The sequence below is a fragment of the Homarus americanus genome, unplaced genomic scaffold, assembly GCF_018991925.1.
Source record: "Homarus americanus isolate GMGI-L3 unplaced genomic scaffold, GMGI_Hamer_2.0 scaffold46583, whole genome shotgun sequence".
Lineage (NCBI taxonomy): Eukaryota > Metazoa > Arthropoda > Malacostraca > Decapoda > Nephropidae > Homarus > Homarus americanus.
Window position 1 is genome coordinate 879,278 of NW_024731675.1, and position 144,179 is coordinate 1,023,456.

A 144,179-nucleotide genomic window follows, 5' to 3' on the forward strand; every position below is an offset into this window, starting at 1 on the left:
CCGAAAGTTGTACATTTATCCCGCCGGTTATTGTGGTTTTCTTTCCCCGAACTGTTCTAAAACTCTAACACGCCTGCTAAACTACTCAAAATATTCGATACCTTACAGTTCAGGTACATTTAGGAGCCGGTACATGCCCAGTACTTGCCAACAGTGCGTAACAGAGATGTGACCGATCGCTCAAGCGGCTAACGAGCCGATCAGTGGTGAAGAGGATGAAAGTAATAGTCGTAGTGTCGATACTTTGGTGCCTCAAGTACCGCACTAGGAAGACTTGACTACTGACCAATTCTAATATTATTAAGTTTATGTTATTCCAAGATAAATATGTTTCAAAGACATTTCTATTGATTAATGACTTCTGTTTAAAGATTAACACAAAGTATAACAATGCTGCACGGAATGATTCAGTATTTACCTTATGTACTGGTTAGTTCTGTGTCAAGGTGAATTTGGTAGTATTTGTATTATATCTAAGCCTTGATTACCTCTGATCTGAGTTTATTATCGGTTGCACACTTAATAACGGGATAATTACTGGAGGTAACATTGACCTTTGATGCGAACACTATAAATTACATAACTAAATGACATCACAGGACGCAATATAGCTAATGTACACTTACCTTTTACATCACTGTTGATTAAGAGATTACAGTACACCAAGAGCCTTTACTACACGTAGACACACACACACACAGTCTGTCAGCCAGTAGTGAATCTGTAACACTGGTAGGGACTTGACCACTAGAACCCGTTGGATCATTATATTTCGAGAATTAAGTTTTTTCGAAGCACGTAACAAGGTCAGTATTTTTCACTAGTCTTTCAATAATTAAGAATTGTAGGAGACAGAACTTAGACCTGTAATTAAAGAATCCCTCGTTCTTAAATTACAGCTACCAGGATTTACCACAAATTAAACCAGAAAATTATCTGTTGTGAATTTATTAAGTTTTCTTTTATTTATATTTATATTAACAGTAATCGTCTAGGCTTGAAACATGACTAGGCTCTGAGAAACTGGAGACTATTCATTTCAACATCAGAATCAGGTCAGAGTGATCAAAAACTGTACATTTTAAGAATCATTATAATTATGTAAGAAGCTATACTATAAAGAACTTTGTATTTATTTAGGTATGGAGATACTTCATAGGGCTTTTCATTAATCATAAGTTGATCAAATAAAACGCTTTAATATCGTGATTGAGGCCATTGTACACCACATCAAACTGCCTTATTCTATATCGACAATCTTCTCTTATAATTAACGAGTATATGATTCCATTTAAATAACCAAAGTTTATGGGAATCAGTAGTATTATGGCATCAAATCTCTGCTCAAGTGGGTGTAGGTTGTGTTTAATATGTTGTGGCAGGTTAAGTGTTAAAGCTCACTCACTGCCGAGTCACTGCTGTCATTTTAATGATTTTTTATTCAATCGATCTACTTATTACCATTTTTTATTAATATACCTACACTGTCTTGTATATTGTTGGTATAATAGTATATGCAGTGTGTATGTATATAATCAACTAATGTACTGCAAACTGATATGATGATTTAACTGAATGGATACCTATTATTATTATTATTATTATTATTATTATTATTATTATTATTATTATTATTATTATTATTATTATTATTATTATTATTATTATTATTATTATTATTATTATTATTGTTCATAAAGGTACGATAAACTATGAACTGTACAATAACGTCCCACTTGAAGGTACGATAGTTTGGTTACTACTGCTACGGCAACAAAGACAAGTCAACAACACAAAGAGGTGGACGGGGGAGGTCCTGTGATCTGTCCGGTTCATTTCATCTCTTATACTTGTACACCAACTCTTATGAGAGGTGAGTAATGTAGAATATTTGTTACTTGTGTTTACGTATAAAAGCTGAGTGATGGATAATGATATTGGGTGTAAATTACGTTGTTTAGTTACCTTGCATGTTGGTGGGGTAATAATTTGGGAGCTAAGTAAGCTTTTATTATATTATATTGGGGTCCAGGAATGAACTGGTCACCAACAGTTGCTGCACATTTAATCAGTCTAGGTCGTGGACTTGGCACATTTCCTCGTTGTGTTGGGTTCCTGCAGTGTTCTGAGCTGTGTTGTGGACCTCAGCTTCACACCTTGAGCATTTCCAGATTGGTAGATCCGTTTGTCCCTTAACCATTTTTTGATTGAAGTCTCTTGATATCCCTGTATTATTGCATTTTCTGTGCTTCCGTGCATTAAAGAAGTCGCACTGTAGCGCTTCTTGTCGGTGTCCCACTTCACAAGCAACACAGGTATTGCTTGAAGCCATTGCTGGTGACTTGTGAGCACTGTGGTGGGAGAAGTGAGGTGTCAGCCTGATATTAAAACAAGTAAATTTCGAATTTTGTGAATCGAATCGCTTGTGAATCGGAAGTTTGAGAACGACGAGAAGCGCTACGTAAAGTGTGATATCTGCAATGAATGGCAGCACAGAAAATGCAATAATGATATATTAAGGGACTTGTATAAAAAATGTATTATCTCTCCTTATAACTGGAAAAAACAGCCTCATATTTAAAGCTTGACTGTTTGTATCAATGTTGAACGAGATTACCGAAATGGACCGAAATCACCAAGGGCCAACTTCACTGGCACCCTATGTATATACTGTACCTGCCTGTAGCTGAAGCATTCAAGATTCAGTTTGTATATGTTGATCAACGCTTCATTTATATTTAAGTGTGGTGAAAATTGTACTAAGACCATGTGTTTGAGCCACCACCCAATAACACCCGAGTTCACTTTTTGCCGCTCATGACGTTATGAGATATCAGCTCCGAACTTAAGTTGTATTTCTTTGATTTACAGCCATGGGGGAATCTGTTGACTGTATTGAAGTTATTGTCATTTTTGTATTAAATAAAGCCATTTATCATTTGGCAGAAGCTGTCAGCCCACCAAAATCTAACCCCTGTGTATGAACTGCCCTTGATCCTCCAAAGCTGACTCCACAACAAATGTGACTGCCAGTCTGGGTAGTTGACATCAGTTTAATTGGTGCATCCTGACACCTTCTGAACTACAGTATTTGAACAGCTTGTGCAAATCTCTTTTCTTTTTTTTTTTGCATTGTTTTGACATCGTTTTGACTTGCTATCTTCTCAAATATCTTTGTGTCATCCACAAACTTGATAATGTGGCTTGGTATATTTTCATCTGCGTTAATGTAGATGACAAACAGGATGGGTCCAAGGATAAAGGCTTGTGGTACTCCACTTCATTTTATGGCCAATAGGACACAACCTCACATCCTCTGCTCTTAATGGTGAATTAAAGCAAAGTAATTGGGGGTTCTAGTGGTATGGTGGTACAGTATTGCCTGCCTCTAACTTTTGTGAAGTACAGTATAGTGTCCTGGGTTTAATCCCGCCCTGGACACGTGGGACTCTGGCAGGATTTCTGTGGGTACTACAGTTTCCACCTGAACTGTACAGTAGAGGAAGGAACTGGTTCACAAATAGGGTGGTGGACGAGTGGAACAAGCTTAGCAACTTAGTAGTAAGTGCTGGAATGCTGGAAAGTTTTAAAAGGAGGCTGGATAGATTCATGGATGATAGAGAGTGGTAGTAACTCTCAACAGAAGCTGCCAACCGGCCTATTGCAGACTCCTTATTTTCTTATGTTCTTATTAAACTAACAATGGATAATAAAGTTCATAACAAAGTAACAAAAAGATCAACTGTCCGAACAGGAACAAAATAAGGCTTGGCAGGGCTCAATGACCCACTCCTTATAAAATGAGACATACTTTTATGATGTGATGTTTTAATCAACCGTAATGTACATGGCACATGAAGGCAGGCATATATAACCCTACCTTATAACAGATGCAGTTATCAGAGTAGAAAAATGCTGGTTTATCTCTGTTGATCTGATCTTTCAAAAATTATTCACAAGTATGAAATATATATTTTAAAACAGGAATATTGTATTGAGGTTATCATTTAAGTTCTTCATTTCAGTCTAGTGTGTTTTTTGGCCATCAGGGGGACTGATATTGTAGTTTATGTACACTCAAAAACTTGTCAACGCTGAAGGTAACACTACATTATTAATCATCAGGTTAAATAAGCTGGGGTGCCTAATCTTCATGTGTGGATGGGCTATTGTGGGAGTGCAACACAGTACAGTACTCAGAAAGGGTGGATGTTGGTGTGTGATAAGGCAGAGAGAGAGAGGAAGCTCGCTCAGATAAGCAGTAACACGTATCGTGGTAAATAAAACACTTGGTTGCGACATCCAAGCTGTACCTGAATCATTTCACTACATATCTGAAATAACACAAAAGTAAATGTTGTAACAATTCAAAGAGTAAACAACATAATATAACATGGTGGTTTATGATGAAATAAACTAAAATGATACTTACAGACAAGAACATAATAATATTACAGTACAGTATTTAATATGCAGTAATTATATTTTATAAATATCACATTTATGTATCTATCTGTGCGTATAGTTGTGTGTACATGTATCTATCTGTGCGTATAGTTGTGTGTACATGTATCTATCTGCGTATAGTTGTGTGTACAGTACGTGTATCTATATGTGCGTTTAGTTGTGTGTACAGTACGTGTATCTATCTGTGCGTATAGTTATGTGTACAGTATGTGTATCTATACGTGCGTTTAGTTGTCCAGACATGCACCAGTTGCGAGATATTTTCCGTGTTATCTCCGTTGTGAAGTAAGCCCCGGTACTTGTAATGTATTGAATTGTGGCAAGATTACTTACTCATTTATTTCACCTGATTGTTAAATACCCTCATGTTACCTCTGGGGTTAAGTCATGGTAGGTTACATAAGGTAAGGTTAAGTTATGGTAGGTTAGCATTGTGGTGTTGTGTATAAACATGTCAGTAAATGAACTGGGTTGCATAATCTTCATGTTATCTGATAATATGAATACAGGATGTTTTGTTGGTGGAGAGGAAATGTGTTATCTGGGTAGACTGTGAGTAAGGCGCATGGACCGGACGTAATACCCGTGTTCTGAGGGAGTGTGCTGAAGCCCTGGCCCCTGTGCCTGCTCACCTCTGCCTCAAGGGACTGTCAGTTGGTTGAAAATGTTCAAAGGAGGGCCTCCAGACTGGTGCCTGCACTTCGGCACCTCAGCTACCCTGAGAGATTGGAGCGCCTGAACTTGCCTAGCTTATACTACAGACGGGCAAGGGGGGACCTAGTTGAGGTGTATAAACATCTCAGGGGGCACTACTCAGTTGAGTGTCCTGACCTGGAGCTGGCGGACGCTCGCCCCACAAGGGGTCACAGCTCAAGATTGAAGAAGCCACAAGTCCAGAAAACTGTGAGGGCAAACTTTTTGGGAGTGAGAATTGTGAACTGTTGGAACAACCGACCAGAGAGTGTTGTGACGGCACCGAGTGTGAGCTGTTTCAAGACCAGACTTGACCAACACTGGAGCAGGTTCAGGTACATTCAGGAGCCAGTACATGTCCAGTACTTGTCACCAGTGTGTAACAGAGAGCCAGTACAAGTGAGGGTGTACAGGGTGTGCCATAAGTGAGGGTGTACAGGGTGTGTCATAATTGAGAGTGTACACTGTACAGGGTGTGCCATAAGTGAGGGTGTACAGGGTGTGCCATAAGTGTGGGTGTACAGGGTGTGTCATAAGTGAGGGTGTACAGGGTGTGTCATAAGTGTGGGTGTACAGGGTGTGCCGTAAGTGAGGGTGTACAGGGTGTGCCGTAAGTGTGGGTGTACAGGGTGTGCCATAAGTGTGGTGGGTGTTTGCATGAGGGTGTACAGGGTGTGCAGTAAGGTGTACAGGGTGAAGTGTGTGTGTGCAGCTATATGAGGGTGTACAGGATGTGCCGTGTGTGGGTGTACAGGGTGTGTAGGGTGTACAGGGTGACAGGTGTGTACAGGGTATGCCGTAAGTGAGGGTGTACAGGGTGTGCCGTTAGTGAGGGTGTACAGGGTGTGTCATAAGTGTGGGTGTACAGGGTGTGTCATAAGTGAGGGTGTACAGGGTGTGCCGTAAGTGTGGGTGTACAGGGTGTGCCGTAAGTGAGGGTGTACAGGGTGTGTTATAAGTGAGGGTGTACAGGGTGTGTCATAAGTGAGGGGTGGGTTGTGTTTACCTGCGATTCATTGTAAGGTAGTCGTAAAAAAATACAGTGCAGTCACTCAAAACTTTCTATACAAAATTGTGTTGAGACAATATGAGTCAACGGACGAAGGATTTTGGCCACTCTTGCAGGCCACTGAGATGAAATGAATTAACTGTAACGTGTGACCACAATTATATGAATTCCACATTACTAATTATTTTGACTTTTTCTTTTCTGAACAGAGGTTTAACGGAATCCACAATGGACGAGAGAGATAAAGAGGTCCTCGGCCAGCACCAGGAGACCATCGCCAGGGAGGTGGTGGACGCGGGCAGAACAGCGGACCTCATATACGAACTGAAAACAATGGGCGTCATACCTGGCTCAGTAGCCGATACTTTACAGGTGGGTGAGGTGCCAGCAGTTCTACCCCAGCTTAGATTACCATGGTTCTACCCCAGCTTAGATTACCATGGTTCTACCCCAGCTTAGATTACCATGGTTCTATCCCAGCTTAGATTACCACAGTTCTACCCCAGCTTAGATTACCATGGTCCTACCCCAGCTTAGATTACCACAGTTCTACCCCAGCTTAGATTACCATGGTTCTACCCCAGCTTAGATTACCATGGTCCTACCCCAGCTTAGATTACCATGGTCCTACCCCAGCTTAGATTACCACAGTTCTACCCCAGCTTAGATTACCACAGTTCTACCCCAGCTTAGATTACCACAGTTCTACCCCAGCTTAAATGACCTATCATCTACACCCCTAAGTGTTTTACCTATAACCTACAGAGACAGGAGACCACCAAGACCATGAAGGTGCGGTCTCTACTCAATTACCTGAAGAAGTGTGAGGCGGGGTCCTTCACGAGCTTCCTGGAGGTGCTGCTGAAGCTAGGACTGGCTCCCCTGGTCAAGATGGTCGACCTGCCCACCTACGAGAGACACAGGGGCAGCATGAGGTAACTCCAAGCTCAAGAGACGGCGGGGAGTGGCTCTTTGTTTGTTTACGTCGGGGCGAAACTCCCGGAGCGACCCGTGACACCCCCCCCCCTCCCCCCCGATCATAACCTCGTAGTGTTGGCCAGACTAAGGACGCTAGATAAGCAGTCTGCCTCTTGAGCCACCCTCACATGCTCCTTGATCCACCCCACATGCTCCCTTGATCCACCCCACATGCTCCCTTGATCCACCCCAAACTGCCCTTGTTCCACCCTCCATGCTCCCTTGATCCATCCCACACATGCTCCCTTGATTCACCCCACATGCTCCTTAGTCCACCCCCATACATGCTCCCTTGATCCACCCCTCACATGCTCCCTTGATCCACCCTCTGCTCCCTTGATCCACCCCACATGCTCCCTTGATCCACCCCACACATGCTCCCTTGATCCACCCCCACACATGCTCCCTTGATCCACCCCACATGCTCCCTTGATCCACCCCCACATGCTCCCTTGATCCACCCCACATGCTCCCTTGATCCACCCTCACATGCTCCCTTGATCCACCCCCACATGCTCCCTTGATCCACCCCCCACATGCTCCCTTGATCCACCCCCACATGCTCCCTTGATCCACCCCACATCCATGCTCCCTTCATCCACCCCACACATGCTCCCTTGATCCACCCCACACATGCTCCCTTGATCCACCCCTCACATGCTCCCTTGATCCACCCCTCACATGCTCCCTTCATCCACCCCACACATGCTCCCTTCATCCACCCCACACAAACTCGAGTTAAAAATATCACCATATATGTCAGCCTCTGTGTGTGTTTGTTTCTGTTTGTAAATACTGGATTAAAAAAAATCTCATTGTGTTTATTATTTATTTATATCTTTGTTCATTGTATTTATTTTTCAGCGGAGAAAGTGACGAGCTGGACGACCTTCAGCGTTTACCTCACATCCACAACGGTCAGCGCTGTCCTCCCCTCCCCCGCCCTCCTACCCTAGACCTGGAGAGATGTCCTCAAGCTTCTGATAACGGGAGCGCCGACAACAACAACCCAGAACTGCCGCTGAAAATAGTAGTTGTACCCTATAGGGAGGTGGGCGGCCGTGACCTGTCCCCCTCGGAGGTGAGTATGTGTGTGTGGATGGTTAGGGGTGTAGTCCAGACCACAGACGACGCCGTTGTTTCAGGGTGGTAAAACCTGAGGCTGGTTGGGCTGGGCTGGGGTGTTTCTTCAGGTGAGCACTTGGGGTAGGTCTAATCTTGAGGGGCTAATCTGGTGAGGACTTTGTGGGACTAATCATGAGGTGAGCACTTGGGGGGGGGGCTATCTTCAGGTGATGTTGGCTGCCATCCCTACACCTAATTACCACTGATGATGGCTGCCATTTAAATCATAATAATGTGTTATTGGCCATGGCTAACACTGTGACCGTCTCTACTCAGGTGTACAGGAACCTCACAATGCCTCGGGGACTAGTCTTCCTGGCCAACTATAAGAACTTTCATGATGACGAACACGCCATTCGCATCGGCTCGGAAACCGACGTCAAGAATCTGTCGCTCCTGTTTACACAAATGGGTTATAAGATACCCAAACAACACATGAATTTGACCAAATATGTGAGTACTGTATATCAGAAACTACTGGAGTGGAACTGGGTTAGGTTAGATAAGGGTCTTGTGGGGGTCACCTCACCTCAAACACTAACACTCGCTCGCTTTCAGGAGACGATACAGGCGTTGAGAGAATTCAAGTCTCTGCCGGAACTGTCGCAGGTAGATTCGTGCGTAGTGATCGTCATGAGCCACGGACACGACCACAAGTCCTTCTACACGTCCGACAACCAGTACCTGACGGTGAACGATGTGGTCGAGGTGTTCAATAATAAGTCGTGCCCGGCCCTCATTGGAAAGCCTAAGATATTCATTTTCCAGTATTGCAGGTGTGTCATTGTTAGTTTTAAGGTACAGGTATTTTATTGATGAGTAATGTAGTCAGAGGGAACAGGTAGTAGTGTCCAGTGCTTGGGGTCCAGGAATTAGGAGACATTATAACTATTTTCTTACAAGTTTAATGCCCGGGCCTTGTGGGGCGATAAATACGGCCACTCCCTCGGTTACCAACGCTCCCCTTCCAAGTGGGATCCCAAGACAGGGAGCCTCCCAAATTCGCGGGGGTTAGGTTCTCAAAATAGCCGCGAATCGCCAAAACCGCTAATAACATTTGCTGACCGGGGGGGGGGGGTTATCTTTTTACTTATGTACAAAGAAATGTATATTCCCTTTATGTGTTTGTCCTTAGAACAAATATTTCTTTTGCCTGTATTGTATATGTGTGTGTAGACACACACATGCTATAAGAACAGCCCAGTATATGTGTGTGTAGACACATACATGCTATAAGAACAGCCCAGTCCCAACCATTGTAAAAATTATCAACAACTTGTAATCAACCAGTGTATTCACTACCAGCCAATCTTACATTTTTGCCCTGTTACTATTTTGAAATGGCCTGTAGTATGACCTTCTCCCCACTTAATTATTATAAAGTACATCATATTTGTCTCACTTACATTATTTGTCAATCAAGAGACCCATTCCCCAATCGTGTAGCTGTATGTTTTCAGCCTTCTGGCTGCCATGCTGTTAATAAACCATTTTATAATTATTATTATTATTACAGTACTATACGGTATTATTAAAATGCATACAAATAAATAATATTGGGGAAATCTTCTCACAAATACTGTAATAAGAAACAGGATAACAAAATGCAACATAGAAAAATGTGAGTCTACCCTCAAGTCAACTCCGTGCTTTGTTATTGAAGTTGAGTTGCCATCTGGCCGACCCACCATGAAGGATGTTGGTAATTGTGGTGTAATACTGTATACTTTTTCACATTATGTATGTAGGATGGTGTGTGCATGTAAATGAAGAAGGTTATGTATGCTGTACAGTATCTGCCCCAAAATATGAGTTGAAAAAACCATAACACCTCAAAGCTTGGCCCAGTAGCCTGGTGGTTACAATGATGAGCTAACCTGGCTACAATGACATCATTAATCACTGTTAAGCACTATTATATCAGTAAACACTAATAATAATGATATATCCAGTGAAATATGGCAAGGAGCTAGGAGAGTTACAACTGTAGACCACGCACTAACTGGTAGTCACTCACTCCCCTTACCCGCTCCTGTAGCCAGGCGTTCAGTACTGTAGCCAGGTGTACAGTACTGTAGCCAGGCGTACAGTACTGTAGCCAGGCGTTCAGTACTGTAGCCAGGCGTTCAGTACTGTAGCCAGGCGTTCAGTACTGTAGCCAGGCGTTCAGTACTGTAGCCAGGCGTTCAGTACTGTAGCCAGGTGTACAGTACTGTAGCCAGGCGTTCAGTACTGTAGCCAGGCGTACAGTACTGTAGCCAGGCGTACAGTACTGTAGCCAGGCGTTCAGTACTGTAGCCAGGCGTTCAGTACTGTAGCCAGGCGTTCAGTACTGTAGCCAGGTGTACAGTACTGTAGCCAGGCGTTCAGTACTGTAGCCAGGCGTTCAGTACTGTAGCCAGGCGTACAGTACTGTAGCCAGGCGTTCAGTACTGTAGCCAGGCGTTCAGTACTGTAGCCAGGTGTACAGTACGTATGGGAGAAAAACATACTTTGTCGTCTACTATGAAAATGGTCCGGGCTCAGTGATGAACAAATTATATAAACCGTTCATTTTCCTGCAATAACATAATAAAAAAACACTGTTTCATTACTTGGGGGAATGAATTAATATTCCCACAAACAAAAAATAACAAATGTTATACAGAAATAGATTAACATTCACCATTCCTTGCTGGCTGTTTATGTAGAGCTTATTTTACCCTCCCTGCCACTGATGAATATAATGATGGTGAGGGCAGGGGGATTACAAGTTCTCCTCCTCTGCTTCAGGGGAGGAGGTCCGGCAGGAAGTGGGTTGTCCATGTTGGAATCAGAGTCGGGAGGAGGAGGCTGAGGCTGTAGGGCTTGGAGTGGATGAAGGCAAGAAGAACATGGAGATTGGAGGCTGGGCGACCTGGTGCTTCAGCTCCTTTAGTGTTCCTTATAAGAGTCAGGAGCTGCTCTCTTGAAGTTGACTCATCTCTCGCTAGAGGAGGGATCGACGCCTAAAAAGTAGTTGATGACTTCCCTACAAGCAGCAAGCCCCTATTGATGCTGGTCACAGTTAAGGCGGGCACCTCATTCACTTCACCTTCCTCATCATCGTGGGGCTGCTGTTCGACGAGCTCAGTCAGCACGACCCAGGAGCTCCTCTTGTTCCTCTTCCTCCTGAAGGTCGTTGAACCCCTCACCTCCCACTTGATGAGCAAGCCGGATGATGTGCTGCACGTCCTCGTCGACTGTGGGGAAGCGAGCGAAGTCGTTCACCACCTCTGGCCACAAGGTCCTCCAGCAGGAGTTAACACAGTGGGATGTCAGGTCATCATGGTACTGCTTGATGAAGGAGATGCAGTCTGCGATGGTGAAATTCTTCCACATTTCCCGCACAGACGCGGCACCATCCTGTGTGTCCTCCTCCAAGGTGTGGGTCAGGTACTTGGCCTTAGAGACAACAGTGACTCCCTGGTCCAGTGGATCACCTCTACATTTTTGTTGTCAACCTCGAGGGCCTCAGGGTGGCCAGGGTGGTTGTTGATCACAAGAAAGACCTTAAACACCAAGCCTTTCTTCTGCAGGTAATCCTTGACCTCCCTCACAAAACAGTTATGGAACCAGTCGGTGAACATCACTGCCGTCATCCGGGCTCTCTTGTTGTGGTGGTAGAGCACTGGGAGGAGGTGCACGTGTTTGTTCTTGAGTGCACACGCGGACATTTGGCACGGTACAGCAGCATGGGCTTGATCGTGTGTCCTGCAGCGTTGCCACATAACAGGAGAGAGACACAATCTTTGGCCACCTTGTAGCCCGGTGCACTCCTTTCCTCCCTGGAAATGAATGTCCTGGCTGGCTTCTTCTTCCACCACAAGCCAGTTTCGTCAGCATTAAAAACCTGCCCCGGCTTGTAGCCCTTCTCCCGGATAATCTCGGCAAAGATCGCAGGATACTCCTTAGCTGCTACTTCATCTGCTGAGGCTGACTCACCAGTGATCCTCAGGTTGTAGTGCTCAAACCAGCCCTTACTGGCACTAGTTCCATTCTTTGGGTTATCACCAGAACCATTAGCACTGGCACCACCTTCACCACTCACCTCACCTTCACCACCTTCATGGACCTTGGCCTTGTCACGGATAAACTTCTGGCTGAGAGAGTTGTGGCAGTGGTTAATGTCCTCAATCCAGATGTTAAGGGCTTTCTCCATCTTCACCATGGCTGTATCCCTCACATTAGTGGCTACCCTGGCAGAAGAGGGAGCACTTAGGGCAACGGCATTACGAATTTCCTTCTCCTTTTTCTTAATGAAGCGGACAGTTGACTCGTTGATGCCATACTCCCGGCCACACGCGACAGAGCTTTGGCCACTCCAAAGTTTGTCCAGCAGTTGTATCTTCTCCACTAGGGTCATGACCTTTTCTTCTCACTTCACTTGCTTGGGCTCCTTCCCACGCCTGGATGAAGGTGGTTGAGGGTGCTTGGGAGCCATCACAAGCAAGAGCAGAGCAGTTGTTACCAGAACAGACTAGAACACATGCGAGGTTACGAATGTTTAGGCCGGACCAAGGCACGGATGGAGCGGGGCGTGAGTGGGCCAGCTTCCGTGGGGCAAAAGAGACACCTTGCGGGATGCCACAGGAACCCCCCCCCCCCCTTCCCGCCTGCCCCGGCCCGGCCGTGTAAATGCCGGCAACTTCAAAACTTTCCGCAGACATTCTTGGGTACATCCAGGGTGTCATCTGTGAACTTGTGGGGCCTACTATATGTTCATCACAGCAATCTGTAATTAGAATTGTATTTGTTATATTATATTGTTTAACATCACTTTATTTACAGTATTTGTCATTGTTGTCTTGTGTGCGTAGGTTTGTGGTGTGACCTAACCTGAACGAACAGATAGACTTATGAACAGAGCCCAGAAATGTAACTCAGGGACTCCTTGTAATACCCTGTGAGTTAGACACCGTAGCATTATGGGGGCTATGATCGATTCACCACTTGCAGGGGTACGGGACCAGACGTGGGCGCGGAACTAAACCCTCGTCGGGTTGTCAACAAGCGAGGAATGCCCGTCTTTTGTGATTCTGCAAACCAGGGCGAAGTTATTATACACAGAGACCCAACTTATACAGACATGTGTATCCTGTACTCCACTGTTGAAGGTAAGGAAAAAATTACTTTCATTTTTATTTTTCTCTACGTGACAGAAAAGTACCATTATTTGTATGTTTTTTCCCGCTCAGGAGAAGATGTCATCCACAATGTTCCATAAAACCTCACAATTGATAAAGTTTACAGCCCCTATTTTGAATTATGTGGGTTTTACTGTACCTAGGCTGTGTAGGTAGTATACAATTCCAATGTTCCTAGACAGTGTAGGTAGGTACAGTATAAACAGTAAGGCAACAGATACTTGTTCCCAGGAGTATAACTTAACTTTGTATCTGTATTATATCAGCCACAACTATCACCCCATCATAAACCTTCAGCACTGTCAGGGCCGGATTCAGGAGTGGGCAAAGTGGGCAGCTGCCCAGGGGCCTCCACATATCAGGGCTGGTTGACTTGAAACCACATGAATGACTCCAGTCATGTCTCACTTTTGTGTGTGTTGGGAATTTGTACACTGTCAATAAATATACAGTTAATTAAAAATTTCTCAATGTTCTAATTTCCTCAATATAACTGCATATGGCTTCAGAATTCTCCAAAGAAGTGTTCAGATTTCAAAATTTTCCCAGGGAGAGGGGGGGGGGGCTTACAGCGCCCCCCGGAACTCCCAGATGTTTAGGCTCGCTTCACTCCCCACCCCACCCTCTTGGGTAGTTATAATGAAGGGGGCCTCCACAAAGAGGCTGCCTATGGGCCTCCACAGGTCTAAATACAGCACTGAGCACTACTCATGGTATAGTCCACTCCCCTTGGTAATGGACTGTCACACATGATCTATCCTCTTGGCTGGCTGTCACACATGATCTATCCTCATGGCACCTAATGTTATTATGTGTTTTGTCTTTATCAGTTATCTAGGTTTCTGCTCTCTCTCTCTCTCTCTCTCTCGTTGTTAGGTCATAAGTGTCAGCTTCTCCCGTCGTTACAGGTTTCGTGTCGTTTCGTCATCCTAAACTGGGGTCCTGGTTAATGGAGGCCATCTGCCACGTGTTCATGAACCATGCTTGTAATGAGGACCTCGATGCTCTCATGAAGAAGGTAAGAGAACTGTGACATGAGGTTTGGTTAGGTTATGCTGGGTTGGGTTAGGTTTGGTTTTGTTTTGTTTGATTACATTTGGTTGGGTTTGGTTAGTTAAGGTTGCATTATGTTTGATAAGATTATTTTGTGTTTGGTTGGGTTATGTTACACTAGGTTGAGTTTGCTTAGATTACAACTCACTAAAATTGGTGTTGATTTATCCTGTGGCAGCTCTGAGACTCGTATTTATGTGGTAATCTTACCAAACCGTCCCATAAACTATTAGTCTTTCACGGCTTTCGATCGCAAACTGGAGCTTCATATTTAATTTCCTTCGTTCCATCGCAGGTCTCTCGCAGGGTGAGGCGGAACCACACGGACGACGGGAGCAAGCAGGCGTGCGAGTTCGTGCAGCGAGCCTTCGATCGAGTCTTCTACTTCAACCCCGAGCCACTGAACACCATGTAGGACCCTTGGCATGCACTTGAAGACCTTTGTGATGTATTTATAGGGGATAGTGGTCATGTATACCCTGAAGTACTGCCATACATACATACATATACTTATATATAAATTATAGTTAGTTTGATCTCAATTTATGATTAATATTATAGAATTGTCGCCATAATTAATTCCATGGTGTTATGTGATAGTTTGTGTGATAAGTAATGGACGACCAGTTTCGTTAGTATCAGTGGACGGGAGGCGGGAAGTGATTCAACACTGCCGTATAAACTTTGTTAAATGACAAATAACAAACTAGTGCCAGTCTCTCAGAGGCCCAGTGCCAGTCTCTCAGCGGCCCAGTGCCAGTCTCTCATCCACCTAGTGCCAGTCTTTCATCGGCCCAGTGCCAGAGTGATTTTTTTTACATACAAGTTTTTTTTAACATTTAGGGTAAAGAGGCAGCAGTGGCCAGGTGGATACACTGTACCTTATGTAGGGTGATGGCTCTACCTCAGTCCATCCACCTGTGAATGCCATTGTAACATAACTTTACTCACTTCAATGTTAACCTCCTTATCTCTCTCTCTCTCTCTCTCTCTCTCTCTCTCTCTCTTAACAACGTAAACATACCTCAGATAGTGTGTTTCAAGACTACACTACAGTTACCACCCAAACACAACACAGGACTGACCAATCACAGCCAAACTGACGCACTACAGACGTAACTTAAGCACGGGGTTAACATGGGGCGTAGATTTTTATAAGGTAATGTTTTAATTAGTGAAGAAAGTATTTGTCCATTGACGTTTGAGAGTATTATATCTAGTGGAGTCTCGATATAGTGAACTTCTCTCTATATAGTTCGTTTTATAGGGGTACTGTATATCTAGTAGACCCTCGATATAACGAACTTTCCACCTCTGTATAGTTCGTTAGATGGAGGTTTTAAATCTACCGGACCCTCGATATAATGAACTTTCCTCTCTATATACAGGTAGTCTGTTGAATAGAGATTTCACTGTATCATTTATGGAAGTAGGTTAGGTTAGGGTAGGTTAAGTTAGGTTGAAATAGTTTAGGTTGAGTTAGGTCAGCTACAATTAAGTTAGGTCAGCTTAAAGTCCAGTTAGGTAAGGTACAGTTTAATAGTTACTAAGATTAAGTTAGGTTAGTTTATAAACCTATTCTGCATTACTCTAAGGTAACAAAAGATTATCAAGACCAACAGGTAATTAGGAGGTTGAAACAGCCATTATCACACCACATACTGCGAGTGTCTCCCCTACGCCTGGTGTAACACAACGTAATAATACATAAGAGGTGTTTACAGTTCCTCGCTCACCAGATAATGCTATGTGACCTTTTGTAAAACTAGTGTAGTACAGTATTTTCATCGTCTTTCAATCTATATTAAGTGGAATTATATAGAAAGATCAGTGTTATTTTTATACAGTGAGTGTTTTAAGATGTTGTAGTACTGTACCTTTGGTGTGTGTGTTGTTTCCACTCTCACCCATGTTCTCCCTGTAACCCATCACCTATACTCGACCAACGTGTAAGATCAACATTACCTCCGATACGATCTTACAAACACGTGTGATATATTACCTCTTCTTTTTACGATCTTTTGGGGACGGGTGTTAATTTAATTTTGAGGGGTTATTGGTGTTGCTATGACGAGTGATGCTCAGGGGTGTGGTGGAGTTTGTTTGTGTTTTACTCAATATGGCTCACCTGAAGATTAGACCCTCAGCATAACCAGCCTTAAATTTAAACACCTTGAAACTATCTAGGAGCCTAATCTTCAGGGGGGGACTTGGAGGGTGTCTAATCTTCAGGTGATACATAGAGCTTAAAATTATACATAGTCTCACTGTTTCCACCTTGGGTACATTATTGACCCTTGCATGATTTTCTAACCAGGGAAATATGGAGTAAGTCTTCCCAACACACACACACAATTTTATCCCCTTCACTTCCTATGTATCTTTCATTTTATTTTAGTCTTCTTCCTCTTCGTATTTTTTTTCAGTAGTAATTCGACAAATTATTTTATCCAGGCTTTGTGCATCTTATCTTTTCATTGTTCATTTACCCAGCTAGATTTATTACCCAGCTTGATGTGTGTTACCCAGCTTGATGTATTACCCAGCATGATGTATTAAGTAACTGTACTGTATAATTTTAATCTAATTTAACCTTACATATAATGATACAGTCCTCTTGACCTTATCTTTTATACTGTATTTAAAATTATAACCATTTTAATGTATTTCAATTGAACCTTTAAATTATTCTAGTGGTAGTATTTGTGGTCATAAATATTACCATGTATAGAAAATATCAATATGCATCATAAATTTGTTATGGGGTGAGTTGGACAGTGAGACATCCAGGGAGGAACACCTGTTGTAGGATTAAATTTACATGACAAACACTCAGTATTTTCTCTCTGGATTTTATCATTAAGTCAGAAAACTCTTGATCTCACTATTGTTAATAATTTAGATAATTATAATACAGTACAGTACGGTGAAACGTCCATATATCCAACTTCTCTCTATATATATTCCGCTAGATGGGGGTTTTACATCTAACGGACCTTCGATATAAAGGATTTTTCTCACCGTATCTGTTAAATAGAGATTACATTGTGTATATGGATGAATTACTGTAAATCAAGTAATATGTCATCATCGGTGTCTATTGGAAAAAGGGGTTCAGGTGATAACTAAAAATACCTTTGTTTAAACAATATATAGACTGTGTGCCTATTCTTATACTCTATAGCATGGAATATTAATACCTGTATATAAATCACAGCAAAGCATCTTCCTCTGTGTGTGTATGTGTGGCTAATATAACATGTTGAGTGGTGGAACTTGTGCTGACTCTGAAATAAAAGTTGTAGCCATGGCTTGTGTGTTGCTTGGGTGTGGTTGAGGTTATCCTGGGAGTTTTATTGCCTTTTGGTCTCTTATTTACTAATTGGGGAGTGACTTTGATGCATTCTTAATTAGCTATGATAAACTTATTTCCCCAAAGTATGGAACACAGGTGATAAATGCATTATGTACTGTACCTTAAAATGTATACTGTACCTGTATTGTGGTACAGTATACAGAACAGTACATGTGATTAACTATCCTGAAGTATCTATCAACAACATGTACACTCACTAAAGACTGTTCTACACCCTTGGCTCTGAGACGATCACTGGGACAGAAGCCTTGATTAGTGTTATCAGATTTCATGGTCCGGTGTGTCGTACTGTATTACCCCCATGAAGGTGCAGAATAATCCTTTACCGGGTGTACGTGGAAGTATCGGACATTTGTAAACTGGAACCTCAATAGATGGCACCACTGTTTGGCATCACAGTTTATACAGTGTTTAAGGTAGCCTCTTTCTTATCTCTCTCTATAGTCCTTGGAACAGTATGGTGGGTGGCCTCTGAAGCACCTCATACAGCACAACTCCTTCTCCTACCCCTTATTTTATTTAATAGATCACATAACTTCCCTTCATCAAATTCTTCCACCCCTCAGTAACTCTCTCCTAACATCATACACTCAAAACACCTTATATTTTAACTAATTTGTATGAGATATTCTAGATACACATATACAGTATTACATATTGTGGTTTTCTTTTCATGTATAGTTCATAATTAAACTTTCTCTATGAAGATCTGATCAATATTCAAGTTATTTCTGTTACTAGTAGTTAAGTGAATATATCATCATCATCGTCATCAGTGTTTTTCCAGCCATTGTCCAAGGTTGTGTGTGTTAGCTGAGGTTACCTGATGGCAGCTCTTCATGGCTCTTGTAGTCTCTCTTGTCAGGCTCCTAACTCTTCTTACAACCTCTCCCCTGTACTTGTTGACCTGCCCCTGGCTCTCCTACTTCTTCTCTTGAGCCAGTTAGTCTCCTCCATTCTCTCTCCACTTGCCTCAACCATCTCAGTCTGCCTCTACTCAGAGCTTCACCAACACTCTCAGTACTCAGCCACTCTCAACAGGACTTCCTCTCACTGTGTTACATCACACATCCACCTCACTGTTCTCATTTCAGCTTGTTCAAGTCTGTGTACATCATCCTCTTTAACTGCTTATGTTTCACTGTCACACAACATTACACATTGCTTCTGTACCATCCTCCATTACTTTAATGTCTCCAGTGTCTCTACATTACTATCTGCTGTCACCACTAAGTCATCAACATACAACAACTCCAGTTCTTAAAGTTCCATAATGTTGCCTCCAGCACCATGATAAACAAAAGGGGCTCAATAAACCCCCACTTTCACCTCACCATTTATTCTCACAGCAGGTTTTGAGCCTTCATATAATGTCATAATAACTACTCCAACAAGACTCTCCTCGACCCCAAGTCTTTTAACTGTCCACTTGACCACCTCACATGGTAACCTATCAAATACCTTCTTCAAGTCCACAAAAACTTAGCAATATTTTCTCTCCTTCCCGAGACATTACCCTTGTAGTTACCTGGCCATAATTACTGCCTCTGTAGTCCCCAAACTCCATTTTGTTTATGTCCATTCTCTCCCTTACTAATTTCACCACCACTTTTTCTACAACTTTCATAACTTGATCTCATACCCTCAGGCCCTCGTAGATCCCACAGTCACGTGGTTTAAACTCATATGATGCCAGATGTATTACAGTGTTTACCAAGTTGATAATTCAGGTCCAGTGATCAGTCTCCACACACCATTACTCGTACAAAATCCAGTGACCTTTAATCACCCACTGGAACATTCAATCATCAGGTAACATAAGTTGGGGTGCCTAATCATCATGTAATCCTACTTTTCAACAGTACACAGTTGAAATATGCTTGGGTTCATATTACAGTACTGTACTAATATGTGTTAATACATGTTACAGTATCTCATAATGCTTATACAGTAGTGATATAGAATTTAGATCAAGGACAATATTATGTTAGGTACTCCTGGATCTCTTGAAGAGTAGGAACCCTTATATATTTCACCTGATGATTAGACACACAGGGCTCTCTCTCTCTCTCTCTCTCTCTCTCTCTCTCTCTCTCTCTCTCTCTCTCTCTCTCTCTCTGCTGGAATAAAATTGTCTGCCGTTACTTAAATGAAATATCAAAAGTGTCAGCCCCGTAGTGAAGGAGTTAGGTTAGGTTTTCATTCAGGTGTTTAATCATTAGGTGAAATAATCTGGAGTTCTTACTTTCCATGAGGTAACTTTTACACGCTTCAAGTACTGTTGTGCATATAACAAAAATTAAAAGAATTAGTTTAGATTATGATACATTAGGTTAAGGTAGGTTAGGTTAGGTCAGGTTAAGTTAGGTTAAGGACAGGTTGAACCTATTGAGTCTCACAACCAATCTTCGTACTGTAACATGAGTGAGGCTCTGTGTAATATTTACTGTCTCATCAAATAAACCTTTTCACGCTGCTCCTTGGATTCTTTGCTTTGCTTCCGAAGAAAAAATATTGACAAATGCTACTGACCAACATAGGTGACTGGGGGTTTGAAGACAACGCGCCTGGTACAATTGTGGCTTCCTTGCTAGCTAATATTGTCAAGAATTATTACAGCTATCTACTAACATCCTATTAATTGCAGGTAAGACGGACTAATTGTGACACTATTGTACAGGTGCGTCATAGGTCAGGCACTGTAGGAAAATTATCATTCTGTTTTTTCAGGCGAAGGAATTGTAAAATATTAAAAAAGATAACAGGAATTGAGACGCGAGGAAAGTTGGTTTAATATTCATGTACGGAAAGCCAGTTGCTATACAAACAAGTTAATCGTCAACACCAATATTTATGGTTGTTGTGTGTGGTAATTTCTCCGTCATCTTCGGTAATACTGTATGTTGTGGTCGCCTCGCCTGAATAAAACGACCCACCGTACATGACCCATGACTCACCTTACAAGACTAAACCAAACTTGAAGCGTTACAGCAAATTTTTTCACATTTTTTAGCGACTAATAAATTAACTTGATTAATATTGCAATATGTTTTCTCTCTCTTTTATTTAGGGAGAGTTGGCTGTGCTGTATAATGGTGACTGTATATTATACTTGATCGCTTGGTAGTGACTCTTGGTGTTTGATATATTGTGCGGTGTATGAAACCGATTACTGTATTCTTTGAAGATCTAAACGACGAAATATTTCATTATAACATTTTTAACGTGTTATTGAGGTGCAGCGTTAATTAATGATGTCTATCACATCTTTCAGGGGACTCTCAAACATGCACGCGTTATCCAGGGTTTTGTCAGAGTCCACCGGTAGTCTGGATGGAACTATGTCGCCCGTGACTCTCTCTCCAACGTATCGCCGTCGCGTGAAGACGAGGTACAGGCCGCGGGGGAGTACGCCCGAACCCCCCACCATCGATAATTATTTTTATCAGAATCGACGGAGAAACTTGAGCGGAGCGAGCAATGCCTCCGAGAGAAGCCTGGATGAACTAGACCCCCTGGACTTATGCCCTCAAAATGCGGCTCTTCACCCCCGAGTACGTAGCCTGAGTGCCACTCGTACCCATAGACGCATCTCCCTGCCTGACCCCACCAGCCTCCACCACCACCAGCCTGCGTACCTCAACCACAACGAGCACTTCAACTTTTCGTTCAGCGAGCACGTGCAGGGGTCGAGGGGAACAACGCCCGACCCCTTTGAAAGCCCCGTACACAATGGCTCCGGGTATGTTACGTAATTCACACTATTTTTAGACATACAGGGTATCTTTTTACCTATTTTGAAGCCTGTGTACTGTATGGTGTGTGTGTGTGGGGAAGGAGAGTCTGAATCACCTGAACATTAGACACCTTAGTTTATTTCACCTGAACATTAACCATCTAGTGCTACTTGTTCAGGGGGCATGAGTGTAGGTTATGTTAGCATTAAGTGTTACATCATTGAGTAAAATAACCTATGGTGTTTCAGGTAATTATTCAACATAGTTCCCATGATGCTTCAGGTAATTATTCAACATAGTTCCCATGATGCTTCAGGTAATTATTCAACATAATTCTTACAATATTTCAGGAATGTTTTTCTTCACATCTCTGAAGCTGAACTGGAGAGCCCGGTGGAAGGTTCATATGACTCGGTGGACAACGTGGGACTGGTAGCCGGTGCGGTGGGGGGGGCGGCGGCGGCGGCACTGTACCCCGGCGCCGAGGGGGAAACTCACGGTCAAAACCCCAATGTTTACTCTACCTCGTGGGGGAAGGAGGAGCCCGGGACAGAGCAACAAGGGAGGGTTATATGCCACTCCCAAAGTAGCACGACCTTTAAGGAGTACGAGGACGACGAAATGAGGGAGTCGAGGTCCTTCAAGAGACAGCTGTCCGTTCCGTCCAATCAGGAGACACTTCAGAAAATCAACGACGTGCGGAAGTATTTACAGGTACGGGTTAACGCACGGTTGCCGGTTATTACACCCACATACACTCAAAATAACACTTTATTATGCATCAAAGGGTTGTGGTGGTGGTAGTGCTGATGGTGGTAGTAGTAGTGTTGGTAGTACTGATGATGGTAGTAGTAGTGTTGGTAGTACTGATGATGGTAGTATTATGAGTAGTCTACATGTTATTCACTACAGTATTATATAAAAGTTTATTATTCATATCTCTGTTTTCCAGGTACATGACTCAGACCCCCAGTTGTTGAAGCCATTACTGAGGATTGAGAGTTTCGTTAATAAGAAGAAATACGAGGGAAAGAGGAGAAAGAAAGACGATTCTGATTCAGTGTGATAGATTCTTTTATACGCACGAGGCGCTCTTGGGAGGAGGAATATCTCACGTGTGTTTTTCTGAAATTAATTGTCTGCTTAACTCCCTCACCGCCATGTTGAGTCCGTCGTCCACTCGCCGGGCGTAACGATGTAGTTTACGCCACGAGACTGTTTATAGTTTTAATCTATATCTCGCCTGAAGATTACCACACCCCCTACCTTCTCCTCAGATAGTTTCATAGTGGTTAAGGTGAGGGAGGTGAATTCAGGTGAGTATTTTTGGGATGGGGGGAGGGCTATAATCTTCAGGTGATCCACGACTGTTTAAATCAGTAAAGGTTTTATCTGTAGTCTCAGTGGCGAGTTATAGTGGTGGCGGTGAAGGTGTCTATGTGCTGATGATGACAGTCTGGACGTGCCTGCACCATCCCTTGTGTAGGACGGGAGTTGGGCATCACATAAGGGTAGGGACTCAGGCATCAGAGAAGGAGGCATCACACGCAAGAAATTAAAGCGAGTCCAGGCTTCACTAAGGACAAGCCAGGGCAGTGTGTGTGTGTCTTTGTTCTCATTGGTTGGATGTGGTAGGCAGTAGGTAGTAGGCAGCTACCAAACAGAGAGGTACTACCGCCTGGGAAGATATTGGAAGCATAATGTGTTGTGTAATGGTAGACCCTGCTGCCATATGTGACCAGGTTGATGATCTGACTTTCTGCCTCATTTACACACAGGGTCTGAAATGTTTCCCTGACAATTGACAACACAACATACATATATTGTTTCTCACTCTTGATCTTTTTCATTTTTGTATTTCTTTATGGTTCTTTATTATTATTGTTATTACTATTATTATGTCATATACCACCAACCAATTACATTCTGTGAGTGATGATGGCTGCTAAGAAGGCAACCTGTGAGAGCTGATTGGTGAACAGTATCTAAGAAGCTGATTGGTGAACAGTATTTACGAACCAGATACCAATACTGTGAGTGTAAACAATACTATTCCTTACACCTTATAATTGCGGACTCAGTTGGATATGTTGGTGATCCATTGTTGAAGAAATAAACAGTTTAAAAAAAAATCAACCTTTATTAAAGATCTCAGGTTTACTCGTTACATCGCTGTTGTTGTTGACTTTGATGTTACAGAAATCAACTGTAATTATTAGTACAGTTCAGTGAAACCTCGATATAATGGACTTTTCTCTCCATATAGTTGGTTAAATTGAGGTTTTATTATAGAATTAAGAAAAAATACAAAAGTTGTTCTGTATTTCACTAAGTTATTTATCATTTTTATAATTGTGTATTGCACAAAATTTACTGTAGGGTATAAATGTATATATATTTAATACAGTACTGTAGTTATATTCAGTATTAGTAATCAAAATCATATTTGCTACAGAATTGAAAAGTGTGTGTGTGTACTGTAGGGGAATATGTAGGTACTGTAGTGTGTAGTACAGTATGATGGGAGAGATATTCTGTGTGTCCTCAGTGTGAATAGTTGAAGGACAAGTGTGCTGAGGTGCTTGTGGAGTCTAACCTAACCTAACCCAACCTAACCTCTCCTACCCTAACTTAATCTCCTCTACCTTCCTCAATCTAAACCTCCCCTAACCTAACCTAACCTAACCTCTCCTACCCTAACTTAATCTCCTCTACCTTCCTCAATCTAAACCTCCCCTAACCTAACCTAACCTAACAAGCCAACTGTAGGTTAATGTTAATAAATGGGACCAGCACCTGACCTGCCTAACAGACTCATAAGAGGAAAATATGTTAAAAAACCCAACTTAAAAAAACCCCATATTTTTCCATAATGTTGATGATGATTGAATATGTCGCTGTTTACCTCACACGCATCTACCCGAACGAGGAACTAAGGATCTGATGTAGTGTACTCAGATGTGTCTCAGTGTAGGTATCTCAGTGTGATCTGTTAAATGTGCAATATGTCTTTGGTGTTTGAGAAAGACTGTGAACATTTTTGTCTTTCATTATTGTTATTTGAATATATTTGTGATGTAGTGAAACCTCTATATAATGCATTTGATGGGGGTTTCACTGACGGATCCTCGATATAATGGACACATACACACACACACACACTGCGACAGATCTCATTTAGTGTGAAACAAATACAAAAATTACATCGATGTGTTTGTAATTAAATCGTCATTGTTGAGCCGTTTATTTGTTATTCATTAGTCGTATATTTATTCAGTAATCATCGTACACGTTCTCAAGGATGATTTTTTGTTATTCCTATTGTACATTTTCATTCTTTTATTTAAGTGCAAAGAGACGAGAACTTACTGTACATGACAGCTAAACCACCATACTCTAATCTAACCTAACCTAATCTAACCTAACCTAACCTAATCTAACCTAACCTAATCTAACCTAACCTAACCTAACCTAACCTAATCTAACCATCATACAGTAACCTAAACAATTATTCATTAAGTTAACCATCGTGCCTTAACCTAACCCAACCATGATGCACTAAGAATGTGTATGAATGTGTAAAGGCTTTGGGGGGAGAATATGTGGGTGTGTTCGGTCCCCGGGCAGGGTGAAACTATGGTCAAGTTTCTTTACGCCATTTGCCTCTGTCTACCCAGCAGTAATTGGGGACCTGGATGTTAATCGATTTGCTGATTGTGTTCCTGGGTAATGGTTAGCCAGTGCAGTTGGCGAGTTGTCCGGTCTTCTCGGACTATTCCTTGACACTGGGTCATACAGCTTGTTAACTCAGGGTGTGGTTGTTGTGTTGGTGACAGCTTCTACACCTTAAACACTGGGTCATGCAGCTCGTTAACTTAGGGTGTTGGTGACAGCTTCTACACCTTTAACACTGGGTCATGCAGCTTGTTAACTCGGGTGTGGTGGTTGTGTTGGCGACAGCTTCTACACCTTAAACACTGGGTCATACAGCTCGTTAACTTAGGGTGTGGTTGTTGTGTTGGCGACAGCTTCTACACCTTAAACAAATTCACGCCTAGGTGGCCTTTGGGCCGGCCATCCTCGTTACATGAGGGACAATCATTATTTACCATTATTATGTATGTGTATGTATTGAGGAGTATAATGCCCAGAATGTTGAGAGAAGAATGTATAGATAAGGTAAACCAATAAGGGGGAAAGTGCAGTACAGTAAATAGCTTGTTGCTATAATTTAATGCATTTATTGTTATTTATTATATAAGATCTTTAATACCTATAATCTCTTAAACTTTTATCTGTGCAATATAATAATGGATTTTATTTCTTATATGAAGCATTTATTGATTTTTTGTATTACTATTAAGAAATTGGGTTGTGTGTTAGGAACGGTAGGGGAGCATAAGGCTCTCTGCATCTATGATAGGTCCTCTTATTGCTATACAGTATATCTAACTGCATTTGTGGCTGTATTATAACATTACTAAATTATTTCACTTATTTTGAGGCTGTGTAATGGTGTGTATTTAGCTGTTAACAAAGATATAGGATTTTATTTCTTAATTCTTCCTGCTGTGGTCCGTGATGCCTTCTCAAGTCTCTGGTAATGTTCACTACACAACATACTGTAGTGCAGGTTACACCATGCTTGAAAAATTTTGTTTGCCTAGATAATGTTCTCAGATTTTTTTTATTAATATTAGATCAAATATTAATAAGTTCACATGACAGTTGTGTGTGAGAATGTAATAGGTGTTTTATGAAGCCTTTTTGTGTTTATTAGTTGTGAAGAACAAATTTCAAGTACAACCTCAAGTGTGTATAAGTACGGTGTATGATGAGTATACACTGTACATTATATAGTAGTACTGTATTGTGTATAACCAGGTAATATAATGATCATCATCCATTACAAATATTGATAAACTGTACCTATGATGGCATTTAGCATAGGTTAGAGAATGTATATACTGAATGTTTTTATATATATATACACTGTTCATACACACTGCCATAATGAAAATCAAATTAGTAATACGTACTTTCATATGTGTATAAAATGAAGAAGAAAAAAAAGGCAATTTGGGATTAATTTTACATCTTGTTCTTGTGAAATAATCATTTAGCTAACAACATCGAACGACACCATTGGAAAAAAAAATCATTCTTACATACACACAACCACACACTGAACAATATATAGTTCTTCTTTGAGACGACATAACAAAGATGACCTTAGGCTCTCAAAAACAACATTATCAACTGAAACCCTCGATCAAATGGACTTCTCGCCCCATATACAGTAGTTCACTATTTGGGGGTTTCATATTTACTGAACCTCGATTTAATGGACTTCTCGCTCCATATACAGAGGTAGTCCATTAGATGAAGGTTCCATTATATACTGCTCCATTAACCTTTAACTGGCAGCTAAAACCATTTTGTGTTCCATTTAAAACAGTGATGACCTTTGGTGATGTTTTAATTTTCACTGTTGTTGTTATTTTTACACAAGGGCGGTAGTTACAGTGACCTGACGTGTAACCTAACCTAACCTGGTGTGTAACCTAACATAACCTAACCTAATTTAAACTTTCCTAACTAATCTAACTTGCCGTGTAAGGGTTAACAGATCTTAGTACAGGTGTCTCTCGATTTATGATCATCCACGTCAATGTTAATCAGGTTTTAACGGCTTCGCTTGATTTACATTACGCAAAATCCAAGTTAACAATAGTTATCGTTAGGCTAAACTCACTCATGTGGAATGTAAACACGGGGAAGCTCATCTTTCCCTTCACTTATCAAATCTGTGTTGGCCGACGTACACATGAACTGCTTTTTCATCTTCCACGCAGCGTCACCTACCCGCATGCTGTCTGATGGCCACGATGTGTACTACAGTTCCTCTCTTTGTTTCAACGTATTGTACTGTAATTGTATCTGCTCTCGCTCGTGTCATGTAATGTGTTCACTGTGATACTTTGCTGTTATTCCTCTGTTTTGATGACTGTGAGTGTACTGTAACTATGAAAATGGCCAGCAAGCGTCCTGTTGGTGTCAGCGCTCCATCATTTGGTGAGTGTTGTTTAGTTTTTTGTATTTATTTAATTTGTGTAGAATCATTTATTTTTTTTGTGTTGGACAAGTCGGGAACATATTCCATTGAAAACCCATGTTAAAAGACACGAGATTTACATTAATTTGATTTACGTTAGGGTTTTCAGGTGTTCAACTCTATTGTAAATCAGGGATAATGTGCTGTACTGAGGCTCTATCTGTGTTCTAGAAAGAGTACAGTCATCCTTCAATTTAATAAGGATTTTTCATGACTGATAAACCTATTGTGAATCAAGGGACACCTGTACTGTACACTGCAATGCGAAGTTCACAAAGACGTTACCATAAAAAAATGTGAAATACCGGCACTGTGTTTTAGAGTTCATCGATGGAGCTCTGAACACAGGCTTAAATATCCATCAAGTTATAATTACTTCATTGTTTATATAATATACTAGTGTGTGACTGTATTAAGACTCCCTAAGACAAATATGAATAATAGACCTCCCTTGGTATACCTTTACATAAGTCACGGAATGCCTGTCAAGTATAGCATCACTGTTTATATTTCAGTGGCAAATATGTGAGGCTGTGTGTTAGTCTGTGGGGGGTTGAGTGAGACTATTGTGTTTCTTCTTTGTAGAATATTAATGTAAGAGAAGCTTTAATCTGTCATCATGTTTAGCTGTTTCATATCCTTCCCTCACCAGTTTTAGGAATGACACAGGTAGTTTAGGTTAGGGTGATAATATAACGTCCGATTTACAACATATTTATGCAATAGTTTATGGTCTACTATTTGTCCAACAGTCTAGAATGTGTACTATCAAAATTTTCTTAGCGATTTGGTACTGTATTTAAGTATTTTTAGGGTAGGATAGGTACTGGGGTAGGGTTGGGTAGAGTAGAGTAAGGTTGGGTAGGGTAGGGTTGGATAGGGTAGGGTAAGGTTGGATAGGGTAGGGTAAGGTTGGATAGGGTAGGGTAAGGTATGGTAGGGTAGACTGCGTGTTCCAGTATCACGCAGTTTGAGACCTTTATCACGAAAGGGTTTTTTATCACCTTAATGATGGCAACAGTTCAGGGCCGTCATGGAAGACATCCTTTATTGACAAGTTATCGTTGTTGTTTTTTACGATAGAAAGTGCAATTTGTGTTTAATAATATACTGTATATAGAGTGTGCTTATTAGAATACTGCTCAAGTGAAAGGATCAAATGTGTCCCCAGTAATATTTGATGTTCATTAGCATCTGACTTGTAATTGGTGCAGTTTAGTATAATATTTCAACACTTCAGGTAACTTGGTTGAAATTTTATATAAAAACTTATAGAATATTTACTGTCTTTCAATAATGTTTTTTTTTATGTTGTGAATTGATTATAATTTTGTTAATTATTAAATACATAAATAACTGCCTTCCTTAATACAGTGGTTACTCTTACAGTGACCCAAGTAATGTTACTGTATTATGTATGTGTTGAAGTATTTTATTTAGGCTAAAGGGATTCATACTCTTATTGAACAACTGTGTGAGAGGGAAGAGTAACAAGTTGATCTTGTACCTGAGGCTCAAATTATAATTGTCCTGAAGGTATAATTTGCTGTCTTGTGAACCTTCAATAAATTATTTTACAGTAGCTAAAACAACTATCTGTGCAGGTGGAGGTCTACATACTCCGAAATTTTACGTGTGACTAGTGACAGCCCTCATATACTTAAAATTTATCGTCCATATTGTTTCCCTCGAAGTTTGCACAGATAGTTCTTTTAGCTACTGTACTTTTAATTAATAGAATGTTTGATGGTATTTTGTGATGCCGAAATATAGGTGTTTTGTTAGTCACGGGAGTCGGGGGAACACAAACATCAGAGGGCCTTGTTTTGTCCACTTATCTTCGTAATTTTGTGATACAGCGAAACTTCCACATAACAAACTTTTCTCTCTATATAGTTCATAATATGGGGGTTTTACATCTAATGAACCCTTGATATAATGGACTTTCATTTGATGGAGGTTTCACTATGATTTTAATTTCATTTTATTATCTTTTATCATTATTTTATTGTTTATTTCTTAACCTACAATTCCAAACTTCTCAACCCCAAAAAAATATTATCTGCTAATATTATACACAGCTGTTTCTCAACTTACGAACATTCAGAGATACGAACGAACCAATTAACTATAAGTCCTAACTACAAGTCTTAACTACAGCTGCCTACAAAATTGACACAAGAGTAAAAATAGACTCACGGAAAAATAGAATCGCAGATAAATACTCACGGATAAATAGACTCGCGGATAAATAGACTCACGGATAAATAGACTCACGGATAAATAGACTCGTGGATAAGCCTCAGGAATGTAGGTCGTTCTTTAGAGTAACACCTGTAGTGATTAAAACACCTATTATATTTCTGAATGTTCCCTTGACAGTATTGAAGTGGGTAATGTGTCCCTGTAGCCCGTAATATATATAAAACTGAGATTGTGTGGGTCAGTGTGTTTATCTGTATGTTGTGATTGTTAAAAGTACAGTAACAACAATCATCTGTGTTGTGATTGTTAAAAGTACAGTAACAACAATCATCTGAGTTATGATTGTTAAAAGGACAGTAACAACAATCATCTGAGTTGTGATTGTTAAAAGTACAGTAACAACAATCATCTGAGTTGTGATTGTTAAAAGTACAGTAACAACAATCATCTGTGTTGTGGTTGTTAAAAGTACAGTAACAACAATCATCTGTGTTGTGATTGTTAAAAGTACAGTAACAACAATCATCTGTGTTGTGATTGTTAAAAGTAGTGATATAAGTCTATAATTGGTCGTCTGTACTGTGGTGGTGTTTTAGGTACCTCAGTTTATTTTACCCGATGATTATTAAATCCCTCGATGTTCACTTCACATAATGTAACCGAACCTAACCTAACATAACATAACCTAACCTAACCTAACCTAACATAACCTAACCTAATCCAAACTAACAAAACCTTAAGCTAACCTAAATGTCTCGGGTAACATCAGGGTCTTTAATCATCAGGTAAAATAAACCAGGGTTCTTAATCCAGGTGTCTGTAAATGTGCTTTATCAGGGTCTCACTCTCTCAACCATTTAAAATGAAATATGAAGGAAAACTTGACAGGCATTTTTTTTATGCATTTTATATCTTGTATCAGAGACCAGAGTTGATATTAAACATTCATATAGAAATTATATTGATGGTAATTAATCCTTAACATCTTGTGCATTGGGTCCCCTCTGGCTGGGTCAAATATTCAATAATATTACTTCATAGACTTAGGTTCAGTACTTCTTATTCATTAAATTTTATGGTGGAAAGGAAGATTAAAACATAATTACTCTTATCTAATTTATTAATAAACATTGGTCTTATACGAGAATCAATTCGATACAATTACACTTAGTTACAGTACAAAAATATGACCTCCCATTAAGGTCAATGATACTAAGGTCATTCATTAGCACCTGAATAGAAGGAACAAAATTACACACTTCACAAAGTTAGACAGGTAATGTAGTCTACTAAGGAACTAACAGGTATACTTCTGTACTGTAGACCTGTACTGTATGAGGTAGACTATGTACTCCAACTAAGGTAACTCATTATAGCACCTGAGCTCTCAAACTTCACTATGAGTCATCCAGAGATCCTTATGAAGTCTGAGCTCACACTACAGGGATTATGTCATTCATTCCATAACTGTGTATTGTACTGGGGGCTCCTCACACACTGGCCATTTCCTGGGTCTGGCGGCATCCCCAACACCACATACCGTCCTCCATTTGGGTAAACTTTTCACACACACATGAAAAGTCTCCATATTACTGGCTCTATGGGGCTGTATGTGTGTCAGACGAGGCCTATGGTTACTAATGTGTTCTAATCACCTAGTCTTTATTCTGGCCCCACACACAAATCATTTCCCTAGGTATTGTGACTTCATGCCTTATAACTTTATACCTTAATTCTAAACTTTATGATACAATCAGTGTCTGAGAACTAGGTCAATCAAGATTATTGTAAACATATCACAACGTAGTATACTGCCAGATGCTGGGGTCATTATGTAGCAGGCAGAGTGAACTAGGCATTGAGTTGGGTTTTTCATTGACCAAATCGATAAGGGAAAGAAGGGTGAAACAATGACATGTCTTAACTAATTTATTCCTTATAAAACATATTGCATTCCGTCAAAATACCAGAAGAGTTGGCCGTCCTCAGAAGAACAACTATGATTTTAGTTACACTGCTCAACAACAGACGTGTCATTAACATACTCATTCCTCATAACAATCATTGACCTCCTTTCCTCGGTCATTCCTTCTAACTTATAACACCAAACACGTCAGACTGCACCACCTGTTAGAGTATAACATCACCTGTTACATTACAAAAAGAGTTGGCCTTCGTCAGGAGAACAACTATTATCTTCATTACACTTCTCTTGATGAGCAGATGGGATACTTCCCAGGTAATCATACCAGTACTGGTTCCACGCCTGGTATTAGGAAGTCGCTCCACGTAGCGACAGCTAAACTTCTCAAGTATACAGTGATTTTCTCCTATCCTGGGTGGTGATATGTAGGGTATCTACAGATCCACAGTGGAGGTGCAGGACCACTGGCCTTCACAGTGTGGTCATGGCTGATGCCCGAGAGGCGCTCAGAATGCGTCCTGTGTTGGGAGAAGTGGAGGCATCACTAAGAATAAAGCCTGAGGGGCTTTCGTCACCACACACTAGTACACTATGGCTTCACTTTATAACATCAGGCAAGGTTTTAAGATGGAAAAACTGCTAGATAAGTCTTTTTAGGGCTGAATAAAGCATGATGAAGGGCACTGACCTGTGTTGGAAGTCGGAGCATGCTCCGACTCCCGCGCTCCTCTCTGTTTAGGCCTACAGTTTCCAATCTTTAAATTTCACTTTGAATTCTTATGGTTCTCACATCTCCATTTCCTATCTATTGTGACTTTATGCTTTATAAATACATATCGTAATCCTAAATTACACACTAAGGTAAGGTTCTGGTTTGCTAGTTCCTGGGTAAATTCATTGGGTTATAATATCAAGGCGGTATGCCCGAGGCGGCCTAGGCGCCAACCCGAACAAAACCGAGCGTCGTATTTTCATGGCGTAGGTGTACAAGATATTTTCTTTGAAGCATAGTTTCTGGATCACTTCCAACACTTCACATAGGTCTGATACATTTATCCTTTTTCCAGATTATTGTTCTCTTGTATTTTCATCTGATACCTGCAGTAGTTATGTTCACTAATAGTTCACAGACGTTCATAGTATGACCTTCAAACTACGATCTACACTTATCCCTTATAGTACACTAGTCCGTATCAATTGGACCTTCCCAACCATCCTGTAGGTACCTTGAGTTCTCCTTAATGCTATGAGTACACACGATTAACATTATATACCCGTAGTTGGGTACAATTCATCAAATAATTCCGTAACATTCATTAGGTGAGTTAGTCTTTATCAATGTTTCCCGTTTTCTGAGACTCTACAAGCGCGGTGGATTTGAATGTTATGTAGCGTAATATGAATTAAAGGGGGTTTTTAGGAATGACAATGATGTGCGCAGTACATAGCCTTCCCCTCCCAAAGATTCATATTATGCGGAATAATATGCAAAAGCACTAACGCTGTAGTGTACATACATTTGACAACATCCTAACAGTTCGTGATTACAGTATCTTAATACATCAAACAAAACATAAGGAGACAAACGTTTCCCACAAGCGTCTCCGCTACCATATACATCGGACAACAGCTTACAATTCTGCTACTTCGGTACACAGTATATCATTAAAAGGAAACTATAAGGAGACTTAAACTTCTCATACTCGGGTCTCCGTTACCTATACATGCAACATCTTATCAATTCCGTTATTTCAGTACAATACAGTATAAGGAACATGTTCCTAACAGTTCATCAGAGTGTTACCTCAACATACTTTTGGCATCAACACATAAACAGTGACCCTTTGACATTACATACACAACAAAAGTTCTCTGCATGAAATTACATATCTAAGGAATATAAATTCTTGTCTATGAATGGGGAATTAGTTACATCAGACACTTCCTCAGATTACTACGGTACTCCGTTTCAATAATAATTCACCTTTTCAACACAAAACTGTGGTTCTATAATTACACAATGGGGCTCATAACACAAACCTGGATTTTCTATCTCACAGTTCAGCAGAACTGGTACTCAAGGGCGGGGTGTCTCCCTCACCCGGAATGAGTCAACAACCCAAAATAAACTTCCAACAACACACATAAAAACCTGAGATTTCTTCCTTCGACAACATATGCAACAACTGGATTTCCGGACTTCAGTTCGTAAGAACTGATATTTAAAATGTCGAGGTGACTTCGTTTCCACTGGTGAAGTCAACACTCAAAAAAAAAAAAAATCCGACAAACCACCTGAGCAACTGTCTCCTCCCACCAAAAACTTTATAATTAAACAAATCAACCTATCAAACTGATTCTTTTCTTGATGCCACCAAACTCCAAATCTGCCTAAAATGTCTGCTCCCTATAATACATCAGTATCCAACATGTTATCTTCCACTATTACGGTTTGGTGACGGATTCTTTTCCTACGGGACAACTGTACACTGATGACAACAGTGCCTTGGGTCTTACACTCTTCCCCGTTAATAGCTACATATCTTTGGGTACAAGGCCTAATGGGCCCCACCCTCAAGGCACTCACCAAACTCTTTAATGATCGTAGATTCACTACCCGTATCAACCAACGCTATACAAGTATGTCCACATATAGGTAACTTAATACATGGAGAACTGTGTGGGAAAGGTTGTCGTGGTCATTGGCTCGGAGGGTGATTCCTAGCTTGGCGTCCTGGACAAGTGGTAAAGAAACTCCTACAGTTCATCCTCATGCACGCATAACATGAACCTGGTCTGGGCCTGGAGGGGCAATTATGTGGGCTATGGCTATCCCTCCTACAATACCCACACCATTCAGTCCCTGTCCAACCTTGAGTGTTAGTCTCCTTCCACCTCGTGTTCTGATCCCGTCTTCCGTCAGTCTTGTTCATATGGTAGTCTCCCTGAACTCTATAATTCTCTGGTACTGTCGTGGGTCGTACTTGTTCCTGGCGGGATTGTCTAACGTGATATAAGTCCATTTTATCCCCACCCAGATATTCACTCCTACTTCGCTCTAACATTCTTACAAATGAATCCAATGTACGGCAGTCTTGTGTATAGGGGGTTAAGTCTCTCTGCATTGGTTCAGGCACAGCTCTGTACAGTCTTTGCATTATGTAAGTATCTTTAGTGGTTATTACTCCAAACTTCTTCTCCATGACTGTCAACCTCGCTCTCATGTCACATACATAATATCGGGGATTATCATTCACATTATACACGATTCGTTTCAACACCTCCCATGCTTCATCTTCGGTGGATGGTCCTAAATTCAATCTTAACATAACCTTTCTGAAACTGTCCCAGTCCTCACTAACTGCCACTAACAATGGCCGTACCAACTTGGCCACGCTGTTTTCCATCCAACTCAGGGCAGTTGATATTCTTCCCTCATCCTCTGTTACACATCTTTCAACTTTCCGAAAAAACTTACTTAGGACCTCGTCTACCTGTAAGCTCTGCAATTCTTCCAATGTTAGCTTATCCGTATGGAGTGGGGTTGTGTCATCTACAACTGACACTTGCTCATTGTTTGGGTTCTTTGCATGCTGGAGTTCTCGTTTTAGTTCCTTAACCTGTTTCTGTAATTCCTCTAGCTCTACCCGTTGCCTGTTGATGATTACCATGGCCTCTTCAAGCATCTCTCTCGCTGTGTCACCACCCATGTAACCCAATTTTACTGCCCTAATCATTTTGACCTAAAAATGCTACCACTTGACCAAACAAAAATATGAACCACTTAACACAAAAACTCTCCTGCACTACTACAACCTGAATTGATCAATGGTACAATACAACACTATGCAACATCTTAACATGGCACCAAAAATTGTAACTCACATCAACTGGAGACCGAAAGTCCTATGGCATTCAATAGGCGAACCACTTAACAAACATCAGAGGTGAACCACTTGAGACACTTCTCCGACACAGTGTGGACTCCCTTACTTCAACGCCCACAAGGTTAATCCACAACTTCTGTAATTAATAATAAATATTAACACTGGGTAAAACACAAAACAAAGCAATGATCCACATTACAGTACTTCAGTACTGTCTAAACTTCCAAAAATTCTTCGGACATTTCTGTACCCAATCAATGTTATTCACATGCAAGTGTCACTCAAAAATCAGATAATCCATCATTAAAATACTTCTGTAACTTAATCACAGCTTCAATTCCCTCGGATTTGATCAATGATTAAAAACCATCCCACCGCTATAGCCACCAATTAATACTGCCAGACTGGGGGTCACTAAGCCTAAGGGCGGATAACTTAACTATAGTCTTAATTTTAAAGGTCGCTGCCACCAGACCCATCTGGGCAGAATGTAGCTCGTTAGGTAGCGGGCAGAGTGAACTAGGCATTGAGTTGGGTTTTTCATTGACCAAATCGATAAGGGAAAGAAGGGTGAAACAATGACATGTCTTAACTAATTTATTCCTTATAAAACATATTGCATTCCGTCAAAATACCAGAAGAGTTGGCCGTCCTCAGAAGAACAACTATGATTTTAGTTACACTGCTCAACAACAGACGTGTCATTAACATACTCATTCCTCATAACAACCATTGCCCTCCTTTCCTCGGTCATTCCTTCTAACTTATAACACCAAACACGTCAGACTGCACCACCTGTTAGAGTATAACATCACCTGTTACATTACAAAAAGAGTTGGCCTTCGTCAGGAGAACAACTATTATCTTCATTACACTTCTCTTGATGAGCAGATGGGATACTTCCCAGGTAATCATACCAGTACTGGTTCCACGCCTGGTATTAGGAAGTCGCTCCACGTAGCGACAGCTAAACTTCTCCTATCCTGGCTGGTGATATGCAGGGTATCTACAGATCCACAGTGGAGGTGCAGGACCACTGGCCTTCACAGTGTGGTCATGGCTGATGCCCGAGAGGCGCTCAGAACGCGTCCTGTGTTGGGAGAAGTGGAGGCATCACTAAGAATAAAGCCTGAGGGGCTTTCGTCACCACACACTAGTACACTATGGCTTCACTTTATAACATCAGGCATGGTTTTAATGTAAATACTGCTAGATAAGTCTGTTTAGGGCTGAATAAAGCATGATGAAGGGCACTGACCTGTGTTGGGAGAAGTCGAGGCATCACTAAGGGTGATGTTGTAGTGTACGGTATGTGGCCAGTTGTCAATTCTCTTAGTATGGGCACACAAACGTACGTACATGTAGATATCTCACACTCAGGAATGAGGTAGAACAGAAACTCACAATGTGCTTTCTGTATATATATTGTTGTACAGCGCAGTACTGAGGAGTGACTAGGTGAGGAGTAGCTTGCTCAGAGGTCCTGTAGGGCGAGGAGCTTTCTGAGGGAGCTGGTTGGTGAGGCGCTGGTCTTGCTGGTCCAGTAGGTCAGAGCTGGGTATAGGATCCACTATAATGCTCCGACTCCCGCGCTCCTCTCTGTTTAGGCCTACAGTTTCCAATCTTTAAATTTCACTTTGAATTCTTATGGTTCTCACATCTCCATTTTCCTATCTATTGTGACCTTATGCTTTATAAATACATATCGTAATCCTAAATTACACACTAAGGTAAGGTTCTGGTTTGCTAGTTCCTGGGTAAATTCATTGGGTTATAATATCAAGGCGGTATGCCCGAGGCGGCCTAGGAGCCAACCCGAACAAGACCTAGTGTCGTATTTTCATGGCATAGGTGTACAAGATATTTTCTTTGAAGCATAGTTTCTGGATCACTTCCAACACTTCACATAGGTCTGATACATTTATCCTTTTACCAGACTATTGTTCTCTTGTATTTTAATCTGATACCTGCAGTAGTTATGTTCACTAATAGTTCACAGACGTTCATAGTATGACCTTCAAACTACGATCTACACTTATCCCTTATAGTACACTAGTCCGTATCAATTGGACCTTCCCAACCATCCTGTAGGTACCTTGAGTTCTCCTTAATGCTATGAGTACATACGATTAACATTATATACCCGTAGTTGGGTACAATTCATCAAATAATTCCGTAACATTCATTAGGTGAGTTAGTCTTTATCAATGTTTCCCGTTTTCTGAGACTACAAGCACGGTGGATTTGAATGTTATGTAGCGTAATATGAATTAAAGGGGGTTTATAGGAATGACAATGATGTGCGCAGTACAGCAGGACAGGGATTAAGGGCACCAACACAAAGACCCCCCTTGCTGCTTGGCTTGGTATGTCTTAATTCACTTTACACCATGGAGGGCCCTTTATACTCCCATGCCTTATACAGTTTATGGGTTATCCTCTTCACTTTACACCATGGAGGGCCCTTTATACTCCCATGCCTTATACAGTTTATGGGTTATCCTCTTCACTTTACACCATGGAGGGCCTCTTTATACTCCCATGCCTTATACAGTTTATGGGTTATCCTCTTCACTTTACACCATGGAGGGCCTTTATACTCCCATGCCTTATACAGTTTATGGGTTATCCTCTTCACTTTACACCATGGAGGGCCTTTATACTCCCATGCCTTATACAGTTTATGGGTTATCCTCTTCACTTTACACCATGGAGGGCCCTTTATACTCCCATGCCTTATACAGTTTATGGGTTATCCTCTTCACTTTACACCATGGAGGGCCCTTTATACTCCCATGCCTTATACAGTTTATGGGTTATCCTCTTCACTTTACACCATGGAGGGCCCTTTATACTCCCATGCCTTATACAGTTTATGGGTTATCCTCTTCACTTTACACCATGGAGGGCTCTTTATACTCCCATGCCTTATACAGTTTATGGGTTATCCTCTTCACTTTACACCATGGAGGGCTCTTTATACTCCCATGCCTTATACAGTTTATGGGTTATCCTCTTCACTTTACACCATGGAGGGCCCTTTATACTCCCATGCCTTATACAGTTTATGGGTTATCCTCTTCACTTTACACCATGGAGGGCCCTTTATACTCCCATGCCTTATACAGTTTATGGGTTATCCTCTTCACTTTACACCATGGAGGGCCCTTTATACTCCCATGCCTTATACAGTTTATGGGTTATCCTCTTCACTTTACACCATGGAGGGCCCTTTATACTCCCATGCCTTATACAGTTTATGGGTTATCCTCTTCACTTTACACCATGGAGGGCTCTTTATACTCCCATGCCTTATACAGTTTATGGGTTATCCTCTTCACTTTACACCATGGAGGGCCCTTTATACTCCCATGCCTTATACAGTTTATGGGTTATCCTCTTCACTTTACACCATGGAGGGCCCTTTATACTCCCATGCCTTATACAGTTTATGGGTTATCCTCTTCACTTTACACCATGGAGGGCCCTTTATACTCCCATGCCTTATACAGTTTATGGGTTATCCTCTTCACTTTACACCCATTCAGCACATCTGCGAAATTCTCTATTCATAGCTAAATAAATGAATAAGTAAGATTAGCAAAAACTTCAAGAGAAATACTTCATATGTATAGAAAAATAAAAATGAGATACTTTGGTCATATAATTAGTGATGACAGGATAATGGTAGAGATATTAATGGGTAAAGGTGATGGTAGGAGAGCCAGGGGATAATGGTAGAGATATTAATGGGTAAAGGTGATGGTAGGAGAGCCAGGGGATAATGGTAGAGATATTAATGGGTAAAGGTGATGGTAGGAGAGCCAGGGGATAATGGTAGAGATATTAATGGGTAAAGGTGATGGTAGGAGAGCCAGGGGATAATGGTAGAGATATTAATGGGTAAAGGTGATGGTAGGAGAGCCAGGGATAATGGTAGAGATATTAATGGGTAAAGGTAAGGGTAGGAGAGCCAGGGGATAATGGTAGAGATATTAATGGGTAAAGGTGATGGTAGGAGAGCCAGGGATAATGGTAGAGATATTAATGGGTAAAGGTGATGGTAGGAGAGCCAGGGGATAATGGTAGAGATATTAATGGGTAAAGGTGATGGTAGGAGAGCCAGGGGATAATGGTAGAGATATTAATGGGTAAAGGTGATGGTAGGAGAGCCAGGGGATAATGGTAGAGATATTAATGGGTAAAGGTGATGGTAGGAGAGCCAGGGGATAATGGTAGAGATATTAATGGGTAAAGGTGATGGTAGGAGAGCCAGGGGATAATGGTAGAGATATTAATGGGTAAAGGTGATGGTAGGAGAGCCAAGGGATAATGGTAGAGATATTAATGGGTAAAGGTGATGGTAGGAGAGCCAAGGGATAATGGTAGAGATATTAATGGGTAAAGGTGATGGTAGGAGAGCCAAGGGAAGGCAGAGACTAGGATGGATGAATGAAATTAAAAACCTGGTCCCCAGAGATACAAAACCTTGGAGTATTGGTAAAAATAACCTGAGAACGTTTAGAGTGGAGGACTGTGGCCGCCAACCCTCAGATTTAAAAAAAAATGCATTAATTAAGGATCCAATAAGACCTTTATCTATCCCTCCATCTATCTTATCTGTCTATTCCTCCCTCTGTCTATTCTTGCCTCCCTGTCTATCCACTGGGCCGAGTTGTTTTCGCTCTTCAGCAGAACAACAACATGGCGTTGGCTGGTGTTGCTGGCCGGTATGTGAGGCCAACATTAATGGCTCTCAGGCCTTTATTTAACACTGGTGAGATGAATTACAGTTTTATTTATATACAGTAATAGTGAGTTATTAATTATAGTTAATATTAGGCACCAGGAAGGTGTTAAATATGATGTAATTGAGGTTTAATTATACTCGTGTTCTATAGTCTACCACTTAAACTGTTAGACTGGGGGCTGTCCATATCGTCACCACTGCCTTACCCGTTTCGTCACCACGTTCATTCCCATCAATATATACACGAAAATAACTGTTGCCGGGGATAGAAAATAATAAAAAGTACTAAGACAATTCATTAAAGACGAGCATATAGCTGCCCGACTTTTTAAAGGTAAGAAAAATAATGTGGCGTCACAAAACCATCTAGAGATGTAATTTTAATGCCCGCTAAAAAAATACTTCAAATCATAATATGAAGTTGTCTTTTCTTTTAATATACTTAAAATCATCCAAACAATAAGCACAGGAAAATAGACCTTCTGGTGGTGACCCTCTTCTACACCTTAACTGATAATAACGTTAATCATCTCACTGCTCGGTGGTTTATTCTCTGGTGCTAAATAACCTTCATTTGCTCTGTATTTTGTTTATTTACCAATGTTTTAACCGTTTTTTTTATTAAATAATTAATATTCATGGATAGTAATACTTCTCGAGTCGTCTGTATACATGTTTAAGTATTAGTGTAAAATAATAACTTACATTCTGTGACTATTACCAGCGACTGTTAGTGATGACGAAACGGATTTGATATTGGCGCCGAAATGGGGTGTATCAATTAGACCACATACACGAGGGGATAACAACACAATATCAAGAGTACCATTGTTGATCACTTAACTATGGTATTTGTAACTTACATTACAGTATCAACAGTACGGGTATCATAGCTGTGTAATACTCTGGAACACTGACTCGTGAATTTAGGATTTTATGTTTAGGTTAAGTCACGTCAGGTTGGGGTAGGTTAGGTTAGGTTGAAATTATATTTGTTAATTGTTGACGACTGACCCGTGGTCAACTTTTCATCGGAAATGATTTTAAAAATGCCGTAATTTCACTGTTTTTTATAGTGGCTACTGGTGTAGTTGTGCAAATATGTTAAAAAATGTTTATTTCTAAACTAAACATAACCTAACCTCAGTCGGTATGAAAAACACATCTAACCAACCTAACCAAACAAACCTACCTAACTTCCTTACCCAGACCTCTGCTATATTAAACAGAGAGAACTTAATAAAATATGGTGTAATTTGAGGTTTTTTCTGGACGTGAGACCAGCCGGCAACATCGACACTTATGCAGTCCGGGAGGCGGAGTGTTTTGAAAGATGTCATATACAACAGACTTTGCACACAGCTCGGTTTGACAGTATTGCTGTGAAAATTACTTGATTAGAAAGATGTTTATAAATAAAAGTGGGTTTAATCTTGGCATTTTCAAGCCAAGTTCCTTTATAACCACTAGACCTGTAGCACAACACCGGCAACTACCTTCACACGCCACGTGAAACTGGCGCGGGAATGAAGAGCGAGCGCGGCCGTATTACTGCCGGGAAGACAAAGTAGTGCATCTTAGGCGCCTAATTATCTACAAAACAAAACATTTGCACAAGAAATGGTTATCATATCAGAACTCACTGATGAAAATAAAGTATGAAAATAAACAGTAAAACAAATCACTCATCCACGGGTCAGTCGTCAATATTAACCCTATGTTTTTCTGGTGGTTTTTGATGTGTTTTGAACAATTCTCACTTCCAAATAAATGCATGACCGAAATGATAATTTTACCCAATAATACAGTAATGAAAGATACAGTACAGTGTTTTTTCCCTATTTCAGACACTATGTTAAGAGAAACAAGAGGAAAATTGTCCCTGGCGTCACAAGTTAGAGGACTGAGGACTCGCGCCACACCAGCAGTATTGCGGACGAGTGTTCAACCTAGTGTGGTGGAGCAGGAGGTTGTTGAACACACCCCCGAGGCAGAGGAGGAGCTAACCAAATGTACGTATTGGATTATGGGGGATTATTCCTCCCCCTCCCCATTTCTCCCCTCTCCCTTTCTCCCCCTCCCCTCACCCCTTCATCTCTCCCCCTCATCTCCCCTCTCCCCTGCCCCTCCAGCTTACATCATCGAAAAAATAAACAATTGCACACTGACTTAATCTACCCTAACCTTGCGTAACTTAACTTCACCAAACTTAATCTAATCTGAATGTTCCTCCTCGTCCCCTAGCTTATTTCACCTAAAGATTAATCACTTTACTGTATTTGGAGGTGAGGTTAGGTTAGGTTTTGATAGGTCAGGTCAGGCTAGGCTAGGTTAGGTTAGGTTTTGATAGGTCAGGCTAGGTGAGGTTAGGTTTTGATAGGTCAGGCTAGGCGAGGTCAGGTCAGGTCAGGTTAAATAGCATAAAACAGATTGATCGTCCAAGTGGAATGTAATCCATCGAAGTACTTGTAGAGGATTAACAATGAGTCAACCTTCAATAGTCACAAGAATAGATCGAATTTTAAAGTGCGTTGTCGTGTTCATCCAGTCGAGGTGCGTGTCAAGGTGTTATAGTATTGTTCGTGTGGGGTGTTGGTGGTTGTGGTTGTTATATAAGCGGTAATGGTAGTTGTTGGGTTGTTGGTGATTGTGACATTGGTAGTTGTGTCATTGTTGTTGTAGCTGGGAATCAAAACCTTATATATAATTAATTGCGTTGTCGTGTCCCGGACAGATGCGATACAACGAGTGAACGACCAGATCGGCGAAAACAAACACGGACGTCTGTTTGCCGTCATTTACCTACAGGGCAAACAGCACCTGGTAACTGCTGAAGATCTGGTGGTGGTACAGGGACCCTTCGCACCCACCATAGGCGACACCTTCAGGTTGGAGAAGGTGAGACACAACCTGGGATTCGACAACATTCATCCATCCCTCTGTTAGTAATATGTGTGTAGTAGAAGGATTTCATTTAATGTATTCAGAACTAGTGTGAAGCATCTGATAGCCTTTATGTTAGAACAATTCTCTATCTTATTGGAGGCTTCTTATGTGGAATCTTCCTTGTAGTACATAATTGTTGACTGATGTTATTGAGAGTAGTGAAATTTCTGTTTAACGGACTGTATTTGGAGAGGAAAGTCCATTATGTCGAGGGTCCGTTAGATGTGAAACCTCCATCTAATGAAGGTCCATTATATCAAGGGTCTGTTTGATGTGGAAACTCCCCCCAACTAATGGCTTATAGAGAGAGAATGGAGGAGACTAACTGGGTCAAGAGATGCAGGAGTAGGAGAACCAGGGGCAGGTCAACAAGTACAGGGGGAGAGGTTGTAAGAAGAGTTAGGAGCCTGACAAGAGAGACTACAAGAGCCATGAAGAGCTGCCATCAGATAACCTCAGCTAACACACACAACCTTGGACAATAACCCTAAAATGATGGTGACTATTTAGACCATGTAATACAATACCATGTGTGACTTTATTTAGGATACCTTGGCAGCATGATGTAGTATAGGCTTGCTTAGGTGGTCCCTTCTCTTCTCTACTGTATGTAAGACAATTAGCATCATACTCACAAGGAAAGTATAGTGTTAATTTTACATATACATACCACTACTGTTTGACTATACTGTACTTACAGTATCTTCAAAGGTTCCTCGGGGTATTAAGTATTAAATAACGAACAAATAAACATTTACTGTATCTGTATTACACCTTGAGTTTACCTTTTATACTTGTGGAATGAATGATACTTGTGTTAATTAATGTGGTAAGATATCCACCACCACACTGTTTCCTTGCTCCATTACTCTAGGCTCTCACTTAGTGTTGACAGGTTGGAGGTGACAAACAGAACATCAAATTAGTCTTGGTAGTTTTAACCAGTGTGGAGATAAGTGATGTTGTCAAGGCCGCAAACTAGACCATTCGAAATTCTTGTGTTTCTATATGACCTGAGGGATAGTTTGGGTGGTTAAGGTAGGGAGGGTGTTTCTGCAGGTGAATACTTAGGGTGTGCTTGTTTTAATTACTAGTTTATTCACCCTGGTTTGGTTCAGTTCATTCAGGGTGTCGAGATATCTTTTAAGGGAGTCGTGCAGTTGGATGATGACAAACTTGTGGGGCGTTCTGTCATCCCATCCACATCGTGAGTGATATCTGACGGGTGACATCCATTTTGTATTTCCCTCAGTATAATTTTATACAGGGGGTTCTGTTCCTGAGGATGTTCTTAAGTTGGAACACATACTATGTTCATACTGTACTTATAGAACAATGTTTAAAATCCCGCTATATCATAGCCTAAGTCCTTATATACATCTAAAATCACTTAATTTAAGAGAAAAGAAGAAATAGAATGATAAAATACAGTAAGTGGCACAAATCTTTGCTTCCCTCTTATGGTTTCTCTCCCCCACTTTGTTTTCTCATCTCTAGCTTCCTTGAGAACCGATTCATGGCAGTTGTTGTCGAGGGATCGATCTCTCGCTCTCTACCAATAGTGGTGGCCCACAGGGTTCTGTTCTTTCACCAACTCTCTTCCTTCTTTTTATCAATGATTTACTTCACACTACAACTAATTCTATCCATTCTTACGCTGATGATTCTACTCTTCACTCTTCTTCACATTTTCCCCTTCCTCCTAACTCTCAAACTAGATCTGTTTCTAGAGCTGATATCTATCAATGCGGATCTGTGCAGCATCTCCGAATGGGGAGGTAGAAACTTGGTTAAATTCAATAGTAATAAAACTCAGTATTTACCAATTACTCTTTCCAAAATAGAAGATCTCCCACCAATCACATTTCAGGATGCATTCATTCTACCGAGTTCTAAAATAGATATGCTAGGCCTCACCATTTCCTCTAATATATCATGGAAGCCACACATCCTCAACATTGCTAAATCTGCCTCCCGAAAGCTGGGAATGGTGTACAGATGCCGTAGGTACTTCACTCCTGAGCATTTGCTTCAAGTGTATAAGGGATTCATTCGTCCTAACATGGAGTACTGCTCTCATATCTGGGGTGGCTCTTCAACTGTTAGGTAGGGTGGAATCAAAGGCATTTCGTCTTATTAACTCTCCTCCTTTAGTTGATAATCTTTCTTCCCTTTCTCTTCACCACAATATTGCTTCACTCTCTCTCTTTTACAGGTACTTTAACGGGCAATGTTCAGTGGATTTGGCATCCTGTGTACCGCCGGCAAGGCCGTGGGCTCATAACACACGTCTTGCCTGCGGTGCCAACCGTTTCTCTGTGGCTGTCGGTCACACTATAATAACCCGTTATAGTACCTCCTTCTTTCCTCACACAGCTAAACTGTGGAATGCTCTGCCTTTTTCTGTGTTTCCATACTTATACAATCTGTCTCACTTTAAAAAGATGGCTTTCCAGCATCTTCACGGTGTAGTTTAATATAATCTTTTTCTCTTCTGCCCTTAATTTTTTTTACTTTTATTTTTTCGCTCCCCGGGCCCTGTTGTGGGTCGATGACTTGTGCCCGGGTAGGCTATTCCCCCTAAAAAAAAAATAAGTTAAAAAAATAAGTCATCAGGTAAATAAAATACTGTAAATTTCAAGTTTAACCTCTTTCATTTGTAAGTCAGGGACCCTCTGTATACTGTAGTGATGTTACATAATACTCTGTCTTATTTATTACTATGGATGGCCTGCTGGTACTGTTTAAGTAGAGATGTGGTTTCATTTGAATTAATTTAGTACAGATTCGTTCAGTACTGTACAAGCATGTGTATATAAACATCTACTGAGGATGGCACGTAAAGTACAGTAGTCTCCCTGTTAGCCAATCTTCAATCCCCGGAACTCTCCATTACCTGGATTTTTTTTTAACGTTCTGAGAAAAATTTCTCTGTTTTGGGCATTCACACAAATTTCCGAGACATTGCATCGTGCACCGACACATGCCAAGCACGTGGGCGGGTAGGCTCTCAGTGCTTGTGCTTGTGTTACAGTACAGTACAATAATACCATTACAGAAGTGTTAAGATGTAAAAGGCTATTACAGTTACCTATACTGTATTGTACATTCATTCTAAAAGTACCACAGTACTGTACATAGCAGAATGGATTATGAACAGTTAGCCTACTGTAGGCTAGTGTGTAGAGGGTGTATAGTACACTGCATGTGCAACCCCTCCTTCATGGTGGAGACAACAGTGACAGTTAGCACCAGCTGCCACAGTAGGTGGTACTGTACAGGACAAAGCAGGCCATCCTGCATCACCAAATGGCCTGCCTGCATCACTAGCTCAAGACAACATAATCTGCTGGTGAGTACAGTACAGTATAGTGTACTATACAGTACTAGTCTTATGTTTTGTTTATTTACAACATACTGTACGTGTACAGTAGTGTTTACATATATAAATACAGCTCTGTATCTGTCTGACTGTAGTTAGCCTCTGTAACGACGGTCTGTGTGTGAGATGTGTAGTTAAGATGCGGAAACATTCACCAATACCGGGGAAAATTCTGCAGATAAGAAAATCTCTCAAACCCGACACCGCAGCAATTGTTCCGGCTATTGGGAGTAATACAGTACAGTATTTATTTTAATGTGATGTAAACTGTCCTCAGATATTAACACTTAGTGGTAATGTGTTTGTGATGTAACCTGTCCTCAGATACTTGCGGTTGGTGGTAGAGACTTCACCCTACTTGGACGTCCTCTTCTACACAAGGACTTGGTCAATGTGGAAGCGACTGTTGTGGAAAAGTCTCTCTCACATTGCCGCATTTTCTTCTACAATAGAAGGCGGAAAAACTCGAGGAAAACAAAATGTAAGTTGAGTGTGTTTGTGTGTTTGTTGTATTTTCTGGGATATTGTGAAGATTAGGAACCCTCACTTATTTTACCTGGTTAGCAAATACAATACCTGTACCTTAATACTAACCTAACCCAACTTAACCTACCCTAACTTAACCTAACCCACCTATCCACTAATATACGCTAGGAAAAAACCTGCCCTACAGGTGAGGTCCGATGATTTCCCAACTGAACATTCCCGTTGTCTTGCGAGGATTGTTAGGCCTGAATGTGGGACATTTTGTACTTAAGTTGGTAGGCCTAAATTAGCTATTTCATTGACAATATTGAATTACTTAGAATATGACTGGAGAATGTCAGAGTATCTAGATAAGTTAAACTGTATGTTATATTAAATGTTCCACACACCGCGGACTACAGTAACCATGGGAGTGGATGAGTTGCCATATAGGAATACATTATATGTTTGACAGAATTCGTGGATATAGTAAAGGTAGAAGATTATTTTGTAACCGAATATTGAATCTGTATTTGTATTACTACTTCACTTTGGGCTAATGTCATTATTAGTATTGTAAAATATACCATACTGTTCCGAAACATCTGAACAGCTCTACAGTTCATATAACATACACATTTATATAAGATATCAGGAAATGTTGGTAGCACTAATTACGTAAATCACAATATTAGGCTGCTACAACACTGCTCACAATGTGTATTCGACCTGGAGAAATGAGGCAAAGAGTTCCGATCAAGTTTCATGTTGTGTTAGTCTGGCAGCATTAACTCTTGATTCGTGTCTGAGTGCCGATCACTTGTTTGAAGCTCGTGTGGCTGAACCCATACACGAGCAGGGCTACTAGTGCGAGGAATGCCTCAGGGGCCTTTTTGAAACACTTCGTTTGTAGTGTCAGTTTGTTTTGTGCTGGAATTGGAACGGTAGTTTTTTTACCGAGTTTACCTACCTAACGTAACCTACCTAACTTAATCTACCTAACTTAACCTACCTAACTTAACATACCTATCTTAACCTACCTAACCTAACATACCTACCCTAACCTACTAACCAAAGTGACCTAACCTAATATTGTGGGAATTTAGGATTTAATTTCCTATTTTCATGGAATTTTAGGATTAATTCCCTATTTTTGTGAGATTTAATATTCAATTCCCTATTTTTGTGGGATTATTTTATTTAATTCCCTATTTTTGTGGGATTATTCATTAAATTCCCTATTTTTGTGTGTGGGATTTAAGGATAATTCCCTATTCTCAAGAGATCTTTACCCACGTGTCCATCTCCCCCATTAGTCGAGCGCGAGACACACACACTGTTGAGAATACACCGCGTGGAGCTGCTACACAAGGTCAACGAGGCGCCAGACATAGAGGGCGTCGACGGAAGAATATTCTAAACAATAGCCCAAAATACGTGTACATAAAACTAATAAAATTATCCAAAGTTTATAGAATTTGTTTTTCCTCCCTGATATATTAGTGTTGATTTCTGCAGTTGTTTTAGGGTTTTTTTTTAAAGGCATCGTTGAAACAAGACAATTTAGTGTTATCGTTGTTCTATCATACTCAGTAAATTAGTTCCACACACGGTGGCTACAGAATGGCTAATAAAAAAAATAGACTTGTAATTTGATAGTCAGTTTATCATACCTAAGAACTTGTACATTAATAAACCCTGAAGACTGGTTTATTATCTATTCTGATCTAAATTTGAGAAGAATCTGTTTTGGCCAATTTGGGATGGCGGGGGCGGGGGGGTGACTTCATTGTATTTTAATATTGTTTAAGGTCGACTGGTTTGTGAGTATAGCCAAGTACAAGTTTGTTGAGACAGTGTGTGTGTGTGGTGTCCAAAAAACTGAGCTTAAACTCCCCAGCTTGACCTCCATAATGTTACCTCCCCAACTTAACCCCCCAACTTAATCTCTTCAGCTTGACCTCGAAAACTTAACCTTCCCAGCCTGATTTGTACAACTTGATCTCCCCACCCTACCCCCCCCCCTTTTTTTTACGGGGATTAACCCACCCGTGCACAGGTCATTGACCCACATCCGGGCCTGGGGGATGAAAATTTAATAATAATAATAATAAAGAACTATAAAGAAATACAAATATTTAAAAAAAGATCAATTGTGACCCTGCAATTGTGTGTAAATGAGGCAGAAAGTCAGATCATCAACCTGGGACTTGGTCACATGGCAGCAGGGTCCACCATTAAACAACACATTATGCTTCCAATATCTTCCCAGGACCTCCCTGCCTACTACCTTAACCACTTAATGCACATAATCACGATGACAACGTCTCTTATCATAAGAACATAAGAATGGAGGAAACAGCAGCGGGTCTATACTGGTCAGTCCCGTTTACACCCAACCCCTATAGCTCATATATCCATCCAGCCTCTGTTTGAAGCTATCCAGCTTATTAGAGTTAATGATGATGTTTGGTAACTTGTTCCACTCATCCACTACTCTGTTTCCAAACCATTGTTTACCTATCTCGCGCCTAAATCTAAATTTGTCTTATTTAAAACCATTGTTACGAGTTCGCTCCTGGTTGGATAGTTTGAGTACCTTTGTCATGTCCCCTTTGTTTAGCCCTGACTTCCATTTGTAGACCTCTATCATATCGCCCCTCACTCTACGTCTCTCGAGGGAGTGCAAATTAAGATGCTTTAACCTGTCTCTATACTCAAGGTTCCTAATGCCCGGGATTAGTCTTGTCTTTCTCCTCTGAATTCTTTCTAGGGATTCTATATCCATTCTGTAGTACGGTAACCAGAATTGAACTGCGTAATACATGTGAGGTCTAACAAGGGCAAGATATAGTTTTACGATGACCTCTCTAGTCTTGTAACTAACACTCCTTTGTATGAACCCAAGTACTTTATTAGCCTTGTTACGAGCAAAAACACATTGTTTACTTGGCTTAAGATTCCTACTTATCATTACTCCTAAATCTCTCTCTCAGTCGGATTTCTCACACATCATCACCATGGCAACGTCTCCTATCACATCATTACCATGGCAATGTCCATAATGGCTGCCATATTATGTTTTACTATGTTATGTCATATTATACTGTTATGCTATATTTATTTCATATGTTATATATTTATGCTATGCTATGCTATCATGTTATGCTATGCATGTTATGCTATGCTATTGTTATGCTATGTTATGTTATGCTATGTATATCATCTATGTTATTTCATGTTATGCTATGTTATATGTTATATGCATATGTTATGCTATGTTATATCATGTTATGCTATGCTATATCATGTTATGCTATGTTATTTCATGTTATGCTATGCTATATGTTATGCTATGCTATATCATGTTATGCTATGTTATTTCATGTTATGCTATGTTATATCATGTTATGCTATGCTATATCATGTTATGCTATGTTATATCATGTTATGCTATATATTATGCTATGCTATATGTTATGCTATGTTATTTCATGTTATGCTATGTTATATCATGTTATGCTATGCTATATCATGTTATGCTATGTTATTTCATGTTATGCTATGTTATATCATGTTATGCTATGCTATATATTATGCTATGCTATATCATGTTATGCTATGTTATTTCATGTTATGCTATGTTATATCATGTTATGCTATGCTATATCATGTTATGCTATGTTATTTCATGTTATGCTATGTTATATCATGTTATGCTATGCTATATCATGTTATGCTATGTTATATCATGTTATGCTATGCTATATCATGTTATGCTATGTTATATCATGTTATGCTATGCTATATATTATGCTATGCTATATCATGTTATGCTATGTTATTTCATGTTATGCTATGCTATATCATGTTATACTATGCTATATCATGTTATGCTATGCTATATCATGTTATGCTATGTTATTTCATGTTATGCTATGCTATATCATGTTATGCTATGCTATATCATGTTATGCTATGCTATATCATGTTATGCTATGCTATATCATGTTATGCTATGCTATATCATGTTATGCTATGCTATATCATGTTATGCTATGCTATATCATGTTATGCTATGTTATATGTTATACTTTGTTATGTTATATATCAAAATTAACTTGAATAACATTACATAACAAATTCAAACGAAAATTAAAAAAATATATATTAAAGAATTAATTCACTATGGCTGTCCAAGTGCTCTTCCTGTTCTTCATTTATTATTTAGATTATTTTAGGAACCTAGATTTTGACCTCCTGGGAGCCTCTTAAATAGTTATTGATGTTATAAGTAATTTAATGTTCCTTTTTTTACCGCCGTTCCATGATGATATTAACAAACTGTGACGTTATTGTGGTTTGTGACGTCATTGTGGGGCTGTGACGTCATTGTGTGTTCAATTTGATGACGTCATTTTGGGGTTGTGACGTCATTTTGTGTTGATGATGCCCGTATGACGTCATGTTTTGCTGTTCCACATCGATGACGACATTTTCAAGTTGTCTGCAAGAGGATGACGTCATTGCTGCCAGTACTTAATGATTCTCTCTCTCTCTCTCTCTCTCTCTCTCTCTCTTTCTCTCTCTCTTTGTCCAATTCATTACATTTCGCAAGTGAATTTTCCTCAATTGCTGTAATTTTCCCTTAAATAGTACATCTTTCTCCCCTAAATTATGCTGTTTCCCCTAAAATATGCTGTTTCCCCCCTAAATTATGCTGTTTCCCCCTAAATTATGCTGTTTCCCCCTAAATTATGCTGTTTCCCCCTAAATTATGCTGTTTCCCCCTAAATTATGCTGTTTCCCCTAAATTATGCTGTTTCCCCCTACTGAAATTATACTGTTCCCCCTTAAATTATGCTGTTTACCCCCTAAATTACTGTTTCCCTAAATTATGCTGTTTCCCCCTAGGGTATGCTGTTTCCCCCTAAATTGTATGCTGGCTTTCCCCCCCTAAATTATGCTGTTTCCCCCCACTAAATTGCTGTTTTCCCCCTAAATTATGCTGTTTCCCCCTAAATTATGCTGTTTACCCCTAAATTATGTATTTCCCCCTAAATTATGCTGTTCCCCTAAATATAGTAACTGGCGGGGAAGAACTTGGCATTACAGGAATTTCTTTGTTCTTTATTGATTAACTGTACTGCGTGTTGGGAGAGCGGGAGGGACGGTAGACGGGGAGAGACGGGAGGGGGCGGGGGGAAGGGAGGAACGGGAGGAAAAGAGAGGAGAGAAGGATATAGGGTGGACAGGGAGAGAGAGAGAAGAAATGAGAGAAGGGAGGAAAAAAGAGAGAATGGGTGAGAGACAGACAGAGAGAGAGAGACAGAGAGCTACCCCACAAGTTAAAGTGCCCTGACAGTGCCCAAGACCCAAGAAAGTGCCCCACAAGTTGTATAGATGCCCAGAAAGTGTCCTAACAGTGCCCAAGACCCAAGAAAGTGCCCCACAAGTTGTATAGATGCCCAGAAAGTGTCCTAACAGTGCCTAAGACCCAAGAAAGTGCCCCACAAGTTGTATAGATGCCCAGAAAGTGCCCTGACAGTGCCCAAGACCCAAGACAGTGCCCCACAAGTTGTATAGATGCCCAGAAAGTGCCCTGACAGTGCCCAAGACCCAAGAAAGTGCCCCACAAGTTGTATAGATGCCCAGAAAGTGTCCTAACAGTGCCCAAGACCCAAGAAAGTGCCCCACAAGTTGTATAGATGCCCAGAAAGTGTCCTAACAGTGCCTAAGACCCAAGAAAGTGCCCCACAAGTTGTATAGATGCCCAGAAAGTGCCCTGACAGTGCCCAAGACCCAAGACAGTGCCCCACAAGTTGTATAGATGCCCAGAAAGTGCCCTGACAGTGCCCAAGACCCAAGAAAGTGCCCCACAAGTTGTATAGATGCCCAGAAAGTGTCCTGACAGTGCCTAAGTGCCAGTAACAAGTGGCACTACCGTAACAGGTGGTCGTATAATGTCTTTCCCGAGCACTGTGACGTGGTTGACTGATTGAGGGACTGGTTGACTGACTGACTGGTTGACTGTTTGGCAGACTGACTGAGTGATTGATTGACTGGTGGTTGACTGACTGACTGGTTGACTGATAGATTGACTGGTGGTTGACTGACTGATTGACTGAGTTAACCTAACCCTACCTGTCCTTAACAAACTTAGCCCAAATTAACCAAAGGTACTTCAACACACACACACTTACACAGACACACATACACACACTTACACACATACACACACACACATCTCTCTCTCTCTCTCACTCGGTAATCAGATAAGAAACATTTAAATAGAAACATCGACCCACACCTGTCATTATCTCACCTGTCTCTCACCTGTGTCTCACCCGTCGGTCACCTGTGTCTCACCTGTCTCTCACCTGTGTCTCATCCGTCTCTCACCTGTGTCTCACCTGTGTCTCACCTGTCTCTCACCTGTGTCTCACCTGTGTCTCATCCGTCTCTCACCTGTGTCTCACCTGTCTCTCACCCGTGTCTCACCTGTGTCTCACCTGTCTCTCACCTGCGTCTCACCTGACATAAAGGTAATACAACACTTTAAATCTAATCAAATATAAAACAAACATTCAATAAAGATAATTACAACAACTGGAACTTTTAATTAATGGCTTTTAATATAATAATGAGGATAAATTGATGTATAAAAGGTAAATTAGGAAAATAAAGTTGTTTAAGGTAATGGAGGAGGTAGAGTATTATGTAAGAATGTCTGGTTAATAAGGTTAGAATATATAACATAATTTATATCCTATTTCCTTTTAGTAATGAGAGATAATATGCTCAATCAGTCTCGAGAAATGGCTTTAATTTCCATATTCCTCCATGTTTAGAAAAATGTCATTATTACCTAAAACATTTGGAATGGGAATGAAAAGGAGTTAGATCAGGTTATGGGATTGTATAGACGATTAAATTCTCCTTATTACCTATTGTTAGATCAGTTTATGGGATTGTATAGACGATTGAATTCTCCTTATTACTTATTGTTAGATCAGGTTATGGGATTGTATAGACGATTAAATTCTCCTTATTACATATTGTTAGATCAGGTTATGGGATTGTATAAACGATTGAATTCTCCTTATTACCTATTGTTAGATCAGGTTATGGGATTGTATAGACGATTAAATTCTCCTTATTACCTATTGTTAGATCAGGTTATGGGATTGTATAGAGGATTGAATTCTCCTTCTTACCTATTGTTTAACAGAAGACGATCGGGTTGAACATGGAGAGTCTATCATCTATACTTCTGTAGATGGCTGACACAACAACACACTCCTGTTTAGACGACACACTTCACTTTATTTAAATGATATTCGACTTTGGATCTGTGTACTACATGTATGGGGTAAAAAAATAAAAGCTTTAAATAATGAAGAGGAGAAATGTGGATTGTGCTAAGCTTCGTAGACCGTTAAAACGGACTAAAATTGGTGAAGGATTATACGGCAGGTGAGTGACGCTGAATATGGCTGACCTTATTAACTGTTTTTCTTTCCTATAGCTTAATTAAAATAACAAATACAGGTTGAAATAAATTATAAATATACTTAGAGGTTAATAGAATCTAGTGTCAGGTAGGTAATGGTGTAGAGAACAGCTGTCACTTTTAATCAGAACTGAATCTGATTTTGTTTATTTTTCTCTCCATATCATAATTCCTTTATTAATTACTATCACAGTTTATCAGACTATTGATAATTAACACATATACAACGTTAATAATGTTATATTTCGGGTTATTGAGGAATTTAAGTAAAAAAAAAATGTATGTTTTAAAAACCCTATAGTACTTTTATTAAATATTATATGATATTTCCGTGTTTTTTAGTGATTTTGTTAATATTTAATGTTAATTTGTGGGTTTTTATTCATGGTGATGTTAATTTAGTCCAGGTAAACTAAACATTAACATTATGAGTTAGTTAACCTGTTATGTGTTCTGTTAATTTATCTTAACATTTTCGTGGTTTTTTGTGATTTAATGTTAATATTTGATGTTATATTGTGTTTTAATCTTTGGGTACAATTTAACATTTATTTCAGATGTTATTTATTGAATTTATGTTAATATGTTTAGTTTATGGTGATTGTGTTATAGAGAAGCAAATTTAAACTAACCTAACCTAACCTCTCTTGATCCATATATATAGTATACTTATTTAGCGGAAAGTTTAGGCCCAGGAGTTTGTTTGTACATGCTGTGGATCTCGTGTGTGTGTGTGTGTGTGTGTGTGTCAGACTCGGAACAAGTATGGCTGGTGTGTTTAGCGGTGTCAGTCGGCCTGGGGGTTTTTTTGGTAGTATAGTGTGTGTCATTATACCATCATTATCATCAGGGAGAGAGAGAGAGAGAGAGAGAGAGAGAGAGAGAGAGAGAGAGGAATATAAGGCGATAAAGTTTAAAGGGAAGTTCGTAGAAAACAACAACAGCAGAACAACGCACCCCAAGCAACGTTTTTCTCTCGTCTATCAGTTCGAGGCGTTCAACTCCCGACACTCTTGACCCGTACACTTTATTGGCCGGGAAAAAAAAAGAATCGATGTAGTTATTAAAATAGTCGTGTGTTGTGGTATAATAATAATAATAATAATAATAATTAACGGTTTATTGAAAAAGTTCTGCAGCCCGAAGGCTGAAAATATACATTGGACATAAATGACTTATTACATACATTGGTGGTTTAACAAAAGCCTTCATTAGAGAAAGGTAAAGGAACATACAGTGAACATTCAGATTAATGTAGGTGTTGAACAGCAAACACGTAGTGTAGTAACTCTCTCCCAGATGGTGTAAGGAGGGACCTGATGTGGTGTAGTAATTCCCTCACAGATGGTGTTATGAGGGGCCTCACGTGTAGTAATTCCCTCACAGATGGTGTTATGAGGGGCCTCACGTGGTGTAGTAGTTCCCTCATAGATGGTGTTACGAGGGGCCTCACGTGGTGTAGTAACTCCCTCACAGATAGTGTTATGAGGGGCATCACGTGGTGTACGAATTCCCTCACAGATGGTGTTATGAGGGACCTGACGTGGTGTAGTAATTCCCTCACAGATGGTGTTATTATGATATGGTGGTGTATGAGGGGCAGATGGTGTTATGTAATGGTGTATCTCCATTGGTGTTATGAGGGGCATCACGTGGTGTAGTAATTCCCTCACAGATGGTGTTATATAGTGAGGTATGTCCCCAGGCCTTCCTATCGTAGACGGATTAACACATCGCTGGTTGTTGGGTCTCACGGGCCGTTATCACTGGGTACCTGGGACCTCACTGTGTGAAGGTTAACTTGAGTACGACTGTTACTGTTGAGTTGTTCTCACTGACTTAAGCACTGTTCACCAATGTTCACCTCTGTTTAACACTGGTTCCATTCCTTTCCTAAATGAAATTGTAACTTCTGGCGAGAACTTGTTGATATTCCGGTGGGGAGAAGTGGTTCAGGGGAGGGGGTTGGTATGGGCCAACTTAACAGTTGACCTGGCTGCTCCGAGAGGAGCGCCAGGTACGTCTTGACCCTTCGGTGGTCAAGGATGTAGTGTGTGTGTGTATGTGTCTGTCTGTCTTTCTTTCTGTCTCTTTCTGTCTGTCTGTCTCTTTCTGTCTGTCTCTTTCTGTCTGTCTGTCTGTCTCTTTCTGTCTGTGTGTTTGTCTGTTTCTAGGTGATTAGCATCCAATCACATATTAATCTCTATTGTATAATTAGTTACCCCCTTGAGTACCAGTATCAAAGTAGTACTCAAAGGGTTAGGTCATTGTACTCAAGGGATTCAATATCTAAAGTAATGGACTTAACATATTGTACTCTGGTAAATTTGTTCTCAAGGGATTAAGACACCGTATTCAATCATTAGACTAACATATCGTACTCAGAGGAAGTCCAGAACACCACCATGAGATAATGTCTACAGGGCGTCTCAAAAAGAAAACCAAAAAGATCCTTGAATAGTGTGTATTTTACTAAGACACCCTGTTATGTACTGTATCTCCCACTCGCCGGGTCGTTAAGGGGGGGGGGGTATTGTTTTTATCAGTTGGTGTCGTCTGTTGTCACGTGTTTGGTAGGGGGTGTGGGGGTTAAGTTCGGTCCGAGGGTAATATTTCCAGGCACTTTTATCTCGTCTAGCTCGAAGCCACGTTAGGTGTTGTTATCACCGGTTACATCCTGTTTCTCCACACTCCTCTATTTTTTATTATTATTATTATTACACTTATGTTATTCTCTCTCTTCTCTTCTCTTCTCTTCTCTTCTCTTCTCTGTTAGTTAGGTTAGTTGGTCTTTGGGAGTTTGTTATGGCTCTTGCTGTCCTATCCTACTCTATTCTTACCTACCCTACCCTGCCCTACCTTACCCTACCTTACCCTACCTACCTGCCTGCCTGCATGCTGCACTGCACACAACACACTACACACTGCTGCCTGCACCACTGCCTGCACCCTGCCTGCCTACCTGGCTACTTGCTATATACTCACTCTTGTATCCCTGCAGCAGTGAACAGATGCGTGGTTACAGGTCAGGAAATGGAGTGAGCATTAACGGCACTAAATCCGATTGGGGTAACGTCACGAGTGGAGTACTTCAAGGCTCAGTACTTGGACCATTATTATTTATTATATACATAAACGACATAAATATAGGCGTAGACAGCAACATAAGTAAATTTGCTGACGACACTAAAATAGGACGTGTAATTAAATCTGATGTTGACTCTGCAAAACTACATGAAGATCTAAACAAGTTTTTTGAATGGTCTAAATCTATAAAAAATGGCAGATGAAATTCAATGTGGACAAATGTAAAGTACTCAGTATAGGAGATGTAAACAGGGAAACCAGATACCAGATGAACAACGATGTTATTGAGGAATCCGACTGAGAGAAAGATTTAGGAGTAATGATAAGTAGGAATCTTAAGCCAAGTAAACAATGTGTATTTGCTCGAAACAAGGCTAATAAAGTACTTGGGTTCATACAAAGGAGTGTTAGTTACAAGACTAGCGAGGTCATCCTAAAACTATATCTTGCGCTTGTTAGACCTCACATGTATTACGCAGTTCAGTTCTGGTTACCGTACTACAGAATGGATATAGAATCCCTAGAAAGAATTCAGATGAGAATGACAAGACTAATCCCGGGCATTAGGAACCTTGAGTACAGAGACAGGTTAAAGCTTCTTAATTTGCACTCCCTCGAGAGACGTAGAGTGAGGGGCGATATGATAGAGGTGTATAAATGGAAGTCAGGGCGAAACAAATGGGACATTACAAAGGTACTCAAACTATCCAACCAGGAGCGAACTCGTAACAATGGTTTTAAATTAGACCAATCTAGATTTAGGCTCAAGATAGGTAAACATTGGCTTTGGAAACAGAGTAGTGGATGAGTGGAACAAATTACCAAACATTATCATTAATTCTAATACGCTGGATAGCTTCAAACAGAGGCTGGATGGATATATGAGCTATAGGGGTTGGGTGTAAACGGGACTGCCCAGTATGGACCCGCTGCTGTTTCCTCCATTCTTATGTTCTTATGTACCCTACCTAACCTACTCTCCCCTGCCCTACCCTACCACACCCTACCCTATAACCACTACAAAGTCTACATTGTGACTCCAGGTACTTTACGAACAGTGATTTCTGATGAACATTTCTTTTGGGTCGTTTCATTAAATAGAGGTTCACATCTAACTGACCCTTGATATAACATCCTCTCTCACCCATACAGTCCATTAAATAGAGGTTTCATTGACAGTATTTAGGTGTTTACATGTAGCTGTTGTTTACACCTGTTTACCCCCTGTTTGTGTTTGCAGCACCTTTGTGTACATCAAGTTTCTCCTGGTATGGCTTCTTGTGCTGGCAGCAGATTTTCTTCTGGAGTTCCGGTTTGAATATCTGTGGCCCTTTTGGCTTCTCCTGCGTAGTGTGTACGACTCTTTCCGCTACCAGGGTCTGGTGAGTACAGTGCTGTCTTTGTAAACATTATTGATATATTGTTTAATCTTTATTGTAAACATTATTGATGCATTGCTAACCATTTTGACTTTACCTCTTCTACATTATTGCAAACGTCATCGAGTTATTGTTTAATATTAATTGACTTTAGTGTTCCGAGGTCAGTCATTGGTCACGACCATTGTTCCTCCCGGCAGGCATTCTCCGTGTTGTTTGTGTGTATGGCACTAACCTCGGACATGATCTGCCTCCTCTTCATCCCGGTGAATTGGCTTTTCTTCGCCGCCTCCACCTACGTCTGGGTCCAGTTCGTATGGCACACAGGTACGTTATGTCGGGTCCACCTTGTCTGGTGTGTCGGGGCCATCGCGTGTGGTACGTGAGGGCCATCTTGTGTGGTACATCGGGGCCATCTTGTGGGGTATGGTTTATGAGTGCTGGTAAAGGAGACACAGTGAGGTGGTACTTTTGCCTTCTGTCATAACGTCTCACTCTTGAATGTTTTATATTATTCCCCGAGACAACAGAACTAGCACAGTTATGTAGCTAAGAAAACAAACCTCTCTCAACTTTATTTGATAATACAGTACCGGCACATTGGACACGGGGTATTGGACACGGGGTAATTGACACAGGGTTAATTTTCGAACACAGTTAAAAATAAATCGCATTCTATATGTCGGGGAAAAACTGCAATAAAAAATCACAATTAAAATGTTCATAGTCATTTAAATAATTATATCTACAGTTGTATTCCCTTATGATTATTCTAATGCACCTTCATGCCCTTGTGTGTTGCAGAACGGGGTGTGTGTATGCCCACAGTAGTGCTATGGGCGCTCTTCATCTACATCGAGGCTCTTGTTCGCCTCAAAGATATAAAAAATGTTCCCTTCCATTTAGATTTGTGCAGACCCTTTGCTGCACATTGGTAAGTAGCTCTTCTCTCTTGTGTGTGTCTGTATGAATATTTACAAGTGTGTGTGTATACATATTATTCCTCTCAATCATCAATAAACTCATACATATACCAGCCCCCATAACTCACTTTAGAGCATTTATAATAACACCCCACCTGTCTTGTTCTCTCCCACAGTATTGGGTATCCTGTCGTAACTTTGGGGTTCGGTTTAAAAAGTTACGTTGGATACAGATTGAGACAGGTTAGTACTGTACCGAGGTGTTTGTCTCTCTCTCTCTCTCTCTCTCTCTCTCTCTCTCTCCAGTAGATAGGCTCCTTGTGTTGTGACCCAGGTTCCAGACAGGTTGAGAACTGAAGCACCAGGTCACACCATAGGCTGGAACCCCCCCCGAGGAGTTGACCAATCACGGGACATTACATCTGGGTTCTGTCACTCATAGACGCAATAACTTAGAGAGGCGTCTTTGTTATTATTATTATTACTATTATTATTTTTACTGTATTATTACTATTATTATTATCATTATTGTTGTTATTAACGTTATTATTTATATTTGTTCTTATCCTTACAGAGAAAACAGCGGGAGGTTGCAAAAGAAAATGAATTTTATTTGCAACTACTTCAAGAGGCGTTGCCACCAGAGTTGCAAGTCACGTCTAGTCCTGATAAGTGTGAGTAGACTGTGTTACTTAATAGTCCCGTTGAGTGTGTAAGTAGACTGAGAATATGTCTGTCTGTTTCTTAAGTGTGTGTGTGTGTGTGTGTTTACCAAAAGAACATTGATATTGATAATAGTACAGTGTAGGTATACAAACAATGTAATTAATGTGTCTCACCTCTCACTAATTAATGTGTCTCACTCTCAGGTCTGAAGGAGAAAAGTGAAGATCTCACTCTCAATGGTGAGGTGGAGGTCACTGCTGCCACCATTAACCTGACAGGTGAGGTGATGGTGCGGTCCTGCCTGTGGCTAATTACACCCTTTGTTGTTTGTCTCTCTCTCTCTCGACCAAGCAACTGTGTTATTGTTACTTAATGATTAATATACCAATACTCTATCTGTAATGCTACTTATATATATATATTTATATTAAGTTAATTATCTGTTTTCTGCACCATTTGAAGACATGAGTTGTGACCATAATATAAATAATAATAGCTCTTGTCATAACTTCTACTGGATGTTAGTTGAGGCGGAAAATGACAATAAATCTCTTTCTGAATCCATTTTTGTTTCATGTTACAGGAGGAAGCTGCAATCACAGTAGCAGTTGCAGTAGTAGTATTAGCAGTAGCAGTAGTACGAGTAGCAGCAGTAGTACTAGTAGCAGTAGTAGTGGAGGAGGGGGAGGAGGAGGGGGTAGTGGAGGGGGTAGTGGGGGTGGTTGTGGTGGTGGTGGTGGTGGTGGTGGTAGTAGAGGGAGTAGAGGTGTTAGAGCTGATGCCAAGTTACCTGAACAAAGCCAGGCGGGGGAGGACAGCCCCCCACCTCCTATACACCGGCCGGACAAAAATCGCCTTCCCAACGGCACTATCCACGCCGAGCTGGAATACATGCAGAAAAAAGGGTAGGTGAGGATGTGTGGCTTCGGTGAGGATGTGTGGCTTTGGTGTGGATGCGTGGCTTATATCACCCAAAGATTATCCATCCTAACTTAACCAAACATAATGTAACCTCACCTACCTTAACCTAACCAGATGCTAACCTAACACACGGGTAGGATTAGGTGATTAATCTTCAGGTGAATCCATATCTATTGGAGATATATCCTAACACATTAACTTGTCTTAATATAATGAGATGGATTTGACTTAATATAATGAGATGGATTTGATCATGATAAATCTAATGGTTTTTTTATTAGTTACAGTTTACATTGTAGATGGTGTAATACATTATTTCAGGAGTATAGTTACAGGTTATAGTATAGTTAGATTGTACACCTGTATCGTGTTAACTTGAGCGTACATTATAGGTGAAGGGTCCGCAATCTTTATATAGCAATCGGCCAGATCACAAGCAAGGCATCAAGCGATCATTCACAGTCATCCCAAAGTGTAGTTATGTAATGTGTCTTAAATTGGGAAAAATAAATCATTAAATTGGGCCTTAAGTAATATATTTAGACAAGTATTGGTATATAGAACAAATATTTAAATTACCAAGCGGGCGACAGTATTAACACAATATAATTTTCCACATTTAACAATACCATAAAATAGTTACTAAGACTTGTATATGAAATTAAAGATTGGATGTCCTCTGTAATTATTATGAAATCTGTGAGTGTTGGTGACCTTTCTAGTGGTACAGCAGCTCCAGCCAAAGATTGATAACGGTCTGAAATCTCGTCGTTTCAGTGTTATACGATGGACCCTTTTTGACCCCAGGGGCTACAATCCCTCATCAATGTCTGGCCTAGTTTGCTTAAAAATAATAAAAGGATTTGAAACGATAAGAATAAAATTTTCTTGAATCGCGGAAAAAACTACCGGGTCGTCTGTGACTTTTGCCCGTGATCATGACGACCATTTAACGTACATGTGTGCGTGTGCCAGTTTTTGCTGCAACGTGTCCAAACAGCCTTATCTGTATCTACTCGTCTCATATTATGGAAGCTGTCATGGTGGCGGCATAAACAGAAATATATAAAAGCGTTGTTGATTCCTGTTATAGACGTACTTTCATGACATTAAGTCAGGAATACATAATTTTTGCAACTTTTTTATAAATATTGTTTTTACTTGATATTTTGTATTCAATTTTTTTTTTTTTGCTCTAGTTATTTTTATCTGTATGTCTGTGTGTATTTGTTTTTTGTATTTGTTATTGAACTTTCTGTGTATGAAACGAGTGTATTTGTAACTTAACCTGACCTAACCCTATCTTAACCTAACCTTGCTAAACCAAACCAAACCTATTCTAACACTAACCTAACCTAATCTAACCTAACCTAATCTAACCTAACCTGACCTTGTTGTTGGCACTTCAGGTGGGCCAATTCGAGGTCCGTGAACGACTACGATGAGAGTGAGGCGGAGAAAGACAAGAGTGCCAAGACCAGCTCTGGGGGTAGTACGCCGTGTGGTGGCCCCTCCTCCACACAAACCACTGGTCTCACTGCCAGCCTCGAGACCGAAAAGAAACGCGTCAATGCCTCTTTACAGGTGAGGTTGAACGACTGTTGTGGAAAGCGGAACCTGGATATAATGGACCTTCATCTCTATATACCGTATATACTCGTCTATAACCCCCCCTCGTTTATAGGTCAACCCTGATTTTTTGACCAAGAAATCGTTAATTTATGATATTCCTCGTTTATAGGTCGACCCACGTTTTTGAGGGTAATGGAACAACAAAACCTTCAGTAAAAACGCTCTACGTCCTATAAACTGAGGCTCGCCGTGCCCGAAACACTGAGTGCCAAAGGCAAATTGTTTACCATTTATTATTACGACACGACACTTTACACCACTTTACACTAAAACGCTGGTAGTTTCAACAAAAATATTGTATAATTCCATTCAAGTATTTATTCAAGTCAATTAGGAGGGAATATTATTGTAATACAACAGTTTTTTAACTAAACCATTCAAAAAGCGATTACGGTAACATCTTTTGAACGAAAGAAGGCGAAAGTCATTGTTTTCGTCACGATTTTATCCCACTTTCCACTGTAATACGTACGTCATTTCAGCAAAAATATTACATTTCCGTGAATGCATTATATCAAGCACAGTATGAATAGAATATCATTGTAATATAACAGAATTTTAACCGAAAACTATTAAAAAAACGAGTAACTTCTCTTGAACATCGGAAGGTTAGGTAAAATCTTAAGTTTTCTTCATGTATTTTATCCTATTTTACATTAAAATACATCACGTTTCAGCAAAACTACTATTTATTTGCGAGTATATATTCATTCAGGCACAGTTAAGGTAAAATATACGTGTGATGTAATAGTTTTTTAACTGAAAACGATTAGAAAAACACGTAGCCTCTAGCCCTGATCAAGGAGAGGACTGGGAGAAGCTGTTTGGTGCTGCAGACGATGACAAGGAAAATGATTTTGATGGATTTTAATGAAAATATTCCGAAATATGGTATCGTAGTATTTATTCAAGTCAATTAGGATAGAATATTATTGTAATACAACAGTTTTTTTACTGAAAACCAATCGAAAAGCGATTACGGTAACATCTTTTGAACGAAAGAAAGCGAAAGTCATTGTTTTCGTCACGATTTTATCCCACTTTCCACTGTAATATGTACGTAATTTCAGCAAAAATATTACATTTCCGTGAATGTATTATATCAAGCACAGTATGAATAGAATTCCATTGTAATATAACAATATTTTAACCAAAAACTATAAAAAAAACGAGTAACTTCTCTTGAACATCGGAAGGTTAGGTAAAATCTTAAGTTTTCTTCATGTATTTTATCCTATTTTACATTAAAATACATCACGTTTCAGCAAAACTACTATTTATTTGCGAGTATATATTCATTCAGGCACAGTTAAGGTAAAATATACATGTGATGTAACAGTTATTTAACTGAAAACGATTCGAAAAACACGTGTGCCGTCTAGCTGATACTCAACAGCTGGTGATGCGTCATGCGTCGTTGTAAACAATAGGAGGTTGAAGTAGATTACCGGGTATTGTATTAAGTGTGAAAAATAGAAAAGGTTTTTATTACCGGTATTTTTTGTAGATCAATGAGAACTGTGATACCGTATATGATAAGATAAGTCAGCCTGTGCTAAGAACTTCAACATAGACTACTGAAAGCATGTTGTAAGGTAATTTAGCCTATTGTAAGTTGGTGAGCTTCATCTGCTGAAGGAACTGCACAACTTTTCATTACTAATTGGTACATATTTTACGTTACCATTGTTTACTGGCAGTAAATGGTAAATATTTTTCATGTCTGAAGCTAAAAGTTGCTCCTCGCCCTTCCCATCATGCACGGGTTCAACCTAACAAAACTATTACGCTTGTATAGGACGACTCCCAATTTTTTGCCTAAAAATTTGGTCCTAAAAACTCGAACTATACACGAGTATATACGGTAGTTCATTAGATGGAGGTTTCACATCTAACAGAACCTGGATATAATGGATTTCTCTCCGTATAATCCGTTATATGGGGGTTTCACATCTAACAGACCCTCGATATGATGGACTTTCATCTCTATATACAGGGGGGTGGTTCATTAGATGGAGGCTTCACTGTTTTTCTTATTCTACATTGGTCAATTTTTATTTTATTTCATTTATTTATTTTAGTTTATTTTTTTTTACTACTTAGTCCACACATCAAAAAAAAAATCGGCAAAGTAGAGAAAATAAACATAGATCTTAAATCATTTCAATAATTACCGCGATCAACGAAGCTTCTATTGACATTTGTATCTTTAAAACTTTTCCAGAGTAACGGGTCAGCCAAGATACCGGGATCCCACACAAACAACTTACGGGATTCTGGGGCGGGAGGCGGCGGGTCGGCCTCGCGGGATAAGAAAAACAAAAATAAGGAGAGTAATAAAGACAGTACTCACGGCCCCAAGGAGGAGACCGTCAGCATCATACGGTGAGAGTAGAGTGTGTGTGGGTGTGTGTGTGTGGGTGTGTGTGTGTGGGTGGGTGGGTGGGTGGGTGGGTGGGTGTAATAATAATAATAATAATAATTAACGGTTTATTGAATAAGTTCTGCAGCCCGAAGGCTGAAAATATACATTGGACAAAAATGACTTATTACATACAAAGACATGGGCTGGGTGGGTTGTTTAACAAAAGCTTTCATTACTGAAAGGAGAAGGAACAATGATTGAACATACAAATTATTATAGTTTACAGTTGATGGCCCGGGCCTGGGCTGGTCATGGAGACACCGGGTGGTGAGGTGTTCACGTGGTGTAGTAACTCGTCCTCGGGTGTTGATATGAGGGACCTCACGTGGTCATGGAGACACCGGGTGGTGAGGTGTTCACGTGGTGTAGTAACTCGTCCTCGGGTGTTGATATGAGGGACCTCACGTGGTCATGGAGACACCGGGTGGTGAGGTGTTCACGTGGTGTAGTAACTCGTCCTCGGGTGTTGATATGAAGGACCTCACATGGTCATGTGTGGTGTGTGGTGGTGTCACAGTACCTCACACTGCTCAGTGGTGTTGTGTTATCTAGTAGTCAGGTGCATAGCTGGCCGGCCCTCTGTTGTTCACAGGGTGAACTGATTAGCACCTGGTCAGAAGATGGCGGTCAGTTCCCGGGGTGCTTATCTCACTGGTGGGTCACGGCTCTCACTGGTACTGTCTAGTGCTGAATTCACTGGCTTAAACACTGTTCATCACTGTTCAACACTGATCCCATTTCTTTCCCAAACGAAATTGTCACTTTTGATTATGTAGATATCCCGGTGGTGAGGACGGGTCGGGGAGAGGGACTTGGGGAATGGGCCGACATGGCCAAGGGGGGCCTGAATAGGTCTTGACCCTACGGTGGTCAAGGATGTAGTGTGTCATTAACCATACACCCTACATCAGCTCAAGATCACTCTCAACTAGCCCTAACAAAAAAAATAAATCCTCCTCCAGACTCGAAGCTGACATCAAGAGACTCAAGGCCGACCTGCAGGCATCGCGACAAACAGAGCAGGAACTTCGCAACCAGATCAACACACTCATATCCAGTGACAAAATTACTCGGCAAGAGATGAACCAGCTCCAGCAAGACAACGACAACTTGCAAAATAAGTGAGTTGGACCTGACCTGACCTGTTGCCCATCCCTCTATTTGTAGTTTTATTCCTTGCTAGTCATATGTGATCAAGGAATATTGTCTTTACTTGTGATTCTTTTTCTTTCATTTCTTAGTTATTGTTTTTATTTCCATTCAGACTTGATCATGGAAAATAAACTCTACTTATGATGTTATTTATTCCCCTCCTCCTCCAGACTCCACGGGCTGGTAACTGCTCGACAAAATGATAGATCTACTATCAGTGGTCTCGAGCGTCGGCTTCAAGAGGAGCGTCGCGCACGCACGGCCGCCGAGAACCAGGTGGCACAGCTCGAGCGGCGGCAGAAAAAGGTCGAGGAGCAGTCGCAGGCTAGAGCACATGCCCTAGCTAATGCCAAGTGAGTGTGTGTCTCCTGTAGATCACCTGATGATTGAATACCCTAATGTTGGTCAGGTTAGGTTAGACTACATTACGTTAGGTAAGGTAACATGTATCAAGGAGTTGTGAAATACAAAAATATGATGGAAATCACTGTACAGTATTCCCCTAAAGCTCGCTGGGGCTAGGTCAACTGGACCCCGTGAGAAAGCAATATCCGCGAGTCTTTCATGCCAGTCTGAGGAGTGTGTAAAATACATATATAAATAATACATATATGAATAATACAATATAATAAATAAACATTAGAGCCATACAGTGATAGTTAGTAGTGACAATATAATACCTCTGACATGTGAGGTGATCTGGTGCACAAGATGTAAGCAATCCCTGACCTGGACAGATGCTAGTGAACTTGTCTGGTACTGAGAAGTATTTATACTGTTGGTACCTATAATTATGTCCTTTTGTGTTACATTAGGTCAATTTTATTAATAATACCAACAAGTGTTTGATAATAGATCCATAAAGTGATGGTGAGCTGTGGTAGTGAGAACCATAACAGCCTGTGACTTGACTCTGACAGTACAGTACAGTAGGCTATTACAGGGTGCATCTTATGACCTGTACTGTTGGTCCCTGGTACATCTTATGACCTGCACTGACCTGTAGTGATGATCCCTGGCACGCAGCCTCAGAGTTATTGTATTTATTTTCCATGACAATCTGTGAGTTCTGAGGGACACAAGCTTTAAAACAGCCAGCTTTAAGGGGATACTACTGTACTTCAGGAGTGAATGTAGTGAATCATGTCTCATAGTTTGATAATGAGCCAATGACTCAAGACATAAACCAGTGAATCCTGTATGTCAGTGACTCAGAGTTGGATGCACTGTAAGTCACTGTATATTTCAGGAGTGAATGCAGTGAATCCTGCCGCAGTCGTCGCAGTGAACTGGAGACCGAGCTGAAGCGTTTGCGGCGCGACCACCGCCTCTCTGAGGATCGCGTCCGCAGCGTGGAGCGCGAGAACATGACCCTACGACAGTACAAGGACAACCAAAACGACACCGAGGTGCTCATGTCAGCCCTCTCCGCCATGCAGGACAAGAACACGCACTTGGAGACGTCGCTATCGGCCGAAACCAGAGTGAAGCTGGACCTCTTCTCTGCTCTAGGAGAAGCAAAGAGACAGTTGGAAATCTCACAAGGTAACTTTGATAATATTTCCACATGACTAACTCGAATGTACGTAGTGAATTGATTTAGAACATTAAGTCGATGTTTATTTCGGAAATTGATTAAATATACGAGTTAGTTAGTTTATGTGGATATTCTTACTTCTTGTTTTGACTCTTTCCCCTCTGTTTCTGCCGCCAAGTTCCTCATTTCCCCATTTTTTCCGGCACCTTAGGACTCGTGTCTTCGAAGGATAAGGAAATCGAAGAACTGAAGGCCAAGATCACGGAGGTGTTGGCCGTGTGTCCCCCAACAAGCTTCCACAACTCCTCTCTCGACTCAACACCCATTCACTACACCTCCAAGCTTCTGCCGCAGGTCAGCATAGTGTTAAATTGAAAGGTCTACGTCTCCCCTCCCCCCCCCTTCTTTGCCCTCAACGTTTATCTTGCGACGTCACTTCTCAGATTTATTTCCTTCCCTTCATTGTGATTTCTGTGAGTCTAGGTCAAAAAATGGCCATGTTAAAATGTATACCTAAGTGATTATGTAATTTCAATATATCTACTGGCAAATGATTTGTATTTTGATTTTAATCTTTAGTCTGAGTAGCTTTAAAGACATCATGAATACACCTCCTGGCTGACTTGTTTACTGTATGTTGTGTGAGTGTTGTATCGTAGTTGTTCCTGACCTTACAAGTTGAGGAAGTTTTGTACTGCAGGTGACATCTTCCGGCATGGAGCCAACCGCTTCCCTGGTGATGGTTGACGGCCTCATGGACACGTCGCTGGACTCCCTGTGTGGCCTCGGCTTCACCCCCGCCGGCCACACCCGTCCCCACACCGTCTCCCCGCCCGTCCCTATCTCCCCGACCGTTCCCATGTCCCCGCCCGCACCCATCTCCCCGCCCGCTCCCAAGAACCCACAACACTCCACGTTAGACCCCAATGCCCGCGTCTACACTCCCAAGGGCACCGTGACGTCCGAGGCTTAAAAAAATATCAGAGCCCGGGAATGGCAAGACCAAAAGCTGAATGGTTTTTAGGCAGAATTTTAATTGTTTCTGATCTGTTTAGGCTGACATTCTGGGTGTGGACACAAAGCCAAGTCTTTTCATCTGTTTTGTCTTTAAAAAAAAAAGACCATCTTGCTGTGTCTGAGTCCTGCTTGTTGGGTTAAAATATCAAGTCTGCTAAGAAACAAGAATGCACGGTCAACAATGGGGCTTAAATGAGTCGGCTCGGTGTGAAAGGCGCAGAAGTTTAAAACAAAACAAAAGTGACTAATATATATTTAAAAGGAACCTTAAATAATAATTAAAAAAAAAACAATAATTTATGTTAATGTGTATGTTTATTTCAGTAGCTGATTTTCATGACAAATTGTGTGATTATTTTCGCATAGGATATATTTTGTAGTCGGGGATTGGCTTGCGGCCGTGTGCGTATTGCCGCGCCCCCTTGTGTTGCTCGACTCTATTGGCCGGTTAACGCCCGCATTACGTACAAGGACGCCAAACGACCGAAGAGTATACGAGCGTAGACGCGGTAATGACCTTGACCATATCTCGTTAATACAGGTACCAGTGGCTGTTAAGGGGTTTATAATTACCGGTGATTATTTCTTTTCGTTCTCAACCAAATTATTCATCATATTGAATATCTGATAGAAACGGATTATTGTAGTATTCTTTCTCGTTTGTTTCTTTATTTACCCTTTCCCCTTTCCCTTCCCCTCCTTCCCCTTCCCCTTCCCCTTACCCCAAGACGCTTTTGTCTCGTTAGGTATTCAGAGAGTGGGGGAAGTAATTCTGGGGGTTTCCTTTGATGTACTGTGCTGTTATTGTTTGGATTATCGTCTTGTAATGTTCCTTCAGCTACCACGAGAGAGAGAGAGAGAGAGAGAGAGAGTGAGTGAGTGAGTGAGTGAGAGAGTGAGAGTATGTTTGTGTGTGGCTTTGTGAGTATTGTAAGCATGTGTTTGTGAGTATTCCAGGTGTATTTGTGAGTGTTGTAGGTGTGTTTGTGAGTACTGCAGGTGTGAGTGTGTGTATATTGGAGGTGTGTTTTTGAGAGTGCTTGCTGATGTGTGTGTTTGGCCAGTGTGTATGTTTAGGTGTTGCTTGTGAGTACTACAGGTGTTTGTGTGTGTGTTTGAGTCAGCAGGTTTGTCCTCTCATTAGAGCTACCACACTTGTGCTTATTAAAAAATGCATTGACCTTTATGCATACACACTGTACTGTAAGTGTTTTCCAAGTGCATTCATGCATGGAGGAACATAACTGTAGTGCATTCATAATTAACGTGTTATGTTCATTGGGTGGTTAATATTAGGATAAAGGTCGTTTTATAACCAGAGGCTAAAATCCCTTAGAAAATTAATTAAGAACTTATATACTGGTTCAATTGTAGAGAGAAGTCGATCCCATTGTCATTAGGTTTCTTATGCCACCCAGCTGAAGTGATGGGAGGGAGGGAAGAGTCAGGTCTTGTGGGTGTTTGAACATGTATGTATTTGTGTGTCTGTATGTCTGTAATAAGAGTGAGTTAGTATCCATGAATCTGTATTATATGCTTTTGTATGACTGTAATGACTCAACATACATGAAACTATGTATATTGTATGCTTCTGTATGTATTAAGGTGACTAATAAGCTTGACTCCTCATACACACTTCAACACACACACTCTCGCCGTGGACCCACATCATAAGTCCCTCTCAAATGGTTATCACAGGATCCCACCAATAAACAACATCAGCAGCGGACAGCCAAACCAAAGTTGATTTTATTCCCATGCGACTGTGTTGGTGAATCCCAGGTGTGGTCTCTCAAAGCTAACGTTACCGAGGCACGTTCAGTACGGTGTTTGTGTTTCGTGGGGTATTCTTGCGATATTCTCCTTGGATGATTTAAGAGAGGTATAACGAATCTAAATTAAAACGATCGTAAGGTAGAGGAATTTGTTATTGAGAACCTACGACTGAGGGCATTAAGCTATGTAGGGATAGAACATGCTGGTCGGCGATTGACTTTATCTAATATGCCATCCATGTTTGGTTACCTTGGCTACTTAGTTTGTTGGTTACTAAGTGAGAGCCACCGCCATACCTCTGAATTGATGACCATCTTGTTTTTAATTATACGATTACATTGTTACTGAAAATATATGAGTATTGTGTTTGTTACTGTGTGGGTGTGTAACTCATCAACAGTGTGGGCGTGTGTAACTCATCAACAGTGTGTGGGTGTAACTCATCAACAGTGTGTGGGTGTGTAACTCATCAACAGTGTGTGGGTGTAACTCATCAACAGTGTGTGGGTGTGTAACTCATCAACAGTGTGTGGGTGTAACTCATCAACAGTGTGTGGTGTGTAACTCATCAACATTGTGTGTGTAACTCATCAACAGTGTGTGGGTGTAACTCATCAACAGTGTGTGGGTGTGTAACTCATCAACAGTGTGTGTGTAACTCATCAACAGTGTGTGTAACTCATCAACAGTGTGTGGGTGTAACTCATCAACAGTGTGTGGGTGTGTAACTCATCAACAGTGTGTGGGTGTGTAACTCAACAACAGTTTGTGGGTGTTACTCATCAACAGTGTGTGTGTAACTCATCAACAGTGTGTGGGTGCAACTCATCAACAGTGTGGGTGTGTAACTCATCAACAGTGTGTGTAACTCATCAACAGTGTGGGTGTGTAACTCATCAACTCATCAACAGTGTGTGGGTGTGTGTAACTCATCAACAGTGTGTGTAACTCATCAACAGTGTGTGGGTGTGTAACTCATCAACAGTGTGTGGGTATGTAACTCATCAACAGTGTGTGGGTGTAACTCATCAACAGTGTGTGGGTGTAACTCATCAACAGTGTGTGGGTGTGTAACTCATCAACAGTGTGTGGGTGTAACTCATCAACAGTGTGTGGGTGTAACTCATCAACAGTGTTACTCATGTACTTGTCTACTTGTAATACTTATAAACTGTTAATAAGTTCACCAAAAGTGCACAGAGGTTTGTTAATAATTGAATACGCAAAATTACTTACATCGTCCCTAGAATTACTTACATCGCCCCTAGAATTACTTACGTCACCCCTAAAATTACTTACGTCGCCCCTAAAATTACTTACATCGCCCCTAGAATTACTTACATCACCCTTAAAATTACTTACATCGCGCCTAAAATTACTTACGTCGCGCCTAAAATTACTTATGTCACCCCTAAAATTACTTGTATCTTACTTTTTTCCCCGGGATCCTGACAATTTCATCTGAGCTGACTTATATTTCTCGAAGAATCCGGTTTATAGTTTGTGATGTTCGTGAAATCCCATTCTAGCGAAGAACTCCACGTACCGAACAAGTCAAGTGTGTGTGTGTGTGTGTGTGTGTGTTTTGCCTGGTTACCTTAGGGGTGACGAGGCCCTGTGTTGTGTTAACGTGGGGGGAGTGTTGTAACCCTTGCAAGATTTCCCCCCTCCTCTCCCCCCCACCCCCAGTGCCGTGTAGGTTGGATAAGGTGGCTTGAGTGTAGAGCAACATACACACTTACACACACACACACACACACACACACTCAGTCTTTGCCAGGGTAGATAAAGGACTCGATAAACCGCAGAGCATCAGAAGTGAGAGGTAAATATTTATCAATCTCGGCCGCCGCCACAGTAAATGCTTCTTGGGATCATTCCAATATGTACACAAATAATACTTAATACGTAAGCTTTTATTTCATCTTTATTCTCGGTTCTGTATCTATGGTTTATTTTTCCCGTGATGGTGTTCGTTCCGTCTCTCCCGCGGTGGAGTACAACCCATAATTATCCCACCGGTTACAAATCTAAAAGAAAAAAGCCAAACATACTAGTGGGTTTTTTTGTGTAAATAGTAAACTCCATTATTTATGCTAGTTTAAGTGCCATAAGTACAAATTGCTATGTGTAGTTCCTTCGATTATATGTTGCCGTGTCTTTTTTCCCCGGGCTAACATCCCCCCCACCCCCCCACGAGTAAGACTACAAGCTGTCGTTATTATTTTAAGTTCTATCTGCATCAAAACTACTACTTAATCTGCTAATTAATTTATAGCTGGTGTCTTTATCTATACTAATTCTGGGAAGTGATTGAAATAGATTCTTTTATGGGAAGACAGATTCACTCGACTAATATTATGGTGGAGGAGCGACCTGAGGTGTAGGCAAGGACGGGATGCAGGGAAAAATTAGGGTAATGTAAAGATAGGTTTAAAAGCTTCAAGATTCAGTGAAGATCATAGGACTAAGCTTCAAGATTCAGTGAAGATCATAGGACTAAGCTTGAAGATTCAGTGAAGATCATAGGACTAAGCTTCAAAGTTCGGTGAAGATCATAGGACTAAGCTTCAAGATTCAGTGAAGATCATAGGACTATGCTTCAAGATTCAGTGAAGATCATAGGACTAAGCTTCAAAGTTCGGTGAAGATCATAGGACTAAGCTTCAAGATTCAGTGAAGATCATAGGACTAAGCTTCAAGATTCAGTGAAGATCATAGGACTAAGCTTCAAGATTCAGTGAAGATCATAGAACTAAGCTTCAAGACTCAGTGAAGATCATAGGACTAAGCTTCAAGATTCAGTGAAGATGATAGGACCAAGCTTCAACATTCAGTGAAGATCATAGGACTAAGCTTCAAGATTCAGTGAAGATCATAGGACTAAGCTTGAAGATTCTGTGAAGATCATAGAACTAAGCTTCAAGACTCAGTGAAGATCATAGAACTAAGCTTAAGATTCAGTGAAGATCATAGGACTAAGCTTCAAGAAGATCATCAAGCTTCAAGAAGATCATAGGACTAAGCTTAAGATTCAGTGAAGATCATAGAACTAAGCTTCAAGATTCAGTGAAGATCATAGAACTAAGCTTAAGATTCAGTGAAGATCATAGAACTAAGCTTCAAGATTCAGTGAAGATAGAACTAAGCTTAAGATTCAGTGAAGATCATAGAACTAAGCTTAAGATTCAGGGCATCTCAGAAAAACACACACTACCTTAGAGAAAATTTTATGAAGATCGCTTAAAGGGTCGTATCACAGCAACATTTCCTTCGGTGGTCGACGTCCAGGATCTGCCACAAGCGAGGATGGTGTTTCTGGCATCAATACAGGCATTAGCGCGTTCTCCATGGTAATCTGTGAGGTATTGCATATGAGGCACTCTGAGGTGACCAGCTGCCAATTTTGTACTAATATCGTAAATCATGGAAAATGGCCATAAAACGTTGATGATGGTAACGATGATAATTAGGAATAAAAGACGTTTAGGGTCACATCTGTTATATAATGAAGGTTACTACTGTTTTGGGTATAATAGTTTAATAGTACAGAAATAGTTTAACTGAGAGCTTTATCAATAGAAGAAATGGTTTAACTGAGAGCTGTTTTAATATTACAGAAATGGTTTAATTAATCGGGGTAATCATTTATGGACACCCTGTATATATATTTTTTAACATAAGTCTAACATAAATCATCATGCAGTGTGTTTATTAAAGGGGAAATAAATATAAAAAAATGATAAAAAAATATGCTTGAATAACTGCTTTGAAAAACGGTCGTCCAGATGAGATTATATCGCTCGTGTTTATGTCGGGATTTTTAACACCTAGGGGTTTAAATTGTTTGCTTTTATTTATTGTAACACACTATTGTAAAAGGCTACAGTATTATATAATGTATTTGAAGTTTATTTTGTTTTTGGCTTATAAACAGTGTATGTAACCTCACAATGATGCTCTGTTTGTCTAGGCTTTGGAAGAAAAAAAAACCACATTAAAAACAACAAACGATTCTACCTGTTGCCACGTCGCCATTCACCTGAGAAGCCGCGGCACATCGGGATAGAATGATTGGAGGGGGGATAGGATGATTGGAGGGGGGGATAGGATGATTGGAGGGGGGATAGGATGATTGGAGGGGGGATAGGATGATTGGAGGGGGGATAGGAACGTATGTTAAAGGGTAAGCAGCAGACACAGCATATTTGACCGGTGTTACTCTCAGAAAATTCAACGTTTCAGCTTCTTTCCATTCTGAGGGTCCCTAGAGAGTGCATAATAGTAGAGTGTTTTATTAGTGACGGGATCCTGTCACCAATAAATACCTGCTCAGTGAGGGGGCTACGGCCGGGAGAACGCCCGTAGCCTCGGATGTGTCCTCCTGTAAACAGCCGAGGGTAACAATTGTAGGACGGTGGCCGGAATTCTTACACACACCTCTTGAGAGCGGAATGAGCAACAGTCTAGTCGAGTCAGTTTGCAACAGTCGAGTCAAAGTAGCGGACTGCGTCAACGAATCGACGCGGTTATTTATTTATATATTTTTTTAGTTGAGAAAATAAATAAAAATAACAGATGTTGCGAGATCTCAAGCAGTGTCTTTAAGAGTTGTCGGCAGTGTGTTCGCTGTATAACTTGATGTCCCCATTACCCTGATAATTACCCAGATTAGTGGCCCAGAAAAAAAAAATAACATGGTGTCTGTATGTAATTCTCTCTGTTCTTTACTCTAGACTTGTTTCATTTTTTCCCATCCCATCATTCAGTGTTGGAAGTAACGGCAGTAAGGGAGGTATTTTTTATTCCAACGTGTTCTCTTCATGGAAACTCCGCCTCTTTCATAGAAATTGATATTTTTGTATGTAATATTCCATGAAGTGTTATGGTGCTCTGCTGTTGTGGTATGCAGGGTGTAACATTATCATTTATATATTTTTTTTCTCATGTAATTGTTCACAAAAAAAAAAATCCTCATTAGAAAAGTATTTATTTTGGAAATTATTTGTATCTGCATAATAACTTTCCTATTTCTTCTTATTTTTCTTATCATTTGTATAATTTTCAAGTGAATCAAAGGCACAAACTGTTTCTCTTTGTGATATTAACAATGTTGTGATATTTTCAAGTTGTGTTCCAAACTCACTCAAGAAAAAGATTATTATGTTTTTGTGACATTCATATTTGGCGTAGCCGAGCCTTGCCCTGGTGACGCGGGGAGGAACTAAGATAAAGATGGGACCCTCACTGAGCCTAGAGTACAGTACTGTAGTGTATAACAAGTGGAGACGGGAAGCACAGTAGTATATGTTTAGAAGCACTCATTTTGGTAGAGCACTTAAAGATCAGACAACCAGCTACCTAGCTCCTCATGCTAACAGTGATTATTGTTTTGTTAAGGAATAGAGTTACCTTGTGTATGACGCTGCTCTACTCCGGTGTTTGTATCCGGACGTGAGTCGGACGTGACGTGACACTTGGGTGGTCCGTTCCGGCTAGGTTATGAATATCGTACCGTCGTAGTCGTGTTTTAAGTTTGTTATTACCGATCGAGTAATACGAGAGCAGCACAATAGCTTTATTAATTAACTAGCCAATTTGTCATCGATTTAGAAAAATCTCTCCGGCCGTAGAGAAGTGCGAGTCCGACGTAAGATTATTGGAGTTATTTTTGCGGCCGCACTCGAGGACGGAGACCGGTCTCTCGGCGACCCAGTAAGTGTGCTTCCCTCTCTTCCCTTGAGTGTCACATTGTTCTGCCTCTGTTTCTGCTTTACTAGTACAGTATTGAAATAGTTTACCATTTGATCTTGAATTGTATCATTACAAAAGTCAACAATGTGACTGGTACTGATAATTGTGCTGCCAGTTGCAGTACCTGGTAGCTAGGTACAGCAGGCCAGAGGTTGTACTATGGTAAAGTCAACAAGATCCCTCTGTAGAATGAAACTTTATTATTTTTGTACTTACAAATCCTAGTGAAGCGTGGTACTTAAAAAGTGTACTTGGCTTCCAGGCACTGCATCTTGCACCATTGATGTAAGTCTGAATGTTGTGTTGCCATATGTGTTGTGAACCAAGATAGCGGGTGCAGCCCGAGCCGCCTCGGAGCCATCTCGAGTCCGGCTGTCCTACAGGGAGGATTTTGGTCCGCTCTCTTTCAGGTTACGAGTCCAACCGGCCATACTGTATAGCTTACTCAACTACCCCAGACCAATAGGCCAGCAGTCAGTCGGCCAGTGTGATCCAGATGACGGCTCTGGCACGGGACAGTCAGTGCTGATAGCTCATTTATTTTGTCAAGAATATATCCAGAAGAAAACACAACCCTTTATGGATGTGTTCAAATAGCCCAGATGACAGAAAAGAAAGCTCTCAGTGGTCAAACTTCAGTGATGTACTAAGCTTTTTTCAGGTCATTTCTTTTCAATATCATTATTGACATCAAACAAAGGAAGTACAGTAAACCTAAAGGTGTATGTCATTGCAACAGGAACAATATGGGAGAGTTTAATAGAGCACACTGAAGCAGGGGCCACTCCTCAGACACTTGCTAGCTTCACTCTCCATCAAGGGCAGAGTGACTGGTGTAAGGACATGGGGCCCAGTGAGAGGTCCTGCAGCTCTCTAGCATTCATGTTCAGTCCTAATAAACAAATGGACCCAAATGGGCCATTATTCCGCTTAAAATATTGTTTTTCTATCCCCTTTATTAACCCTTTATGTATGGGGGTCTTTCCCTGGTGAATAATAATATCTGGTATTAACCAAATAGATTATTAAATGTGGCATCCTTTAGTGGAGAGATTTATGGTACTGTATTGGTAAATAAAAACTTTAAAAGTTTTGTCAACTTTATCTTTTTTATTCAGTGCAGAAAACATTGTAAAGAACGATCAACATTGATAACCAAACTACCAACAATGTTTTCCCAGGATCATCCTACTGCTGTCACTTTTATTTTACAGGATCATCCCACCAGGTCAGTGACCCACATCAGGGCCTGAGGGCAAAAGTATTATAATAATTGATAAAAATTACCAACAAAAACAAAAGATATTAAATAAAAATATATGTAATAATAATAATACTAATAGACCATGAATACAAAACTTCATAAAAAAAAGGATCAACATATGTATGTTGTGTTGTATTGTGTTGTGTTGTCTGGGAAACAATTGAGACTATAAATGAGGCAGAAAGTCAGATCATCAACTTGGTCACATATGGCAGCAGGGTCTACCATTACACAACACATTATGCTTCCAATGTCTTCCCAGGGCCTCCACTGCTCTCTGATAACATTTATGTGGTCAATTGTCTTTTTTTGTCAGTATTTAAACTTGTACACCTCAGATTAATAATGTTCTCTTGTTGGATTTCCTTTTATCACTCGACCACAGTCGTCCATAGTTATATTTGTATAAGAGTTCCTCACTTACTGGAATTAAATTGTCTGATGTTAACCAAGTAAAATATTATAAGTGGTGGGTTAAATCCCACCTGTTTAAAGCTGAACAAGATTCATTGTTCCAGTGAGAGGTTAAGACTGTCAGTCACACAATTCAACTACAGCACAGTACAGTACAGCACAGTACAGCATAGTACAGTACAGCATTGGTACAGGCTGAGCAGATTATGTGCAACATTTACTTGTCACTGACAAGTGAGTTTTGTAAATTATTCGCCCTGACAAATTTTGGGGTGAACTTTGCTTGCCTGGAATTTTTTATGGGAAAAGTTAGATAAACATTTTAAAACATTAAGATTTATTGTGTCTCAATTCATAGGTCACTTGTGTTCATCTAAATGGTGTTGGTAACACTTGTCCTGTGATGTCATAACTGCTGTCACCTCACCTCACACCTGCAGGGTGTATGCACCACCTGTGGTCGCCTGCCTTAACTACAGTGGAAGCTCTATTTAACGGGCTATATAGAGGTGAGATTCCACTACATCAAAGGTTCATTAGATGTAAAACCTCCATGTTAGGGATTATATGAAGAGAAAAGTCCATTATATTAGCGTGTCTGCCGGACACGGGGACGTGATATATCACTTGTCTGGCCCCAAGTCCTGACACGTCTGGGCAGAGTTCATTTTGTTATTCATCAGAGTTGTACATTGACTGCATCTGATATACTGTACTGTACTGTACTAGGTAATATGTTTATTTGTAAGTTTCAACCTTGTGAAAATGGTTTGGTGATGATAAGGGCATCCAGTCGTAGAGCTCGCTTCATATTTGTCAAGGAACCAGAACATCCTGCCATCAGATAACGACTGACCCTCAAGCATGGAGAGTGGCCATAAAACAGTGGCCATCACTCACCAGGATCACAAGTAAGTACTGACTCTCTTTTTTCTTTTTGACTCCCAAAGATACAATGATTTATTAATACAATATAACCGCTTCAGTTTATGAAAGTGATACATTCCCGAAAAAACTTTCACAAGTCGGAGCCATTCTTCCCACCGACTACCGTTATATAAAGACAGATACGTTCCTATGAAAACAGTTCCCCCTAACCTAAAAATACAGTTTCAATCAATTTTCTGTAGGTAACAATACTTGTACAATGAACAGTGCCAGGGTGTAAAACATTACTGTGTGGGGCTCTACCGTACGATCACCATTACCTTGTGTTGTCTGGGGCTTAGAAAACACTCACAACAATTGATCGAACATTCATGTCTATTATCAAGATCGTCGTGTGTGAATATCAAATTCCTCCTGTTGTGTGTGTGAGTTGTGTTCACTGTCATGCTCCTGTTGATGTGTGACAGAGGTATACATTTATCAATTTCTTCCTCCATATCGACATCATTGAAGTAATCAGTTATAAATTTCTACCTCCTATTTGTTTCAGTTAACCATACAGCACACACCCCCTTCACTAGTGCGTTTACAGGGACTCGTCATGTAGCCTGGGTACAGTCCCCTTCACTAGTGCGTTTACAGGGGCACGTCATATAGCCTAGGTACAGTCCACTTCACTAATGCGTTTACAGGGGCTCGTCATGTAGCCTGGGTACAGTCCCCTTCACTAGTGCGTTTACAGGGGCTCGTCATGTAGCCTGGGTACAGTCCCCTTCACTAGTGCGTTTACAGGGGTTTGTCATGTAGCCTAGGTACAGTCCACCTTCACCAGTGCGTTTACAGGGGTTCGTCATGTAGCTTGGGTACAGTCCCCTTCACCAGTGCGTTTACAGGAGCTCGTCATGTAGCCTGGGTACAGTCCCCTTCACCAGTGCGTTTACAGGGGTTCGTCATGTAGCCTGGGTACAGTCCCCTTCACTAGTGCGTTTACAGGGGTTCGTCATGTAGCCTGGGTACAGTCCCCTTCACCAGTGCGTTTACAGGGGCTCGTCATATAAACATTCCACAAATCATTACATTGAGATATTTGTTTTAATTTGATTCCATAGTTTGTTTACCATTGCGAGTTTCCTTCTGTCGAATGTAAACAAACACAGGACTACCACACTACACAACACCTGACGAGCCCCTGTAAACTCACTAGTGAAGGGGGACTGTAAATGGATGGTACAGTACAGATGTCCCTCAATTTACCAAAGTATAGATTGGGTTTCCAGGAACAGAACCCTGACATAAATTAAGGGATGCCTGTTACCTGTAAATTGAGACACACCTGAACGATACCATCTTCTGTTTACCTGCCAATAATGTTACAATTTTTTTTTACCTTTATGTATAATAGTTGTTGTGAGGAGGAGGATGGTGGTGGTGGTCTTGTCAATCAACTTACACTACACTACACTACACTATGCTACACTACACTCTGTGGGCTACAAAAATCAGGATACAAAACCAGAAAACCATTACAGAATTTTTAAAGCTTTATTTCATTATTATTTGGATTTATTTACCAATACAGTATTTATTCTATATTTCACATACAAATAAATATATATACTGTACTCTGTATTGTATACCTATCTATACAGTATACACCAGGCTGTGCAGATTAGCAGTGCCTGGCAGACCTGGACTAGGGGACCGGGTAAGTGATATTTCCGTGTCCATGTGGCCGACACTTGCCCAGCAGACAGCCTAATACCCCCTCCAATCATATATAACAGTTTAACGTACATGTTACTGTAACGACCACGGTCGTACACGTCAGTTAGCGCCAAAATCAAATGATTTATATTACGCTCAATAGCCCACAAAACATGTAACTCTGCTTTTATTTTGAGTCCTCCATCTGAGGAGTCCATTTTCTCATCACTTCAAGACGCCTCACTCCTCCGTTGTCCCATTTTCTCTGACTTACTGAAACCAACCTCTCTATAAAATGAATTTGAATGTGAGAGAGAACACCCTGGTTTAGAGTCAACTTAGATATGTTTGATTACAGTTAAAGCATACAAGATCCTTTGTGAGTGATGTTGAATGCTTTAACTGTCATTATTGTTAGTAACATTGGGTAGGTAAGTGAGTGTTGAGTCCGCCAGGACCAACGATACCCATCGGTTTCGTTCCCTGAGAATATCCATGAGCTTCTGATCGCGCCTGAAGTTAGATCATTTTGTCGCCCCGACATCAGAGAATCTGATGTTTATAGTTTAGTTAGTGTCAGTTGTCTATTTAAGAAAGTCATTAATTTCCTGAACTATTCTGTCAACTGGTATAATCTCCAAGATCTAACGTCTCCCTGTGAATAGTTCCTTGTTCGCCTCAGGCCTGAGCTCGCAGAATTAATGTTATCAACGTGTGTATTCCACCTTTTCCTGGCAAGCTCAACCTCTGATTAGATTATATGAATAGACATAGGAAATTACCCTGATCCGGAACACCGGAGTTCATAATTAAGTATACGATGATCCAACATAATAAATAATAATAATAATTAACGGTTTATTGAAAGAGCTTGGCAGCCAGAAGGCTGAAAATATACAGTTACATATTTGGGGAATGGGTTACGAATTACAAATAATATACAAGTAACATAAGTGACACAAATAAGACATATAATAACTAGATGTGGAAAAGCTCAAACTACAGTTCATTTCAACATAGTGACAGTGTAAGGAGTAGTGTTTACTGGGAGTGAATACACTGATTTATGGTAGAGAAAGTATGTTGTTGGTGAGATCGACCCTTCTGGTATGAATACGGAGGCCCAAGCTGCCCCGCGGGTGCACGTGTATACCTCTACACGAGGGAGAATCACGCATTCGTGACTTCCTCAACGTCTCTCCAGGTATGTTGTGTGTTCCCACCACCTATTAATTCAGTTTAACTTAGTCAATTTTGTGAATATCAGTGTTCATGTTTTAACATAGTAACTTCTGTGCCAATTAAGTCGAGTAACGTAGAGATTTAGATATCGGCTGGACCGTTGCCAGACGTATGTTTTGTATAGTTGAAGTTAATTATTGAAGCATTCGTGACTTCCTCAACGTCTCTCCAGGCCAGTGTGTTGAGCTGAATACTCATCGGCTACCGTGGGTCGGTAGCCGAGTTGGACGATGCCGTTAATTCGACAGGATCAAACTGTGAAGTCCTGCAAATCAGGCCCCAGCTCCCTTGGCATGTGTCGGTCTACAACCGACCCCCTAACAGCGATCTTCATTTGTTATGGAGACACCCGGGATATATACCCTGGGGCACTCCTCACAGTTACATGGGTCTAAGTATTATTGTATCTTGATTGAGGGATTAACTAACAGAAATATGGAACTCCCTGGTTAAGTAGTGAACCCATAAATGTTGATATTACCAGGAAATATGTTATGTGAGTTGAGTACATGAACTGAAGGAAACGTATCATGTTCATGCCGATAGAACGTGATGTTATAAGTTGATTTGGGATAGTGTCAAGTGTGTCATATTATCCACTTGCAGTAACAATGGAACAATATGTTGATTGTTAAATGTTGTAACCAAGAATTGAAGATGTAATTTGTTACTTGTAAAAGTAAGACCTGAGGGTCCAGTGATATCTTGTGTATAATAATTACTGAACCTCATTTGTCAGAGGAATAATACAACAATTGTCTAATGAAGTAATAAGTATTTGGAGGTATTCAATGAGGTAATAAGTTCTTGAGGTGTTTGATGACTTAATAAGTTAATTGCGCTTCTGTTTTGTCTTGAGTGAATCTAGGATGCATCTTATGTTATGTTATATAATGAAAAGTCTGGGTGGTGGCAGCTACCCTTTGTAAGTATAAAAAGTGTTGTACAAAGAGTAACATGGTTCCCCAGACTAACCCATGTTTAAGAATAGACATAAAACAGAATATACTTCAGAATGGTAAGAACATTGAAACTGAGAATATAATATATATATGAAAGAAATGAAAGACTTGGAAAGTACAAGAAGAGAAAAATAAGACATGTATGTACAGTACATTGTGGAACTAAAACCACAGCATAGAAATTATGAAATAAACACCACGAAAGTCTAATATAAAACACATACAGTCAACCCTCGCTTTACGCGGTCCCACTTTACGCGTTTCCACGTTTACGCGGTACCCTGCCAAAACCGGAATGCTCACTTTCCGCGGTGTGTGTACCCTTTTACGCGGAGAGCGGCGCGAGCATGGTGCGCACAAGGTCGCCCAGTCATCAAAACATTACCGAGTTCTTCACCCGACACCCACCACAGCCGGCCCAAGTCAGTGATAGTGATAATTATAGTGAGGATATGGACTTTGAGGGGTTTGACAAAGAGGCCCTGCAAGCCTCTGTGTGGATAGTGATACAAGTGATACAGGTGAGGGCCAATAATCTGCCCTCTGCCTCGGAACCAACCGCCCATCCCCGTGTGCCCAGCCATATTTTCTACTAATAAGTGTTAAAAAACCTAATATTAGTGATATTTCTCTCAATTATTAATTGTGTGTGCATACCATCATAAAATTAAGAAGTTATTTTTACTACAACGTAGGTATTGTGTCTGAAAAAGTGGAGTTTGGGGGTTGGCCCGGTCTCTATTTCAATTAATCCCATATGTTATGTTGTTCACTTTACGCGTTTCTCATTTTACGCGGGCCGCCGTGGGTTGAATTAACCGCGTAAAGTGAGGGTTCACTGTACATAACTATGACCAGAATTACTTATATAAGAATACTAAATAAGAATATAAAGTATATTTATAAATAAAGACTTGAAGAAGGATAACTATATAAACAGGATACTCATTGAAAAGAATGCTACAAAGAACATATAAGTTTATGAATAGATAAGAATACTAACAGAAAGGAATATCTGGATGGTAAAATAAAATGAGAAGAACTCGGCCCGTTAAATTACAGTCTCCAGTATCGGTCTCGTGAACCAGGGTTGGAAAAAATCATGATTTAAAAAAAAAATTGATTTATTTGATTTAAATTGGATTTTTTTTAATTAATTCAATTTATTTTATTTTTTTACTAAATGTATTAAAATAGTCTTTTTAAACCATAAAAACAGTAGTTTTCAACCAGAGCTTATTGAAGATAATAAACAGAAAATTGGCATCAAGATATTTATGCAGTAGATGTACCAATGAAATTTAACACAATAATATTCTTTTTGTAAAATAAAAGAAAACTGGTAACATATCTTACATTTGAGTGAACAAATCCAAACGTAATAATGAAATTTAACATAAATGCTCTTATAGGATTACAGTGTTTCAAAAATTAATAACTTAACTTCTTCAAGTCAACAGAATAATATGCTCATTTTGTAAAAAAAATAATACTGGTAAGTTTATTTTCTTACATTTGTAGGATTATAGTGTACCTGTATTGAGAATTACCGGTAATAACTCCAAGTCAACACAATATTCTCATTCTGTAAAGAACAAAAATAGTTCAAAACATTTAAATTAGCTTAGTTGAACATTGAAATGCTTATGTACTATGACAAGCTCAGATGCCTTTTCCTGTCTTAGGCAATTTCTTACCTTTGAGTGTGCAAATCCATATGTGGAAAAAATTCTCTCAACCCCTGCTGATGATGCAACAGCTGTAAATAATTGCCTAGGAACATCCATTACATTTTCTGTCATATCATTGGCAAAATACTGCCACCAAGCAAGGGGTGAGAGAGATTTTACAACATCTTTACCAAAATAGACCTCTTTAAATGGTGCCCTTCTTCCATGGAAGGACATTAATGTTGAAAGGAAATGTGGAAGAGACTCGCACACATACTGTTCTGCAATGTCTCGCTGCTCAGGAGTCAGATGTCTGCCCTGATACCTTGGATCTATCACATTAGCTAGAAAATGGGCAGGTGTCAATGCTACTTTGATTCTTTTTTCAAAATTATCCATTTCCTTCTTATCTGTTAAATACTCCTTAATATCAGTTTTCAGTTTTACCCAGATTTCTACAGCATCACTTAATAGGGTATGTTCTCTCTGGACACAGTCCAATGCCACAGCAAGAGGCTCAAGTCTCTCTAAATAGTCTTCTGCAGTTATTTTTAATGCCTTATCATTAACTTTCCTTTCAATTTTCTTATCAATGTCTTCACTATTTTCTTTGCACACTTTGACAAGGGTCTCCCAGTTCTTTAAATAAGATTCAATAGAATCTGTTGCTGTGTTCCATCGTGTGTCTGATGGCATTACTAGCATTGTTCCTCCTGCTCTTCTATACAAAGATCCTGGGATGTGATGATTTCTGAAGTACTTAATGATTTCAGTAATGTGCTCCTTAATGTTCTTGATTTGCAGGTCTTGTGAAAGCAAATTTAACAGGTGTGCAGAGCAACCATATGTTATAATGGATTTATCTTGTCCGAATTCACTTCTCATTTTTGTCATATTAGCAGCATTATCTGTTACACAGCTTCTTACTGTGCATCCAAATTTGTCTTCACACTTTTTTGTAGCACATTCAGCTAATTTCAACAGATATTCAGCTGTGTCTTAATTCTGTGTCTATTGAGTCAACAAGATAAATACGGCTGTCCGCTGTTAAAGTTATACATACTATAGGCTCATTATGGACATTACTCCATCCATCCATCCATGGCCATGCAAACTGTTTTCCCACTAAGGTCTTCTGAATAATTCTTAATCACTTGATCCAAAAGAGACCCTCCAATTTGATGTCTATTAGGTGAAACATATCCTGGGGAAATTTTGTCGTGGCCCTCGACATCTCCAAAGCATTTGACAGGGTATGGCACAAGTCTTTGCTACCTAAACTTCCCTCTTTTGGTTTCTCTCCCCCACTTTGTTCTCTCATCTCCAGCTTCCTTGAGAATCGATCCATGGCAGTTGTTGTCGAGGGATTGATCTCTCGCTCTTTCTCTACCAATAGTGGCGTCCCACAGGGTTCTGTTCTTTCACCAACTCTCTTTCTTCTTTTTATCAATGATTTACTTCACACTACAACTAATTCTATCCATTCTTACGCCGATGATTCTACTCTTCACTCTTCCTCACATTTTCCCCTTCCTCCTAACTCTCAAACTAGATCTGTTTCTAGAACTGATATCATTACTTCTATCAACGCGGATCTGTGCAGCATCTCTGAATGGGGAGATACAAACTTGGTTAAGTTCAACAGTAACAAAACTCAATATTTACCAATTACACTTTGTAAAGTAGACGATCTCCCACCAATTACATTTCAGGACGCTTTCATCCTCCCAAATTCTGAAATAAATATGTTAGGCCTCACCATTTCCTCCAATATGTCCTGGAAATCACACATCCTTAGTATAACTAAAGCTGCCTCCCGAAAGTTGGGAATGCTGTACAGATGCCGCAGCTACTTCACTCCTGAGCAGTTGCTCCAAGTAAAAAGGGATTCATTCGACCTAACTTGGAGTACTACTCTCATATCTTGGGTGGCTCTTCTTCTGTCCAACTATTAGATACGGTGGAATCCAAGGCATTTCGTCTTATTAACTCTCCTCCTTTAGTCGACAATCTCTCTCCCCTTTCTCTTCGCCGCAATGTTGCTTCACTCTCACTCTTTTACAGGTACTTTAACGGGCAATGTTCAGTGGATTTGGCATCCTGTGTACCGCTGGTAAGGCCGTGGGTTCGTAACACACGTCTTGCCCGCGGTGCCCACCATTTCTCTGTGGATGTCGGTCACACGAGAATAACCCGTTATAATACCTCCTTCTTTCCTCACACAGCCAAACTGTGGAATGCTCTGCCTTCTTCTGTGTTTCCTTGCTCTTACAATCTGTCTCACTTTAAAAAGCTGGTTTTCCGGCATCTTCGTGGTGTAGATTAATACAGCATAACCTTTTTTTCTATATTTTCAATTTCTTTCCGTTCTTTTTTTTTGCCCCCCAGGCTCCGTTGTGGGTCATTTGACCTGTGCCCGGGTGGGCTAATTCCCGTAAAAAAAAAATCATCTCGATAAACTCTTCGTGCTCCACTGTTCGGAAGGGTGAATATGATCAAAGTTTCACAAAACTGGAGAGAACAGACTATAGTACAGTACATAATTATGTAAATCCAAATAATGTTATTAGCCTGCTGCATTGCATATACTTTTCAATCATGTACTGTAGAATAAAAAGAGAAAACAGTTATTAGTAAAAAAATCATTTTGATTTAAATCATGATTTTTTACTCTGATTTAAATCATGTGATTTAAATCATTTGATTTAAATCATAACAACCCTGGTCTCTCCTGAACAAAAACAATATCAATACTTTTACTAAAGTATTATAATTTCTAGTAAAATATATACAGTAATTACAAAATCTAGGAACACAATATACCAAGAACAATCCATATTAACACGTCAAGATATTTACCTAACCTGGCCAACTGTTTACATTATATCTCTCGTCTCAACACCTAGATATACTGTATGTATGTACTGTCTCAACACACACCATTACCAGTCTTGTTACTCTTCAATGGCCAAACTAACTGAGATAACATATCGCTAAACATAAGCTATAAAACTGCTATAAGAGGTAAATATTAATGCTAGAAAAACACAACCTTATATATAGACAAACTGTAATAATTTCTATATATGAAAAAAATATATATTCACAAACTATAGCTAATATGGTAGTAATTTCCTATTATATTACAGTTTATCAAGGGGTATAATTGTAGCAATATTCCTTTTAAGTAGTTTTGAATGATATATCTGGTAATGTTTTAAATCACATCAAAGTTGTTTTTTTTAAGTTCAAGAAAAAAATTTTTGAATCGGTCGGTGTTCATCATTGTTCTCCCGTTAACTATTATATTTGACCTTCATAGTAGTTTAATTTTTGGTCCTTGTTTTACTATTGATCCCCCATGATCACACTGTCGGTACGCTGTCTACCTGCGAGGTCTATGTGTCCCCAAACGACCAACTTATCCACCAATCACGTCCATTGTTACATGACCAATAACCATTCATTCATAAACAGTGACGCTACTACTGTGACGGTGCCGTTTGGAGACACTGGTTACCTCGGAGTGTAGGGACACATTTCCGCAGTTGTACCGACACGGAAAAAAGTCCCGTGTAAATCCTCCGTTCCAACCATGAACCTTAGGACCCCTATACCTGTGAACCCGTGAACCTTCGGACCCGTGAACCTGTGAATAACCAGACATCACATAAACACACACTGTTGGGCCTATAGATGATGCACTGGGAAGGTGATGTCTTGGATTCACAGGTTCACGAGCCTCAGGGTTCACTAGTCTCAGGGTTCACTAGTCAGGGTTCATTGATAGAATAGAGAACTGACATTGTTTATATACTGTACCTGCTGAACTGTATACTGTAACTGCATTATGTATATACTGCAAAATACTGAATCAATATACATTTGTTGGATGATTTTAATGAATATCTATCTAGACAATTAACCGTACGGCATTTTTGTAGTCGCGATTTATCATCATCTCGAATTTTATTCAATATCCCAGTCAATTCATATTTCCCTTCTACTGGTCATCACAAATAGTACAGTACTTATAATCACTACAGATAAAGTGACAGATATTAACTCTGATATTTGCCCAAGACCAGAATATAAGTGACTAGATGAGTTACTATATATTAGGCAATTATGTTAACAAACTCATTTTTTTGACGTCTTTGTAGTACTGGACATGTCCGACTAGAGTTATTCTTCATAGTATTTAATCAGTCTAATGCAATTGGATGAATTCACACAATGTACCGTCCAGGAGATGTGTTACAGTACATTACATTAAAAGGGTACGGGATGTGTCACAATTTGAACACACATTTACAAGCTGTGTTATAGATTGTACATACACGCACAAACCCTGTACGTCATAACCACCACTCACATCACTCTCCTCTATAAGTGGTGGTTCAAGTAGATACACCAATACCTGACCATAAATATCACCTTCACTATAGCAGTTTACGATTCATATATTACCAATATTTTTCACTCGGAAACTATACTCACTCACGTCCCACTCAATGTCGTCCAAGTTGATTGGCTCTCGCATCGTCCGTTCCTTGAATACAACGCGGTCTGTGTTGTCCACGAGAATGACCGTTGTTGTTCTGTGAAATAATTTATACAGTTAATATCAAATAATTTATAAACGTGTAGCGTAATTGCGATCACCAACGACACCTTTCACGATTTTAACCTTGGTTGGTCACCTGAAGATTAGCGCCTCCCTCACCCCAAGGTAATTTCAGGGTAGTTAATCTTGGGGGGGGGGGGTAAATCCTCAGGTAAGCCATCAAGGTCGTACTTAAAGAAATCATCTCGTTAACGGTCTCTCCGCTGATGGATAAACAGGTATTGTACAGGTATTTGGAGATTAACTAAGGTGAGGTTAACTACTTGCTACACAATTAGTAGACTTATAGAAGTAAAATCTCCGCAACACCAATTCTAAATTAGTTTATGACTGAAGAGATGGCCATTGTCACACATAGATTAGTCTCAGCTATGATATCCAATACTAATGCCCAGGACAGAGCTCTAATCACTTCAGTACTCCACCCACAAATGACTTATTGTATTACCCGGTGAACCGTCTTACATTTTCCACTCTTAACACAACAGCAGGACTCATACCTCATAACCAAAACTCTCACAAGGAATAAAAGACCGAGGAACTAAATACGAGTGGTTAACGGCCAGCGAGCTTATCCTCACGAACAGTTATGTTGTTTGTATACAGTACCCGCACTGTCTATGTACATACTGAATCAATTGTCAACTTGTAATGAGGATATGGCTATTAATCTATCTATCTATCTATCTATCTATCGATCTATCTATCTATAGCCATCATCATGACCTTACCTTGTACCATATAGCCAAGTTGCAGCGGTCACCCATATACTTGAAAGACTATTGATCAGTTCATCCGAGTAACCTCGGCCCTGCTCCATCAACTGGTGGTCGGGCAGGTTCTTGGTAGAGTCCTCCATCATGGTAAACAGTTCCTTCAGTAGCCGGGCCTCGTCGCCCACTCTCCCGCAGGCTTCGATGATTTCTTTCAATCTTTTTTCACCTCGGTTTACTTTCTTGAATGGCTTGTCGTTTGGGGAATTGCCGAATCCATGAATGCCCGGTTCTATATCCGCGGGAACTTTGTCTTCGCTGTTGTAGTAGGATACCCTGTACCCGTCTTCCCCCCAATCCATCGTCAAGAGGTTAAACGGGTTAAAAATAGTCCCCGACATTTTTAATTTCTCTAAATATTCCATTCCCGCGAGGTCATTGAGAAGGTAGTCGACGATGAGTTGACCTCTTGAAGTGGCCTCCGGTTGGAATTGTTCTTTAGGTGTGAGGATGTTGAGCAAGCAGCCGATTTTACCAGTTTGTGAAAGAGCAAGCCAAGTCCCGCCCTCTTTGCCAGATTGGATATCCATACCTAGAACAGTTCAGAGTAGTTCATTTACATTACAGACATAGAAATGAAGATCAAATATACAGTTTTTACCCTCAATCACTCATATGATGTAAAGATTAGGCACCCCAGTTTATTTCACATGAAGATCAAACACCCTAACATTAATAAGGTACATTATTATATATTAATTATCAGTATTTTACAATCATTTTCTGAGCTTATGTGGTTTAGCTGTAGTTATTATCAATCATTTTTATCATCATCATCATTATCAGATGGTAAGGTGTCCAAGTTCCCATCACGAAAATTTAGATCGAATTTAAGTTGGTTAAATTTGTTCAATTACCAAGGATAACATTTAGACTCTTCTCTAACCCAATAAAATGTGGCAAAAACAAAAGCCAAACTCGTTGGGAACAATGGGGGGGGGGGTCCTTTCCCTGTCAAAACTAAAAAAAAAAAAAACTAAAAAATAAACCAAACGAATCTAACCCATCTTACAGTACCTCCATATAAGTTGGAATCCCATAAATGTGCTTTTTTGGTCGGCCTTTGGTATGACTCATCGCGGTTGTTGACCAAGACGAGCTTATACTCTCCCTTCTTGGGGTCCGGATTGATGTACAGGAACAGCAGGCACATTGTGAGGTCTTAACACTGTAATATAGACAAAGACAAAAATTTACCCCAAGATTAATACTGTACTGTTGTTCTGTAAACGAATGAATCACCTGAAGATTAATCCCCCATTGCTTGTGTCACCTGAAGATTAACCCTCCTGGCTTATGTCACCTGAACATTAACCCTCCTGGCTTATGTCACCTGAACATTAACCCTCCTGGCTTATGTCACCTGAACATTAACCCTCCTGGCTTATGTCACCTGAACATTAACCCTCCTGGCTTATGTCACCTGAACATTAACCCTCCTGGCTTATGTCACCTGAACATTAACCCTCCTGGCTTATGTCACCTGAACATTAACCCTCCTGGCTTATTTCATCTGAAGATTATCCCCCTAATGGGAAACTAACCTAATGTAATCTAGCTTAGCTTAACCTTAAAAAAGGGTTAAACCAGTCCTTAAAATGTTAAACCATCGTCCTCAAGGGGTTAAACCATCACAGTTTACTGATACCATAAATGTAATTGGATGATCATCTGTTTTAAGTGACTTACCAACTTAAATGATCAGCTTAGGGTAGGGTAGGGTAGGATAGGTTAAATCGTATAAAACAGACGATCATCCACCTGGGTTGTTATGTAACAGGGAGTCAATTTTCAGAAATGTATTTTTATGAAAGCGACAGGTGATAATTATATGGATTTATGTGCAAGAAGCTCAGAAATGCCTATAATTTCAAGAGTGGATATCATTTAGCTACATCTATTTGGCATGAGGTTTTGGCATTGATGCACTGTAGTACTATGTGTTAGGTAGATAGATCATTTGTGCAGCATTTGTCAAGCAACAGAGACCGCTCTAACCTTGCATGATTGTATGTGGGCAAGTTTGTACAATACACAGTCACTCGTCTGCTTTATCGATACAGCGTGGATGTTAAAGTAATTAATGCACTATGTGGAGGTGAAGCTGGGCAGGAGGCTAATATGTGACCTCCTTACTGGGGAGTTGACCCTGAGACACCTCATCATCAGCTTGGATGGCCCCCACACTCGGCATTAACAGGTGGAGTGGCAATATTGGCAAGATGCTGGACACTGCTACGGAGCTGGAGATAGATCCCAAGTGTGCCAAGATCTGTGTGGGGCTCCTCTGGTCCAGCTGAGTGAAGGGGGTGTGAGGGACCTCTCTACAGACCAGTCCTGTGACTAAAGGATTCCCCAGGCCACCAGGACTGGAGAGCTGCCCCACAACTTGACCCTGCTGGAAATTGGACCAGTCTGTCATAGCAGGTGGCTGACAACTGCACTGAGGATGTGCAGACTGTGGGTGCCTAAGCATGGACTGAAGGGGAAGCACAAGAAGAATCTCAAGCTAATACTGGAGTTGATAGTGGGGGTGAACTTGACTAACTGGTACAACATCAAAGTCAACCACAGGCGGGTGGAGGGGCCCAGGCACATTGTGTACCAGCTGGAGCTGTTGAGAAGTCACAAGAAGAAGGTGCTGTATGATGCCCACTGTGAGGAGGTCAGCCTGGTGTACGCACCCAGAGGCAGTGTTGTGTAGTGAGGTGGAGAGAGGCAGTGTTGTGGGCCATGTTGTGTAGTGAGGTGGAGAGAGGCAGTGTTGTGGGCCATGTTGTGTAGTGAGGTGGAGAGAGGCAGTGTTGTGGGCCATGTTGTGTAGTGAGGTGGAGAGAGGCAGTGTTAGTCATGTTGTGTAGTGAGGTGGAGAGAGGCAGTGTTGTGGGCCATGTTGTGTAGTGAGGTGGAGAGGCAGTGTTTGTGGGCCATGTTGTGTAGTGAGGTGGAGGATGAGAGGAGAGAGGCAGTGTTGTGGGCCATGTTGTGTAGTGAGGAGGAGGATGAGAGGAGAGAGGCAGTGTTGTGGGCCATGTTGTGTAGTGAGGAGGAGGATGAGAGGAGAGAGGCAGTGTTGTGGGCCATGTTGTGTAGTGAGGTGGAGGATGAGAGGAGAGAGGCAGTGTTGTGGGCCATGTTGTGTAGTGAGGTGGAGGATGAGAGGAGAGAGGCAGTGTTGTGGGCCATGTTGTGTAGTGAGGTGGAGGATGAGAGGAGAGAGGCAGTGGACAGGATACAGGAGTTGAGGAAACACAGACTGGTGACATAGACCCAGATGCCACCAAGCTGTCAGAGCTGATAGACTGAACCTCCCCTCACCACAGCTCAAGTCAAGCAGTTTGTGCACAGGCCTATGGAGGTGCCAGACTGGCCTTCACAGTGTGGAGAGGTGTGTCAAACTGGTCACAGAGGCAGCTGCCCATGTCTACAGTCACGAGAAAGGGGATGGGATGATCAAGTCCCAATTGGTGAGCAGACTTCTAATGTCTAGGAACAGGAGCAAGCAGGACCTGGCCCCTCTCACCAAGCTCAAGAAGTGAAGAGTATAGCATGTGAGCATATGTGTGTGAGTGTGTGTACATAGTGTCTGTACATAGTGTTTGCATTGTGTGGCACCTTTTGTATATAGCGTTTACAACAGTAGAGTCAGTCGTTGTAATACAGAGGTTCCGTATGTGGCTTGTGTTCTTGCCGGCGATCATTACTACAAGGAGGAGAGTAAAAACCTCGATACCTATTGTCAAACATTACTAAATAAAACTGCAAATACGATTTTTACTTTAGGACATGAGTCCCTCAGGGTTGACCAGTATGTTTTTCAGTGTATTTTGGCGAGTTTTAAACGAATCTGACCTTCATTTTTGGCGGAAATTGCTAGTTTTGTACCCCCCAACAATAATGGTGGAGAGCCTAGGAAATCGGCGTTTGGGGGAAGAAACTTAAACGAGTCATCTAACCTAACATAACCCCTACCCGGGGTCGCCGCCCCCGGTAGACCTAACTTAAACTAACCTAAATGTTTCAGTAGTTAAAACTTTGGGGCGCACAATGTCCGTAAGTACAATACCTTAGTTAGAAGTGGAAGGACCAGGGATACGTAAGAATTGGACAGAATGATCGTCCTTCTCGTAAAACTCGGCAATAAACTTAACATAATCGTAGGAGCACGAATGACAACCAACCTCCACCACGGGCATTGTGAAACTGGTCACTGAAATTAAAATCATTCCTGGGTTGCTTCCTTTGAAAAATCAAATGTGATTGGTCGAAAAAAATTTGTGTGGTGATATCAATACATCATTGGTCACGACTGGATTATGTTAGTCAATATTGTACATGCATGATGAGACTATAACAGTTCCTCAGACAAAGACTGAAAACTATGTAAAATCAATTAAATTCAATTGTGTCACTATTATCCATTTCCGCCATGTATATAATGGGGTTTAAAATGACCAGAATAGCGATATCTACCGGTAAATGTGTCAGTAGTTTATAACTTTCGGGGGCACTATGTCCTAAAGAAAAATAATACCACTGCAAATACGATTTTTGGTAAAGGTGTAGAAAAGGGTGACCACCAGAAGTTGTTTGTTGATTGTCTTTATTTTTGCTGTACTTAATGTTTTGATGATTTTAAGCATATTAAAAGAAACGACAACTTTCTAATATAACTTTAAGCATTTACTCATCCTGCTTCACAATTCTGTTCCCGGCACCATTTTTGTTGTCAATCTCGCCGCATCCCTCTTCAAGAGACTTTTCCTATAAATGATGATGAACGCTTCCACTAATTCCTCCTCGCCATTGCTGATGTATATTAACCCCAATATTAAGATAAGTTGTTTAACTCATAAATTAACACGATAATACATAGAACCTGACCTAACAATCCCCTAGGTTGGGTATATTATGTCAGGTTCTATTCGGTTCTGTGCATTGTCGTTTCCATTTTTGTGTTTAATATGATATTAGTGTGTAGAAAAAATTAAAACAATTCCTTCTGGTGGTCACCCTCTATACACCTTTACCCTATTATCGGTTAATATATAGGACTAACCCGCTGGGCTGCATAGCGCCGATGTGGCTGTATCATCTCGCGTCCAAATGCCTCAAGTTTCACCATATCATAGTAAGTTGTTTCTGTTTAATATACTGGGGGAGTCAGGTCAGGTCAGGTCAGGTCAGGTTAAGTTATGTTAGGTCAGGTTAGGTTAAGTTAGGTCAGGTTAGGTTAAGTTAAGTTGGGTCAGGTTAGGTTAAGTTAGGTCAGATCAGGTTAGGTTAGGTTAGGTTAAGTTAAGTTAGGTTAGGTCTGTTCTTTACATCCACAAATGTTAAGTAGCATTTATTTTACTCACTCACAGATGATCTTCTGGAAGAGACTGTGACTCCAGCTCAATAGCCTCTTCTCTACTCAGACGGTGGCTGTGTGGCGGATAATTGTGCCCTATAATTATATACTTGTTGATTTTTCCAGTATTTATCTAATTTTGCTTCAAACTTCTCCACATTCACTACCCACTCAGGTAAACTATTCCAGGTGTTGACAACCCTACTCAGGAACGAGTGTCTTCTGAGATTTAGCTTCACTCTTGTTCTGTAGATCTTCTTTGTGTTCCCCCGGGTAGTGTCAGCCTCCCTCATCTGTGACCTTGACCTTGCTGCTGGTCATATATGCCACACACTATCTTGTATGTTTCCACTTGGTCCCCACGAGATCTTCTGTACGCCAGTATCGGTAACTGTAATTTCCTTAGTCTTTCATCATAAGATAAATCCTTGATTTGTGGTACTAATTTGGTAGCCTTCCTCTGTACATTCTCTACTGCTTCAATATCCTTAATGAGATATGGGCACCAAATTTGATTAGCATACTCAAGGTGTGGCCTAACCAGAGCAGTGTACAGAGCCTTGAATATAGGTGCATCCAGATGAACAAAAGTTCTTCTAATAATGCCCACTATTTTATTAGCCTTGTTGATTTTCTCAGCTAGATGGCCAGAAAACATCAGCTTATCATCGATGACTACCCCTATATCCTTCTCTACAGTGGTCTTCTTGGTCATGGTGTACATATGATATCCATGGTCAGCAACTTTTGTTCTTTCTATCCTCATGTACAATATTTACTTTTTTCTGGGTGAAAGTTCAGCATCCACTTCTCAGTCCAACCCCTGATCCCATCCAGGTCCTCCTGCAGCGTGTCACAATCCTCATCTCGTTCTATTTTCCTAAAAATCTTTGTCATCAGCATATAGATATACCTCACTGTCGTGTTTAATTGCCTCAGGCAGGTCATTGATAAAAAGGACAAACAGCAGGGGGCAGAGGACAGAACCCCGAGGGACCCCACTAGTGACCTCTCTCCAGTCAGATACTTCTCCATTTACCACAACCCTCTGTTTTCTCTTAGTGACTCCAGTATCTCAATAGCCTCTTCTCTATTCAGACGGTGGCTGTGTGGCGGATAATTGTGCCCTATAATTATATACTTGTTGATTTTTCCAGTATTTATCTAATTTTGCTTCAAACTTCTCCACATTCACTACCCACTCAGGTAAACTATTCCAGGTGTTGACAACCCTACTCAGGAACGAGTGTCTTCTGAGATTTAGCCTCACTCTTGTTTTGTAGATCTTCTTTGTGTTCCCCCGGGTAGTGTCAGCCTCCCTCATCTGTGACCTTGACCTTGCTGCTGGTCATACCTTGTCATAGATGCCACACACTTCAACCCCTCAGGTCAACGCACTCTACTATATAATCTAATCGCCTTATTTTACTCACCCTCTCCAAGAGCTTTTAGTGAAGTGCAGCCAAGTTATATTGTTTTATATACTTGTATCATTAATATCTAATCTAAAGTGTCCATTTTATCACCAATCACCGTAGTTGATGGTTGGTGGTCCCGTGTTTGGGTGTAGTTGGGAGACAATGTTTACAAACAATGAGTTCCTGGTCTGAATCCTCTTTAATCCGGTCCGACTAATGTAGCCAAATGTAGCCAAATGTGGTCAAATGTAGTCAAATGTAGTCAAATGTAGCCAAATGTGGTCAAATGTAGCCAAATGTGGTCAAATGTAGTCAAATGTAGTCAAATGTAGCCAAATGTAGCCAAATATAGTCAAATGTAGCCAAATGTAGCCAAATGTGGTCAAATGTAGCCAAATGTGGTCAAATGTAGCCAAATGTAGTCAAATGTAGCCAAATGTGGTCAAATGTGGTCAAATGTGGTCAAATGTAGCCAAATGTAGTCAAATGTAGCCAAATGTAGTCAAATGTAGCCAAATGTGGTTGAATGTGGTTAAATGTAGCCAAATGTAGTCAAATGTAGTCAAATGTAGCCAAATGTAGCCAAATGTAGTCAAATGTAGCCAAATGTGGTCAAATGTAGTCAAATGTAGCCAAATGTGGTCAAATATAGCCGCAATGAAGTCAAATAATGGTCCTACATGAATAAATCGGGCTGTGAATCACTTCTCGATTATTATTTGGTGTCATAAAGTCACAAAAAATTGGAAAATTTACTTTAATCTGAGTTAATAGATCGCGTGCATGTACCGAGGGAGCGAGTAATTACCCAAATGTAGTCGCAATGAAGTCAAATGATGGTCGTACAAGAGTAAATCGGGCTGTGAATCACTTCTCGATTATTATTTGGTGTCATAAAGTCACAAAAAATTGGTAAACTTAATTTAATCTGAGTTGTATTAGGTTAGGTTAGGTACATGCACTCGATCTATAAACTCAGATTAAAGTAAATTTTCCAATTTTTTGTGACTTTTTGACACCAAATACCAGTCGAGAAGTGATTGGCAGTCCGATTTATTGTTGTAGGACCATTATTTGACTTCATTGCGGCTACATTTGGGTAATTAGTCGGACCCCAATTGCTCAAGGTATTGGATATTTGGACCCATATTCTGGACCCAGGTGGTAATATCGACAATATTTCCATAGATTTCAGCCCCGCGAAAGGCTGAAAATCAAACTGGAAGGGTACGGAATTCGGGGAAATGTCCTAGCGTGGATATAAAACTTTCTACATGACCGCAAGCAGTGTGTGGTGATTAATGGCACGAAATCACCATCCGTACCTGTCACAAGTGGGGTACCACAGGGTAGTGTATTGGGCCCGCTGTTGTTTGTTTGTTTCATAAATGACATGCCTGACGTTGTACACTCCTCCGTACAAATGTTTGCCGATGACGCCAAGTTATTTCGGGAAATCAAGAACCAAGCGGACTGTGAAGAGCTGCAGAAGGACCTCTGTGGGCTCCAGGAATGGTCGAAGAAATGGCTGCTGAGATTCAATGTCACGAAGTGTAAGAGGATGCACCTGGGGCGTACCAACGGGATGATGAAACTGCACTAGTCGAGACTGAATGTGAGAAGGACCAAGGTGTGTATGTTGACAATGAGCTGAAGTTCTCGGGCCATTGTGAGAAGAAGGTGAATCAGGCTACTAAACTAGTAGGTCTTATGAGAAGATCGTTCAGATATCTAGACGGTCCGTCCCTCGTGACGATCTTCAGGAGTGAAGTGCTTCCCCATCTGGAGTACTGTCACCCCATCTGGTCCCCGAGATATGCTAGGGACTGTCAGTTGGTTGAAAATGTTCAAAGGAGGGCCACCAAACTGGTGCCTGCACTTCGGCACCTCAGCTACCCTGAGAGATTGGAGCGCCTGAACTTGCCTAGCTTATACTACAGACGGGCAAGGGGCACCTAGTTGAGGGTTTATAAACATCTCAAAGGGCACTACTCGGTCGAGTGTCCTGACCTGGAGCTGGCGGACGCTCGCCCCACAAGGGGTCACAGCTCAAGGTTGAAGAAGCCACAAGTCCAGAAAACTGTGAGGGCAAACTTTTTCGGAGTGAGAATTGTGAACTGTTGGAACAACCTGCCAGAGAGTGTTGTGACGGCACCGAGTGTGAGCTGTTTCAAGACCAGACTTGACCAACACTGGAGCAGGTTCAGGTACATTCAGGAGCCAGTACATGCCCAGTAATTTACAACAGTGTAACAGAGCCAGCATATGTCCAGTACTCTGCCAACAGTGTGTAACAGAGAGCCAGTACATGTCCAGTACTTACCAACAGTGTAATAGAGAGTCAGTACATGCCCAGTAATTTACAACAGTGTGTAAACAGAGAGCCAGTACATGCCCAGTACTTGCCAACAGTGTGTAACAGAGAGCCAGTACATGCCCAGTACTTACCAACAGTGTGTAACAGAGAGCCAGTACATGCCCAGTACTTACCAACAGTGTGTAACAGAGAAGCAGTACATGCCCAGTACTTGCCAACAGTGTGTAACAGAGAAGCAGTACATGCCCAGTACTTACCAACAGTGTGTAACAGAGAGCCAGTACATGCCCAGTACTTACCAACAGTGTGTAACAGAGAAGCAGTACATGCCCAGTACTTGCCAACAGTGTGTAACAGAGAGCCAGTACATGCCCAGTACTTACCAACAGTGTGTAACAGAGAGCCAGTACATGCCCAGTACTTACCAACAGTGTGTAACAGAGAACCAGTACATGCCCAGTACTTACCAACAGTGTGTAACAGAGAACCAGTACATGCCCAGTACTTACCAACAGTGTGTAACAGAGAGCCGGTACATGCCCAGTACTTGCCAATAGTGTGTAACAGAGAACCAGTACATACCCAGTACTTGCCAATAGTGTGTAACAGAGAACCAGTACATACCCAGTACTTGCCAATAGTGTGTAACAGAGAACCAGTACATACCCAGTACTTGCCAATAGTGTGTAACAGAGAACCAGTACATACCCAGTACTTGCCAATAGCGTGTAACAGAGAACCAGTACATACCCAATACTTGCCAACAGTGTAACAGAGAACCAGTACATACCCAGTACTTGCCAATAGTGTGTAACAGAGAACCAGTACATGATGCCCCTTAACAGTGTGTAACAGAGCCGGTATGCAGTACCAGTACTTGCCAACAGTGTGTAACAGAGTCAGTACATGCCCAGTACTTGCCAACGGTGTGTAACAGAGCCAGTACATGCCCAGTACTTGCCAACAGTGTGTAACAGAGAGCCAGTACATGCCCAGTACTTGTTAACAGTGTGTAACAGAGAGCCAGTACATGCCCAGTACTTGCCAAGTGTGTAACAGAGAGCCAGTGCCAACAGTAATGTAACAGGAGCCAGTACATGCCCAGTACTTGCCAACAGTGTGTAACAGAGAGCCAGTACATGCCCAGTACTTGCCAACAGTGTGTAACAGAGAGCCAGTACATGCCCAGTACTTGCCAACAGTGTGTAACAGAGAGCCAGTACATGCCCAGTACTTGCCAACAGTGTGTAACAGAGAGCCAGTACTGTACTTGCCAACAGAGACGTGACTGATCGCCCTCGTGACTAACGAGCCGATCAGTGGCGAAGATAAAAAAAATAATTCAAGTAAATGGCGGCAAAATTGAAGGTACAATTTGTATACTAGAACATAAAAAATAAATAAACACTACAGAGTTGTTTAAAAATGGGTGATTTGTTTTTGTTTTAAAGTGTTTATAAAAGTGATAGATAAATATAAATAAAGAGAAGAGATAAATAATTAAATATATTATAATGCGCCAGCCGATGCTCCTCTCACATTAGCAATTAACAGAAATATTACTATAAACCACCTTAAAGAATCTAAATTAATATAAAATAAACACAAATTAAATTAAATATCTATCTAAAAATACTATATATACAGTTTTAATGATAGAAAATAAATTGAACTGTGAACTCCCTTGTGAGGCCTTTCGGTCCGGCCATTATCAAGTGAACGGGTCTGGTGAGTCGAGTTAATGCCTTTTTTAACTAATTCCTCTCTCACAGCCTCACTATATCACTACAGACTATCACAGTAAATATATTAAAGCCACACGAGTGATGTATAACCTATAATGTAGTGTATATATGGCAGGAAGGGGTGATATAGAGGTAATGTTTACAACACGTGAGTCCTGGTGTGGTGTTGACATGAAGGACCCAAATTATTTTATTAGTTTGAAATTAAAAAAAACTTAATGTAATTGATGGTGATTTAATGGAATGATCTTTATTTTTGATGGTATTGACCTGATCTCAAGGACCAATGGATCTGTGGGTAAGATAATATAAGAATGGAGGAAACAGCAGCGGGTCTATACTGGTCAGTCCCGTTTACACCCAACCCCTATAGCACTCCTGGTTGGATAGTTTGAGTACCTTTGTCATGTCCCCTTTGTTTAGCCCTGACTTCCATTTATACACCTCTATCAGGTCGCCCCTCACTCTACGTCTCTCGAGGGAGTGTAAATTAAGATGCTTTAACCTGTCTCTGTACTCAAGGTTCCTAATGCCCGGGATTAGTCTTGTCATTCTCCCCTGAATTCTGTAATACGGTGACCAGAACTGAACTGCGTAATCCAAGTGAGGTCTAACAAGGGCAGGATATAGTTTAGGATGACCTCACTAGTCTTGTAACTAACACTCCTTTGTATGAACCCAAGTACTTTATTAGCCTTGTTTAGAGTAAATACACATTGTTTACTTGGCTTAAGATTCCTACTTATTACTCATAAATCTTCCTCGTAGTCGGATTTCTCTATGGCATCGTTGTTCATCTGGTATCTGGTTTCCCTGTTTACATCTCCTATACTGAGTACTTTACATTTGTCCACGTTTAATTTCATCTGCCATTTTTCAGACCATTCGAAAAATTTGTTTAGATCTTCCTGTAGTTTTGCCGAGTCCTCGTCAGATTTGATAACACGTCCTATTTTAGTGTCATCAGCAAATTTACTTATGTTGCTGTCTATGCCGATATCTATGTCGTTTATGTATATAATAAATAATAATGGTCCAATAACTGAGCCTTGGGGAACTCCACTTGTGACGTTGCTCCAATGGGACTTAGTGCCATTAATGCTCACTCTCTGTTTCCTGTCCTGTAACCACGCCCTAATCCATTTAAGGATGTCACCTTTGATGCCATGAGCTTCTACCTTTCTAATTAGTCTTTCGTGGAGGACTCTGTCGAAGGCTTTGCTAAAGTCGAGATATACCACATCATAATTGTGCCCCTCGTCCACCGATTCGAAAACTGATGAAAAGAATGTTAATAGATTAGTTAGGCAAGAACGTCCGCTTGTGAAGCCATGCTGGGAATCATTGATCAATCGGTGCCTCTCCAGGTGATTTCGAATAGAGTTTGAAATGATTGCTTCTAGTAATTTGCCTACTATTGATGTTAGACTGATTGGGCGGTCATATATGCCACACACTATCTTGTATGTTTCCACTTGGTCCCCACGAGATCTTCTGTACGCCAGTGTCGGTAACTGTAATTTCCGGGTCCGACTAATTACCCAAATGTACCCAAATATAGCCGGAATGAAGTCAAATAATGGCCCTAGATGAATAAATCGGACTGCTAATCACTTCTCGACTAGTATTTGGTGTCAGAAAGTCACAAAAAATTGGTAAACTTAATTTAATCTGAGTTAATAGATCGAGTGCATGTACCTAACCTAACCTAACCTAACCCAACCCAACACAACTCAGATTAAATTAAGTTTACCAATTTTTTTTTTACTTTATGACACCAAATAATAATTGAGAAGTGATTCACAGCCCAAATTACGCTTGTACGACCATCATTTGAATTCATTGCGGCTACATTTGGGTAATTACTCGCTCCGTCGGTACATGCACGCGATGTATTAACTCAGATTAAAGTAAGTTTTCCAATTCTTTGTGACTTTCTGACACCAAATACTAGTCGAGAAGTGATTAGCAGTCCGATTTATTCATCTAGGACCATTATTTGACTTCATTCCGGCTATATTTGGGTACATTTGGGTAATTAGTCGGTAACTGTAATTTCCTTAGTCGTTCCTCATAAGATAAATCCTTGATTTGTGGTACTAATTTGGTAGCCCTCCTCTGTACATTCTCTACTGCTTCAATATCCTTAATGAGATATGGGCACCAAATTTGATTAGCATACTCAAGGTGTGGCCTAACCAGAGCAGTGTACAGAGCCTTGAATATAGGTGCATCCAGATGAACAAAAGTTCTTCTAATAATGCCCACTATTTTATTAGCCTTGTTGATTTTCTCAGCTAGATGGTCAGAGAACATCAGCTTATCATCGATGACTACCCCTATATCCTTCTCTACAGTGGTCTTCTTGGTCGTGGTGTACATGATATATGGTCAGCAACTTTTGTTCTTCCTATCCTCATGTATTTACTTTTTTCTGGGTGAAAGTTCAGCATCCACTTCTCAGTCCAACCCCTGATCCCATCCAGGTCCTCCTGCAGCATGTCACAATCCTCATCTCGTTCTATTTTCCTAAAAATCTTTGTGTCATCAGCATATAGATATACCTCACTGTCGTGTTTAATTGCCTCAGGCAGGTCATTGATAAAAAAGACAAACAGCAGGGGGGCCGAGGACAGAACCCTGAGGGACCCCACTAGTGACCTCTCTCCAGTCAGATACTTCTCCATTTACCACAACCCTCTGTTTTCTCTTAGTTAAAAAATTCCTTATCCAATCAAGATATTTTCCATCAATGCGATAACTACCGTATATACCCGTGTATAGCACGAGTTCTTAAGACCAAATTTTTTGGCAAAAAGTTGGGGTCGACCTCTATACGGGTAATAGTTTCGTTAGGTTGAAAAATATTTACCAGTAACTACCAGTAAACAATGGAAACGACACACCACCCGCTGTGAGTGTCGGTACAGTTGCCAGGGCAGATCTCTTGCGTCATCATAGCAAGCCCAAAGTAGCCAAATGCATGGTATGGTATGCACAGGAGTATGTAAAACATAAAGTATTCTTTTTTAAAATTTTATTTATAGATACATAAATTTTTGTTAATTAAATTTGAAACATCAATCTTTGTTAATTAAATTTGAAACAAAAGAAAAATACGATACCTTATTTATAAATATTTTCATTAAAATATTACATCACAAATATATTTTACCTTAACTGTGCCTGAATGAATATATTCTCAGAAATAAATATGGAAATGTAATATTTTTGCTGAAATGACGTACGTATTACAGTGGAAAGTGGGATAAAATTGTGACGAAAACAATGACTCACTTTCTTTCGTCGTTCAAAAGATTTTACCGTAATCGCTTTTCGAATGGTTTTCAGTTAAAAAACTGTTGTATTACAATAATATTCTATCCTAATTGACTTGAATAAATACTACGATACCATATTTCTGAATATTTTCATTAAAATCCATCAAAATCATTTTCCTTATCATCTGCAGCACCAAACAGCTCCTCCCAGTCCTCTCCTTGAACAGCATCGTCATATGGATCAACACCATCATCAGCCATAGGATCATCAATATCTTCATCCTCATTCACGCTCTCATTAGCCTCATAATCCCACAACAAGTCGTCTTCTGTTCCATCAAGAGCATTCGAAATCCCACATTTCTTAAAAGATTTCACCACAATTTCTGGTCTGATTGCATCCCAGGCCTCTACAATCCATTCACATAATGTTGCTAGTGATGGAGCTTGGATGTTGCCTCCCTTTGTGTATGTCTTATCGCCTTCTATCATCCAGTTGTTCCACTTCACTCTTACCGCATCTTTAAATGGTTTGTTTATGGAAACATCCAGTGGTTGGACAAGACTTGTTAATCCACCAGGAATCACAGCTGTATCACTGTTTTCCTTCCTAATCCCAGCAGTAACACTGTCAACAAGATGTGACCAAAACATATCCCACACAAGAAGACTTTTTTCTTTGCGCAGTCCCCCTGGTCTAAAGTTCAGACTTTTTTAAGTCACATTTGTATGCCGCCTTCATCCATCCATCCTTTCTCGTGCACATGGATGATTAAAAAAATGCTGTCTGACTTGCAACACTGTTGGTAGGGTCAGGTGGTTCTAACGGCACCTGCCAGGACCCGGTAATCAAATTTATAACAGTGTCTAACCTCAGTTACTGTAGTTTATCTGATGTAGGCAATATGAAGTAAAAAATACCAGTTAAAGTGAGAAATTGGAAGAGAATAAACAAGAAAGATGTCGTTGGGCTATTTTTGGTAGGGCTGAGGGAGAGAGTACCAGCTGTTTGGTCTTTATTGGCGGGGGAGTCACGCAAATAACCGTAGTACTGGTATTTGTTTGGTGTCTTCTGTATTTTTAAAAATGAATACTTGTAAATTAAAAGTACCGTAACATTGTATTATATACAAACTTGTCATATTTCTGGAAAATAAGAAGCAAGAAAATAAGAATATACCAGTAAACACAATTTCAACGTACGCTAAAATTAAAAGCTGCTTCAGAAGGGCCGATGCAAACACAAAGCCTCCGCGACCAGGGCGCTGCCGTATCAGCTAGACGGTACACGTGTTTTTCGAATCGTTTTCAGTTAAAAAACTGTTACATCACAAGTGAATTAGGATAGAATATTATTGTAATACAACAGTTTTTAACTGAAAACCATTCGAAAAGCGATTACGGTAACATCTTTTCAACGAAAGAAAGCGAAAGTCATTGTTTTTGTCACGATTTTATCCCACTTTCCACTATAATACAGGTTGTACCTCTCTAGTCCGGCAACCTCGGGACCTGACCGGTGCCGGACCATGGAAATTCACTCTTTTCCTGGTTAGATAGTGACTTGTGCTTATGCCTGGAAGCACTAGCACCACTTTATCTGCGTCATGGTCTCTTTGAAGACATATTGAAGGGTTAAATGTCGTATAGTAGCTTCTCAAATTTCGCGAGTTTTTAATTCTTAACGTATTTTATTGGAACACAAAAAAAATAAAGAAATAAAAATTTTGACGGCGGAAACTTGAATTTCGACGGGTTTGAACGGCCCGCCAACGTGCAGACGACGTGCATAATCGTGTAAACAGGGTCATTTCTCTTATGTACAAAAGATTCATTATTGTTTATTACTGAATGTCTTTTTTATTGAATTAATGTTCATGTGTGCAAAATGAGCAATACAATTCATTAATAATACGTAGAATATTAAAACACACGAGGAAATGACACAGCATTGTTTTCGTTGATTACAAAGCCAGTGACTGACTGGTTCTACATATAAAACTGAAGAAAATAAGACCTTGGCTGTAGCTGTAGTAAAATTAATATGGTTGTTTTAAGTAATGTTATTTAATGTTAATAAATGGAACAATAGAAGTAGCTAACGATAATGGTAAAGAAAAAAGAGAGATCGCGTATGTAAGTGCGCACACGTGAAAACATATCGTCATTACTTTACATAAGAATATGAAAGCAACACTTATTTACTGTTCATATATATTTTAATTAATGTTTCTGAATTTGTTTTTATTGAATTAATGTTTGTGTGTGCAAAATTAACAATACAATTTATTAATAATACGTGGAATATTAGAGGAGACGAGACGGCTGCCGGCATTGTTTATGTTAAAGCTTACAAAACCAGTGACTGATTGGTTCTACATATAAAACTGAAGAAAATAAGACCCTGAGTTTAGCTGTAGTAAAATTAATGTAAAGAATGAATATGGTTGCTTGAAGTACCTGTAATGTTATTTAATGTTAATAAATGGAACAATATAAGTAGCTAACCATTAATGGTAAAAAAAAAAGTGAGACTGCTCGTATGTAAGTGCGCACATGTGAAAATATATCGTCATTACTCTACATAAGAATATGAAAGCAACACTTATTTACTGCTCATATATATTGAAGGGTTAAATGTTGTACTCTGTATAGACAAGCAGAGAGAGAGAGAGCAGCCGAACTGCCGGATGTAAACAAACCTTAATTTCCCGCGGCTTTTTTTTTTTTAAGGGGATTAGCCCACCCGGGCATAGGTCACTGACCCACATTGGGGCCTGAGGGGCAAAAATTTAATACTCCTGTAATAATAATAATAATTCAGATAAAAAAAAAAAAAAAAGCTGCCTATCTACCTATTGGACAAACTAGAATCGTTCCGGACCACGGGAGTTTCCGGACCACAGAATGCCGGACTAGAGAGGTACAACCTGTACGTACGTCATTTCAGCAAAAATATTACATTTCCATATTCTCAGAAATAAATAGTGGTTTTGCCGAAACGTGATGTATTTCAATGTAACTTAGGATAAACTACATGAAAACAAAAGACTTTACCAAACCTTCCGATGTTCAAGATATGTTACTCGTTTTTTTAATAGTTTTCAGTTAAAATACTGTTATATTAGTGATATTCTATTTATACTGTGGTTGATATAATACATTCACGGAAATGTAATATTTTTTGCTGAAATGACGTACGTATTACAGAGGAAAGTGGGATAAAATTGTGACGAAAACAATGACTTGCTTTCTTTTGTTCAAAAGATGTTACCGTAATAGCTTTTCGAATGGTTTTCAGTTGTGGGATTATAAGGCTAATGATAGGATAGAATATTATTGTAATACAGTACGAGTACAACAGTTTTTTAACTGAAAACCATTCAAAAAGCGATTACGGTAACATATTTTGAACAACGAAAGAAAGCGAAAGCCATTGTTTTCATAATTTTATCCCACTTTCCACTGTACAGTAATATGTACGTCATTTCAGCCAAAATATTACATTTCCATATTTATTTCTGAGAATATATTCATTCAGTCACAGTTAAGGTAAAATATACTTATGTAATATTTTAATGAAAATACGGTATCGTAGTTTTCTTTTGTATCAAATTTAATTAACAAAGATTGATGTTTCAAATGTAATGAACAAAAATTTATGTACAGTATCTATAAATAAACTTTAACAAATGAATACTTTATGTTTTACATCGTCCTGTGTATACCATACCATGGACTTGGCTACTTTGGGCTAGCTATGATGACGCAAGAGATCTGCCCTGGCGACTGTACCGACACTCACAGCTAGTGGTGTGTCGTTTCCATTGTTTACCGGCAGTTACTGGTAAATATTTTTCAACCTAACGAAACTATTACCCATTTAGAGGTCGACCCCCAATTTTTTGCAAAATAATTTGGTCTTAAAAACTCGAACTACACACAGGTATATACGGTAAATAAGGACATGGGGGGCCAGGGGTTTTTAGGGTGGGGGGGGGATGGGGCAGCAAAAGTACACGGATTTTTAACATTCACGGGTATCTCTGTTACCTAACCCCCGCGTATGTTAAGGGCCGACTGTACTAAGATGTTATAAAGTGGCGAATGAACAGAAATAAGTCATCGTTTATTATATTTTACATTATCATTTTTTCCTGATTTATTTCAAATTTTACTTAAAATTATATGAAGCTCATTTGAACAATAATCTGGCCAGCAAAGATCCCCGCCAAACCGTTGTTCTTTTCTGGCAACGGCTGAAATCCTGCTGCTTGTTGGGCGTTTAGGGCCAGCTAAACGGGCAACGTGTTTGGAGGAAAGTGCCCGGTGTGCTGCCACCTTAAGAGTCCCTGGATGACCGAAAATAAAAACAATACCGTGTTAGTCTGACGGTTGAGACAAATTTAATTCGCCTTTCATCTATGACGGTCATTTGTGAAGCTTTATCTAATGGATTACATGTAGAGATAAGTCTGCTATATGGAGGCTTCATTGTACTGCTGCTGAAGCTTTCTGTCTATAATACTTGATCATGCACTTGGCGTCCCCCTATTGGTCGATCTTGATCGTGTCAAGTTCGGCTGATTCGTCAACAAACAATAAATCCTGTGAAATTTGTTCCACTGAATTTTAAAAAATGTCTAAATTGTATGACACTTAATCACCTTATATTGACAATCACACCAGAACTAAATACCAACCCTAAATGTAATAAAATGTTTTTATTTCTCTATACTCAATCATCTTAGATTAATTTACTGTACTGCAGTAGATACTTATCCACTAATATAATAGGTACGTAAGAACATAAGAATGGAGGAAACAGCAGCGGGTCTATACTGGTCAGTCCCGTTTACACCCAACCCCTATCGCTCATATATCCATCCAGCCTCTGTTTGAAGCTATCCAGCGTATTAGAGTTAATGATGATGTTTGGTAACTTGTTCCACTCATCCACTACTCTATTTCCAAACCAGTGTTTACCTATATCGTGCCTAAATCTAAATTTGTCTAACTTAAAACCATTGTTAGGAGTTTCCTCCTGGTTGGATAGTTTGAGTACCTTTGTCATGTCCCCTTTGTTTAGCCCTGACTTCCATTTATACACCTCTTATCATGTCGCCCCTCGCTCTATGTCTCTTGAGGTAGTACAAATTAAGATGCTTTAACCTGTCTCTGTACTCAAGGTTCCTAATGCCCGGGATTAGTCTTTTCATTCTCCTCTGAATTCTTTCCAAGGATTCTATATCCATTCTGTAGTACGGTGACCAGAACTGAACTGCCTAATCCAGGTGAGGTCTAACAAGCGCAAGATATAATCTTAAGATGACCTCGCTAGTCTTGTAAGTAACACTCCTTTGTATGAACCCAAGTACTTTATTAGCCTTGTTGCGAGCAAAAACACATTGTTTACTTGGTTTAAGATTCCTACTTAACATTACTCCTAAATCTCTCTCGCAGTCTGATTTCACAATGGCATCGTTGTTCATCTGGTAACTGGGTTCCCTGTTTACATCTCCTATACTGAGTACTTTACATTTGTCCACATTGAATTCCATCTGCCATTTTTCCGACCATTCGAAAAATTTGTTTAGATCTTCCTGTAGTTTTGCGGAGTCCTCATCAGATTTAATTACACGTCCTATTTTAGTGTCATCAGCAAATTTACTTATGTTGCTGTCTATGCCGATATCTATGTCGTTTATGTATATAGTAAATAATAATGGTCCAAGTACTGAGCCTTGGGAACTCCACTAATGACTTTGCTCCAATGGGACTTAGTGCCGTTAATGCTCACTCGCTGTTTCCTGTGCTGTAACCACGCCCTAATCCATTTAAGGATATTACTTTTGATGCCATGTGCTTCTACCTTTCTAATTAGTCTTTCGTGGGGGACTCTGTCAAAGGCTTTGCTAAAGTCGAGATATACCACATCATAATTGTGCCCCTCGTCCACCGATTCAAAAACTGATGAAAAGAATGTTAATAGATTAGTTAGACATGAAGACCCGCTTGTGAAGCCATGTTGGGAATCATTGATCAACTTGTGCTTCTCCAGGTGATTTCAAATAGAGTTTGAAATGATTGCTTCCTGTAATTTGCCTACTATTGATGTTAGACTGATTGGACGGTAGTTAAGAGGACAGTGATCTATCCCCCTTCTTGAAAATAGTTATTACATTCGCTATCCTCCACGATTCTTGTACTACACCCGTTTTTAATGACATGTTAAACAACTTTGCTAAGGGCATACTAAGCTCTTCCTTACATTCCTTTAATACTCTGGCAAATATCTCATCGGGACCTGGTGACTTATTAGGCTTCAGTTTGTCTATTTGCTTACTAACATCGTTACTAGTCACCACTATCTCGCTTAATTTGTTTTCTTCACTATCTCTGAATAGAGTCGGTGCCTCGGGTATCATGTTTAAATTTTCGGTGGTGAAAACTGAAGGGAAAATATTGCACCAAGGTGATGTTGTTGTTATCGTTTTATGTTATTTTTGTTATTATAAATATTTCAATAAATTTAATTAACCCCTTCACTACAAGGATGTCACTTTTGATATTTTATTTGGCCAGTACCAGAGGGTTTTATTCAACACTGGGGCCATATATAAGAGGTACAATAGCCAAAAGAAGTGTTCGATTATTATCTTATTCTTCAGTGTTAAGTGTACATAATTTATTATTATATGTACTGCAATAACATAATAACACTGTGTACTAAATATCTGTAATAATAACCTAACCTAAAATTCTTAACCTGTGATCGTGAAATTTTGTTTTGCTTATTTATCAATTTAAAGTAAAGCCGCACGTAGGGGAGGTTTATGTAAGGTTAGGTTGTATTTGGCTTGGGTTAGGTTAGGTTTAATCTCCTGTATTATATTTGACATATAGTTGAATGTATCCAGGATAATAATATATGAGATTTAGTTAAGTGAGAGATACACACTTTATAATATAGCTCCAGGGAGTGAAATAGCTAACTGGGATCACAAGGAATTACTGTATATAGTTTGAAAGGGTAGGTGAAGGAGAGTACGGGTATATTGTATGTGACCTCAGAGGGTGACCCGACCTGAGCCTAACCATAGTAAAGGTGATTAAAATATGTGTGCAGTTTGTATGATATTTGTGTCTGCTCAGCGTACTATAATTCTTTGTGGTAATGCCTAATTAGTTGAACGGTCATTACGGTTTACTGACAAAATTTTACAGCGTCTAATTACTGTACGTACTGTATTTAGTATCACTGTTTATAAAATATTTACAAACATCATAATTTTAAAGAAGTTAAGAGAATAAAAAAAAGTAATTTGAACTAAGGCTCTGGCCCACACGACATGCCTAATCAAAGTTTAAATGTTTCTAAGTCCAAGATTTAGGCTCTTGTTCCAGGTTTATCAGACATAATGGCTCACTGGGCAATAATGGAAGTAGGTGGGAAAGGCTTGCACGGGGAGCCATATATGTGTACCACACGACTGACACTTGGCTCGTATAGCTGCCCCTCTGGGTGTTGCATCAGATATGAAGACACTGCCAGGCTTCATAAATGCGCGGTGGCACGTTTGTGGACCAAGTTTAAATTGCTCAGAAGTTCTTGGAATGTGATTTTATTTATATTTCTCACTACTGTAATTGTTTCTATATATTTTGGGGGTAATTTTGTATTTTAATGTGGTAATTTTGTTGCAGGTATAACCACTCGTCAAGATGGTACGAATGAACGCTCTCTCGGACGCTCTTAGAAGCATAAACAATGCAGAGAAACGTGGCAAGCGTCAGGTGTTGATTCGCCCTTGTTCCAAAGTTGTTGTCAAGTTCCTGACGGTGATGATGAAGCATGGTAAGTGTGTGTGTACAGTAGACCCCCAAATGCGCAGGATTTAGGTTATCAAAATGGCCGCGAATAACATTTGCTGACCGGGGGGGGGGGGGTTACCTTTTTACTTGTGTACAAAGAAATGTATATTCCCTTTTGTGTTTGTCCTTAGAACAATTATTTCTTTTGCCTGTATTGTATATGTGTGTGTAGACACGTACACAAAATGCCTACAAATAAATAATAATGGGAACATCCTCTCACAGATAATCAGAAAAAATTTATTACAGTTGTGAGTCTACCCTCAAACTCCAAATTTTAACTGAGTTAAGGGTAACAAATTATGGTCCCCTTTTTGATGGGGGGATGTCTTAAACATTTTCAAACTACCGTTCAACCCAAAATTGACAAAATAATGATTTAAGGTGCCACTTTTTAAAAACAAATTCACAAATTTCATTTCATTACAAGTTTCAACCCACTTATATTAAGAAGAAGGTGAGTATTTGCACAAAGTGTATCTTAAAGGGCACTAATGCACTGTGTCAATATGTGCTGACCTTGTACTGTTAACATACTATCACCATAAAATATATCACTGTCTGTCTCATGTTGGGAGAATTGGCTAAAGAAAAATCTCACGTAGACATTTAATAAATCTGGCCCTCCTACCTATGATAGGAGAGTTCCCTGCATTATATTCTCTAGTTATATAATTTAATTTCAATAATTCAGTGTTTGGTTTTAATAAGAATTTATCCAATGTGATTGTATCCCCCTTGTGTTAATATAAACGTCCATCTTCTCCAGGATACATCGGGGAATTTGAAATCGTCGACGACCATCGGGCCGGTAAGATTGTTGTGAACCTGACGGGCCGTCTTATCAAGTGTGGGGTCATCTCTCCCCGGTTTGATGTCCAGATTAGCGCAATTGAGAAGTGGACCACCAACCTCCTTCCATCACGTCAGTTTGGGTGAGTTTACATGCACACGCACACACACACACACACACACACACGCACACACACACGCACACACACACACACACACACACACCTCACCTGACCATCAGTCAAACTTGTATTAAAGTGATTATTTTGTCATCTTCATTACTATTGACTCCTCCAGTAAACTGAACCTGTTAAGCTATTACGAGTCCAACAGCCAGTTCTTGTTAACTGCTCCACTGGTGATTGAAGAGTGGAGTGATTAACAACTTCTCGGCTATTGGCACGGCACAAGTAAGATGCTAGTTGCTATCTTGACACCCTGAGGTATGATGCTGTTCAGATGACCCACACGGACTGCCATAGAACCATGACCATAACAGTGGGACGAGTTGACGGTCGGAGTTTTTTCTTAAGATGGCCGGTCAATGGGTAAAGACGACACTTAAATTCACGATGGTGATGATATTTTATAAATAAATTGGGCCAAAATGTGTAAAAAGTAAGGGTTAAAGTCGCTGAAAAGTCCCGTGACTGTGAAAAGCTCTGTGATTGGTTGGGGCGAGCTTCCCAGCTGTAGTTGTCCAACCCTCTCAGCTTATTGGCTCAGTAAATAAATATTATTAGATAATATATTGTGCAACACAGTAATACTATTTTTATTTTATAAATATTACTAAGCACATTAACTTATTCAATGGATATTAGCTGCCCATACAACAAATTTCATTGTATAAACATTCCAAACAATATTGGTATTATTTTGGTTTAGGTCATCTGGGGAACCTTAAGATTCTAACTATGGTATTAAGTACTTTAAACAGTAAGACACATTACCTCTACAGGGTCAGTCACAAAACATTTTTCGATCTCATAAGAAAATACAGATCATAGGTCAGGGTGTGGTGGGTTACAAGGTTAGCTTAACATACATCAGTGGGGTGGGGGGTAGTAACTCAAAACTAGTGATTTACGATAAAAATTAAGGTCTAAATCGTTCATTACACTTCGCAAACCATCAGAAAAAATACATAGTCTGCATGTCTAAGTACTGTACAGGGATGACCAAAACTTAACGTTCACCCAATAGAGCCTGTCTCGAATCTAAACATCCAAATATTTATAGTAGTTAAAGTAAGATTTTACCCATTAATTAATATAAATGATGATATATCCCAGTTGTTCATTACTGAATCATCAAAACAATAACAGCACTATGTTGTCATGTTAACTAGCATCAGACTTTATCAAAACAATAACAGCACTATGTTGTCATGTTAACTAGCATCAGGCTTTATCAAAACAATAACAGCACTATGTTGTCATGTTAACTAGCATCAGACTTTATCAAAACAATAACAGCACTATGTTGTCATGTTAACTAGCATCAGGCTTTATCAAAACAATAACAGCACAGCACTATGTTGTCATGTTAACTAGCATCAGGCATTATCAAAACAATAACAGCACTATGTTGTCATGTTAACTAGCATCAGGCATTATTAAAACAATAACAGCACTATGTTGTCATGTTAACTAGCATCAGGTTTTATCAAAACAATAACAGCACTATGTTGTCATGTTAACTAGCATCAGGCTTTATCAAAACAATAACAGCACTATGTTGTCATGTTAACTAGCATCAGGCTTTATCAAAACAATAACAGCACTATGTTGTCATGTTAACTAGCATCAGGCTTTATCAAAACAATAACAGCACTATGTTGTCATGTTAACTAGCATCAGGCTTTATCAAAACAATAACAGCACTATGTTGTCATGTTAACTAGCATCAGGCTTTATCAAAACAATAACAGCACTATGTTGTCATGTTAACTAGCATCAGGCTTTATCAAAACAATAACAGCACTATGTTGTCATGTTAACTAGCATCAGGCTTTATCAAAACAATAACAGCACTATGTTGTCATGTTAACTAGCATCAGACTTTATCAAAACAATAACAGCACTATGTTGTCATGTTAACTAGCATCAGGCTTTATCAAAACAATAACAGCACTATGTTGTCATGTTAACTAGCATCAGGCATTATCAAAACAAAGTCCAGACAATATCATTGCTTCTAAGTTGACTTGTATCTCCATCTAGTACTCATATAGTCTGTAAATGAACTGAAGAAAAACGAGAAAGTCTACCAGGTAAGAGTACATGACAGCTGAGCTGGTGTGAACATGGGAGTTTTTTATGTCCATAAGAACATAAGACTGGAGGAACCTGCAGCGGGCCATACTGGTCAGTCCCATTTACACCCAACCCCTATCACTCGTATACCCATCCAGCCTATGTTTGAAGCTGCTCTTAACGGCACATTTCTTCACTTACCAAATGTCCGTGACTTAGACCATATAAAACACCTTAAAACTTACCTGAACGTGGCATTTGGGGTCTGAACATCCCTCATTGATCCATCCTTTCTACTACCACCGACTGCAGCGGTGTGTGTGTGTTGGAGAGCGTCGTCTGCGGGGAAGGTGGTGACGTCATGGCGGCTGTTTGTAGAGAAATAAACTTATCTCGACTATTACAGCAGGACTTTAAACACATTATATACAGTATCACCCTATGGACGTGACAGAGTGTATGTCTCGTGTTTAACCAGAACCGTTAACTTGTCCATTACACAACCATTTAATTATTCATTTTCTTATTATTATTTATTTTTGTTTGCCGTTTGCAGCAAAATAAACTACCGTACAAACCTCCAGATGTGTCAGGTCCATTTTATTAATCGGTGCCTCTGTTCTCCCTCTCTCAGGTATGTTGTCTTGACGACGTCTGGCGGGATTATGGATCACGAGGAGGCAAAAAGGAAGCATCTAGGAGGGAAGATCTTGGGATTCTTCTTCTAAAATAAACTTGTGATTGAAGTAGACTTTTTTTCCATTATTATTTGTTGTCCCGATTAACTGAAGGTGGTGATTGAAGTACAGTGAATTAGTCGTAATTTTTTTCATTTTTCCATCGCAATTAACAGGTAGTGGAGGTTGAGATGTGTGTAATGTAGCCAAAAAAAAAAAAATTTTTATTTGTAAGCGTTTTATTGATCACCTGAAGATTAGCCAACCCTGATAGTTGGGGGTATAGTGCCGATTCTTACGGTGATCAAATGGTCTTGTTCTTAATCACTTGGTCGGTATTAATTGGTAAGGGTAGTTAGTATTATTTTCTCCATTGGTATTTTATGTATTTTGTCTCAAATTATTGACTAACCTCTGATATCTGATACGGCAACTTGATGTGGTAATTGGTATCCTGTGAGATAATGTAATATTGCCAAAACCGTCAAAATATACAAAGAAACAAGAATTTAAAATCTAGCTCCAAAAAGTATCCTTACGGTTTTGTGTTAGATAAAACGACCATGGATTAAGGATTTTAACAAAAGGAGTCACGGCGTTCGTTTTGAAATTCATCGAACCTTTCCATAATGCTTACCTTTTGGGGGCGAGTGTGCAGGTTAATAATATGTAGAAATTATCAAATGTTTTATAGTTTGAAGATGATTTTGCTAATTAAAGAAAAGATTTAGCAATTATTTCTAAGGAGTCGTGATTGGGGTGGGTAATCAAGTGAATCTGATTTCGTGAGATGAGACGCCGGCTTATTCATTTGATTAAACACGCCTAATAACCTAACCTAACCTAACCCAAAACGCATTAGAGTGTTTAATTGTAAGAGGAGTTAAGCTGGGGTGTCTAATTTAAAGGTGAAATAAGCTGAGGTGTCTGATCTTCAGGTGAAATAAGCTGGGGTGTCTAATCTTCAGGTGAAATAAGCTGGGGTGTCTAATCTGAAGGTGAATAAGCATATGCTGTGGTGTCTGATCTTCAGGTGAAATAAGCTGTGGTGTCTAATCTTCAGGTGAAATAAGCTGGGGGGTCTGATCTTCAGGTGAAATAAGCTGGGGTGTCTGATCTTCAGGTGAAATAAGCTGGGGGGTCTGATCTTCAGGTGAAATAAGCTGGGGTGTCTAATCTAAAGGTAAAATAAGCTGGGGTGTCTAATCTAAAGGTAAAATAAGCTGGGGTGTCTAATCTTCAGGTGAGGTATGTAGTGGAGGTAAATCTTAACGTAATTGTTAAAAAGTCGAATTTCCATTTGTGAGTCCATATTGTCCTCACCCGAACATAAGAATGGAGGAAACAGCAGCGGGTCTATACTGGTCAGTCCCGTTTACACCCAACCCCTATAGCACTCCTGGTTGGATAGTTTGAGTACCTTTGTCATGTCCCCTTTGTTTAGCCCTGACTTCCATTTATACACCTCTATCAGGTCGCCCCTCACTCTACGTCTCTCAAGGGAGTACAAATTAAGATGCTTTAACCTGTCTCTGTACTCAAGGTTCCTAATGCCTGGGATTAGTCTTGTCATTCTTCCTAGGGATTCTATATTCATTCTGTAGTACACGTGTAAATAAGCTCGTTCACCTCCACTAATGGGTAGTTAGTTGGTATGCTTGAATTGTCACTCGTCAGTCCTTAGTATATTAAGTCAAGTTACATTTAGCGATATTGGTGCACGTGATGTCTTATGGTTTGGAAGGGTAGAAAATGGGAAAACATAGAAAATGGTAGATAATTAGGATAGATGAGGGGAACTGAATTGAATGTTTTGTGGGGCTTTGGTGACCTAATGGACTAACTTATTTCATACCTTATTGACCTGTAATGTAATAGAAGAAAATTATCTTATAATTAGACGTCTTATTAGAATATAAGAATAGATTAGGGGTAGGAATGTCTGGTGCGAAAATACAATAATGCCCCTTGTTTCAGTCTCTTCATAATTTACTCAGTCTTGGACCAAAATTCTTTCCTAGTGTTTATAAATGTTTATGTAGACTTTTTTCGGGTACTATAGTTTCCTCCTGTCATGCAAATTTACAGTTGAATAGGTATGTATTTTAATTATACAGGTAGAGTATACAGTTCAGCATGGTGTATAGACAATGTAGGTATACGGTGCACAAACATTACAGTACACTTGGACTCTCTGAGGTTGGTAGATCACTGTACAACATTCCTTAGTTAATAATACATAAACTCACTCTCTTACTGTAGCTTTATCTGGTATGTGTTTTATTGTTTTAACTTTGAATTATTTGATACTATTACTATGGTAACTTGTTCCAGTAAAGAAGAAAGTGTTTATCAGTTGACACCAGGTATGTTGACTTACTCTAGTAACCCGTACAAAGTTTATTGTTAGATCTCTGGCCACAGTCACTAGCCTCTGTGGTGGTGGGGAAATGATAAAAAAAAGGTGGTTTATGTACAAAGTTTATTGTTAGATCTCTGGCCACAGTCACTAGCCTCTGTGGTGGTGGGGAAATGATAAAAAAAAGGTGGGATGTATTATGGAAATAAGTGGTTTTGTATATCGATACTGTTAATGTAACCCTCCCCCACACTACCCACCCACCCACCCCCACAGCACCCTCCCCCCCCACAGCACCCACCCCACAACCCCACCTCCCCCCACAGTACCCACCCCCCCCCACACCCCACACCACCCACCCCCCCCACCAGCACCCACCCTCCCCACCCACCCACCCACAGCACCCACCCACCCCCACAGCACCCACCCCCACCCACCCCCACAGCACCCACCCCACCCACCCCACAGCACCCACCTCCCCCCACCCACCACCTCCCCACAGCACCCACTCCCCACAGCACCCCACAGCACCCACCCCCCACAGCACCCAACCCACCCCACAGCACCCACCCCACAGCACCCCCACACAGCACCCACCTCCCCCCCACAGACCCTCCACCCACCCCACAGCACCACCCTCCCCACCCACCCCACAGCACTCCACTCCCCCCACAGCACCCACCCTCCCCACCTACACCCCACAGCACCACCCACCCACGCTCCCCCCCACACCCTCCCACCTCCACCCCCACCCCACAGCACCCCACCCTCCCCACAGCACCCACCCACACCTCCCCCACAGCACCCAACCCCCCACCCACCCCCCACAGCACCCCCCCCACCCACCCCCACAGCACACCCCCCCCAACCCACAGCACCCCACCCTGGCACCCACCTCCCCACCCTGCCCCCACAGCACCCACCCACCCACCCCACCCACCCCCCCACCCACCCCACCCCCCCCCACCTCCCCCACAGCACCCACAGCCCCACACCCCACAGCACCCACACCCCACAGCACCCACCTTCCCCACAGGACCCACCCATCCCACACAGCACCCCTGCACCCAACCCCTCCCCACCAACCCCGGCACACAGCACCCACCCCAGCACCCACGCCCCACCCCCACCCCACAGCACCCACCCCCCACCTGCCCAGGCACCCACCCACTCCCACCCAGTGGCACCCACCCACCCCCACCCCACCCCCACCCTACCCCCATCCCCCCCCAGCAGCACCCCCCACCCACCTTCCACAGCACCCACCCTCCCACAGCACCCACCCTCCCCACACCCCACAGCACCCACCCACCCACAGCACCACCCTCCCACCCCACAGGCACCCCCAGCACCCCACAGCACCCACCCCCCCCACAGCACCCACCCCACCCCACACAGCACCCACACTCCCCACAGCACCCACCTCCCCACCCCCACAGCAACCCACCCCCCCACAGCACCCCACCCACCCCACAGCACCCACCCATCCCCACAGCACCCCACACCCACCCCACAGCACCCACCCCCACAGCACCCCACAGCACCCACCACCCACCCCACAGCACCCACCCACCCCCACAGTGCACCCACCTCCCCCACACACCCAACCACCCACACAGGCACCCACCCACCCCACACCCACCCCCACAGCACCCACCCACCCCACACCCACCCCACAGCACCCACCCACCCCACAGCACCACCACCCACCCCACAGCACCACCACCCACCCACAGCACCCACCCCCCACAGCACCCACCACCCACCCCACAGCACCCACCACCTCCCACAGCACCCACCTACCCCCACAGCGTCCCCACCCACCCCACAGCACCACCCAACCCCACACACCCATTCCCCACAGCACCCACCCAACCCACCCCACAGCACCCACCCACCCCCAACCACAGCACCCACCCACCCCACCACAACCCACCACCCACCCCCACCCCACAGCACCCACCACCCACCCCACAGCACCCACCCACCCCACAGCACCCACCCACCCCACACCCACCCACCCACCCCACAGCACCACCCACCCCTGCACCCACCCACCACCCCACAGCACCACCCACCCCACACAGCACCCACCCCCCCCCCACAGCACCCCCCACCACCCCCACCCACCCACAGCACCCACCCAACCCCACAGCACCCACCCACCCCACAGCACCCACAGCAACCCACCCACCCAGCACCCACCACCCACCCCACAGCACCCACCACCCACCCACAGCACCCACCCACCAACCACTCCACCCCTCCCATAGCACCCACTCCAGCCCCACACCTCCCACAGCACCCACCTCCACCTCCACACAGTACCCACACCCCCACCTACCCCCACAGTACTTGCCATTCATAATTTTAAAAATATTCTCAATTTAAATATTTATTAGATTTTAAATATTGAATTAGTTACTGAATAAAACGTGTATGTATGCTTTTATGTATGTATTTGTACTGTATATATATATGTATGTATGTATGTGTACTGTATATGTATGTATATGTGTGTGTACTGTATGTATGTATGTATGTGTGTGTGTGTAAAACTAACGGCCGTTGTGTTTCCCTGCTCTCACACTCCCTCCTCCCTCCTCCCCCATTCCTTCCTCCTCAACCCCCTCCCCCCTCCCAATACTCGTTTTCCCCTGCATTCCCATTCCCATTCCCACATTCCCTCCCCACCCTTTATTCAGCTGTTCCCGGGCCATTTGAAATTGACTAAATGTATGAGTGTTTATTTTATATTATTTTTTTTAATTATTTATTGTTTCTGTTACTTATTATTATTATTATTATTATTATTATTATTATTATTATTATTAGTGCATACGCTTGTTCCATTACACATATCTATTTAATAATAATCCATCCTCTTTTATACATTCTAATTACTTAAAATTAATAAATAATAAACTAATTAAGGTATTGTTTTTGTAATTAAATAATATTGACACAAATGAATGAGCCGACGGGAAGGTTTAAAGCCCTATCTGGCAACGTTGACCGGGGATGAGTTGCCAAGTAGCCAATTGAGGTAAATTTAAAAAGTAGGAAGTTCGTTGTCGCAGGAACTTGTTAAGCTTCCATAAACCATCAAAGTCTTAATATAATATGAAACTTTATATTTTTTTATACTTTAAGTTTAATTTATTAATCTGTATATATATTAGTTATCATATTTGATCTTAACTTTACAAGAGGGTGTGAATTTATAATTATGACGTCATTTAGCGGAAAATGACGTCATATAAATCGATGACGTCACTAATGTTTTTTTTATTATACGCATTATATCTGAATTATTCGCTATATGTTACTTTTAGGAGATTGATGGTTTATTAATGGTGTTAAACTGTTGACCTTGTTGGGTTATTGGGCACTCCTCTGTGTAAGGTGAAGCGTTTACAGCGGCCAACAGGGAAGCATGCTAAGTTGATGCTTGCCTTATGTCTCATGGGTCAAGGGCGTAGAGGCGTCACTGGTGTATGTCCTCAAGTAATGGGAAGCTCCAACAACTTGTCCCTGAGTACGACTTGGCAACTTTGGACTTACACCAGGGGAGCAGGGACCAAGAGTGGCCGAACAACTCACACCGGCCCGGGAATCGAACCCGTGACATCTCGCTTGTGAGGCAAGAATGGTGCCGCTTCTACCACCGTCCGTCTGTTTAATGAACACTTGACCTATTAGGGGTCAGGTCAAGTCAATGACCGCTCACTGTGTGTTGGCTCTCTCTCTGACCTGGGCTAAATATTAATACAACAATGTACCTAGACAGTGTAGTATACAATGGACCTACACAGTGTAGGTATACAATGGACCTAGACAGTGTAGGTATACAATGGACCTAGACAGTGTAGTATACAATGGACCTAGACAGTGTAGGTATACAATGGACCTAGACAGTGTAGGTATACAATGGACCTACACAGTGTAGGTATACAATGGACCTAGACAGTGTAGTATACAATGGACCTAGACAGTGTAGGTATACAATGGACCTAGACAGTGTAGTATACAATGCCTAGACAGTGTGTGGCATACAACACAGACAGTGTAGGTATACACGGACCCAGGACAGTGTAGGTATACAATGGACCTTGACAGTGTAGGTATACAATGGACCCAGACAGTATAGGTATACAATGGACTTAGACAGTGTAGGTATACAATGGACCTAGACAGTGTAGTATACAATGGACCTAGACAGTGTAGGTATACAATGTACCTAGACAGTGTAGGTATACAATGGACCTACACAGTGTAGTATACAATGGACCTAGACAGTGTAGGTATACAATGGACCTACACAGTGTAGGTATACAATGGACCTAGACAGTGTAGGTATACAATGGACTTAGACAGTGTAGTATACAATGGACCTAGACAGTGTAGGTATACAATGTACCTAGACAGTGTAGGTATACAATGGACCTAGACAGTGTAGGTATACAATGTACCTAGACAGTGTAGGTATACAATGGACCTAGACTGTAGTATAACGGACCTAGACAGTGAGATACAATGACCCACATGTAGTATACAATGGACCTAGACAGTGTAGGTATACAATGGACCTAGACAGTGTAGGTATACAATGGACCTAGACAGTGTAGTATGCAATGTACCAGACAGTAGATACAATGGACCACACAGTGGGCAATGGACCCACACAGTGAGGGTATACAATGACCCACACAGTAGTATACAATGTACCTAGACAGTGTAGGTATACAATGGACCTAGACAGTGTAGTATACAATGGACCTAGACAGTGTAGTATACAATGGACCTAGACAGTGTAGGTATACAATGGACCCACACAGTGTAGGATACAATGGACCCAGACAGTGCAGTATACAATGGACCTAGACAGTAGTATACAATGGACCTAGACAGTGTAGGTATACAATGGACCTAGACAGTAGTATAAAGGACCTAGACAGTGTAACAGGTGTAGTATATAATGGACCTAGACAGTGTAGTATACAATGGACTTAGACAGTGTAGTATACAATGACTCAGACAGTAGTATACAATGGACCTAGACAGTGTAGTATATAATGGACCTAGACAGTGTAGGATACAATGGACCTACACAGTGTAGTATACAATGGACCTAGACAGTGTGGTATACAATGGACCTAGACAGTGTAGTATACAATGGACCTAGACAGTGTAGGTATACAATGGACCTAGACAGTGTAGGATACAATGACCTAGACAGTATACAATGGACCCAGACATGTATATATATGAGCAATGGACCAGACAGTAGTATACAATGGACCAGACAGTGTAGTATATAGGACCTAGACAGTGTAGTATACAATGGACCCAGACAGTGCAGTATACAATGGACCTAGACAGGTAGTATACAATGGACCAGACAGTGTGTATACAATGGACCCAGACAGTGTAGTATACAATGGACCTACACAGTGTAGTATACAATGGACCTAGACAGTGTAGTATATAATGGACCTAGACAGTGTAGTATACAATGGACCTACACAGTAGTATACAATGGACCTAGACAGTGAGGTATACAATGGACCACAGTGTAGTGTATACAATGACCTAGACAGTGTAGTATACAATGGACCTAGACAGTGTAGTATATAATGGACCTAGACAGTGTAGGTATACAATGGACCTAGACAGTGTAGTATACAATGGACCTAGACAGTGTAGGTATACAATGGACCTAGACAGCGTGATACAATGGACCCAGACATGCAGTATAATGGACCAGACAGTGTAGATATAATGGACCTAGACAGTGTAGGTATACAATGGACCTAGACAGTGCAGAGTATACAATGGACCTAGACATAGTATACAATGAACCTAGACAGTGTAGTATACAATGGACCTAGACAGTAGTATACAATGGACCTAGACAGTGTAGTATACAATGGACCTAGACAGTGTAGTATACAATGGACCTAGAGTGTAGTATACAATGGACCTAGACAGTAGTATACAATGGACCTAGACAGTGTAGTATACAATGGACCTAGACAGGTAGTATACAATGGACCTAGACAGGTGCAGTACAATGGACTCTAGACAGTGTAGTATACAATGGACCTAGACAGTGTAGTATACAAGGACCTAGACAGGTGGGTATACAATGAACTCAGACAGTGTAGTGTATACAATGGACCTAGACAGTGTAGGTATACAATGGACCTAGACAGTGTAGTATATAATGGACCTAGACAGTGGTATACAATGGACCTAGACAGTGTAGTATACAATGGACCTAGACAGTGTAGTATACAATGGACCTAGACAGTGTAGTATACAATGGACCCAGACAGTGTAGTATACAATGGACCTAGACAGTGTAGTATACAATGGACCTAGACAGTGTAGTATACAATGGACCTAGACAGTGTAGGTATACAATGGACCTAGACAGTGCAGTATACAATGGACCTAGACAGTGTAGTGTATACAATGGACCTAGACAGTGTAGTATACAATGGACCTAGACAGTGTAGTATACAATGGACCTACACAGTGTAGTATACAATGGACCTAGACAGTGTAGGTATACAATGGACCACACAGTGTAGTATATACAATGGACCCAGACAGTGTGGGTATACAATGGACCTAGACAGTGTGGGTATACAATAGACCTAGACAGTGTAGGTATACAATGGACCTAGACAGTGTAGTATACAATGGACCTAGACAGTGTAGTATACAATGGACCTAGACAGTGTAGTATACAATGTACCTAGACAGTGTAGGTATACAATGTACCTAGACAGTGTAGGTATACAATGGACCTAGACAGTGTAGTATACAATGGACCTAGACAGTGTAGTATACAATGGACCTAGACAGTGTAGTATATACAATGGACCTAGACAGTGTAGGTAGTACAATGGACCTAGACAGTAGGTATACAATGACCTAGACAGTGTAGGTATACAATGGACCTAGACAGTGTAGGTATACAAGACCTAGACAGTGTAGTATACAATGGACCTAGACAGTGTAGTATACAATGGACCCAGACAGTGTAGTATACAATGGACCTAGACAGTGAGGTATACAATGGACCTAGACAGTGTAGTATACAATGGACCTAGACAGTGTAGGTATACAATGGACCTAGACAGTGTAGTATACAATGACCTAGACAGTGTAGGTATACAATGGACCTAGACAGTGTAGGTGATACAATGGACCTAGACAGTGTAGGTATACAATGACCTAGACAGTGTAGGTATACAATGGACCTAGACAGTGTAGTATGTGCCTGGACAGTGTGGTATACAATGGACCAGACAGTGTAGTATACAATGGACCTGAACGTGTGGGTATGTGGACCTAGACAGTGTAGTATACAATACCCTAGACAGTGTAGTATACAATGGACCTAGACAGTGTAGTATACAATGGACCTAGACAGTGTGGGTAAGTACAGTGTAGTATACAATGGACTGAGACAGTGTAGTATACAAATGGACCTAGACAGTGTGGGTATACAATGGATGAACAGTGTAGTATACAATGGACCTAGACAGTGTAGTATACAATGGACTAGACAGTGTGGGTATCTGGACCTAACAGTGTGGTATACAATGGACCTAGACGTGGGTATACAATGGACCTAGACAGTGTGGTATACAATGGACCTAGACAGTGTGGGTATACAATGGACCTAGACAGTGTAGTATACAATGGACCTGGACAGTGTGGTATACAATGGACCCTGAACAGTGTAGGTATACAATGGACCCTGAACAGTGTAGTATACAATGGACCTAGACAGTGTAGTATACAATGGACCTAGACAGTGTAGTACAATGGACCTGACAGTGTAGTATACAATGGACTAGACAGTGTAGTATATGGACCTGAACAGTGTAGTATACAATGGACCTAGACAGTGGTATACAATGGACCTAGACAGTGTAGTATACAATGTACTGAGTGCAGTATACAATGGACCTAGACAGTGTAGTATGCAATGGACCTAGACAGTGTAGTATACAATGGACCTAGACAGTGTAGGTATACAATGGACCTAGACAGTGTGGGTATACAATGGACCTAGACAGTGTGGGTATACAATGGACCTAGACAGTGTGGTATACAATGGACCTAGACAGTGTAGTATACAATGGACCTGGACAGTGGTATACAATGGACCTAGACAGTGTAGGTATACAATGGACCTAGACAGTGTAGGTATACAATGGACCTACAGACAGGTATACAATGGACCTAGACAGTGTAGGTATACAATGGACCTAGACAGTGTAGGTATACAATGGACCTAGACAGTGTAGGTATACAATGGACTAGACAGTGTAGGTATACAATGTACCTAGACAGTGTAGGTATACAATGGACCCTAGACAGTGTAGGTATACAATGGACCTAGACAGTGTGGGTATACAATGGACCTAGACAGTGTGGGTATACAATGGACCTAGACAGTGTGGGTATACAATGGACCTAGACAGTGTGGGTATACAATGGACCTAGACAGTGTGGGTATACAATGGACCTAGACAGTGTAGGTATACAATGGACCTAGAAGGAGTATACAATGGACCTAGACAGTGTAGTATACAATGGACCTAGACAGTGTGACAATGGACCTAGACAGTGTGGGTATACAATGGACCTGAACAGTGTAGTATACAATGGACCAGACAGTGTAGTATACAATGGACCTAGACAGTGTAGGTATACAATGGACCTGACAGTTGTGAGCATACAATGGACCTACACACAGTGTAGGTATACAATGGACCTAGACAGTGTAGGTATACAATGGACCTAGACAGTGTAGGTATACAATGGACCTAGACAGTGTGGGTATGCAATGCCACAGACAGTGTAGGTATACAATGTACCTGGACAGTGTAGGTATACAATGGACCTAGACAGTGTAGGTATACAATGGACCAGGTGTAGGTATACAATGGACCTAGACAGTGTAGGTATACAATGTACCTAGACAGTGTAGGTATACTTCACCTAGACAGTGTGGGAGATAAATGAACTGTGACCTCCTCTGACCTCACCTATATTAACCCTTTGACCTGACCTGACCTGACCTGACCTGACGTACATATTAACATAGGCTCGTGATGACAACTAATTATAATTATATCACCACTTACGAATAATTATATACTATAAATAAAAGCTTTATAATTATAATATAAAATAACTTGATAATAAATAACAATAATAATACAATCTATTTATCTAAGCTGTAATTGTATTTGTGAATTAGATAATTATTTAACTAATTTGGGAGGAAGAATTGACTGACTGACTTATTAGAATCCGGTTTATATAAAGTTCATTAAAATCTATCATTATAATTCAAGTATATAAATTTGTATAGTATAATATAGATAAGTTATCGATTATTTATTGAAATTAATTAACAGTTGGTATATTAAAGTAGTTATAGGTGTTTATTTACCTTTAATATAACCGGGGAAATATGTGACTGGCGAGCTTATTAGAATCCGGTTTATATAAAATTCATAGAAAAATATTAATGTAACACAAGTATATAATTTTATATAACAAAATGTATCAAACTTATCGATTATTTATTGAATATAATTGACGTTTGTTATATTAAATATTTATTAACATTTAAATTCGTTCAAAAATCTAAACGGTTGGCCGGTTCAATATTTTATGTACAATTCATAACACGAAATTCTAATATATTTTCATTTTATAAGTTTATTTTTATTATTATGCCATACATGTGTTTTAAATATGGGATATAGATAAATATATTGGTTGTGTGAAGGTTTGTTTAAATAGTTGAGTAATGGAGTACTTGGCACCGTCTTCTGGACCTCCACCATGCTTACAACTTCAAATTTGAATTTATTTAAGAATTTATTGATTTTTTCTGTAGTTTTCTGTATTTTGATGTTATCCATTTATTAGAAATGTACTTAGGGTGTTATTTAGTTTGTTAAGAACCCGAGGTAGTTTTTAATTTAGTTGTAGTGTAGTTAGTTATAGATATTTTGATTTGATTAGTCTTAATAATATTCATAATTTTATATATTGGATAAAATATGAATAAAATAATAACCTAGAGGATAAAATAAATAAATAAACTCCCTTTGAAATAACACATACGTTCAATGAACCCAATCTTATATTATCGTGTAAAATTTATATTACTTTTTGTGAGTAGTTTTGATATGAAACTTTATTTAAATATAGTATATGTTATCATGTTTTACAATTAAATGGTATAGTGGTAAAGACGATTCATTAATAATTATTTCGTTATAGGTTTAGCAAATATTAAATAACCTGCTCCATTGTGTCTCTGTAATACGGTCTATGGTAATGTATAGGTTTAAAGAATATATATTTTAGTGGATAAAGGTTAAAAAATGTATATTATATTATTCAAAGTTTTATTAGAGAGGAACACATGTTAATATACAGTAATAATATTTCATACTTCCCGCACACAGTTTAAATGGCCTAGCTACCTTGAGTCGCCTTTGAGTACTGTTCCTATTATCATTATAAAACATAACTAAACAATAAATACCATACATTAATACATAAAAATTATTCTTATATTAAATTATAATGAAATATATTCTTAAATTAGGTTAGGAATTAGGTTATAAGGGTTAAATAAGTAATATTCACAAGATCTGTAGCTCGTCAGGTATGCGTGCGCAGTGACGTCACGAGGATGGCGGCCTGTGATTGGTTACTTCAAACCGAGGCGGTGGAGGGAGGTGGACGTCACTCAGCTGGTCTCTCTCACAGTCTTTCTTTAATATAACCTCAATGTGGCGTCTGTTGGGCATTTACGAGATCCCTACCTACTTCTACTAAACCTTGAGTTACTTTAGAGTCTTATTGTGACTTAGTTATTGTAGTAGTTATTAAGGGAAAATATAAAATCATGTCTACTCAAATTTACGAGGATCAAGAAAATCAAATTCCATCCCAACGAAGAGTGAAGATGATCCAAGGGTTAATATAGCCATTAATAACAGTCTACAGGCTACTAGGAGACCAGTGTTGGGTGCTATCAACACTAATCTACAACAACAACCAACTAGAGCAGCCAAACAGGTGAGATAATTGAGTTTAAAAAAAGGGTTTAAATGAAGGTATATGTCATGGTGGTCTAGCAGGTGGTGGTGTTTACATTATTTTCTGTTGGTTTATTAGGGTTTAAGGTTTATCTATGTATATCTACTTGTATGTCTGTTTAAAGGAGTTCTTGTAGATGTGTGATGTGGTGTGGTAAATTAATTATTATGTCTGTAATTGATAAAAACTGATGTTGTAATGTACCGTATGTTAAGAATTTTGAATGATTATATTTTTTGATAATTAATTAGTATTGTATATTATTCTAGTACTGGATAATCACGTCTAATTAATGGTTAAAAGTTTATCTCAATGAAAATTATGAGAGTAATGGGTAAAGGAATATTACTCTCTATATTAACTTTTTATAGGAAATATTCACAGATAAGTCTCTAATTGGGTAGTTTTCATGGGTTAATTACATGGATAGGGTTACTGGCTTTACCATTATGTAGTTTAAAAGTAATTAAGAATTAGCCCAGACGTAGTTTAATTTGGATATAAAATGTAAGGTTAAGTGAGTAATGACGTTAGTTTATTTAACCTGAAGATTAATCACCCTTTAACCTAACTTAACCCCATGAGGTAGAATTAGGGTGTCTTATTCTTCAGGTGATCAGTAATGGGGGGTAAACTTTGAATTCATCTCAGTAATCAAATATTTCCTGTGCATAATAATTTGTTTATAGAATCATGTGCTTCTTAATTAACATGTAAATTGTACTTAGTGTGTCGTGAGAATACAGTTATTTGAGTTTGAGTAAATACTTCAATATGTCTGCAGTACTTATGATTCATATATTAGCGTAATTTGATATCTTAACTACCCAACGAGCTGTTAACATAAATTTGACAAGTATATGAATGAATTGCAAGTTAAATATAGATCTGGAAGAGTATTGTGTGGTCGGATTTTAAAACAGTGATGTATGCAAATCAGATTTGTCACTGGCAAAAGGTTTGGGTTTGTACACGTTAGCCAATTCTAAACTAATTCTTATGGTCTACAAATTGTGTAAACGGTCATATTCGGATTCATTTCCTCAATATATTTCGAGTTTTTCTGGGTTTTAATGCAGAGAAAGCAAATCCGGTGGTGGTGGTGGAAAGAAGCAAATTTGAAAAGCATTTGTAAAGCCCGCCACAATCACTGTTGTCTGCTTGTATATAAATGGCTTTTTTCCTACCTCTTCTGTCGGGTTTTGTATATACATTGTAACATTAATTTGTACACCAATTAGTTTTTCCTAATGGGCGGAATCATCAAAGAGCGCGCCAAAAATTTCAAATGGTAACTTATTTCACCTGTAGGTTCCAGTTACTATTTTTCATTATCGTTACGTTTAATATTTTTGACAGTAAGTGGAATCAAACATTATATTGATCATATTACCCATACAGTATTAACCTTCATTATTTCTAAAACTGAAGGGGTTATATATGGAAATCCAGTGTATGCTTATATATTTCAATTTATGTCAGTACTTTAGATTAGGTTAGGTAATTATTATTGGAAATTGGGACCCTAGCCGACCTTGCTAATAAGAACATAAGAATTACTACCACTATCATCCATGAATCTATCTAGTCTCCTTTTAAAGCTTTCCAGCGTTCCAGCACTTACTACAAAGTTGTTAAGCTTGTTCCACTCGTCCACCACCCTATTTGTGGTCAAGTATGCAATAGGAAAAATGCATTTGACTCATTTTGTACAGTAGCTAAGTGCCATGGTATTTATATTACCTACCTACGATATATAACTTCTGGTGTAAAAAAACAATTCTTAATAAACGGTAACAATTCAAATGGGTTGGCTTTATGCTATTACAATGTAGTTCTAATGTATTTAAATCTCAATTGGGGTTCATTAATCTGTGTGTTGAGGTTTGTCTAGTAATTCACAAGTTAAGGAATAAATTTTGAAATGTTTTTCTGAATCACGTGGCGACGTTGTAATTACTTTACTTTATTTATGCAGTATTTACACATGTGGTTGTTAATTATGATGCTTATAACCGTTTTATAATCAAGAGGTATTTGATAATTTAGTCATTAATAAAGTTGTATTTAGGTTTTGTGATCTTTGCCGGCCGTTAGTCATAAAAATAATCTTGGTTTTGTATTTTAAATATTTGTAAAGTAAACTTATCATCCATGGTATAGGGGTAAAACGGCTAAATTTGTTGTGTGTTAAATGGTTTGAACTTTTTGAAGATAAAACTAAACTGTGTGTGCCTTGGTAGTTAACACGGCCGTCAAGCAGCAACTTCTACTGTCAGAGAGTACGTGAGCTGTGCAAGTGAAGGGTACTAAATTATTCTCCTGTTACTATTAAAGTATTGTGTGCAGTTGATATAATGAAAACCAGATCAAAACCCATAGAAAGTTTAGACTAATGAATTCAAATGGTAGTGTCTGTTCTACGAGTATTACTTTACTGCCTTATATATTTCACAGATACAGCTATTAGTTAGGTAGATTTAAATTGTTAAGTGTTTATGCAACCAAATTAATAATAGATAAGGAGACTTGGCAATATTTTGAGGTAGCATGTATGTACTACTAAGGGTAATATTTGACGTGTGGAGGAGGGTAGGCTTGGGAACATTTCTGGAGACTAAAACTTTAATCATCTTTTTTAATATAGTTCGTGCACGTTCTGTTGACAATAAGATTATATAAACACCCTAAGGAACAGCATACCATCCTTTAACTTAAACTAGTAATTTGCTTCCAATTTAGGTTAGTTAGGTTAGGTTGCTTTTATCATCAATGTTGTTCCCATGTCAAGATTACGGTATTTATATGAAAAATGCTGTAAATCCTTGTTGCCTTATATGGTGGCTTTCACATGAGGGCGTTTATTCGTATCGAGGAGTAAAACATCGCAAACACAAAATTAAGAAAGTTGCAATTTTTCCACCATTATATTGAGCGCGTTGAACAATGTGGGTGCACATTACAGGTAGGAGTTATGCAGTGAACTGTGTGGGGCAACTTGCATCATCATCAATGGCCATGTTTCTGTGCTTGTGAAGGTTAGACATGATTACCTGATGGCAGTTCTCCTTGCTACACTTTGTTTTGCAGTCTCACTCAAGAGGTTATTACTTACCACCTCTCCCACTGTTATTCTTGGCCTACAACCTGGCTCCCCTCCCCCCCGCACATACATAAATACCTGTACACACACACACACCTGTACGTACATACATACATTTAGACTTGTATATCTTGATCCAGTTGGTCACCTCCACAAATCAGCACTGTTGCAAAGAAAAAAAATGACCTGTAGATAAATGTTTACAGCCATATTCCATACTTGTTGGTTATTTAATCCCCTGGTGGCAGCTCTCCATGTTGCACAGTCTCTTGCAGTAAACACAGGAATATGAAAAGTTATTTACGCTATTGGTAATCAGGGTCGATTGAGGTCCATTATTTATAGGGCCTTGACAAAAAAAATTTCGAGAAGCCAAATTCTGCCTAAGCTCAGAATTGTGAAAACAAACCTTGTGAGGAAGGAATAGTGTGTGTGAGGCATTATGTGATCTGACTGAGTTTGTTGCTGGCAGAGATGGGGTCAATTAATTTTTTTTTATTTCAATTCCAATTCAGAATAAAATTTGAATTAATCGATTCCAATTCAATTAAATTCATTCGTAAAAAAATCTTCAAATCAAATGATTTTCAATTCAAAGTTAATTCTAATCTATCATTAATCTAATGGAATGAAACAAAAATTCAAGGTTTCAAATTAACTTCTTTATTTTTTATCAAAAATGCTCTACCACACAAACCTTTCACATTCTTTACCAACCAAAAGTTCAAATGGTTTAATTCTTTGTATTAGTAAACAAAATATGAATGAGTCCAAGTTACTGGGGATTGCATCTGATCATCATAAGTTCCTCAAATCTTTTATTGCTTAAATTGCACCTCTCTGGCCTGAAGAGCTTGCCAGCAATGGAGAACAGTCGTTCCATTGGAGCCGATGTAGCAGGAATGGCCAGGTACTTTGCTGCAAGTCTGGTGAGGGCAGGAAACTGCTTGGCCTTCCAGTAGCCAAGGGGATCACTATCATCCTGTAGACATGGTTGGTTGTGGTAGAGTGAGACCTCAGTGATGGAGTTGGTCTTGGTGTAGAAGACCGGTTGGCCAGGGCGAAGAACTTGTTCCTCTTCATCGGTGGTGGTTCAGCAGGGGAGGTGTCTGTTGTTGTAGGATCAACACTGTGTGCCATATTGTATTTCAGTCAGGTCACGAATGTCTTGCACTTCATTGTCATGACCCTAGTCCAGCTTGTAACGTGGGTCTAAGGTGGCAGCTAGCTGGAAAGCCTCCGTAGACTCAAACTTATTAAAACGAGTCTCTGTTGAGAACTGAAGTTCAGAACAAGCTTGCTTTTATACACTTCACGATGACTAACTAAAGCAGCTCGAAGACCACCAACACAGTAAACTACCAGACTAGATGTCACCATGTTTTGTCCCTGAATCTGATTAGTCACGTATTCAAATGGCTGGAGTATATCACAGAGCTCCTGGATGGTGTTCAGCTCATGGTGCTTCACCTTGCAGGGAGTGTCAAGTTTGTCCCACACTTCAGGTGACCTCATCGTCGTTAACTGGCTATTCCAGCGTGTACATGTTGCCATCTGGAGCTTGAATTCGTTTGAACATAAGAAAATAAGGAGTCTGCAATAGACCGGTTGACCTGTGCATGGCAGCTTCTGTCGAGAGTTACTACCACTCTATCATCCATGAATCTATCCAGCCTCCTTTTAAAACTTTCCAGCACTTACTACAAAGTTGCTAAGCTTGTTCCACTCGTCCATCACCCTATTTGTGGACCAGTTCCTTACTATCTCCCTCCTAAACCTAAACTTATCCAACTTAAATCTTTTGCTACGAGTCCTATCCTGCTCGGATATTATAAGAACTTTATATCCCCTTTATTGATTCCTTTCACCCACTTAAATACTTCTATCATATCTCCCCGCACTCTTCGTCTTTCTAGGGAATGCAAGTTTAGTTTCTTTAACTTATCTTCACATGGAAGGTTTCTAAGTCCCGGAATTATTTTCGTCATTCTTTGCAGCACCGACTCCAGTGAATTGATATCCATTCTATAATGAGGCCACCAGAACTGAACCGCATAATCGAGGTGCGGCCTGACTAGCGCGAGATATAGTTGCAATAAGACCTCTGCACTCTTATTACTTACACTTCTAGATATAAAACCTAATATTCTGTTTGCCTTATTTCGAACATTAACGCACTGTTTTCTAGGCCGTAGGTCCAGGCTTACAAGTACCCCTAAGTCTCTTTCACAAGCCGACTTCTCTAGGTTGATGCTAAGGCTGTATACATTGACAGTATTTGTTCTTCCAATATTAAGTACAGTATGCTGCACTTGCTGGTGTTGAATTTCATTTGTCATTTTTCAGACCACTCCTGCAGTTTATTTAAATCCTCCTGTAGTGCATTTGCCTCCTCCCCTGAATTACTCTGCCGCCCTATTTTGGTGTCATCCGCAAACTTGCTTATGTCACTGCTGATCCCAGCATCTAGATCGTTTATGTAGATTATGAACAAGAGTGGGCCTAGTACTGACCCCTGGGGAACCCCACTGGTTACACGGCCCCACTCAGATTTAACACCATTATGCTGACCCTCTGTGTTATATCGGTGAGCCATGATTTTATCCAATTTAAAACTTTCCCCTCGATACCATGAGCCTTAACTTTTCTCAAGCCTCTGATGTGGTACTCTGTCAAACGCTTTGCTAAAGTCTAAGTAAATAACATAGTAATTTTCGTCATTACCTACTACCTCGAAGACTTTCCTAAAAAACGTCAGCAGATTTGTTAGACAAGATTTTCCCTTTGTAAACCCATGTTGAGAGTCGTAGATTAATGTGCTTTTCTCTAAATGCGATCGGATGCTATTTGCTATAATTGATTCAAGATTTCCCCACTACTGACGTCAAACTAATCGGCCGGTAATTTGACGCTGATGTTCTGTCACCCTTTTTGAATATGGGTACTACATTTGCCTGTTTCCACAAGTCTGGCACAACTCCCGTGTCCAATGACTTTGTAAATAAATTTACGAAGGATCCGTTAATCTGTTCCTTACACTCTTTCAAAACTCGAGGGAAAATTTCATCCGGCCCTGGGGATTTTGTCTTCTTTAGTTTATTTATCTTCTTAAGAACTTCCTCTTTTCTGATAGTGATATTCTTTAATTTCTCTTCATTTCCCCTAAATATCAGTTCCACCTCTTGCATTTCCTAGTGAATTTTTTCAGTGAAAACTGATAAGAAGTAGCTGTTTAATGCTCTGCTTATTTTCTCAGTATCATCAATCACCTCTCCTCTCTCTGACTTTAAAGGCCCCACTTTGTCCTTGACCTTTGTCCTATATACCTGGAAAAATCCCTTGGGGTTCGCCTTGGATTCTCTTGCTATCCTGATTTCGCAGTCCCTCTTTGCCTTCCTTACATTTTTCTTAACATTCCTAGATAGTTCATTATACCTACTTCTGAGCTGCTCCTCCCCTCCCTTTAGTTTTATATATTCCTTTCTTTATCCCTATGTCATGTTTAAGTTTTCTGGTCATCCACCTTGGCTCATTCTTATTTGACCTAATTTTTCTGTATGGTATATTTTGTTCTTGTGCCACCTCACCAAGGTACCATCTTAACCCCTCATAATTTGCCGATTGAAAGTTTGGGACTGACCGTATTGTTATTGTTTTTCGTTTCCCAATTTAGGGTGAACCTGATTTCTCTGTGATCACTGTTCCCTAGTTCTTCCCCTATTGTGATATCTCTAATAATATTTTCTTTAATATTTTCTTTATTTGTTAATACTAGAGAGCACTTCTGCAACCACTGTTCATTTCCTGCAGAAGCTGACGAGCTTTGATACTTTTGCATGAATTTGCTTGATCTGGCCATCTTGCTCCTTGTCATCTTTCATGTGATGCCATGCCATCACTTGTATTTTTAACATATTTTTGTTCTAGCTAACTGTATTTTTGTTTTTATTTGAATATAACTTAATTATTGCAAAATAATGAAGATGCATATTACAGTATAATATATAATTTTTATCACTTCACATCAATTCATTGCATCGATTCATATCAATTCACATAAATTCATATCAATTCATTGATATCAAATCCAGTTCAATTCAATTAATTTTAATTTTGCATTTTTTTTCAATTTCAATTTAATTCCAATTCACGTTTTTTTTTAATAAATTCCAATTCAATTCATAATTAACCCCATGTCTTACTGGTCATTCTCCTTCATCTTCTGGTCCACAATGAGTGTTCAGTGAAGTTACTGTTTATATTCACTCTGGGAAGTGTTAAGTTCACAAAAAACCTTCCTTTCAAAAAACACAGCCAAGCATTGACGAGTAGCAAAGCTGTCGCCCAATCAACTTGTGGGTCACTGGTGTAGATTGTCTGACATCTTGCCACCCAGGACCACTGTCAATCTTGTCTCATTACTGCATAATTAAGTTAATAAATAAGGCTAAAATACAGTTGCCACACAAATTTAATAGTTATCTAATATTAATGAGTAGTGACAGGTGCTGCACTGTACCTGCACCGGCTTTTACGATATTCCGGTCCTTTTGTGGAAGAGAAAGACCATGTTAGCTCACACACTTGTGGTGGTGTTTTACTGTAACCATTTTAAGTTTTAGCACAGTACATACTTCCTGTAATTGGTCCACTATACAGGTGCCAACATGAGGCATCTTTTGAACCCTTGTGACCCTCAGCTAAAATCACTGGTAATTTGACCTAAGTTGACCTGGCTGTGTGCTAAAATGTATACTGTACTGTAGTTCTCTTGATCAACTTAGGTAATTGGAGTTTACACCATTTCAAATTTAAGAAGTTGACAATCAAAAAATTACATAAATAAATACAGCTACTCCCCGACTTAGGCCTACTCGACTTACGACCAGCCGGACATACAACCGCCTCAGTCGTACCCAAATTTTGTCAAATTACGTATTTTCGAGTCCCAACGTCAGTGATTGCGCTGTGTACTGACAATATTTTCGTTTGTAATTCACTTTAAAATGGCTGGAAAGCTTAAAAGTGAGAGTTTTGTGGTGCTGAGAAGAAAGAGAGACCCCTATTTAAGATTTTCTATGTATTTAACCATTTTCGACTTACGGCCTGGATTTGGGTCCCTAACCCCGTCGTAAGTCGGGGAGCAGCTGTAGTTGACTTTTCATTTAGGGAAGAGAGATGAAGTGCAGTACAGTGTTGTCTTATTGTGGACTGAACCAATGGCTGGACTTATCATTGTCACATCATCATTTCTCTTATACTATTTAATTACTTAAGGAACGAAAGTGAATTAATAAAATGCACCTGTGTATATGTTGAGATCCTATAATGTATTTGACTTAATATTTTGTCATAAAGGGCAGTGTTAATGTTAGAACTGAACCCTTGATGAGCAGCAGAGGATAACCATACTTCCTGGGCCTCAAGGTTGGGACCACAATCAAAGAACCTTCCTCATCTACTCCACTTCTGGCTTGGGTCTTATTTTTTACACTATTCTCTGCTGTCAGATCTAAGTATTTACCGTGTGAGAATGCCTACTTAAGACTGGTATGAATAGATACTTCTATTTCATACTCAAACCACCACTCATAGTTTCCTATATAATTAATAATAGTGGATAGCTTTAGTATTAAATAATTGAACTTAAAGAATAGTGTTAATTTTAAGAATATCATGATACCGTACCTGAGAAAAAAGATTTGAGAACATTTACCTTTCCCCATTAGTAAAATCCCGTTACATAATTCATTAGACCCGTTGGTAACCTATTGAGTATTTACCTTCTCCGCCATCGATGTTTGACGGGACAGATTCTCCGGTACGAGAAAAGTCCACGTGTTTATCAGGTGGTCAGGAGTAGGCGGGGATATTGGTACCTTGAGTAAAGAGGAACATTAACCAACACGCTCGGTGAATCGTGTCTACCTACTGCAGGTCCTAGATGCTTCTGGGTTGGTCTGAGGTACAGGCTTTTATGCCACGTGGATTTCCCGAGGTGTTGGTTTGTTAGGCACCTTGAATAAATTGATTTTGACCAGATGTGTTGAAAAAAAGAATTCACAAATGGAGGAAATGGACGAATTTTTGTACGGGTGGATCATTAACTCTTGTACCTTTAATTAAAATGAATCTATTAATTCATTGTAATCTCCACAGGGCATCAGCTATGAAACAGGAGTGCCACAACAAGGTGAAGAGAATGCATCCAGTACCAGCCACAAATCTTTTTCATCCACCTTCCCATCCTTCACAATCCATCAAGATGTTTCATCATGTGTATCCGTGGGATCCTCCTCATCCACCAGCACCCAGATGAGCTCGACAACCAATTCTTCAGTACCTTTACCTTTACGAGAGAGGTTAAGCAAACCACAAGACAGAAATTGTGAAAGTTCCCCCGATCTTGATCCTTCTATAACAGCGTTACAAAAGTGAGTTAACCCGTAGATCGCTTGTGACGACTTCCTGTACAGTCACTCGGAATAACTATCTTCTTGGTGGTTGATGAATGTCAGAACGTACACTGCCACACCTGTTGTCTCGGAAGGGTTGTCGAAATCCTTCGTCTCTTATATTTTTTCAACACAATTTTGTATAGTTTGGGTGACTACAACTTCATAGAAATTAAAAATATCCCAGACGTTCATCCTTAAATAATAACTATGTAAATATTCACCTGTTGTGGACCATAGAACTACAGTAGTTTAGATTCCTGGATAAAAAGTTCTTCAAGACCCAAAAAAAAAAATGCTCCAAATTTAGACCCATAGATAACTGGTTACTTGTGATAAAAAAGACCCAGGGTGATAATGAGTACTTTTGACAGGTGCATCTTCTGAGTGGGTAAAGTATTCCTCCTCTTGTCCATTCAGTGATACAAAATTTACATATCCTGTGATCTAGTTAATGAATACAGGAACTGGCGATAGTGTACAGTACGCTTAAATAGTGAACTCATCTCTGTATTCCACGGTTACAGATCTTCCGATATAGAAAGTTCAGCGTCGACAGATCCCATGGAAATGAGCGTGTGCGAAGACGATCTCATGGTAGTGGAAACGACTCCGAGAGAAGACGTCCTCCAGAGTAGAAATGACGACATATATGACGTTCCGGAATATGCAGCGGACATTTATCAATACCTTAGAGAAGCAGAGGTGATTAGTCTATTTTTTCGACGCCTTGCTTTGCATTAATTTTTTTATTTAAGGATCTGTGAATGTTTGTTTTCTGAAGAGTTTAATTCCATATTATTATTTAGTTATTTTAGTGTTAATATTTTTGGAGTTAATTTATCCATTTACGATTTGTATATTAACATTAAACTAATCCTCTGTTAATTTCCGAAGTTAAATTTCTCCGAAGAAGAAATTCCTCCCAAAGATTCGTCAATAATGCAACCTAACCCAACCAGGTGTGTCACAAGCCCCGCGCCAACTACATGTCGAAGCAGTCCGATATAACGTCCAGCATGAGATGGATCCTCGTCGACTGGTTGGTGGAGGTGGCGGAGGAATACAGCCTACACACGGAAACCTTGTACTTAGCCGTCTCTTACATAGACCGTTTTCTCTCCCATATGTCCGTGAAGAGAGACAAGCTACAGCTCGTTGGTACCACTGCCATGTTTATTGCCGCGTGAGTATACCGGTGGGAACTATGGGGTTGTTGTTGTGGTTGGTTGGTCATGTATTTGTATTCGATTACCTGTCCATTGATTGGCTGGTTACACAGATTTGACCGATTATCCAACATATTTGTATCCGTTAACCATCTAACGTGTGTCTTAATTCCCTCAGGAAATACGAAGAGATCTACCCGCCCGACGTGGGTCAGTTTGCCTACATCACCGACAACACGTACAAAGTGGGTCAGATCCTACGCATGGAACATCTCATCCTAAAAGTATTAAGCTTCGACATGGCGGTACCGACGGCACATTTATTCGTCAACAAATTCTCCCGGATGTGCAAGAACTCCGAGGAAACGTTGAATTTAGCGCTAGTAAGTACAGCAGAGCGTCGGGTTCTCGGTGACGCCTTGACGTAAAAGGAAGAAGAGGACAGCTCGATATACCAACACACTTTGCTTGTTACCTTATAGTACAGTATATACGTAAGATGAATCTTTTATCCCCAGTATGACTTGATGGTCGTCCTAGGTGATTCTTTAGTGAACTCTACCAATATTTAATGATACGTTTGGCATTTAATTAGCTTGTTTGTTAGGGATTATTACAAGTATGATTGCTAGAGGAACAATTATGTTTTATACAAGTTTATGATAATATTTTTGTCATATTTGGTTCATTCATTATTTTTTTTAATTGCAGTTCTTGGCAGAGGTGACAATGCTAGACTGTGATCCATTCCTAAGGTTTCTACCCTCTATGATAGCTGCATCTGCGGTTGCTTTGGCCAATCACACGCAGGTAAGCCCACACCGACGGCACGGTGGATATATCTCCGCGAATTTTCGCTTATTGTGATGAACGTATTTAAAACCAACAAAATTTCTTGGTAATGTGAATTTTGAGAGGATTAATGAATTTTTTGCCATTTTCCGAGTATAGGAGTAACTTTACGATGTCTTGATTCGTCGTCCTTGTCAGGGTCGAGTCGCTTGGCCGAGTCATATGGTGGAATCGACGGGATACGCCCTGGAGGACCTGAGGGAGTGCTACGTTAATTTGTATCGTGCCTTCTCTCGAGTCCATGAGCCCCAGCAACATGCGATCAGAGACAAGTACAAAAGTTCAAAGTAAGTGGCGTGTTTGTCCAGTCTTGTGTGTTGGGTTTTTATTTGGCATCTTTCTTCCCTTTCTATTTTCTCTTCTCTATTTCTCATTTCTCTTGTCTCTTCGTCTCTTATTCTCTTCTTTTCTCCTCTTTTCCCTCCTCTCTTTCTCTTCTCTCCCAGGATGCAACAAAGCAATAAACACAACAGCTTTGAGGCCCACACAACCCTGAAATGAGACCTGAAACAGAGATGCAATAAGATGCTGACTTGTATAATACGGTATATAAATAAAAAGTAACCTTGTGTTTCCTGGGGGGGGGGGTTATAGGGACATAGAATGGGGAGAGATAGTAAAGAAGAGAATAATTGAGAGACCTAAGGATGAATGGGGAGAATGATGCAGAAGGTGAATGATTGTACAGCAAGGAGGAGGAGAGAGAATGGGAAATAAAGGCAGCTTGAGGTATGTGAAGGAAGGCAGCTTGGGTTACGTACTTAGGCTTCGGCGACCTGTGGTGTAGTGGTCAGCGTGCTCGCCTTACAAGCAAGTGGACTTTGGTTCAATCCCCAGGTAGGGTGACTCTGTGAGGAAGATTGTGTCATTTACCTCAGTTTATCCAGCAGTGATTGGGGCCCTGGATGCTTCTTGTGGGTTATGTTCCGGGGTAATGGTCAGCCTGTGCAGTGGGGGAATTGTCCGGTCTTCTTGATAATGAAGCTCTTTAGCTTAGGGTGTGGTTGTTGTGTTGGTGACAGCTCATTAACTTAGGGTGTGGTTATTGTGTTGGTGACAGCTCATTAACTTAGGGTGTGGTTATTGTGTTGGTGACAGCTTCTACACCTTAAACACTGGGTCATGCAGCTCGTTAACTCTGTGTGTGGTCTCTCTCTCTCTCTGTTTTGGTCTTATTATAGTCATATAGTACTGTAATCTTTCATTCTTTGAGGGTGATCATTTAACCGTCGAGGAATGAAAGGTTTAAATAAATCCTACACTTTGATAAAGTTCTCGAACAAATAATACTACTTTATCACCCAGCCTCAGAGAGAGTTAAAGCAATCCATGACCAACGATAAAAGTCTATCTGGGTCGTGAGTGAACCCTTTTATTTTCATTGATATACTGTATAATTAGCTGGCATTTTTAACTATCGTGGTATAGGGTGATTCGTGACGTTAACAAGAAGAATAAACTATGAAATTCACCTGCATGTTTTATGGTGTGTGTGTGTGTGTGTGTGTTTGAGTTTGAGAGAGCGAGACCGGTAGGGTTGTCGAAGTAGTCCAGGTGTCGTTCGGTTAAGCCAGGGCAGTAGGGTTGGTGATGTAGCGTCGGTCACCTGTAGGTCTCGAGGCAGCTACCAGGAAGGGGTATGTCGTCTAGCAGTTGATCATCATGGGTGTACTGAAGCGTCTGTGGTTTGTTTGTCCTCGAAGATCAGAGTCGTAATTGAGGATTGTTATTGGAGTATTGAAATTTTTTGGGTACTATTCTGGACACAAAGACACACCTCTATACCCACACAAAACACACACATGCTAACACACACATAATAAAAAAAATAAAGTACACACACACACACACACACACACACACACACACACACACACACACACACACACAGTCTTTTGATTGTAAGAGGTAAGTTTACCCCAGAAAGCACCACTTAAGGCCACATACTATGCTGCTGTTTGGTCTGTGTCTGTCTATACTTTCTGCTGTTTCGTCCATGACTTAAACGCTTTCTGCTGTTTGGTGCCAATCAGTCTCCTGCTTCCTGCTGTTTCGTACATGAACTATCAAATTCTTTCTGCCGTTTGGTGCATGACCACGAAACGCGGTGTGCTGTTTTGTGTGTGACCATCAAATACTTTCTGGTGTCGTGCATCTCGTTCTCCCTCACCTCTAGTGCACTGAAATGACCTCCCTCGTCTGTAATGCCGGTGAGGAACGCATTGATCAGCTCGCCAACCATGAGAGGAAACGATTTGTCCCGCAGTTCCGACACTTAACCATCCCTGGGTCGTTCCTGTAGTTAGTATATCAGGATAAGGCCTCTGGTGTGAATGCACTACAGGAGGATTTAAATAAACTACAGGAGTGGTCAGAAAAAGGCAAATGAATTTCAACACCAGCAAGTGCAGCGTACTTAATATTGGAAGAACAAATACTGTCAATGTATACGGCCTTAACAACATCAACCTAGATAGGACTCGTAGCAACGGATTTAAGTTGGTTAAGTTTAGGTTTAGGAGGGAGATAGGAAGGAACTGGTTCACAAATAGGGTGGTGGACGAGTGGAACAAGCTTAGCAACTTTGTAGTAAATGCTGGAAAGTGTTAAAAGGAGGCTAGGTAGATTCATGGATGATAGAGTGTGGTAGTAACTCTCGACAGGAGCTGCCAACCGGCCTATTGCAGACTCCTTATGTTACCTGTAGTTAGTATGCTAGGATAAGGCCTATGGTTAAGGTGGCATCACAGTTAATGTTTTTAATTCTGGAT

At 40.4% G+C, this 144,179-nt stretch overlaps 7 protein-coding genes across 12 annotated transcripts in view; 5 read left to right on the plus strand and 2 right to left on the minus strand.

Annotated features, from left to right (window-relative positions):
• Positions 1–5,439: 5,439 nt before the first annotated feature.
• Positions 5,440–23,273, plus strand: LOC121867711 (caspase-2-like). The gene is made up of 12 exons (XM_042367746.1): positions 5,440–5,495; positions 6,379–6,541; positions 6,935–7,104; positions 8,012–8,228; positions 8,549–8,725; positions 8,831–9,048; positions 13,250–13,407; positions 14,346–14,455; positions 14,786–14,901; positions 21,141–21,608; positions 21,954–22,317; positions 22,556–23,273. Exons 2-12 carry the CDS (start codon positions 6,398–6,400, stop codon positions 22,667–22,669), a joined length of 2,256 nt encoding a protein of 751 aa, XP_042223680.1. The 5' UTR covers positions 5,440–5,495; positions 6,379–6,397; the 3' UTR covers positions 22,670–23,273.
• A 7,761-nt stretch (positions 23,274–31,034) lies between these two features.
• On the minus strand, positions 31,035–37,136 carry LOC121867712. Of its 2 annotated transcripts, XM_042367748.1 has the most exons (3): positions 36,993–37,136; positions 36,550–36,824; positions 31,035–35,870 (listed from the first exon to the last, which is right to left on the minus strand). In XM_042367748.1, exon 3 carries the CDS (start codon positions 35,582–35,584, stop codon positions 34,547–34,549), a length of 1,038 nt encoding a protein of 345 aa, XP_042223682.1. In that variant the 5' UTR covers positions 35,585–35,870; positions 36,550–36,824; positions 36,993–37,136; the 3' UTR covers positions 31,035–34,546. The 2 variants fall into 2 exon arrangements, with proteins under 2 accessions (XP_042223682.1, XP_042223681.1); XM_042367747.1 differs by lacking the exon at positions 36,993–37,136 and having other exon boundaries at positions 36,550–36,986.
• Positions 37,137–40,404: 3,268 nt separating this feature from the next.
• On the plus strand, positions 40,405–48,747 carry LOC121867713 (39S ribosomal protein L21, mitochondrial-like). 2 transcript variants are annotated; one of them, XM_042367749.1, is made up of 5 exons: positions 40,405–40,511; positions 42,332–42,496; positions 43,219–43,382; positions 47,137–47,293; positions 48,594–48,747. In XM_042367749.1, the coding sequence occupies exons 1-5, from the start codon at positions 40,439–40,441 to the stop codon at positions 48,695–48,697; spliced, it is 663 nt and encodes a 220-aa protein (XP_042223683.1). In that variant the 5' UTR covers positions 40,405–40,438; the 3' UTR covers positions 48,698–48,747. The 2 variants fall into 2 exon arrangements, with proteins under 2 accessions (XP_042223683.1, XP_042223684.1); XM_042367750.1 differs by lacking the exon at positions 40,405–40,511 and adding an exon at positions 40,653–40,818.
• A 5,783-nt stretch (positions 48,748–54,530) lies between these two features.
• LOC121867645 (macoilin-1-like) lies at positions 54,531–71,777 on the plus strand. The gene is made up of 16 exons (XM_042367662.1): positions 54,531–54,753; positions 59,118–59,259; positions 59,457–59,583; positions 60,061–60,190; positions 60,356–60,422; positions 60,754–60,853; positions 61,049–61,123; positions 61,429–61,505; positions 61,560–61,750; positions 63,176–63,350; positions 65,623–65,783; positions 66,786–66,944; positions 67,146–67,328; positions 68,225–68,520; positions 68,724–68,866; positions 69,213–71,777. Exons 1-16 carry the CDS (start codon positions 54,674–54,676, stop codon positions 69,483–69,485), a joined length of 2,379 nt encoding a protein of 792 aa, XP_042223596.1. The 5' UTR covers positions 54,531–54,673; the 3' UTR covers positions 69,486–71,777.
• A 6,382-nt stretch (positions 71,778–78,159) lies between these two features.
• Positions 78,160–97,564, minus strand: LOC121867714 (transport and Golgi organization 2 homolog). Of its 4 annotated transcripts, none has more exons than XM_042367753.1 (5): positions 97,390–97,564; positions 91,621–91,771; positions 90,562–91,135; positions 89,708–89,804; positions 78,160–78,308 (listed from the first exon to the last, which is right to left on the minus strand). In XM_042367753.1, the coding sequence occupies exons 2-5, from the start codon at positions 91,754–91,756 to the stop codon at positions 78,276–78,278; spliced, it is 840 nt and encodes a 279-aa protein (XP_042223687.1). In that variant the 5' UTR covers positions 91,757–91,771; positions 97,390–97,564; the 3' UTR covers positions 78,160–78,275. The 4 variants fall into 4 exon arrangements, with proteins under 4 accessions (XP_042223687.1, XP_042223688.1, XP_042223685.1 ...); XM_042367754.1 differs by having other exon boundaries at positions 89,704–89,804; positions 97,390–97,563; XM_042367751.1 differs by lacking the exon at positions 78,160–78,308 and having other exon boundaries at positions 87,572–89,804; positions 97,390–97,562.
• Positions 97,565–101,319: 3,755 nt separating this feature from the next.
• LOC121867716 (40S ribosomal protein S15Aa) lies at positions 101,320–116,388 on the plus strand. The gene is made up of 4 exons (XM_042367755.1): positions 101,320–101,419; positions 112,425–112,575; positions 113,362–113,527; positions 116,277–116,388. Exons 2-4 carry the CDS (start codon positions 112,443–112,445, stop codon positions 116,368–116,370), a joined length of 393 nt encoding a protein of 130 aa, XP_042223689.1. The 5' UTR covers positions 101,320–101,419; positions 112,425–112,442; the 3' UTR covers positions 116,371–116,388.
• A 13,047-nt stretch (positions 116,389–129,435) lies between these two features.
• Positions 129,436–144,179, plus strand: part of LOC121867717 (G2/mitotic-specific cyclin-A-like) — a 16,492-nt gene continuing 1,748 nt past the window's right edge. Inside the window, 8 exon segments of the mRNA XM_042367756.1 lie at positions 129,436–129,687; positions 129,690–129,808; positions 139,092–139,366; positions 139,915–140,092; positions 140,350–140,573; positions 140,735–140,939; positions 141,268–141,366; positions 141,547–141,695. Coding sequence (XP_042223690.1) covers positions 129,636–129,687; positions 129,690–129,808; positions 139,092–139,366; positions 139,915–140,092; positions 140,350–140,573; positions 140,735–140,939; positions 141,268–141,366; positions 141,547–141,695 — 1,301 coding nt within the window. The 5' untranslated portion in view covers positions 129,436–129,635.

Coding starts and splice junctions, on each gene's coding strand:
- LOC121867711 (XM_042367746.1), top strand. CDS start 6,398: ATGGACGAGAGAGATAAAGAGGTCCTCGGCCAGCACCAGGAGACCATC. Junction 7,105..8,011: donor AGACACAGGGGCAGCATGAG/GTAACTCCAAGC, acceptor TTTATTTTTCAG/CGGAGAAAGTGACGAGCTGG. Junction 8,726..8,830: donor ACATGAATTTGACCAAATAT/GTGAGTACTGTA, acceptor GCTCGCTTTCAG/GAGACGATACAGGCGTTGAG.
- LOC121867712 (XM_042367748.1), bottom strand. CDS start 35,584: ATGATTAGGGCAGTAAAATTGGGTTACATGGGTGGTGACACAGCGAGA.
- LOC121867713 (XM_042367749.1), top strand. CDS start 40,439: ATGGCGTTGGCTGGTGTTGCTGGCCGGTATGTGAGGCCAACATTAATG. Junction 40,512..42,331: donor CAGGCCTTTATTTAACACTG/GTGAGATGAATT, acceptor TCCCTATTTCAG/ACACTATGTTAAGAGAAACA. Junction 43,383..47,136: donor ACACCTTCAGGTTGGAGAAG/GTGAGACACAAC, acceptor ACCTGTCCTCAG/ATACTTGCGGTTGGTGGTAG.
- LOC121867645 (XM_042367662.1), top strand. CDS start 54,674: ATGAAGAGGAGAAATGTGGATTGTGCTAAGCTTCGTAGACCGTTAAAA. Junction 61,751..63,175: donor GAATACATGCAGAAAAAAGG/GTAGGTGAGGAT, acceptor TTGGCACTTCAG/GTGGGCCAATTCGAGGTCCG. Junction 67,329..68,224: donor CATGCCCTAGCTAATGCCAA/GTGAGTGTGTGT, acceptor TGTATATTTCAG/GAGTGAATGCAGTGAATCCT.
- LOC121867714 (XM_042367751.1), bottom strand. CDS start 91,756: ATGTGCCTGCTGTTCCTGTACATCAATCCGGACCCCAAGAAGGGAGAG. Junction 91,136..91,620: donor GGATTCCAACTTATATGGAG/GTACTGTAAGAT, acceptor GAACTGTTCTAG/GTATGGATATCCAATCTGGC. Junction 89,805..90,561: donor ACTTGGCTATATGGTACAAG/GTAAGGTCATGA, acceptor ATTATTTCACAG/AACAACAACGGTCATTCTCG.
- LOC121867716 (XM_042367755.1), top strand. CDS start 112,443: ATGGTACGAATGAACGCTCTCTCGGACGCTCTTAGAAGCATAAACAAT. Junction 112,576..113,361: donor GACGGTGATGATGAAGCATG/GTAAGTGTGTGT, acceptor CATCTTCTCCAG/GATACATCGGGGAATTTGAA. Junction 113,528..116,276: donor CTTCCATCACGTCAGTTTGG/GTGAGTTTACAT, acceptor TCCCTCTCTCAG/GTATGTTGTCTTGACGACGT.